Source organism: Apodemus sylvaticus, chromosome 14 (genome assembly GCF_947179515.1).
Source record: "Apodemus sylvaticus chromosome 14, mApoSyl1.1, whole genome shotgun sequence".
In the NCBI taxonomy this organism is placed as follows: Eukaryota; Metazoa; Chordata; class Mammalia; order Rodentia; family Muridae; genus Apodemus; species Apodemus sylvaticus.
In genome coordinates this window covers 41,887,237-42,010,535 of record NC_067485.1, presented here as the reverse complement: position 1 = coordinate 42,010,535, position 123,299 = coordinate 41,887,237, and the positions used below count along the sequence as shown (strand labels likewise).

At 46.0% G+C, this 123,299-nt stretch overlaps 3 protein-coding genes and 1 pseudogene across 3 annotated transcripts; 1 reads left to right on the top strand and 3 right to left on the bottom strand.

The window, feature by feature from the left end:
* Positions 1 to 7,171: 7,171 nt before the first annotated feature.
* Aldh5a1 (aldehyde dehydrogenase 5 family member A1) lies at positions 7,172 to 27,900 on the bottom strand. Its single transcript, XM_052157137.1, has 10 exons — positions 27,487 to 27,900; positions 25,157 to 25,240; positions 23,650 to 23,820; positions 22,068 to 22,184; positions 19,522 to 19,665; positions 18,347 to 18,490; positions 15,186 to 15,344; positions 13,154 to 13,323; positions 11,833 to 11,891; positions 7,172 to 10,734 (listed from the first exon to the last, which is right to left on the bottom strand). The coding sequence occupies exons 1-10, from the start codon at positions 27,805 to 27,807 to the stop codon at positions 10,529 to 10,531; spliced, it is 1,575 nt and encodes a 524-aa protein (XP_052013097.1). The 5' UTR covers positions 27,808 to 27,900; the 3' UTR covers positions 7,172 to 10,528.
* Positions 27,901 to 34,546: 6,646 nt separating this feature from the next.
* On the top strand, positions 34,547 to 80,724 carry Gpld1 (glycosylphosphatidylinositol specific phospholipase D1). Its single transcript, XM_052156488.1, has 25 exons — positions 34,547 to 34,853; positions 39,242 to 39,297; positions 43,077 to 43,155; positions 45,276 to 45,373; positions 45,798 to 45,908; positions 46,969 to 47,017; positions 48,123 to 48,177; positions 51,530 to 51,637; positions 51,859 to 51,886; positions 51,968 to 52,107; positions 54,933 to 54,998; positions 57,681 to 57,804; positions 60,639 to 60,778; positions 64,777 to 64,963; positions 68,532 to 68,642; positions 69,377 to 69,451; positions 69,541 to 69,697; positions 70,676 to 70,817; positions 72,396 to 72,504; positions 72,596 to 72,689; positions 73,916 to 74,095; positions 74,610 to 74,770; positions 76,757 to 76,783; positions 76,869 to 76,919; positions 80,023 to 80,724. The coding sequence occupies exons 1-25, from the start codon at positions 34,757 to 34,759 to the stop codon at positions 80,107 to 80,109; spliced, it is 2,532 nt and encodes an 843-aa protein (XP_052012448.1). The 5' UTR covers positions 34,547 to 34,756; the 3' UTR covers positions 80,110 to 80,724.
* Positions 80,725 to 82,040: 1,316 nt separating this feature from the next.
* Positions 82,041 to 103,132, bottom strand: Mrs2 (magnesium transporter MRS2). The gene is made up of 11 exons (XM_052156487.1): positions 102,877 to 103,132; positions 101,580 to 101,653; positions 98,537 to 98,573; positions 97,018 to 97,130; positions 93,887 to 94,060; positions 90,630 to 90,760; positions 87,741 to 87,857; positions 86,008 to 86,160; positions 85,424 to 85,541; positions 84,375 to 84,488; positions 82,041 to 83,911 (listed from the first exon to the last, which is right to left on the bottom strand). Exons 1-11 carry the CDS (start codon positions 103,037 to 103,039, stop codon positions 83,801 to 83,803), a joined length of 1,305 nt encoding a protein of 434 aa, XP_052012447.1. The 5' UTR covers positions 103,040 to 103,132; the 3' UTR covers positions 82,041 to 83,800.
* An 18,298-nt stretch (positions 103,133 to 121,430) lies between these two features.
* LOC127664780 (pyruvate kinase PKM-like) lies at positions 121,431 to 123,009 on the bottom strand (annotated as a pseudogene).
* Positions 123,010 to 123,299: the final 290 nt, after the last annotated feature.

Sequence of the window (123,299 nt, the reverse complement as noted above, 5' to 3'; positions counted from 1 at the left end):
GTCCCCAAGCTCTGAGATATGTTCCTAATGAGAGGAACATGTTCACCAGGCCCTGAGCTCCTACAAAGACTTTCCACTGAGATAACTGGACAGAACATTCACCATGTATGCTTAAAAACTTAAGGCACTGGAGCTATAGCTCTACGTAAGACCTCACTTCTCTTGCAGAAGCCTGTGGTTCAGTTTCTAGCACTCACGTGATGACTTGCAACTGTCCAGAACTCCATTTTCAGGAGGTCCAGTGTCCTCTTCTGGCCTCCAGCAGCAGCAGCAGCAATGTATAGAGTTCATACATGTGGGCAAAATACTCATGCACATAAAAAGGAATTATATAATGTCCCCTAACAAAGTGGCACCCCAGAGCAATGAACTGGAGCTAACTGCAGCCTGAGTTAGGTGTGGATCATTGGTCATTGCCCAGGTGCCCATGACCCCAAGGCTGTTGGCCTTGGCATTAGGGCGGAAGAGCCAGTACTTCCTGTCTTAGCTCCAGGAAAGGAGAGCAAGGTGGAGCAGGAATTCAGTGCTAGCCATAGCTACACAACAAGTTTGAGGGCAGCCTGGACTATATGGGATCCTATGTTAAAAAAAGGTGATGGGGCGGGGGGGAAGAAAGGTAGAAGAATTAGAACCACAACTTAAATTTTAGTAATTGTTTGCTTCTGGAATTTTCTATTTCAGTTAACTATATAATATAGTTAACTGAAAACTCAAAAAGAAATCCAGAGGGCCCACTGTTATTATATTTTACTGGTGGAATGATCGAATTAAAATGTGTAGGAATGTACTTTTATTTCAAAAATAATATGTTTATGTCTATATATCATAGTTCAATATTATCTATAATGTTAGAGGAACAGTGAATTTTTTTAGCACTAGTATTTAGCTTCATAAACAGAATCTTCCCTATGCACAGACCAGGCTGATGCTATTTCTGTGGGTAACTGGACATTTCTGGCACAGAGAACAGGCCCAAGTTAGAACGATAGAGCATGGCGCTGAAGCCTGCGACCCCTGCTGCTTTATGTGCACGAGTGCGCATCAGTGTGCATCGCTGGTAGTTGACCTTTCCAGTTATTCTTGAAACATTCCTATGTCGTGGACACCCACCGAAGGTTGAGATAGCATAAGTAATTTTCACAGGGTCAGAGTCCGCGGTGGACCTGGGAATCCAGTGCCATGATACTTCCCAACTGCACGAGGAAGTCCAGGCATGTTGGAGAGCAAATCCTGGAGAACCTTCTCGAGCCCTGAAAGTTCTGTTGCTAGGATGAAGAGGAAAGCTTTGCGTGTGCCTAAAAGCTAAAGACGAAGTGGCAGGTCATGGACCTGGCTTCTCCCGCTGGGGCGTACTGTAAGCCACCCTCCCTCAAGGTTTGCAGTGGGTTTGCTGGTTGTGTCCCTGGCTATGTCAGCCTGGTCTCTCTGATCCATCCATCCCAAAAGAACCTTGAATCTACAGTGAATCAAAAATAAACATCACATGGTTACTGGAAAATGGATCCTGTCTTGTGACCCACTGGGGGCTAAAAAGGGGGTGGGCTAGCCCCTCGCGTCCATCTTGTGCTGTTTATAACCAGTGATCTTGGGACCTGAAGACTCTAAGAGCTGTTTATATACAGAGAAAAACAAGTCTCTAGAGCAGTGGCTCTCAACCCTCCTAATGCTGAGACTGTTTAATACAGCTCCTCATGCTGTTGTGACCTCAAGTACAAATTATTTACAAATTATTGCTTCTTAACTGTAATTTTGCTAGTTATGAATCATAATGCAAATATCTGGTCTATAATTCCTATGGAGGTTGCAGCCCACAGGTTGGAAAACTGTTGTAGAGTATTGGAGAGGGCATTTTATAGGCCTAGAGGCTGAGAACACAGCTAGTCACTGCTTTACAAAAAGATTCAAATGCCAGCATTCCCCAACTGAGTGGGTTTAAAACTCCTAAAAGAGAGATGGCTCAGCGCTTAAGAGCACTGACTGCTCTTCCAGAGGTCCCGAGTTCAATTCCCAACGGTCACATGGTAGTACATAAGCATCTGTAATGGGATCTCACACGCTCTTCTGGTGTCTGAAGACAGCTACAGTGTATTCATAAAATAAATCTTAAAAAAAAAAAAGACACGCAGTGAGGAGCATCCATCATTGTGATTGTAGCACTTGGAAGGCGGAGGCGGAAGATCAGGAGTCCAAGATCGCCATCCACAGCTACATACTGTACTCAAGGCCAACCCAGGCTGCAGACCTGCCTCAAGCAAGTAAACAACCATCCAGTGAAGTAAGAACACGGTGACATAGGTCAGGGGAGAGACCCTGCTGCCAAGCCTGAAGACTTAGCTTTGATTCCCAGGACCCACACGGCAGAGGGAAAGAACCAATGCCCAAAAGTTGCCCTCTGGCCTCCACACAAAATATTTGGCAGTGTGTATGTGTGTAAATTACAATTGTAATTTAAAATATGTATTCTTCAACACTTCCTTCACATAGTGAGGAGAACCATTTTTTTTTTAATAATGTGACCAAGATATCTTGAATTCTGAGTCTTGCTTTTATTCTTTTAAATGTATTATTTTCCACATGTTTTGACAAGGTGTTGATTCTTGTATTAAATAATATGCCGATCTAAGGAAAAGTCTTCTCATTTTCTCTAGAATTTCTTTGAAGGAGAAATATATTTTCCTTTTGCTAATGTAGCTAAATCTGGAATTATAAAGAACACTGGCCAGAATCTACACACTTGGCCTGCACAGCTGCCACCTACAAGCCTTTCCAGCAGAGGACAGAATGTCCTCTTACCCGGAGAGATAAACCTGCTGAGAATGGTCCATTCAAGCAGCCTGCCAGGCACCAGGAAGGACCATTTCAGTCCTCTGGTTCTCTGGTCCTCCCTGTAGAGAGAGTTCCCTGTGATGGGTCAGGAGACTGTCACCTGTTTTCTTATGCTGCACGTGCTAAAAAAGGATAGCTTTTTATGCTTTTACTGTAATCTTCTTGTCTCTTTTCCTCCCTCCATATTGGAGACAGAAGCCTGGAGTCTGGTGTGTGGTAGGCAAGCACTCTACCGCTGAGTTATATCTCCAGCCCCGAGGTTCTAGGATTTATATGGTTGAAAAAAATTGAAATCTTTTGATCACATGCCTAATATGAATTTCAAATTTGTCTCTGTAAAAAGTTTCTGGAGCATGACCATTCGTGTGTTTATGTATGAAGGCCTCCACGGCTGCTCTTAGCTTACAAAAAGGTTTTAAAGAGACTGTAATAGGGATTGTCTGCAAGACTAAAATGTAGCCAGGTATGGTAGGATACGCCTCTGATCCCAGCACTGAGCAGGTAGAGGCAGGCGGATCTCTGTGAGTTCAAGGCCAACAGGTACAAAGTAAGTTCCAGGACAGCCAGGCTCCAAAGAAAGAGCCTGTCTTAAACCAAAACACCCAGCCCAACCCAACCAAAATCACACTACCCACCCCAAACTGATGAAGACAAACCATTATCTATATCTATACTGGGAAAACAAAAAACTATTTATTTATTTATTTATTTATTTATTTATTTATTTATTTTGGGTTTTTTGGATTTGGTTTTTTCGAGACAGGGTTTCTCTGTATAGCCCTGGCTGTCTTGGAACTCACTCTGTAGACCAGGCTGGCCTCAAACTCAGAAATCCACCTGCCTCTGCCTCCCGGAGTGCTGGGATTATAGGGGTGCGCCACCACTGCCCAGCTACAAACACAATTTCTGAAGCTCAGAGGACCAAATGGTTCTCCCCGAGGGCAGTCAGCTGGAGCTGACCGGTCTCAGCTCAGCGGCTTTCTTAGTCTTAAAAGGCATTCTGTCCCCTGCTGGAAACTTAACTTTCTTCTCTCTGTTTCTCCGTCTCTGTCTCTCTGTCTCTCTCTCCTTTTCTTTCTTTCTTTTTTCTTTCTTTCTTTCTTTCTTTCTTTCTTTCTTTCTTTCTTTCTTTCTTTCTTTCTTTCTTTCTTTCTTTCTTTCTTTCTTTCTTTCTTTCTTCCTTTCTTTCTTCTTCCTTCTTTTCCTCCTTCTCCTCTCCTTCCTTCTTCTCCTTCCTTCTTCTTCTCCTTCCTCTTCCTCCTCCTCCTCGTCCTCCTCCTCCTTCTTCTTCTTCCTTCTTCCTTCTTCTTTTTTGAGATAGTGTAACCCTAGCTGGCCTGCAATAGACATCTTCCTCTCAAGTCTACTGGGATTCAAGGCTTATGCCACAATGTGCAGCCGTGACAGTATTTATAAAAAAATAAAACCAATGTATGACTGGAATACAGCCCATAGTGCTTACCTACGTGTGTGAGAACCTAAATTCAGTTCACAGCACTGTAGGAAAAGTCATTTTTAAAAAGGTATATTGAGGTATATTTCACTCAGAACAAACTGCACACACTAAGTATAATGTGATAGATTTTGGTGTATGCCCATGCCCTGGATCCATGTCTGTGACTGACCTGATGAGTATGACACCCTAAAAGATTCTGCAACCCTTCATAGACACACCTTTCCTTAAACCGCACTACCAGATGTCCTAAACATTTTTCTAGTTTTGTAGAATTAGTTCTGGATGTAATTGTCTCCAAGGTGTTGACATCAGTCTATCAGCAGTTTTGTTGGGGTAAATTGTGGAGGTGCCGTTCTGAGACCCGGAAGGTCTATGAATTAAAAGTCTCCTTGATCATCACTGTCTTGCAAGAGTTCTATATTTTACTGAGTTTTTGAAAGAGAAATGAACCAAATACCTATCAACCAACTCAACAATGACTTTCAGCCGCTGTTTAGATCTAAAATGTCCCGGAAAGGCCAATGTGTGGGAAGACTTGATCTCCAAACCCCGCCACTGCTGGGACACACTGGAAGCTTTAAGAAGTGGGGTCGGGTGGAAGGAAGTGACCTCACCGGTGCGGTGCGTGCCTTCCTCGCTCTGCTTTCCACCCGCCGGGGAGTGGAGCCGTTTCCCTCAGCCCAGCACTGTTGATGCTCATTCTGGCTCCGGTCCGAAAGTAAGCTCAAAGCGGCGGACTAGACTGGTGAGTCCGAACAGACCCTTCCTTCTTGTAAATTCACCACATCTCATTGTGACCAGTGCCAGAGAGCTGGTTAACACATTTTTCCTTATAAAAACAAAAACTTAAAAATGTTCTCAAAGGTGTAACTACGTGTGCCCTTCCCCCTCCCTCCTTTTCTTTTCTAGGTCGGCTTCCTCCCTTGCCCCAGAACACACTTCGTTTTTTCTTAGAGGAAGAGGCTTCCAGCTCTCCTGCGTTCTGCTTTCCCATGGCTGAAGTGACTCCCCGGAGAGCAGAGGTCTGTGGACCACCCAACATGTGAAGGAAATTGCCTCTGGTATGGACACGCCCGCGTCTGGCTGTGTCTACCTACACTTCCTTGGGATTTGGCTTGGCCTCTGTCTGCGGGACTAATGTAACCCTCATCAACTGAATCTTTCTGAACTCATCAGCAAACCAGGGGTTGGAGGAGGCCCTCTGAGCAGCCCTGGGGGATCACCCAGGGTCCTCTTTGTTGTGGCGCCCTGGGAAGAAAGGACTTAAAGATGCTGAGAATTCAAGTAGCAGAGTAAGGGGATGTGTGTGCCTCTGTCAGTTGCCACTCAGGGGCGGTTCCCTGTGCACTCTGCGGGTCTGGGGGTCTGGGGAGGGGGGAGACATCAGGCCTCGGAGCTAAGGCTGCAGGCTCCGTATTGAGGTAGTGCACGAAGCCCACAACCAACCCTTTCTGTCTTAATGATTTGTGAAGCAGTACCACCCTTCTGCCTTCATCATGTCCAGCTGGGACCCAAGAGGAACTCTGAGCCTTTGAGGCCCGGGAGCTCGCCCGCCCGTGTCCTGGCCTCTGCTCAGCCCTGGTCAAGGCTCTGCCTGGAGTTCCCACTGTGGTTGCTCCTTAAACGGACTCTCTGGGCCCAAGTCCCGACTTGAGAACAGATGGTTTCCTCCCGGGCACAGGGGACCCTGGGGGCAAAATCTGTCGGTTGAACTCCTAACCCCCAAATTCTAGAATGTTGGAAGTGAGCCCTGTTGGAGAGGCTCCGTCAGGGTGGGTGCTAATCCAACTTTACTGGTATCAGAGAGTGACTAGGATGCACAGAGGGTTTCCAGAGACACTTAGTGGGGGAACTCCGAGAGGAGGGGAGCGGGCCACAGGTGGGCCCAGGAGGCGGGGTCATCTAGGACCTTTCCAGAGCTGACCAAGGTTTTGCCTCCAGGGATGCAACCACCCACGAATTCATTGGATTAATGCAGTGCCTTGGGGTGAGTCAATTGTAAAGGCCAGTTTGGTTAATTTTTTTTCTTCCATATTATGCTCTATACTGCGGAGGGATTCTGCTAGCAAGGCCATTGCCAGATGCCTTGTCCTTGTACCAGAGCCGTGAGCCCAAACAATACAACTTACCCCAGCTATGGTATTGTGTTATTAGCAACAGAAAAATGCACTCAGACAAGTGTTAAAATTCGTATTCCAGGATCGTATCTGGACACCAGGGGCTCAGAAAATGCCTTTCTCACACTTCTTTGTAAAATAAAAGACTGGAAAAAGTGGCTAACTGTGGAGTGTGTAGAAGTCAGACAGGAGCGAGCTGGGGCCTGCCCTTAGGCAGGCGCACATCCTAGACACCACACTTCTGGTCCACGTGGTGTTGCTGATGCACAAGTGCTAATATCTTACGAGGTTCTCACCGATCCGGGACTCGTTGATGAGGAAGTACAATTTTACATCCACGTTGATCTACACTATCCTATTAAAACTCAAACAAAAAGGCTGTCAATGCAGATGTGGTGGAGAAATGGGCAAAACCAACACAGCCACTCACTTTAACCCAGAAATAAGAAATCCTGTTAGACATTTATTAATGAGATTCAACTGTTGATCACACAATGTCAAACACTAGAAAAATGAAGCGAATGTATACATGTTTATAGAGCAAAATATATATATTTCTCAACAACTCATGAGATTTGTCTCACAAAGGATGGCATGAGACAATCACAGTATTAAGTATTCAAGTAAAATTCTGTTTTAAAATAGCTGCACAGGGGTAACTACAACACTGGGATCCAGCCTTCAGAGAGGACCACCCACAGGACCCAATTTGAAGGTCACATCACTAAATAGGCTTGTTAACACTATGATCTTCATCCCCACCCCACCCCACCCCACCCCACCCCACCCCATCAGCAGAAGGGCCCTCAAATGGAAAAAGACAGATGAACCCTGACACTTTCAGTGAGCCCCACTCCTTGGGAGACAGGGTTATCAGGCTGATGTCATTTGAGTTCCCAATTACTGCCAAGAAGTCCTGGCAACAAATGCCCAGGAAATGTGCCCTTTTCACAGAAGGTGTTTATAGGATAAAATGCCTAATAAACAGGGAGGCCAGTGTCTCCTGCTTGGCATAGAGGAGGGGCTGTAAATCCTTTAGGCTCTGCAGGCCACACTGTTACAGCACAGCCACTCAGACATGGGGCACTGAGGTGGCGTTCACTCACAGATTTCATGAAATAATGGTTCTAACCCACCCCAATCCACTGGAATCTATAAAAACACTTTAAACTCGTGAGTTATACAAAACCCAGGTGGCAGGTCAGATCTGGCTTACGCGTTGTGTTCGTTAATCCCTGTCCTTATATAACTTTATAGACATCTTCAAAAATTCCACCTGTCATACATCTCATAGAACAGTAACAAAGGTTCATCAAAAAACACTCCTTAGCTGGGCGTGGTAGCACATGTAATTCCAGCACAGGAGGGAGGGCAGGAGAGTCCCCAGGTGAGCCTCAGCTACATGAGGTCCAAACTCAAAAGCCCCTAAAAATAATTAAAAAAAAATCTACTCTTAGCTGATTTGGTGACAACATGCCTACAGTTGTAGATATTTGGGAGACTAAGGATCACTCGAGCCTAAAAGTTTAAGGCCAACAGGAGATCCTGTTTAAAAAAAATATCAAAAACCAAACTCCTCATCTTCCTATAACCCACAAGCATTTCTCTGAGATGTTCTTTCGTGTTAACTTTTTGGTGATGATTAATCCCATGGTCTCCAGTATGCTAAGTATATGCTTTACCACTAATATCTACTCCCATTATTTTAAATTATAAAAATCAATTACATTTATAACAAACGTGTGGACCAGTGATCTACCCCATGAATCAAACATGCACACACAAAATGTACAAATGTGCCACACAGTCCAGGAACCCACTGGTCGACACCGTTTAACGCATATCTGAAATTAGTTCATATCTCAGTAGGCACATTCATTTTCTACAAAATACCAGCAGAGCATTTTGTATTATTCTTAATTGAAAAAAAAGATGGACACAAATCTTAAGAAGTTAGAAATATCGGGGCTGGCAAGATGGCTCAGAAGTTAAGAGCACTGGCTGCTCATCTTCAGATTCGCTTCCTCGAACCCACGAGGCAGATTACAACCATCTATGACTCCATTTCTAGGAGATCTGATGCTCTTTTCTGACCCCTTGAGGGCACCAGCATGCACGTGGTGCACAGATATACATGTATGCAAACACCCATGTCCATAAAACAATTAAAATCTTAATTAGAAAGTGTGATAGAAACCAACTATACACACTATTGAAAAGAATAGCATAAACAGGCTGTGAACATCCTGAGTTGTGACCCTGACCACTTGGGCAGGGTCTGTAGGATGAAGATTTCTACTTTCTTCTTGTACGACAGGGCTTTAAGAACCATGACTTCCCTATGGGAGGTTCCCAGTGGTTAGGAAGCCCTGCAGCTAGCTAGCTCTGCTGTCATTCCCGTTGGAGTCTCACTGGGCATCCACAGAGTATGCGAGTGGACTCTGCACAGACGGGCATGGAACGCGGAGCTCCACTCCACTGTTGCCTATGGGGCAGTTGCAGAGAGTTTTGGTGTGTGTGTGTGTTGAATTTATGGGAGTGCATGTCTCTGATGCATTTGCAGAGGTCAGAGGCCAACACTATCAAGTTGGTTCTCTCTGTCTTTCTGTAGGTTCCAGGGATGGAACTCAGGTCTCAGGTCACCAGGCTTGTCCAGCAAAGCCTTTACCCATCAAGCTACCTTGTGGTCCCTGTGTGGTGTTTTGTTTTTGAGTCGTGAACCATAAATGCTTTTCCTAGGGCACAGGTCCCTGCAATGCATGCTTCAGCTCTCTTCCGCAGCGGACTGGCAATTGTGGGAATGGTTTTCCACAGTGGTGAAAGTGTATTTGCCCTTCTGCAGGTTTAGCAGCAGCCACACCCAGGCACAGAAAACCTGGGTCACACTTAGGCAGGTGAACAAGGAGGCACTGCTCGGAATCAAAATGGTTCCTGTACTTGAGCTGCATTTCCACCATTTTGTGAAGCATTTATTTTTCTTCCAGGCTCACAATGTTCTTTGAGCCAAGCATGAATCTCTGTAAGTGGGGCATGGAGTCCTAAGAGCATTGCCAAGGCAGCAGGAAGCAGCTGAGAGTCCATGCTGTCCCTCGACCTGGCCTGTCATCCCAGTTACAACGGATGCTGAGGCAGGACAGTAAGCGGCTCAAGGCCAGCCAGTGTGATTTATCAAGACTCTTGTCTCAAAGAAAAAAGCTGGGGACAATTTGGTAGCAGGACACATGCGAGTATGCACAAGGCCATGGAACCAACACCCAGCACTGGAAAAGAAACAAAGCCATGTTTTCCGTCCTACCAACCCCACTCTGCTGATTTTGGCTGCCAGTTAGGGTTGATTTTCTAAGAGGAACAGAATGAAGCGTGAGCTGTAGGTTTAGGACATTTACCCAGCTGTTCCGAGGTTGGGACAGGAGACCTGTGAGTTTGAAGCCAGCTATGCTACTTAGCAAGACTCTGTTGCATAAAGCCAAGCCACACCAAGATGAACCAAAGAAAGCAAAGCAAAACAAAACAAAAACAGCAAAACAAAAACAACAACAAAACAACCCTACTCCTAGTAATTTAAACAGCATCCCAAAAACAAGGAGAAACACCTCCTCGTTCCATATAACATAGGCAATCTGTGAGGTTTATAAAGAAATCTTAGGAAACCAAAGCCTTTGCCACAACACTCGCCCCCCAACAGGCAGCCCACTGTTTGTCAAAACTGACAGATGCCTAGGCAGGGATGTGCACCTCCTCCCAATCCAGCTGTCCTATTACCTCATCTACTCCTCTGCATTCTGAACCAAAGTTGGACAGTCCCATAAGGACTGGAGACCCACTGCCCACACAATGACTACACTTTGTGAGGTGCCAGAGTGCATGTGAACCCTCACACTGTATCTTGTCCTAAGGCAGTGGGGTTGTGCTGGGGTCTCAGTACTGGCTGGGACCCATGACCACAGGCATATGGCGTCCATTGGTCCCTAGTTAGATAAGGGAGGGGTTAGGATTTACATTTAAGATATGAGGACTGGCTGAAATTTTAAAAATTCGTAACTCTGATAACCTACTTGTTTGTTGTAAAAAATGAATGGAATGTCCCTACAGATCTAGGCAGTTTTATTTCTTAAAGACGTGAAGAACCCTACAAGCCTCCGTAACACACATACTTGACCTCTAGATACTCATCAATGCCGTACTTGGACCCTTCTCGCCCAAGGCCGGACTGTTTGACCCCACCAAAAGGACACTCCACTGAAGAGATCAGGCCTTCGTTGACGCCCACCATGCCAACCTCCAGCTGCTCCGCCACTCTCCAGATCTGGGCTGGGTCTTGAGAGTAAAAGTAACCTAGCACGGGGACAAAGGGACATGGACAGCTTGAGGAATTGTCGTGAAAGGCACACACGCCTGCCTCTGAGGATGCCTGGTCACCCAGCCTGGGCGTCTCCTGCTTGCAGGCAAAGCCCCAGGTTGGTTTTGTACACATTTTCATCCTCAGCCCTTTGGGCATCACGTTGGGCGTCTGTTTCCCTCGTGCTGGGGTTCTTCCCGTCCCACTGGGACTTTGTAAGCATGCACTTCTGTGCTCACTCCCTGCTCTGCCATCCACCCTGTCAGAGGAACAAGGTGCTTCTTTGAACCTTGTACTTGGTCCTAGTCGTCTATAAAGTAAGCCCACACTGCTCAGAGGGCAATCAGTCTTGCCCCAGAGAGTGGCTGGGTCAGCATTTCCGGCTTACTCTTGACTGCAATGTATAGCCTTCTCTCCACACAATGTGTACCCATTATTTAAGTTTGCACCTCAAAAACTCCAGAGTTGGGGTTGAAGAGATGGCTCAACTGTTAAGAGCACTGACTGCTCTTCTGAAGGTCCTGAGTTCAAATCCCAGCAACCACATGGTGGCTCATAACCATCCATAATGAGATCTGTTGTCTAAAGACAATTACAGTGTACTCACATATCTAATAAATAAATCTTTAAAAAACCATTAAAAACAAAACAAAACAAACAAATAAACAACAAAAAAAAACCCTCCAGAATTTGTTAGGCAAGGTGCTGCAGGCCTTTAATTCCAACACTCTGAAGACAGATGATGCAGGGAGACCTTTTGTGAGTCCAAGGCTACTTTGGTCTATATAGTTTTTAGGTAACCAGGGTTACATAGGCCTTAGCCAGGCATGGTGGCGCACACCTGTGATCCCAGCACTTGGGAGGCAGAGGCAGGTGTATTTCTGAGTTCGAGGCCAGCCTGGTCTACAGAGTGAGTTCCAGGACAGCCAGGGCTACACAGAGAAACCCTGTTTCGAAAACACATACACACACAAAAAAAGAGAGTCCCTGTCTCAAAAACAAAAGAAAACGAAAACGTAAGAGTAATACTGAACAGGCAGAGCCTGGCACTTGCGTGCATCATGGCTATGGTGGCCGCCAGTCCAAAAACCTACCTGCTAATCCAACCTCAGCTGCATTTGCGATGGCAACGGCCTCTTCCTCTTTATCAAACCTGCCAGAGTTAAAGTAGGTCATAAAATCAAAATCTGTGAGCTGACGAACAGAGAAAACCAGCTTTGTTTTCTCCCGATTCATCTCCTAAATGATGACAAGAAGGAGATCAGAGTTGCAAAGGAGAATAAATGAGTGGAGTGAGGGCAGGCACAGCGACTCAGCCTTCTCTGACCTGCTAAAGCAACTGTGGCCTAAGACAAAGGGAGAAGCAGAGCATCTGGGCAGAGACACTGCCAAACAAAATCCTTTAAGGAAAGGTTTATTAGTTAAGAGCACCTGAGGTTCTTGCAGAGGACCTGGGTTTGATTCCCAGCACCCACATGGTGGCTCCCAACTCTCAACCCCAGTCCCAGCACATCCGACATCCTCTTCTGAGCCCTTCCAGGTCCTGGACCCAAGGAGAAAATGGAATATTTTCAGACCATATCGATCTGAGAATTATCCAGGCAAATGATTATCTGTTAAGGTGGGATAAAAGATTATACAAGGTTATAGTTCATTTCCTATAGACTACTAGGATAGAGGCCTTGAGGGTATTAGAAAAATACTCTTAGAAATCGGTGGTGGAGGTGGGGAAAGTAAGTGTGGAGGCATCAAGAAATCTAAATGAGGGAGTCTGATGAATTTTGTGCTTGAAATTGGGTATGGTGGTAGCTATGGCGGTGGGGGGGGGGAGGGCTAAGGCAAGAAGGTTGAGAGTTCAAGGCCAGCCTGGATTACAGAAGGAGGCCTTGTTCCAAACAGACAAGCAGTCACCCAAAACTAAAAACAGTAACCACCCTCCACGCCACCCAACAAAGACAAAACACAAACACCAAAACAGGCTAGGACTAGGGCGATACCTGGCTCTGTTGGCAAATGCTGAGTTCCATCCCCCCAGAACCCGTATGAAAACTCAGTTTTGGTGGCCTGTGCCTGTGATCCCAGGCCTGTGTCTACCTGGGGAGCCCTCGGTTGCAGTGAGAGACCCTGTCTCAACGTTTAGGGTGGACAGCTCCCAAGTAATAACACCCAGGGCTGACCCATGTGTGCATCTGAATACACAAACTCCATAATCAAACCCCAAATATCATAAACTCGACTCTGCTGTTGGGCTCTGACCGTTCAGCTCTGTTTGACCCTGCTATGCAGCTCTGACCCTGACTGCAGCTGCTCAGCCTTCCTCCCCAGCCTTTGAAACAGCACAGGGACCTCTCTTAGACTAGCATTTCCTTTCCAGTCTTCTCCTTCCATCCACTGCTGGAGGAACAAGGAACATACTTGATGACTGGTGCCAGGGGCCCAAAGGTCTCCTCGGTGATGCAGAGCATGTCCCTGGTGACGTTGCTGAGCAGGGTGGGCTCAAAGAAATTTCCTCCACTTTGGTGTCGCTTCCCGCCTGTCACAACCGTCGCCCCTTTGGCAACTGCGTCATTCACGTGCTTCTCCACCTGAGAGATGAGAAGGAGGGCACCAGGGAAAGTTGGATTGGGACGTTTTCCAAATTGTACAATCCCTTAAAATGTTAAACGGCAAACCCCAGTCACGCTTCAATTCCTGGGTCCCACGTGATGGAAGGGGCAGAACCAACTCTGAGAGCCCCTAGCATCTCAGAGCATGGCCTTTCCTGAGGCAGGCTGGTTGTCCTCTTGGGTTCACTCGTCTCCTTCTGTCTGGGTTGAAGAGGTGTTTGAATACATCTCAGATATAAAGGCATTGCTTACCCATGGTAGATGTTCTGTTTCAGAAATGTGTTCTTAGCTCATTTCACTATTGAATAGACAGCTTACAATATTTTGGTACAAACCCAGATGGTCTAGCATGCTGCATACCTTACCTATGTACCTATGTAATGTGTGTTTGTGTGTGTGTGTAGGCTATATATGGTGTAGCTCGTGTGTATGTGTGTGTGTGTGTGTGTGTGTGTATGTAGGCTATATATGGTATAGCTCTGTGTGTGTGTGTGTGTGTGTGTGTGTGTAGGCTATATATGGTGTAGCTGTGTATGTGTGTGTAGCTGTGTGTGTACAGGCTATATATGGTGTAGCTGTGTGTGTGTGTGTGTAGGTTATATATGGTATAGCTGTGTGTGTGTGTGTGTTTGTGTGTGTGTAGGCTATATATGGTAAAGCCTAGTGCTCCAAGGGCAACGATGAATAAAACAACCTAAGATCAAACGATGATTAAGAGAAAGCCAACAATCCAACGGCATTATAGAAAATTTGAGGTGACAGCTCTGTGGCTAAGAGCACTGACTGTTCTTGCACAGGACTTGAGTTTGGTTCCTTGCACCCTTGTTGAGCAGCCGAAAACTGCCCATAACTCTAGCAAAAGCTCTAAGAATGCCTGACCTCTGACTCACCCCATTGGCTCCCTTACTTTCTGACTCTGAAAAAGATTTTCTCTTTAAAACATTGAAACAACACATGGAACATGTGTGATATGAACACACATTAAACACATGGAGCATGCGTAATATGGAAGCAGAGTGGGGACAGCTTGGGAGAGAAAGGGATTATCAAGCTGAGAGGGGGAGGGGAGTCGGAGCAGGTAAGAATGAAATACGATGAAACACATCTATGAAAATGCCGAGATAGAACACTGAAAACTTAAATTAAAACCAGAGCTAGTGAGATGGGTCAGCAGGTAAACGTGGTTGCTGCCAATCCTGAGAGCCTGAGTTCTGTCCCTGGGACCCATGTGTAGAGACAGAAGGACTCTAGCACTGGTCCTTTGATCTCCATACCTGTGCTGTGGCACACGTGCCCTCCCCCCACCATACTCACATGCAGATAGACTAAGTAAAAAAAAGGAATTAAAAAAAAAAACGAGGCTAAAGCCAAACAAACACTAGTGTAACGGAGAAATCTCACCCCGCCAGTCCTCCAGACTGTGATGTTCAACAAACAATTCCTTTCTAAAAGTAGCTTCCCTCAGTCACGCCTAACCTGTGATTAGGAACCCCGCAACAACACTCTGTGCATTTTCTGGGTATCTTTGTTAGAATTCTTCTGGAAGAACATCAGGAAAAAAAGCTATCACTACTGGGAACAGAAGACACTGGGAGGCAGAAGACCTAAGGATCCCAGTCTCGGGTTCTCAGGCCGAGCGCATGCCCAGACACCACCACTCCATCATATGCATTGGTAGGAATTCATTAAAAAAAAAAACAAAACCAAAAACAACTTTTTCCATTTTCCCATTATTTCCAAAACAGCCTTGCTGGGGACCTTATAAACACCCTTTTATGTCAGGAAGCCTTTGAAACTGATATTATGAGATTTCCTTACTGCAGATAATGAAATCAGCTCACCTTCTCTACCGCTTTCTCGTTAATTAACGGCCCTTGAGTGGTTCCTTCCTCAAACCCGTTACCCACACGCAGGCTTTTCTTCATCGCTTCTGCAAACTTCGCTACAAAGGAATCGTGGATCCCCCGTTGTACCAAGAATCTGTTTGCGCAAACACAAGTCTAGACAGAAGACAAAACAAATCCACGCTTAGTTTTCAAGAAGCGGCTGATGCAGGAGATGAAAGACAACCCTTTCCAGAGATGGTTCTCATCAGTCCTGCCTTCCACGTTCTTCCCAGGTGGGCTTGGCCTCGGGGATAAAAGCCCCGAGCGCTCACAGTGCTGCTGCTCTTTCCATAGCTACCGCACACCCAGAGCTAAGCATCTGAGCAAGAATGAATAGCTATGTGAACAAAAACCAAATAACTACAAAACCAGAAATCCAGTATGCTATTATAAAGCAAACGGGGCAGAAAAGCAAAGGCTGTAATGTTCCTGAGGAGCAGGAATGCAGCAGCAGCAGCAGCAGCAGCAGCAGCAGCAGCAGCAGCAGCAGCAGCAGCAGAACCTCGGAGGAATGAGGTCAAATGATAACTTACATCCTCCATCCCAGTTCAAGAGTTTGCCTGAATCTGTAATTTCAAAAATGGACACAAGGCCTTTCTTCTGGGACCAGAGAAATAGCTCAGCAGTTATTACTGCTCTTGAAGGGGACTTGAATTTGGGTCCTAGAACCCATGCTCACAACTGCCTGTAAGTCCAGGTCTACGCATCTAATTAAAAATAAAAATCACGACTGGAAACAGAGTTCTGCGTTAGACTGCTTGCCTGGCATACATGGCCATGAATCCTATTCCCAATCCTGCCAAAATACAAAACCAAAAACAAAAGAGGCTCAGTGGTTAAGAGCATTTTCAGGGAACCAGGTTCAGTTCTTGGCACGCTCATGGAAGCTCGCAACAGTTTCAGGGGAACAGATATCCTCTTTTGGCTTCTGAGGGTGTTGGACACACATTGTGTACATACATGCATACTTATAAGACAAAAAATATTTTCTAAAAAACTCATAAACTAGACCATTTTTCATATCAGGTTAAATTATTGAGACTCTTGCTTATTTTATGTCCAGTTAGAGTTCACATTTTAAAATGATAAACTATAACCATACTGTAGGAATTGTAGTTATCATTGATAATTTTCTCTTACTGTCTTCCTAGTAGAAATAAGTATAATTGCACCCTATGAGTTTTTATTGGCTTGACAGAATTCGAAGCCATAGTTGTATAGCATAACTCTGCTGACATTTTGTGTTTGCTTAAAAAAAATTCTAATTCTGCAAAAAAAAAAAAAACCAAACATCAAGCTATTTAGGTTTTATGAAAAGGTAAAACTGACTACCAAAAGTCAAAACAAAGAAGAAAGTAATATAGAATAGTTTGCATCACCACCTCTCTTTCGCGTATGACCTTTTGCTGTCAACGATCTCTGCAGACCCTTCTAACTCCAGGAGGGATGCGTTTCCCACGACAGGCTGTGCTACACAGCAAATTCAGAGCCAGGCTGGGATGCAAGGGGGGCTCCTGTCTTTAAAAAATAAAGCCAATGATTTCCTGTTTGTTGATTGCACTCTTAAGGCCCAGTTGTGTATGAATGTTTTAAGCAGCCAGGCTTAAGACATCTGAATGTCTTAAAATGTAAGTTATAAAAATATACCTTAAGCAGTAGCAGTGGCTTAGGCAACAGCAGGAAAAGAGGGTCTATAGGACCCTTGGCTCATAGCACCAAGTCACTTACTCTTTTTTGCCTTCAGTTCCTAAGTTTATATCAGAAGTCTTGAAGGTGCTGCCAGATCTGACATCTAGGGTTTCTAGGTGAGCGTCAGCTCATTCAGTCCCTCAGGACACTGCACTCAGCTGTGGCCCAGTGCTCATGCTGTTCCGTGTCCCCTGCAGCTGTGTCAACTTTGGGGTCTCCCAAGGTTTTCCTGCCTTCTTTCCTACACAATAGGGGACCTCAGGCCTTAGCTGTTGGACGTTGTTTTCAAACTGGGGAGATGAGTGCAATGGGAAGGAAAAAACCATGACAAGATGATTCAAAGGTGGGAGAAAGAAGTAAGGAAGGATTATTTTATTAGGAGACAAGGAGTTGGGGAGATGGCTCCGTGGGGAAAAGAGATACATTGACTTGAGTTCAAATCCTTGGTACTCACATAACAAAGCCAGGTGTGGCTGCTGTCGCCTGTAGCCCCAGCACCAGTGGGACTAGGAAGATATAAGAGCATCACCCGGGCTTGCTGGCCTAGCCAGATCCAGGTTCAGCGAGAGACCCTGTCTCAGGGGAATTAGGTAGAACGTGACAGAGGACGTCAGCCAGCCTGCTCTGGCTTCTGCACAAACTCAAAAGGGGTCACGGGTGTTGCAGGGTTTTCCCAGTCTAACCACATTATGGCAGCTGAATGCCTGTGGTTGGACAGGAAAAGGGAGGCGGAGCTAGGAGTTGGGGGGACAGAGAGGTGGCCAGAGAAGGGACGAGAACCAAGATGGCTTCGGATGTGGACCTGCACGGCATTTACTAGCCATAAATAGCTATGTTTTCACAAGGTTAGAAATGTGCAGATATAGCTTTTATCATGATCAGTTGGCTCTAAAATTATTGTATTGACATCTTGTAAACTGTGATATTATTTATACATAAATCTGATTGGTTAATTAAGCATTAAGAGTCATGCTTCTACTGGGTAATTAGGTGTTGAGATGGCTGATTGTGGGGTGTGTGTGGGGCATTGCGTAGAATCGAGAGATATTCAGGACCCTCAGCAGAGAGAAGGCCCAGCAGGGGCTAGAGAGTTGGAAGGTCGATTTTTTAATATTTCCCATAACACATGAGTCTACATGTCTATGCATTGACACACATACACCACACACATATACATAAAGACATCTGCCATTCTGGAAATGCTTTGAAGCCACAGACTAGCTCTTACTTCTCTTTGGACTAGTCAAGCCTAATTCATGCCTGAGAGAAAGTCCTCAGTAAATGCTTGCAGAATGACTGAGCAGATAAACAATGGAAGAGAGGCAAGGCATGGCCTTTGTAAAGCACACACACAGACACACACACACACACACACACACACACACACAGACCCTTGCTCCAGCACTAAAACATTCTGCATGACTCACCTGCCCGGCATTCCGAAACTTAGATGCCATTGCCCCTGCGACAGCCTGGTCCACATTGGCACTGTCAAAGACAATGAATGGGGCGAGGCCACCCAGCTCCATGGAGACACGCTTCACAGAATTTGCTGCATGATGTAGCAGGATCTGCAGGGGGTGGGGGTGGGGAGGAAAACTGTGAGCCTCCAAATCAACGGCCAGGGTGTTGCTGTGTGCATAGAAAGCACCCTCCTCCCATGGCTCAGATGTGCAAAGACTGGTCACAGCTCTAGCTGAGTGGGGTATTCATTAGGGGGTGGGGTCTAGCTCAGGAAGGAGGCCATGGGGAAATGTTTGGAGGATGTGTCTGCTCCTGGACCCTTCCTCTCTCTGTTTCCTGGCCACCAGAGGATGAACAGTTCTTGGCCACCAATGCCTCCTGCCATGATCCGTCTGCCTCATTACAGGGATAAAAAACAAAAGCAAGGGAACCAAGTGACCGTGGACAGGAGCCTCCTACCCCCGGAGTCAAATGTCCTCAGACAGCCCTCCTCCTTTATGTTATTTTTCTCATGTATTTTACAACAACAGAGAACTATCATATAAGGCAGCTAAACCCTTGTTTTACAAAATTACCCAACAATGAAAATTTAAGTCACACACCTGGTCACCTTGCTTTAGATATCATTTTGCATAAGAAAAAGGAGACATGAGAATATATCATTTTAAATATATTTATATTTATTCTTTGAGAAGTTCACACATGTATACAATGTATTCTTGAGAATATAGATTCTTATTTTGTTAGATTTGTTTTTTTTTTAAAAAAAACAGGCTAGAATGGCAGTAGGGAAATAAAAGCAGTTATTTACAGAAGGGGAGGCAGGACTCAGTGACATTGCAAGCTGGGACAATGGCAGAGATAAACAATGCTAACACTACCTTGAGTTTTAAACCATACCCTCAATTCGACAATTACATGACAGGTTAGGCGTGGCGGTATATTTCTTTAATCCCAGCACTTGAGAGACAAGTGGATCTCTGTGAGTTCAAGACCACCCTGGTCTATATAGCAAGTTCCTGGCCAGCCAGGGCTATGTAGACCTTGTCTCCAATAAAATTAAACAAACCCATAAAGTAGTAATTTCACACCCTATAAATAGAAAGCATTAGGATAACACCTGCTTGATGCCACATACCTTTCCCGTCGCTGTTGAGCCAGTGAAGGAAATTTTGGACACCAGTGGATCGGTACATAGCACCTCCCCCACCTCCTTGGCCTTGGCTCTAGAGCAGGGGATGACATTATAGACACCTGGAGGGATTCCCGCCTGGCTTGCAAGCTTTAAACAGAAATAGCAAACACACTGTAACAAGACTTGAACTTAAAAACAAACCAGACAGAAGCAGAAATACTAATGCTTAATCCAGAATGCAATGTAAAACATAAGGTTGTCTTGAAACCCATAAAAACATACCGAAGAGAACCAGACCTCGTAGTACATGCCTATAACTCTAACTCTTGGGAGGTAAAGGCAGGAGGATCACAAACTCAAGCTCTTCTTCGATTACATAATGAGTTCTTTTCTGGCTTGTGTATAGTTCTACACACACACACACACACACACACACACTAAAAAATTTAAAAATATATTATCAGTACCAATAAAAAACCTATTTCAGATCCATATATATTTGCATGTATATGTGTGACTAAGTGTGTATATGTTTATTCACATGCACATATATGCTAAATATTAAAGCCACAGTCACACTCTGCTAAGCACACACTCTGTGACTGAGCTACACTCCTAACCGCCTAAGTAAATACCCAGGTGTAACTAAGTAGCAATGTGAGTTCCACCAAATACAACGTCTTAGGTAAGAGTTTTAGCGCCACCTTCCGTTCAGTCGGCCAACAGACCTGGGTTCTTCGGGAAGATTCTGAGGCAAATCTCAAGGTTTTTGACTGATTGTAGACTCCAGTGTGGAGTGGGGAAAGGATGTTTATAAAAACCTCACAAAGCGGCTCACTAGTTCCTGTGGGCCAGAGTTGAGGAAATGGAGGCACAGACAGGAAGAACTCTCAGCAGAGGTGAGGCTCTGGGGAGGAGGGAAGCGGTCATTGACCCCAGGCATGTGACCTGGGCATCTGGGCCTTTCCACGGCAGGGTTCTGGATCAGGTCTGTCCTGAATTTGTTGTATTTCTGACCCAGATCTTTATTTGTATCCCTCATTGGCCTCAAACTGGTGGCCATCCTCCTGCCTCAGCCTCCCCAGTACCAGAGTAGTTAGCAAGGATTTTACTAATCTCTCCCAAAAACAATAAGTATGAAATGAATGTCTTTGTGTGTTAATCAAAAAAAAAAATCAAATCAGCAGTGTGGTAGCAAATCCAAATAATCCAAATATCAGGACACTATTTCTGAGAAGACCAAGGGACCAAGTTTCTCCACTGCCAGAAACTGCAAGTGGGTGGAGGCCTGTGGGATAAGACCTGTGTGAGGAGGAAGACCAGAGAACACTCCTGGATAGACCCAAGGGAAGCCCGCAGGGGCGCACGGGACTTGGAACACAAGCAGGCCGCCATGAACAATGCAGACTCAACCTGAATCAGTCAGAATAATTAGAGAGAATACAATAAAAAATTGAGAGTAAAAAAAAAAAAGAAATGACAGCCAAGCTATAAGAATACAAGAAAAAGTAACACATAAAACTTTTGTGTTGGCTGCTTTCTGTCAACCTGTGCTACCCCAGGATGTAGAGAGGGGCGCCAATGGGAGGCCTCCTCCTTGTTGAGTTTGGAAGTTTGGGGCTGAAGATGGCTCAGCGGCTCAGTGCACGGGCTGCTTTTCCTGAGCGCCCGCCATCAGATGGCTCACCGCCACCTGTAGCTCCAGCTCCAGAGGAGCTGTCCTGGCTGGTTCTGTGTGCCAACCTGACACAGGCTGGAGTTACCACAGGAAAGGAATTTCAGTTGAGGAAATGCCTCCATGAGATCCAGCTGTAAGGCATTTTCTTAATTAGTGATCAAGGGTGGGAGGGCCCAGCCCCTTGTGGGTGGTGCCATCCCTGGGCTGGTAGTCCTGGGTTCTATAAGAAAGCAGGCTGAGCAAACCAGGGGAAGCAAGCCAGTAAGGAACATCCCTCCATGGCCTCTGCATCAGCTCCTGCTTCCTGACCTGCCTGAGTTCCAGTCCTGACTTCCTTTAGTGATGAAGAGCAATGCAGAAGTGTAAGCTCAATAAACCCTTTCCTCCCAAACTTGCTTCTTGGTCATGATGTTTGTGCAGGAATAGAAACCCTGACTAAGACAGGAGCTAACACCATCTTATTGCCTCTGCACGTCCTAGAGGGACATAGCATGCACTTACACAGAAAGCAAACATACACATAAACAAAAATACATCTTAAAAAACGGAAGAAAGAGCTCCTAAATGTGAGAAACGTGCACATTTTTAGTGCAATGAAAAATGATGATAGATCAGCATCACTCTTAGGGTATCAAAATGTGACCAACAGGTACCCGAAAATCTCCTCTCCTTTTATTCTACTAAAGAAAGCATCTATCTATCTATCTATCTATCTATCTATCTATCTATCTATCTATCTATCAGCCTCTAAGGCAGATGCTCTGTGCACTGCAGGAGACACATGCAGAGAAGGAAATTCCAAAAATGTTTCTTCCTGCCCTTGAGAAGCATCCACCTGGGCACCTGCTTGGTTCCGAGTGGGGAAACTCACCTGAGCCAGGGCCAGGGCAGAATAGGGTGTGTCTTCAGCAGGTTTCACCACTACAGTGCAGCCAGCTGCCAGGGCGGCCCCCACTTTCCGGGTGATCATGGCACTGGGAAAATTCCACTGGAAGAACAGAGGAAGGATGTAAGCGTCGGGAGTGCCCCGGGATGCAAGGCAAGGCAGGGCAGAGAGCCAGTCACCATTCCATTGCCCAACTGACTGGCAAACCTGTTTGCTCCAATGCAGGTGAGCTCTCAGAACACCTGACCCTCAGGAGGTCAAAGTTCACAGAAGCAGGCCCCAGTCTGATACAGTACAAAACTATCTAGACCAATGTGTTCTTTGAGGGTCATATTTTGTAGGCTGGATAGTTTTTGTTACAACTCTGCACCTCGGCAGTTGCCTCAAGAACACTGGCTCAAAAATGGACCCCACGTGTACTAATAAAACTTTATTTATAAATACATGGACTGAGCTAAATTTGGTCTGAAGCCCTTAAGTAAAATAGGTGATATGATATCTGTGACTTTGAAAATGGCTGATTTACTTACTTTTACACACATATTTATAGGGAATAGATATCTACAAGTCTAATTTCATTTATTTATATATATGTGTTTAAGCATGTGCATACACACACACACACACACACACACACACACGCACATATACATGGAGTTACTGTAAGCCATCTGATATGGGTACTGGAGAACAAACTTGGATCCTTTGGAGAAGCAGCCAGTGCTGTTAACTGCTGAGCCATCTCTCTAGCCCCACTGTAAATTAACAAAATTCATACAGTACATATAGTGCATATTCTGTCTCATTTCTTGTTCTAAGCACTTTGAAATCCCAATGAACTAATTGTTATTATCCCCACTTACATATTTGGGGAAACTGAGGCATATCTTGCCCAAGATCACATGACCAACAATAGTGAGCTTCAGAGCAAGCTTCATCGGTCCAGGTAGCGTAGGGGACACTGTCTGTAACTGTGCTGAACATGGAAGGCCAGCAGCCTGGGAAACAGCTGGGAGAAGCTGGTACCGAGCTCCTCCAGGAAGGGCTGGTGAGAGGAACCTAGTGCCCACCAGTGTACTGCAAAGCCATCTGGGCAGAGACAACATCTTAATTCAACATCCTTGGACTGCCAGAACCTGGCCCCGAGCCTACCCTCAGAGACACAAATGTTTTGCTATTGATGATAATCACAAAATAAACATACTTCTTCAATAATGGTACAAATTTAAAAGAAGTAAATGTCCCCTTTGAAGTCTATTAAAAAGGACAACATTTCAAAGGTGTTTTCAGAGGAGCCAGGCGATACCAGGATGGAGTCTCCACACCAGGTCAGAACAGTCTTTGCAGGTCCCCCTGTTTTTGAAGGCATCAGAAAACATGTACTTCCACTTAAGTCCCTACACCTGACGCTGCTACAGAGACTGTGGAAACATACCTCTACATCCAGGAAAGGAATCAGGAAACCAAGGACAGGTGACAAAGCTGACAGGATGGACACACCTGTTCAACAGGAAACAGAGATTGCTTTCCGCTCCCGCCCTGGGGTTGTGCTGGCCTTGGTACATACCGGCGTGATGATGGCCGCCACGCCCACCGGCTGCTTGAGGACCAGCCCTCGCTTATCTTTGGCAGAGGTATAGATGATGTCTCCGTAAATACGGCGAGCTTCCTCTGAGAACCATTCCAGGAAGAGGGCCGAATACAGAATTTCTCCCTGAGCCTCTTTCAGTGGCTTTCCCTGAATCAAATCAGAAAAGGTAATGTTCATCAAAAGTGCAGCCTGCGTTCCTAAGCTATTCAAAGCTGCAAGATGAAGGGAGACAGCTTCCCACTGAGAAGCTCAGTGGTTGCTGAAAAATGACTAAGTTTGGTGCAAGTCTTAGGGGTCAGAATGATGGAGGGAAGGTGGCCACCAGCACATGTTCACAGCTTAGGGGCAGACACAGAACACTGCATAGTTCAAGGCGTCCTGAACAGTAAGTCACAGTGTGACATCTCTTATTCTATGAATGAACTAATGGTGCAGTTCACAAATTTAAAAATATTGATAAAATAAAAAACAGGAAGAAAATAACTGGGGCTGAGGTTAACTGCCCAAGAGCAGGCCAGGGAAAGTTCCAGCACCGGGAAACACAGGCCCCATGGCTGGCCAAGCAGTCGATGGCTGAGGTAACTTTTATATGAAGGACGGGGAGGCCATTGCAGGCTGTCCATGCCGTAGCCTGTGGCCTCACACCCATGACTACCACTAGCGGGACTAAGGTCATTAAAATGAAGAGGACATGCAGTTAGGAGGGGACATGCTGAAGGGTTCAAGGGGGGTTAGACTCAGGGGAGAAGGAGACCGACAGAATAAAAATATATTGTATACATATATGAAATTCCCCATAGATAAATAAGAAACACATTTTAAAAGAGAAAAAAGCTGCCTCTTTTTAAGAGGCAGTGGTTAAGAGCACTGGTTACTCTACCTGAGGACCAGGGTTTGATTCCCAGAACCCATATGTTAGCTCACAGTCATCTGTAACTCCAGTTCAAAGCCCTATTCTGGCCTCCACTGGCGTTTGCACTTACATTAATAGCATGAATATTTTTTAAAAACTAGAATGATTTTTTTTAAAATCAGTGTTCATGTAGCTCCACACAAACCTATTGCCCAAATCTTTGTTCTTGTTATTTTATGTGTTGCTGTGGGGCTGTGCGCACGCAGGAGTTCAGGTGCCCACGGATGTCAGAGGCATTAGGCCATAGGTAGTTGTGAGCAGCTGCCTGACGTGAGTTTGGGGAACTGAACTTGGGTCCTCTGCAAGAGTAGTGCATGGCCTTCACTGCTGAGCCATCTCTTCAGCCCCCACTTCCCAAATCTACTTTTGGAAAATTAGCATCAAATATATGAGAGCACAAAAATCGTGTTTTAGCAAATGTTTTTTCTGAGGGACCATGATGTCCCTCATCAGAGGACCGCAAATTAAGCCGCAGGACGGCAGTCAAGGGAAGCCGGCAGTTTCCCATGCTCTGGTCTAACCACTCCAGGACCCTTTCTCCCAGCAGCAAGCCAGGGGTCCTGAACTTACGCTCTCGGCCGTTATGATCTTGGCAAGGTCGTCCTTATTTTGTATCATCAAGTCGTACCATTTACGGAGTAATGAGCTCCTCTCCTGGAAGAGAAATGAGAGAGAAGCAATGAACTGGAGCGTGCAGGAAGGATGGCCCTGCACCCTTCCCTCCCTCCTGAGCACCAGCTGTGTGTCCAGCCCCACACATGGAGGAAGAACAGTTCACCTCAAGTGTCAGCTTCACCAGGCTGGGGGGATGCCCCAGTAGCTAGCAAACATTTTGGGTTGGTCTATGGGTGCTTTTCCCAGAAAAGTAGCATCTGGCAGAGACAGATACTGAGGGAAGGGGACAAATTGGAGCAGGGTATAATGATACATATGTATGAAGAAGCCACCATGAAGCCAAGGAGGAAGCTGAGGCAGGAGGATTGCCTTAGTCCAGAAGTTTGAGGCAAGCCTGTATCAATTCAGTGAATATATGCCTGAACTTCTAATCATCCTGTGCTGGGATTATTGCTGTGTGCCACAAGCCCAGTTTGTGGGGAGCTGGGGATTGAACCCAGGGATTCATACATGCTTGGCAAATATGCCACCAATAAGCCATCAAATAAGCCACATCCCTAGTTCAAGAATAGACTTCCTCTCATCTGCCTGAATAAGAACAATGCAATGCAGGAAACAAACCTGGCCTGTCATCCTGGCACTGTGATCTACACAGAAGGCTTTACTTTTATAATTGCACTGTTAACAGAGAGCCAATGGGTCTCTGTTACACAGAACACTGAAAAGGGAGAATGTCCCTTTTCTAACAAGCTGCATTTTTTCACATCTTTGCTGAGGATAAGTCTTCAGGAACAGATAGGTGTCAATACCGCCTTGAAAGGAAGTACATTACTATCACGAAGGATTTTACCCATTCTCATTTCGTAAAGCTCCAAGTTCTTCCACCCAGCTGAGACAGAGAATGAATTAAAACCCTGAAGGCCTGGCTGAGAAGAGACTATGACTCTGTCTGTGGGTCTGGAGATGTGGTTCCCTGGCACGCATGAAGCCCTGGGTCCCATCCTCAACTCAGCAAAAAGCTGGGCACGGCAGAACTTGCCTAATCCCAGCACCAGGGAGGTGCAGGTGGAAGGATCAGAAGTTCAAGGGCATTGCTGAGTCCATACCAAGATTGATGCCAGCCTGATGTGTGCTCCTGTCTTAGGGCAAGAGTGACAATGGCCTGCTATGTGCTGTGAGTGGGGTACCACGTGTAGTCGAGAAAGAGTGAGAGAACAACGTAAAATAGCAGAACTATAGAAATAAAAAGCCGGAGTCTGGGGTGGATTTATAGTCCAACAATTAAAAGCAAATATTGTTCTTGGAAAGAACCCAAGTATAGTTTCCAGCTACCACCATGTCAGGTAGCTAACAACTGCTTGTAATTCTGAGACCTTTAGCCTCTGTGGGCACTGGCACTCACATGCCTGCACACATGTGCACACATACACACACGCATGTAAATATACACATGCACACAGACACACTACATATAATTAAAAATAAACTTTTTTTTAAAAGTAAGGTTCTGCCTTTAAGTAAAAAATGCAATCCCCATGTTGGATTTACATAAGCCAGGGAAGTCATGAATATGCAAAGCCCTTGGCATGGTAGAGAAAGGTGTGAACTGTGCCTACATCAAACAGGAAGCACCCAGGCTCTCACAATGCTGCCTATCGGGAGACAGGGTCTTATAGAAGCAGCAAAATAAAATGAGATCATTAAGATTCATCCTAATCTAATATTAATGGTTCTAAAAACCACTCTAAAAAACAAGATGTGGCTGAATGTAGGGCCCATGTCTTTAATCACAGCACTCAGATGGTAGAAGCAGGTAGATCTCTGAGTCTGAAGGCAGCTGGTCTACACTGTGGGATCCAGACCAGCCAGGAATACATAATGGGGAAAAAAGAGGTGTGTGTGTGTGTCTGTCTGTCTGTCTGTCTGTCCTCCACTGCCCAGGCATCTCTGTAAGTAACCCTTCCCCATTTAGACGGAAAATCAGAGAATGTCCCTAGACTTTTCCCTCTTCTGAACAACTACATGTCCTTTCTCAGTGTCCTTGACACATCTCGCGTGCACACATAGCCCCAACATTCATTATGCACCCCCGCCGATACATGAAAGCAGGGAATCAGACACCGTGCTGGGCCTCATGCGCCAAACTTATTTATCTTTCTGTTGTTTGCTCTGGCTTTCGGAACTGTGTATCCCGAGGAACTGGGATGGAGGTGTCACGGGTTAGTTCCACTTTGTGTATCTCTGCCTCCCCCTAGGCCAGGATCCTGCACCTGACGCGCTCTCACCTTGACCGAGACCCCTTTCCAGCTGCCGAAGGCATCGTAGGCGGCGCGCACAGCAGCGCGGGCCTCGGGTACCCCGCAGTCGGCCACGGTGCCCAGCTTGGTGCCGCTGGCCGGGTCGTACACCGGGAAGGCGGCGGGGGCTGGGAGCCAGCGGCCGCCCACGAAGCTGTCCCCGCGGAGTAGGTCGGTGTGGAGGCCAGCGGGGCCGCCGGCGTAGCTTCGCCGCCGCTGGGCTCCTGCGGGCTCGGGGTGGAGTCGGCCCGGAGGCGGCAGGGCAGGACGCGCGGCCCAGAAGCTCCGCCGCAGAAAGCAGGTCGCCATGGCCGGGCAGTAGCGGCGACACCGGCAAAGGACAGGCAAGCGAGCTGCAGGAGCTCAGGGGTCGCGGGAAAGCGGGAGCGCAGCAGCGGGGACGCGCGGGGCGACGGGAACGCGCGGCCGGCGGAGACGCCGAGAGCGCCCTCTCTCTGAGCTTCTGAGATTGGAGCACTTTCTGTTCCGCAGTTCCCCAGCCCCGGCAACCCGCGCTCTGTCTAGAGATGGTACCAAGGCCAAAATCGCGGTTTCCGTATTCCCGGGCTACTGAGCATTCGGAGTGGGGATCACTGTCCAGTGAGGGGTGAAGTGTGGCTCAGTAATCTGTCCCTTGCATGCTTTTTGCATATTCCCTTCATGAAACTGGAGCACAGCGCTCCTGAGTCCTGGGATTTGGGGCAACCGATCAACTAGGGGGCAACCGAAGTGAACTTTCTGTGTGTTTCCTCTGTTGGTCCTGAGCAGGGTGCTCCCAAACCGCTGCTTCGTCACCTAGCTGCTGTACATCAAGGAACTAACAACTCTGAAGTCTGGCCAATTAAAAACTGGAAACAATCAAAATAGAAGAAATAAGCCCAGTGTTGTGGCCCACGCCTTAATGATCAGCACTTGGGAGGCAGAGGTAGGAGTGAGTTCTCAGTGAGTTCAAGGCCAGCCAAAGCCATATACTGAGACCCAGTTTTTTAAAAGGAAGTCAACATAGCAATATCACCTTAAACAGCATCTTCATCCTCCTGTTACATCTGGGGCCCAAACTCTGCAGCAGAAAGAAACCCTAAGTTTTAATTTGAATAAAAGAAATGGCATGTTTGTGCTCAGAATGCGCAGAGTCAAATGTTATTATTATTATTACTATTATTATCACTACTACTAATATTATTACTATTACTGAGAAACATGTTACTATGTAGCCTAGAATGACCTACATCTCCCAGTCTTCCTTTCCAGGGTTCTGGGATTACAGACAAGCACTACACGCCCCAGTTAGAATACTGTATTTACAAAATGCCTCAGATGTACTTTTAATTGTTGGTTTTGTCTTCTGCTGAGTCAGAGCTTCCCAGTCTTGTGCCAGGTACATCTGGTGGAAGTCTCAACAGCAGGATTTAATTGTGTGTGCAAGTAGGTGTGCACATGTGTGTGCTGTGTGTGTTCACTACTTTGTCCTGTATTTTATTGAGGGAATTGGGGAGAGAAGGGGTCAAGATAAGGAGGGCCTCCGGTGGCTTTCTTGGCTATCGCAAGCTGGCCTGGACGCCTGCCGCCTGTAGGGGGCGCTCTGCTGATAGACCATTCCTTCAGATCTTGTCTTAATCTCTGTAGACCCCAAACTTGAAATCAGCTGAGTCTCAGGATCCAGTCTAGAATTCACTGTCTCTCGTTTTCTCTCCTTCTCCCTTTCCTTCTTCCTCTCTTTTTCTTTCTTTTTTTAAATTTTCTTTATTATATGTAAGTACACTGTAGCTGTCTTCAGACACCCCAGAAGAGGGCATCAGATCTTGTTAGAGATGGCTGTGAGCCACCATGTGGTCGCTGGGATTTGAACTCATGACCTTTGGAAGAGCGGTCGGTGCCCTTAACCACTAAGCCATCTCTCCAGCCCCCCTCTCTTTTTCTTTTATTTCTGTTTGAAAGAGTCAACTTGGAAAAAAAAAAAAAAACCAGAAATAAAAGATAAACACCATCTCGTTTGGTAAGAAAAGCCAACGTCAAATGCACTATGTAGCCCAGGCTGGTCTTGAACTCAGGGAGTCCACGGTGTCAATCTGAGAGTATTCCAACGAGTCACCGCCCCTGGCACGAGAAACTCTGTAAAGCTCTGCTCGCTCTCCTTTTCAGCTGTGCTGCCCACCAGGAGTAGCACCTGATTTTAGCTGTTTCACTGTTTGTTTTCTTGAAAGTGAGAACACACACACACACACACAAAACCCCAAACCCTAAACGCACAATTCAGGTATAATCTTACTATTAATCCTCACACTAGTGCCGTAGTAAGATTGTGTTTTTACCTGCTCGTTGAAGGAAGGAGCTCATCAAGGCAGCTGTCCCTGTAGTCTGAGCAGTCCATTAAGTGGCACTCGAATCTCCCTACACTGGTTCTTCCCCCCCCCCCAAGCCATTTGGAGTAGAAACAGTTGCCCCCAGATGACTCCCAGATCTTGGATGGGTGTGCTCACCGGTACCCACAGGAGAAACGCACCTGGAGACAGGAGCCTCTTCTTTTTCCCTTGTGTTCCCGGGTACCATGAGTTTCCAGTTCCTGGCTTTAAAAGCATATTTATTTATGTGAAGAAGGGGAGGGTTGCCAGGTTTGACTTTCTTTTTTCCCTTCTGCCCTGTGGGTCCTTGGGATTGGCCCTAGGTCATCGGGCTTGGCCGCAAGCACCTTTACCTGATGACCTATTATCACTCCTAAAGCCCACTCTCTGAACTGTCCATCCTCTCCCCCAGCTGTTGTCATGGTCCTCTAAGACAGTGACACAGAAGACTACCATTTTGGACACTAAAATCATGTCTAAAGCTGGCCTTGGGGCCTGCATTCCCAGCAGAGAGGTAGAGACAAAGGGAAGGAGAATTCCAGGTAAGGGCTGGGAAGGTGGCCCGGGGGCATTAGTGCTTGCCTCTCCAGCCTGAGGACCTAGTTCAGTCTGCAGAACCCATGTAAGAAGGTGGATGCAGTGGCCATAGCTGCAGCTCTACCCCTCCTGATGGCAAGGGGGGAGGGGAAGACGAGTGGCCTGGAAGCACGGGTTAGCCTGGAGTGCTCTGAGAAGCAGAAACATGAAGAGAGACCTTGCCTCAAGCAGGTGTGTATATGTGTGTGTGTGTGTGTGTGTGTGTGTGTGTGTGTATGTGTGTGCTGAAAGTTGTCCTCTCACCTCCACAGGTGTGCCTGCATTCACACACAGTCTCTCTCTCTCTCTCTCTCTCTCTCTCTCTCTCTCTCTCTCTCTCGCACACACACATACACACACACTTAAAAAATAAATCAAGGCATAACTTAGCTATATAGATGGTTTGAGGATAGCCTAAACTACATAATGGCTTTATACAAAAAATATTGATTTCATCATTTATCTCCATATGGAGACTAGTTTTTATTTCAATGGCTTCATCTATTTTTGCTTTATATCCATATCTAAATTTTTAGAAATAATCTTATACTGACTAACCTGAATGCAAAGTCATTTTATTGATAGGAAAGAAATCAATAAATGGGTTGGGGATATAGCTCAGTGTTAGAACCCTTGTCTAAAATGAAGGAAGCCCTGAATTTGATCCCCTGTCCCACAAAACCCAAATCAAACAAAAATCAACCAGGAAAATAATAGGCGTCCATGCTGAAGCTTTTGGGTGGGGACATTTTTTTCTGAATGATAGTTATGAAGGAATATTGCACTTATGGTATACTGATCTCCATTTAAAATGCATTATCTATTGACTCATCTGATAACCACAGTGACCCACAAGGTGGAAACTATTATTACCCCTGAGTCACAGAGAAGCAGCAGCATAGTTGAATAACTTGCACAAGGTCACTCAGACTGAAGCTAGCAGAATTGGTATGCAGATGAAGCGCACATTCTCACGGGCTCCAAGGATACCTGCACACTGGCTTTGCAATTTGTGTTTGCATTTCAGAAAAGCTCCAGAAGATGGAATCACACTGCCTCTTTATAACAAAGGCCTGTGTTAGCAAGGGGGATAGCAGTAGGAAAAAAAAATACTCCCCTAAGCATGTGGACATGGATGTATATAGAGGTCAGAGGTCAACATCGGGTATCTTTCATAATAGCTTTCCTCCATTCTATCTCTGAGATGGTCTTTCACCACTGGGGCTCATTGGTTGGGTTAGGCTGGCTGGCCGGTGCCTTCCCAGCCCTGGAGTTACAGGAGCACACCCCTGTGCCTGGCCTTTAGATGCTGGTAAGGATGAGAATTCGGTCTTCATGCTTGTGATCTAATGAGTAAGACATCTCCCCAGCATTTCTTAAAAATAGCGACATTATCGCATAACCATCACGTGGCACTACGTGAGGAATTTCATCATTTTTTTGGTTGCATTAGCAAATATGGTCATTCTAAACTTCAAATGCATAAAATATGTAACGAATTTGGGATTAGTATTGGTTAGTAATGGAACCTGTTTCCTTCCCTGGTGTTTTATGTGGCTTAGTTTTCTTTCTTTTCTTTCTTTTCTTTGTTTTCTTTCTTTTCTTTCTTTTCTTTCTTTTCTTTCTTTCTTTCTTTCTTTCTTTCTTTCTTTCTTTCTTTCTTTCTTTCAATATTTTCTTTTTTACATTTCAAATGTTATCCCCCTTTCCTGGTTTCCCCTCCAAAAACCCCCTATCCCGTCCTTCCTCCCCCTGCTCACCAACCCACCCACTACTGCTTTCCTGACCTGGCTTTCCCCTACACTGGGCTTGGTTTTCTTATATCTGCCTAGATAGCTCTTTAGGCAGGATTTTCTCCTGCTGCTCCTTCCCGGTTCTCTATCTGCTATCTTGTTGTTGTTTTAAGTTTTTTCTACATGTATTTACTTGTGTGTGTGGACGAGAATCAGTCCTCTCCTTCCACCATGTGGATCCTGGGGATTAACTCAGGTCGGCAGGCTTGGCGGCAAGTGCCTTTACCCACTGAGCCATCCTGCCAGCCCTGTGGTTATTTTCAAGAAAAGGTCCCAGTGTAGTCCAGGCTAGCCTCAAACTTCCATCAGCCATCTGTTCTCAGCCTCTGGAGTTCTGGGACTACAGTAGATGCAGTCATACCCAATTTTCTGATATTGACTGACTGCTCTCTGAAGGACTCAGCAGGATGATGAGGGGCTTAAAGGGGGTAATATAGGGGGTTAGGTGAGTGTGGCTAGGCGGCGTGGGGGAAGGTGTCCAGGCGGGCCCTTGCCTGGGCACCTCTGCCCCTGAGGGACCACACACACACACAGACATGGTATAGAATAGAGTTTATTCAGAATAGGGGATGGGAGTTAGTGGTAGAGAGAGAGAGAGAGAGGGAGAGAGAGAGAGAGAGAGAGAGAGAGAGAGAGAGAGAGAGAGAGGAGGGAGAGAGAGTGTGGAGGCCGGCCATGACCACGTGGAGGGGGGGGAAGAGCCCCAGGGGCAGAGAGGTGAGAGAGTATGGGAGAGCGGAGAGCAAAAAGAGAGAGGGGAGGAGCAAGTAGCCCCTCTTATAGTGGGCCAGATCTCTGGGGCGGGGCATACCTGGCTATTGGCAGGTAGGTGTGGGGTGGAGCTTAGACAAAACCCCAACATTCTCGAGTGCTCTTAGGTTTACTAAAGCCCTAATTTATCATCACTATCATCGTACCTGTAGATTTTAGGAGGCTCGGAGAGAGAGGCGGCCAACTCAGACTTCTGCAGGCAGAGTAGTACTAGGGACCCACCACAGGCTGTGGTGGTTAGGACAAGAGGACACAGAGAACATTTTCCTTCAAGAGACAGCTTGTTCCCCACTCCAGTTGAGTGTCATGTCATAGAGGGATGTAGGGTCAGGAAGTCAGTTCTTTGGGGGGGGGGTATTTTCTATATAGAGAGCTAAAATTCTAGATATACATGTGATTTATATATTTACTTGCAAACAGTCTGGTCAGGGATGCTGGGCTCACACCTACAGTCCCAACACTGGCAGGGACAAGGAGGAGAGTTCTGAATTTAAGGTCATCCTGGGCTCCACAAGAAGGTCAGGGCTATTCTGGCATACATGAAATCCCACTGACAAACATGAAAGCAAGCAAAGTGGTGTAAATTTATAAACACCTTGCTATCCAATTAAAAAACAAAACAAAACAAAAACACCCCCCCCAAACAAAACAAAACAAAACAAAACAAAACAAAACAAAACAAAACTTGCAGCCTGTGGCCTAAAGGCAGTTAGTAGCAGTCAGGACCAGTGCCCCTGGTGGGGGGAATTACAGAAACCACGTCTTGGGGGTTGAATGGGGCTGAAGATTACATAACAAACAAGCCTTGGCAGACTGCCTGCTCGAATTATCCCGGCTTTTGTTCATTCATCCCTTCCCCTTGCCTGGCCCAAGAATGAATGCTGTTTCCTCACAGTCTTTTGGGAGCACCCCGCTGCTTTGAGCGCTGACAGTGCATCGTTTGGGTGTTAAGATCACCATCCTTTACGTCCACAAATGACCTGGGTTGTTTCCGTGGACTGCCTGTTTCTATCGGCTACCTCGTGAGGAGTCTATTCTGAGCCCGGCATTTTCCAGAGCCTTCCTTGTCGCTTCGCCTTAATCTGCTTCCTGCCTCCACCTTGCAGGTGCAGTCAGTATCTTTGGGCTGCAGGAATCCTTCCTTGCAACACATCTCGGTAAGCCCTGTTGGAAGAGCCAGAGCAGAAGGCCAGGAGTGGCTGGGGTTGTGTAACATGCCGAACTGGCAGTCTCTGTTGCCAAAGAGCAAAAAGGAGAAGCCGGTTCTAGGTGATCACCATAAAAGCTTTCCCAGCATGCACTTGGGGCTTGGGAGAATGAGGAAACTCTTTGATAAGTGTGAGGTGAGGATACTGGAGATGCTGCTCGCAGACAGGGAGGTCGAATCAGAGTGACCATCAACTGGCACAGGTGAGTGTCTGTTTGGTAAGCAAGCTGAAGGCAGCTTTGATTTGTCGAGCCAATGGCGTGTTGAGGGAAAATCTGGGTGGGTGGGACAGTCAAGTGCCTCCTGCCAAAGGCTTTCAGATCCCAGCAGATTGCTTTCTCTCCCCTCCCAGGTGGACAGTTTGTTTGCTGTTCTGGAAAAGCTTTAACAGCGGGTGATCCGTTGACTTCATTGGAAAACATCATTATTTTGAAATGAGGCTTGGCTTCCTGTGTCAGTGACCTGTGTAGAGGGAACACGCCGAGTCTGTGCCTGGATTTTGGAGTCATAGTTTGGCTACAGCTTAGATTGTCCCCACATTAGCAGAGCAGCTGTGGAGGAAGGACAACATGTCTGGAGGCAGGCTGTGGTCTGGCCTGCTGCTCCTGCTGTCTTTTTTCTGCTCTAGAAGTTCATCTTGTGGTCTCTCAACACATGTAGAAATAGGTAAGTACTGGGCTGTGTGTGTGTATATGTGCACGCGCATCTGTCTGTCTGTCTGTCTGTTTTACAGACAGGGTCTCCTGATATAGTTCTGGCTACCTTGGAGGTCACTATGTAGAATGCACTGGCCTCAAAGTTGAGGTGATCTTCCAACCTCTCTCTCCTGAGTCCTGAGATTATGTGATTTGACCCCCATCCCTGGCCCCTTCGTGTGTGTGTGTGTGTGTGTGTGTGTGTGTGTGTGTGTTAGTTTTTAAAGATATTATCATCATCATCATCATCATCATCATCATCATCATCATTGGTGTGTGTATGTAAGTGTATGCACATGAGTGCAGGTGTCTTGGGAAGTCAGAGGCATCAGAGCTAAAGTTCCAGGCAGGTATGTGTGACCCAACATGGGTGCTTGTGATCAAATTATGTTCCCTTCAAGAGCACTGTGTGCCCTTAACCGCTGAGCCATCTCGCCACCCCTCTTCGTGTTATTAAAAGAACAAGAATCCATCAGTAAGCTTCAGAAAGAGATTGAAAAATCTATCCCACATATCGACACAATTCTTCCTCCTCTGGGAAGTGGTCTGACAGTGGAGAGGAGAGAGGAAGATTGGAATTATCCAGGGCTAGGAAATGGCAGGTGGCTTGCAGGGTGGGGGGGGTGGGGGGGGAAGATGTCGGTGAGAGAGAGCGAGGACCTTTCCGTTCCTTTCTGTGAGGCTGCTGGGTGTTCCTCGAAGAGGATAGTGAGGAACTGAAGAGAGTCACAGAACTAGGAGAGAAGGAAGGTGGATGTCTGTGGCAGGAGTGTGAGACTAGCCTTGTGCATTTATACTTCCAAGGACAGGCATATCTAAGCAGATGTGAAGGGTTATGTGTGGCCATAGGAGTGAGTCCCTGGATGGCTGTTAGTGGCTCTTACGGGCTTGACACATCATCTGAGCTTTAAGGTTACCCTGGTTTCCATCGTTGACCTAAATTATTTCCCACGGGGTAAGTGCCTTAGGATGCTTGGCTTCAGGTAAGGCACCAGCGAGACTGAGTGGTTGTTACCATTACAGGAGTCCAGCTTAGCATCATAGGAGTTATGAGGAGGCCACACGCTCCAGTGTGCCTGACCTCGGGGGCAGTGGCGGAGTTATCTTGACTGTGCTGGTTAGTTTTTGTCGAGTAGACAAATCGGGGAAGAGGGGATCTCAGCTGAGGAACTGCCTCCGTCAGATGAGCCCGTAGACAAGTCTGTGGGACATTTCCTTAATTCACGACAGAGGTTCAGTTCACTGTGGACGGGAGATGTCTGGATGTATAAAAAAGCAGTCTGAGCAAGCAGTGCTCCTCTGTGGCCTCTGCTTCAGTTCCTGCCTCCAGGTTCCTGCTTAAGTCCTGCCCTGATTTCCCTCAATGAAAGACTATGACTGGGATGTGTAAGCCAATCAAATTTTTCCTCCTCAAGTTGCTTTTGGTCAGGGTGTTTATTTCTGCAGTGGAAACCAAACTAGGAGATAGATAGTGGATTTAGATAAGTGAAAAGGTGGAGGGCTTTTCAAACTTACTTTTTCTAGTTAACGTATAGCTGGCAAAAATAAACTGTATACATTTAAGGTATGTGATGTGATATGTTGATAAGCTAATTAAAATCTTACTACTTTGCACATCTTAAGCATATATGGTAGAGCTCTCCTAACAAAGGGATTTGGTTCTTATGAAATATATTTGTGAATCTTTTTTTAATGTGTGAGGAACGTAAAGCAATTCATAATACAATCAAAATAAGAGTACATTCTACAGTGATTTTTAAGATTAATTTTAGGTATATTTAATATTCCAGGCTTTCTTTTATTTCAAAAAAGATACTGTTTTATAGTTAAGCCACTTCTATCAGTTACAAAGAGGGACTAGGTTACAGATGTAATAGGAAAAGTTACCAGCGTAAAGTAGATGTAGGGTCTGAGCCATGGCAGGCAGGATCCGAAGAGCGTAGTTCCCAGTGTAGAAAGGATTCAAAGGGCCTGGCCCTGGCCCTGGCCCTGGCCCAGGCCTTCCAGTCTGCAGACAAGGAAGCAGATTCACTGTTTCAGACTCCCTGGTGGGTGGTCTGGCCCAGAATGCTGTGTCTTGACAGTGAGTCAAACATTTACTTCTGAAAGAGAGTCAAGAAACAAAGGGAACGGACATAGACAGCAACCATTAGTCCTGCTGTAAACTGGACGTGTTGTTCTGCGAAACGCATGGTCTGTGTGTTCCTCTGGCTGGGGGAGGGCAACGGAAGGAATTCTTACGGGTCTTCCAGCTCTGAGCTAACATGACGGAAGCCCAAGGAGAACACATATAAATGAAAATACTCTCTCTCTCTCTCTCTCTCTCTCTCTCTCTCTCTCTCTCTCTCTCCCTCTCTCCCCCTCTCTCCCCCCTCCCCCTCTCCCTCCTCCTCTCCCTTTTCCCCCTCCCCCTCTCCCTCTCTCTCCCCCCTCCCCCTCTCCCTCCTCCTCTCCCTCTTCCCCCTCCCCCTCCCCCTGTCCCTCTCCCTCTCCCTCTCCCCTGTCCCTCTCCCTCTCTCTCTCCCTCCACCTCCCCTCTCATCCTTGGAGTAAAACAAAAATTCTTAGAGTTTCTGCGTTGGTTCCTGATGGATAGGTAAGTCCTAATGGACATTTAAATATCTAATCAGGGTGCAGTGGCTTATACTCATAGTCCCAACAGTGATTGGGAAGACAGAAGCAGGAGGAGAGCTCTGAGTTCCGGGCCAGCTTACGTTACAGAGTGAAACCATTTTTTTTTTTTTAAATCTGTGTATATATAGATGAAATAGAATCTGCACAAATTCTAAGATTTTCGTATGAAAGGCACCTGAAATTCCACCTTGGATTTAGTAACAACTTAAATGACACAGCTCATTCATTTTTTGATTTCTTATGTGAGGCCTGAGTGGAATATTGATACTTATGTCAAACCATTTCTACAGTTGTCCTCATTCAATGGTTTGTGTTAGGAAAACACTGGGATACTGAATCTGGATGCTTTGTGTGTTCTGTGACTTCATTATTGGGGTATCAAAGTATACAGTAAAGGAGTGGCTTTTTTGATTTAAGAAAGACTGTGATTCAGGACTAGAGAGATGTTTTAGAAGTTAAGAGAACAGATTGCTCTGGGTTTGATTCTGAGCACACCCACATGACAGCTAGCTACTGTCTGTAACTCCAGGGGTCCACTGCCCTCTGAAGGCACTGTCTGCATGTGGTGCATAAACATGTATGTAAGCAGAAGCAACATATACTTCAAACCAAATCTTTAAAAAAAAAAAAAAAAGAATGTGGTTCACAAGAGAAATAGGTGTTGCAGCTCAGCATGAGTTCCAAGGAGTGTCAACCCTCCTACTTAAGCTAACATTCAGGTTGGATCTCTGCAAGTCTGCGTTGGGGGGTGGAGTGCGCAGCTTTCTGAGATGATTGTCCTTCCAAAGTATTTCAGTGATGACACACACTCGGGGACCATTGTCATCCATGCTTTGGGACATTTTTTCGTATTGTGTTTAGGGTTATCTACCCAGCTCTGAGGCAGCAGATTCCATGACAGTTTCTGTTTCCCGTGTTCCTCCCACATGAGCCCCTGTGTTCTTGCTCAGTATTTATTTTCTGTGGTTCTTTCAGCTAACCTGTGAGGTAGCGTTTTTTTTCACAGAGGAGGTAATTGAGGTCTACAGTGTTAGGTAATTTGCCCAAGGTCATATTGTTAGTTAAGCAGAAAATTTAAATTGCTGTACAAATTTGATTTGTATTCTAATAACATAAATATTTAAAATCATGCCTAAGTCGGACAAAATGAAACAGGCTTTAATCCTAATACTTATGAGGAGGCAGGTGGATCTCTGGGAGTTCAAGGCCAGCCTGGTCTGCAAACTTGCATGCCTGCCAGAGCTACACAGAGAGACCCTGTGACAATCAATCATTCAATCAATCAATCAAACAAACAAACCAGTTCTGCCTAAAGAAAACCTCAACTGAGTGCAATCTTACTTTTTATCTTGTTTTCTCTATCGTTTGAAACTAAAAAATATGGTTTTCTTTTTAAAAAAAAATCTACGGGCTAGAGAGATGGCTCAGCAGGTAAAAATGCTTCATGTTCTTGAAGAGGAACCGTGTTCATTTCTAAGCATCCATGTTGGGTGGCTCGCAGTGGAGCCACAACGGAGTTCTACTGTGCACATCTCCAGCTCCAAGGAATCCTATGGCCTCTTCTGGCCTCCATGAGTAACTGCACTTGCACACATATACATGTAGATATACACAGACACATACACACATAAGTTAAAAGATATCTTTCTAAAAAATGATCTTTGGTGAATACAGATCACCAAAATTTTGTGTACTTAGCTCATATGGTATTCATTTTTTTTTCAGGACACAGAGCTCTGGAGTTTCTTCAGCTTCAAGATGGACACATTAACTACAAAGAGGTAGGGAGCTGGATTCCTGTTGATTGTATTTACATTTTCCTCTGTGGGTGTCAAGCAAAGGTCTAGACAGATCCTTAAATTAATCCTAAGAGTTGTACTTATGCATTTATAAACCTAATGTTGTAGTTAAAAATACACATGTCCAGTGCCACTCAGACATTATATGTGTTTTATACACATATATATGTATACCCATGTAAATTTAAAATATTTTAGAACTCAAATATTTAAATGATATAATTTATATTTTGAAACCTTGTTCTTTCTTTGCTTTTTGCAATATTTGTTGTAGAACCCAGGGCCTTGTGCATTCTAGGGAATAGCTTTACCAGTGAGCTACATCCCTGGCCTTTGATATAATTTGTAAGTGATTTTGTTGTTGTTGTTCTTATAAAGAGAGGTTGTGCTGGAGAGAACTCACTTACTTTCTACGTTTTATAAGTATTTGTTGTAAACATCTTTATCATCAGAAGGAGCAGGGAGTCTCTCTCTCTCTCTCTCTCTCTCTCTCTCTGTGTGTGTGTGTGTGTGTGTGTGTGTGTGTGTGTGTGTGTTGCTGGAAACTGAAGCCAGGGCTATGCGTATAATAAATGAGAGTTCTGGCCTCAGCTTGAACTCAGGAGCCAGGGGTCTTCATGAGGAAATGTGCTATCTCTCTTGTCTCCTCCCACCTGTCGGACTATATGATGGGTCACCTGTACCCGCCCTTATATCACGTAACCCATTGTGTTCCTATGCCTTGTTCCTAGTTGTATACTACTGCTGCTGCTGCTACTAATATTCATATTATATATAACATTATGTGGTAATGATGAGTCTTAAAAACTGACATTGGTAGCAGTGGTTGGCAATCTTTTGTGACGTCAGAGCTAACTCAGCCCATTGGTCTGATGAGGTGGCTCAGCAGGTAAAGGCACTTGCTGCTGAGCCTACCAACCGGAGGCATCCCTAGAACCCAGACAGTAGAAGGGGAAACAAACCCTGCTTCTGAATGTTGTTCTCTGATGTCCACATAGGGACCACAGCACTCATACACCACTACTGTTATACACATAGACACATTAGTGTGCACCTATACTGATGTACTGCAGAGTCAACAGACTTAACACAGTCTTGCTTTGGAAAATGCAAACAGATAAATGTAAAAAGACGGGCAGATGACAGACAGGCATGCGGCAAGTTCTGGAAGGGTCTTAAGCACGAGCACTTCCTCCTCACGGAATGGGGGCTGCTACTCTCCGGGTTCCTCAGTGAGCTCCTTACAAACATTTCCCAACATTACATTTATTTATCTATCTTGGGGAGGTGTCTGACATCTCTCTAGCTCAGGTGAGTTGTTGTTTGCATTCCTGCAAGCTTCCTTGTGCCCAGCTGTCCCTACGCTGTAGCGTTGTCCTCTGGAATCCTGTGGAGGTGTCACTGTGTGGGCTGCAGCTGGACAGCAGCATCGGAGTCTGATTTAAAGCTCCTGGCCTGGGTGGGAACCAGGGAGAGAAGGTCAGGTGGCTCCACTGTCCTTCCTCGTCAGACAAGATGAAGCCGGGCATTTCTGACTCAGGACAGAAACGTCCTCTCCTTGTAAGTTAGAGTTTCTGGGACCTGCCTGGGGCAGGGGAATTCTAGGTTTTACATTCCACTTTTGGAGGAAGATGTGAGACAGGAAGGCTTGGACAAAAACCATATCCATGCGTATGTACTTGACAGCACGCAGAAAGCCTTAATTACTCTTGTACTTTACTGAAAAAGTTCCATAAATATTCAGATTTGGTAGAGCTTTTGCTTTCGTAGTTTACTTTATATTCCTTTTCACCCTTGCCAGTTTGCTAGGTAAGCAGAGTGGGGTTGGGCGGGGTGCTAAAGGCCGGTCATTCCCACCTTTGGGAGGCTGATGCAGAAGGATCAGGCAAAGGTCTTTCTTTACTATATGCTAATCTCAAAGCCAACTAGATTATGAAAGACCCTGTCTCACAAAAGGGTGCTTTTCTCTAGGCTTAAGGTGGCCTTTGAATTATTAACTTATTAATAAGTTTCAATATATTCCAAGAGGGTAGAACCACTTCCATTACCTCATCTGTTAATTGCCTATGTCTAATAATGGTTTATTGATATGAAAGAAAGGCTTAACATACACACTCAGCTCCTAAATTGGGAGGCTGCTAATGGTATTTATGGTTTTTAATGTGTGTGTGTGTGTGTGTGTGTGTGTACCATACATGAGCATGTGCCTGTGGAGGCCATAAGAGGGCGTCAGATCCCCTGGAGCTGGAGTTGTAGGCCATTCTGAGCTCCCTGATGTGAGTGCAGAGAATTGAACTCTGGTCCTTTAGAAAAGCAACAAGTGCTCTTCAGCACTGGACTGTCCTCAAGCTTGTTATTTATGATTTTTTAAGTGACAGAAGTCCAACTCTCTGGCTGGTGATCTGTCTCCGTGGGTAAAGACCCTCTCTACCAAGGCTGATGACCCGAGTTCAAGCCCCAGAACCCACTGGGATGGAGGGCATTACTCCTGAAAGCTGCCCTCTGACCTCCCACATAGGCACACACACACACACACACTATACATCACATATGGATAATAATAATAAATATTTATTTTTTAAAAAGGAAAGAAAAGGATTGCACCACCAAACTCCACTGTGGATTGTATCCCCCACCGTCCTATTGCAGATCACAGAAGCTGTCATAGAAATTATTTAGACCCAATCAGGGTTTCTACTCTGCCTTAGATCGTTCAGTTCTAGGATAAAAGACACACAACATTTATTACTATAATAAGCCTTAATCAGCACTAGAGCTGGGCAGATATCTACCCTCTGAATTATACTTTGCTGTGTTCTATCAGTGCTGCTCTTGCTGTCTGCTGGCCAGCCCTCGGGACCATGCCTTTGTGACCACTTAACCCATGGCGTCTACCTTCTCTCCATCTTCTCTCTCCCCTCAGACCCCAGGCCCAGAAACCCCGAATCCTGCCTATCTCAATACTGCCCGCTATAGGCATCCAACCAGGGATATAAATTCACCAATCAGGGATAACTTAGGGGTGGGGGGCAAGGTCAGATAGCATGGGTCCCCATGGGTGGGTCTATGTGCAGATTCTCTTGTCCTTGGAGGGCAACCAGGCCCGAGGGCCAGCATTTAGTATTACAATACATAGCAAAAGCCCAGACCTCAACAGAAGCCCTTGAGCTAGCGTATGCAGGGGGATGAATGGTCAAAAGCTAGAGATGTGGCTGTCACACTAAGAACTCAAGGAGGAGCTCCAGCTGTGTCTAGAAAGGCCTCTAGGAACAACACATGCAACAGCACTGAAAACTGTCTGTGTGCCTGTTGTCACAGTCACTGCCCGGCTGGCTAGCTGCAGATTCGACAGACTTAATGCAGTCTTGGTTTGGAAAATGCAAATCCATCTTGACTACTAGTTCCAGACCTCAGCCTACACATAAAGAAGTAAAAATTTTAAAACGGGCTTAGCAGCATTCTACTCCATTAGAGAAACAAAAATAGAAAATGAAAAATAGTAAAATGTAAACAGGTGGGTTTTGCTACTTTTTAAACTTGTCTGTTACACAAGAAAGACCCTGAAGTTGTTATATATGATACATACTGTACGCTGGTGAACCATGTATGGGGTTTTAACATGTAGTCACTCCTGCCTGTCTTTCCCTTCATCTGTTTATGTGTGGGGTAGCTCTCATCTTTCATAGCTAGAGACACGTGGTGCCGACTCTCCCAGCCTGCTGACTCTGGTCTTCTAATTTCTGCATTCTCTTGTTTCTCAGCTTCTCTTAGAGCACCAGGACGCATATCAGGCCGGGACGGTGTTTCCTGATGCCTTTTATCCAAGCATCTGTAAAAGAGGTAAGGGGGAGCGGGGTCAGAGGGAGTGATGTCACATTTGCTGGTTAACGGGAGTTTAAAAATTGTATTTCATAGGCTGGAGAGACAGCTCAGTGCTTAAAAGTGTATTCTGCTCTTGCAGAAGACGAGGTTTCAGTTCCCTGCACCCATGTTGGGTGACTCCTAACCACCTGTAACTTGGGCTCCAGGACATCTGACGTCTTTTCCTGGCCCCTGCAGGCACCTGTACGCTCATGCACATCCTTCACAGACAAACACATTCACATAATTACAAATAAAATTGCAAGTTTGCATATAAACATATATTTGTAAAAGTGTTCACCAGTGACTTTAACGGCTTAGGCATAGAAATTCTGGGGTTTTGTTTTGTGGTGACATCTGGTCTGTATGTCTCTGCTGGCTTGACTGCTTTGTGGCTGCCCCTTCTGTTTGTCAGCATGTAACTCTCAAAAGGTTAACCTACAGTCTCAGTTCTGTGTCTGGGCCACAGCAACCTCCTCCCCAGATTGTTCTTGATATTAATGAGACCACACTGCCCAGTGCCATGACGGTCTAAGTTGGCTGAGTACTGGAGGGGAATTTAATGAGAGCACCATTCCTAAAGGTGTGGACAGGGTGTGAGGAGTCACCACGGACGGTGCAGGGGAATGATTACTTCATTGTGCTGGGAGGCTTTCATGGAGGGGGCCACTGGACAGCAGCTAAGGGTCATAGCCAGCCTCCTTCCATCCTACAGCAGAGGAACTGGGAACATAAATCCTCAGACCTCTCATGCCCTCCTCTCTTCTCTCATTATTGATTCTGTCAGTAGGCCAATCCCAACCCAACTAAAGCCAACCAAAGCCAGGGCACAAAGAAGCCAGATGAACCGCCTGAGTGAGTGCTGGTATTGAAGGCGTGCCCACCACTGGCTAAACCCTATCACTTAACAATCTGGTTCAGCAACAGCAAAATGCTGAGGCGCTGCTAGCTCCTCTACGCAGGATTCTAAGCACCTGCACTCACATGCACATCAAACACGTAAATTCTTAAGCTAAGCTTGGTATTTCTTGAGCTTATAGATAATTCCTTCTGTTTTCCTGTCTGTCATTTTTCAATACTACTGTTGTTGCCTGTGGGTCATAGTTCTTCTCTCTAATCTACCATTTCTCACTCGGCACATCCTAAGCAGCATTCATGGAGTCCTACTGTCCCTTGATCCTCTGACAGTCTCTTGAAACATTAATAAAAGCACATAATATTTTGATCATTAAATCTAAGAAGCACTGCTGGCCTTCAAAATAGACAAAACACACAACACTCTACACTAAGAAGTGCAGATCTATCTATCTATCTATCTATCTATCTATCTATCTATAATCTTTCCTTCTCTTCCTCTTCTCTCCACCTTTCCTTCCTTCCCTCCCTCCTCTTCCCTCACTTTCTTTTGTGGTTGAGTCTCCGGTAGCCCAGGTAAGGACTCAAACTCACCATGTGTTTGAGGATGACTTCGAACCCCTAATCCTCCTGCCTCTGCCTCCACCTTCTGAGTGTTGGGATTGCAAGTGTGTGCCACCATGCTTTCCACACTTGCACAAACCAGTTTATACTTTCCTATGTGGTATAAAGATTAGGACCAGAATATGACAGAGAAAAGTAACTTACAATGAATAATAGGGAGGGGGCATGAGAGACGGTCAGAGAGTGAACGTGCTTGCTTCCAGGTCTGATGATAGGAGCTCCATCCCTGGAACTCACATAGTGCAAGGAGAAAACGGATTCCTGCGCGTTGTTCTTTGATTTCTGTAGAGTAGTGTCATGCAAGTGTGCATGTATGCACAGACTGACATACCACAAACAAATGTAACAACAACAACAACAATAAGATTAAGTTAAAGGAGAGTGATATGGGATAAGATATCAGAATGTAGCACATTGTTGTGGAAGGATCCTTTCAGTGAGTCTTCTAAAATTATACTTGGTCCTTCTGCTCCTGAGGTGATCTTGGAGAGAACAGAGGAAATAAAAGATTGGAGGGAAAGTGAGGGAAGCCAGCAGAACAGTAGTGAGTGGTTATGGGGGATTTGAGGAGACTCTTAACATTTTAGGTTCCACAGCCAAATTTTTTTTTGTTTTATCAGGAAAATTTCATGACGTGTCTGAGAGGACTCACTGGACTCCATTTCTTAATGCCAGCATCCATTATATTCGGCAGAACTACCCTCTGCCCTGGGAGAAGGTAGGCATGCCCTCTGACCTCCATTGATTTACCGCTACACTGCCGAGTCCTGCTGGATTCACTCCATTTGGAATCTCCGCTCCCCAGACTAGGATGGCTAATTGCCACTTGACCTGCGGTGCCATGCACACCAGTGAGGACGCAGCAGATGCCTAGTCAACACTTAAAGTTATCAGAGAAAAGCTTGGAGACTTTTACTCAGCCATTTTGCTCCAGTGCTAATGAATCCGAAAACCTTCCAAGACACTACACAGTATTCCAGAAAGTCTTGTGTACTTTCCTGAATCCAGAAGCTATGGGATTCACCTGCTTCTAGATCTTTGTTAAGTCTCAGTCATGGAGATTAATTCATGTTTGTTAAAGCCTTTCAGGGAATCATCATATTAACACAACACATAAGACTTGAATTTGCTTTTCCCCCCAGGACACAGAGAAATTGGTGGCTTTCTTGTTTGGAATCACCTCCCACATGGTCGCTGATGTCAGCTGGCACAGCCTGGGTATTGAACAAGGGTTCCTCAGGACAATGGGAGCTGTGAGTACACATTACCAGGAGAGTGCCACTGTCACACCCTGATCAAAACCGGATAGGGTGAGGAGTCTCTCAGAGATAGAGTGCTTGCTTAACATGCAAAGCCCTGGATTTGGACCTCAAATCTACAAACAGGACTGGATTATTTTAAGGAAAAGGAAACCTTTAGCTTGTTCATACATCCTGTGAACATAAGCCTTTTTATCCGAAGTGGCTTCTGGCTAGAGTTTTGTCTTTTTTTTTTTTTTTTTTTTTTTTTTTTAAGCTCAGAAACTGATGAAGGGAGAGATTTTATTCCATGTATTTCTGCATGTTTGCATTGTTTTACAACAGACATGTATTTATGGATTATATAAATTCATTTTTAGGCCTAATGGGTTTCAGTCAAAACAAACTTTCTATCGTTTGCAAATTAATCAAGATCGATTATTTAATGTTCTAAAGTCTTGTCAAATAATTTCTAATTTTAGAGTTTTGTCTTTTAAAACAGTTGTTATTATTAATTCCTTTCGTTGTTCCCACCTTTAAAGACACATCCACAAGAATGAAATGGACTAAGGTGCAGGAAACAGGGGCAGATGTGTCTCTGCAGTGTCTTTGCTTAAGTGTCTGATTAAGACAGTTGTCAGCTGGGATCAAACTCAGGTTCTCTGGGAGGGCGACCGGTGTTCCTAACTACTGCACCATCTCGCATAGCATGTAAGATAATGGGATTCATCACGGTGGTTCATATATGTACGTGTCAGCACACCTTGCTCATTCATGTTTATGCCTCTTGCCCTCCTCCGCCCACGTTAGCTGCTATTAACTCCATTTTATTGGACCTGTAATTGTAGACTCCATTGGAGATGTTGTTCACCCCAGGGAGACACAACTGTCTGCAGCTCTCTCGTTATCCAAATCATTGGACAACACAGACAAGAGGGAGGAAAGTTAGTGTGAAGACCAAACACCAAGATACACTTCTGCAATCCCCTGGGAGAGGCTGCCACCTCTCTGATTTGGGGTGACATTCTGGGTCACAGTCCATGACATTCACCACGTACTTCTCTTTGTTCCTCAGATTGATTTTTACGGCTCTTATTCTGAGGCTCATTCGGCTGGTGATTTTGGTACTGTTTATTCATTTCTCTCATATGTCAATTACTTTTCTTAATTTATTTGCTAGTGTGCATGCAAGTATGTGTGTGTGTGTGTGTGTGAGCATCTGTGTTGTCATGTACATGATGTGCCTGTGTGTGTCATGGGAGCCACAGTGTGCAGGTGTGAAGGTCAGAAGACTGCATCATGGAGTGGTTCCTTCCACCTTTCTGTGGGTTCTGGGATTTGAACTCAGGGCTCCAGCCTTACATAGCAAGCGCTTTTACCTACTGAACCATCCTGCCAACCTTATATGTTAAATATTTTTTTTTAAAATTTTAATGCTAAAGTTTATTAGAACATAACACAGCGCATTCAACACAGAGATACATTTCTTTTTTTGAGACAGGGTTTCTGTGCTGTCCTGGCTGGTGTGGAACTCTAGCTTTGAACTCACAGAGATTCTCCTGCCTCTGCCTCCAAGTGTTGGGATTAAAGACATGCACCACCACCCCTAGCTAAGGCCCTGATTTCTAAGTGGGTGTATTAATGTATTTTTTTGTTTAAAAATATGTATTTTGTTGTTGACATAATTTTATGAGAAACTTTACTTCTATGTTAGATTAAAGTCTATCGCTAGATTAGTCTCAGTCACCTGCATTTCAGCCTCCAATCACTGAGCTCTTTTTCCTGTTGTAATTGTCTTTAGATGTAATCATTAGCATTTACTTGAAAAGACTTGAATGGTCTATCTTAAAGTAAAATAAAATAAGTTCAAAGCTGGGTGTGGTGGCACACACCTGTAATCCCAGCAGTTGGGGAGAGCTGAGACAGGAGGATTACTATAAATTGAAGGACAGCACTAAGCAGAGTGAACCCAGGCCAGTCAAGACTACACAGTGAGGTCCTGTTACAACAAGCAAAAAACAGCAAATGGAATTATTTCACTGTGTTTTCTTAATTCATTCATGTCACTAGGTAAGGTTTTTTTTTTTTTTTTTAAAGAGAGCTCTTTCTTCAAGACAGGTCTGAGGCAGCATGAGTCACCGTGGGAATGGTCTGGTGTGTGGGAATGTGCTGGAAGAAGCTGTCTTGTCACTAACCCACAGATTGTAAATATTTTTTCTCTTGCTGTAGGAGGAGATGTGTTGAGCCAGTTTGAATTTAATTTTAATTACCTCTCACGACGCTGGTAAGACCAATATTCTTTTAAATAAGTGGTGCCAAAATGGCATTTGTGACTTGCCAGATTTGTTTTTTAGTTTATAGCTTATTTTCTTGCTGGTTTTCTTTTTATTTGTGTGTGTGTGTGTGTGTGTGTGTGTGTGTATGTGTGTGTGTAATTTCATCCTTGTTACTAGGTAATGAACCTAGGGCCTTCTGGATTCTAGGTAACTACTTTGTTACTTTGCTAAGTCCTTAGATTCTATTATTATTTTATTATTATTTTTTTTTTACAGTGTTTAAAATTTGACACAGGGTCTAGTGAGTGTCCCAGGCTTTGCCCATGGGCCTCCCTTGCTTCAGCCTCTTAAGCAGCCTGGGTCTCTGCCCTGTTTTACCACTCTGGCTTTGCTAGTGTTTTTGAATAGTGTTCTAGATATACAGCTTCTAATCTCTCACCATTTTGTCAAATTACTTCTTAAATTATGTTTGTGCACTTTGTAGTGTGCATTAGGGTATATTGTATTCATTATTGGGGGTTTTGTTTGTTTGTTTGTTTTTTTCAGTTTTTCAAGACAGGGTTTCTCTGTATAGTTCTGGCTGTTGTGGAACTCACTCTGCAGACTAGGCTGGCCTCGAACTCAGAGATCTGCCTGCCTCTGCCTCCCAAGAGCTGGGATTGAGGGCTAATAGAATTTGTTAATCCATAGTAGTTGACTATATCTGTTCTCCTTGGTTATGTATGCTTCTGATGTCTTTTAAAAGAAATAGTCTACCTTCAAGGCATGATTCTATGTAGTCTTTTAAAACTTTTATGGTTTTAAAACGATTTATTTTTATTTCTGTGTGTGTGTGTGTGTGTGTGTGTGTGTGTGTGTGACACTTATATGCAGTTGTTTGTTGAGGCTGTAAGTGAGCTGGAGCCCCCGAAACTGGAGTTACAGGTGGTTTCAAGTTGTTTGATGTTGGGAAACAAACCTGGGTCTTCTGGGAGATCAGGAAGACTTTTTACATTTAATTTATCTGGGAATTTTTTTTGCAAGCTAAAGTAGAAATCTAATTTTATTTTCCCATAGAGGTGGCTGAATGTTCTAGAACGAGTTTCCCATGAGTCTGCTCTTCCTCCCTGGTCTGCAGCAAGCCTGTGTGCTTTCCTTTTTCTCCTCTTGGCCAGAGTTAACTGTCGCTCAGGAATACCACTTCTTTCTGTTCCTGAGACTTTACAGTACGTCAGCTTCTAAAAGCACAGAACTTCCTATCTGTCTTCTGTCTTAGTGACCATTGAATTGTTGTGAAGAGACACCATGACCAAGGTAACTTAGAAAAGAAAGTATTTAACTGGGGGCTTGTTTACAAGAGTCCATGGCTATCACGACAGGGAGTGTGGTGGCAGAGAGAGACAGAAAGACAGAGAAAGACAGAAAGATGAGAGACAGAGAGACAGAGACAGACACAGACACAGAGAGATACACAGAGAGAGAAAGAGGCGAGATAAAGAGAGAGAGAGCCACAGAGAGTCAGAGACAGAGAGGCAGACAAACACTAGACCTGGATTGGAACCAAACAGTCAAGTATAGGAGCCTACGGAGGCCATTTTCACTCATTATCTTCCTTCTTCAAAAGTATGTTTTCTCTTTACTCTTTCTGGTGGCATTTAGGATAAGGCTAATGTGTTTCAGGAAAAACTTGTTGGAATTATGATGAAAGTTGATTGACTGTAGCACAGCTCTGCCTCCGCAGAGAGACATCATTGAGTAGCGGGTGAAGACTAACACAGACACTCCCAGCCGCTCAAAGGGTAGAGAGTGAGTGCTGTCAAGGGACCGCATCCCAGCTCATACATGAGACACCTGTGTCACTCAAACCCAAGACTTGGGGACCTTCTCAGAAGAGGGCGTGGAAATACTGTAAGAGCCAGAGGCTGGCGAGGACTCTCTAGGATGAATGCACACACACACACACACACACACACACACACACACACACACACACAGACTGACTCATGGCATCCGTGGTTGCCTGTACAAGAGCAAGCCAGTCAGCATTCCAGCATGGAGGAGGGAAGGACTCGTGGGCTGCCACTCACTACTGACAGTTGATGGCTTCCAGGGGAGTTTTCTTTAGGGGCACGGTCTTTAGCAGGTTGACCACTCTCTGGTGAATGGCCGCGTGTTCACGCTCATTTATCTGCTCCCTACATCAAACCCTGCAGCTTCTGAGGTCAGCGGACACCAACAGTAAAGCTGAATTTCGTCCTTGCTTGCTTCCAAGGATTCCACTTTCTATTTGGGTTTGGACTTTGGAATTATTATTTTATTTATTTATTACTTTCTTGCTTGCTTAAGTGATTCATTAAAACAAATATTTTTTGTTATTTCTTTTTGCCTGTTAAGCCTTTGTTGAAAAGGTCATAGGTCCTCTTATAAGCTAAAAAGGGGCTTCTCAATTCCTTCTTTCTTGTTAATACACATAAATCAATTTTACTCTCGTGTTTTGTTTTTTTGTTTCTTTCATTTTACTATGGAAATCAGATTTTATTGGTTGTATTCTTGTTTAGTCTGAGGATTTTGAGATTGAAATAAAAATGACTCTATAAATCTGATTTTAAAATCCTGCACTCACTCCTTCTGACTAAATAGTAAATGTCTATGAGCCAAAAACCAGGCCCAGAGTTATTTCTCTGGCTTTCTCCTGTGCATCTAAATTAGCGTATCCAAGAGGGGGAGCAGTATCTGGTGCTCATACCTGTAAGTCCAACCAACACTCAGGAGGCTGAGGCAGGAGGAATGCTGCAAGTTTGAAGACAGCCTGGGGATACATAGAGAGTTCTAGTCCATACTTGGTTACAGAGTAAGGCCCTATTTAAAAGAAACCCAAACCCTTGCCCCACACAACTCCAAATACAACCCCGCACCCCACACACCAGACACACACACACACACACACACACACACACACACACACACACACACATTCATGCCTATGAACACACACATACACATTAGTGATTCATGAGACTAATTTTCATGAACTCTGAATTCTCAAAATTGAACACTTTTTTACACTTGATAATTTCTGATATTTAAATATCTTTTCATAAATATTTGACCAAGGCACCTTTTTTGTTGTTGTTCTGCATCATTGAGAAAATTTCTCACTGTCCCCATGAAACTCTGTTTCCTTTTATGTAAAATGGGAATATAATGGTATCAATCCCTAAGTGCCACTGGCAAAATTAAATGTCTAGTACTGGTGCTGGTGAAGACTGTTGAGTTCATGACACATATGAGACGCTGGGACACTGGGAACTGTGGAGCCCCTGCAGGTTCCTGTTGTCTTCGGTGTCAGAACCCAAGCATCTCTCTTTCAATGCAACGCAGGTACGTGCCCATCAAGGATCTTCTGAGAATTTACGATAATCTCTATGGTCGGAAAGTCATCACTGAAAATGTCATTGTTGATTGCACATACCTTCAGTTCCTGGAAATGTAAGTGTGACCCAGAAGGAAGTCCGCAACTGACTTACAGGAGCCCCCTGAGCACCCTTTTCATATTTTAGTTCCAGGGGTGCATTTCGAATTTATGGATTTCGCTTCTGTAAAGGCGGTTGAATGATAGAAGATGCACAGGGCTCTGGGCTGTCTCGTCTTGATTTGCTTCATTTTTCCATAGAAGCCACAGCTCATGAAGATTCTTATTTGTGTTGCAGGCACGGGGAAATGTTAGCGGTTTCCAAGGTAAAGATGTGCTTTTCTGAATCTTGGCTAAAGGATTGTGTGTAGACGGTGCAATGGCTCACTCCCGCCCTCCTGCTGCAGCTCTATTCCACGTACTCTACGAAGTCCCCATTTCTGGTGGAACAGTTCCAAGACTATTTCCTCGGAGGCCTGGATGACATGGCGTTCTGGTCCACGAACATTTACCGTCTGACCAGCTTTATGCTGGAGAATGGGACCAGGTGAGTTTTGCCTTGCTAGATTCCCCACACAGCGTCTTCAGTTGATGAAACAAAAATCAAAGGAAGACAATCTCAGAAGTGTTGTCTGAAGCCATCGGGGGAGAAAACAATGGAAACTATAAACTCTCTAAAACCTGACTGGGGGGGGGGGCGGGCACCTGGTTGACTTGGTAAATGTCTTTTAAGTTGTAGAGACAGAGGGACAGAGAAGCAGACAGGGCAAACTGGGAATAACTGGGAAGTGGCTCACACATACCTCCCCCATGCTCCAAAACCAAACCATCCCGGGATGGTTTGTAGAGCATGGCTCTGGAGGCGATGGGTGGAGGCCATAGGCGGGATGGCGGCCTAGGCATCGCTTTCGTTTTGTCATCTTCAGGGCCAGAGCTACTCAGAGACCAAACACAGTTAGATCTAGCAAAGAGGAAGTTAGATCTTTAGGAAGAACTGCCCATAGGTCCTGGGAAGTCACTGTTGATCAGAGAAGCCTTACATCATCAGCATTGGGCACACAGCTCTGCCCCCTGCGCCCCGCCCCTGGCTGAGCTGCAGGGATGCTGGGGGTAGGAAGGGAAAAAAACGTGGATGAAGCTCCCGCTGCAGGGAGGGGGTGGTACAGAGTGGGGACTAAGGCAAGAGCGCAAGAGCTTTTCCCCAGCGCTGCTACCAGGTCGGTAACTCGGAGTGTGGGTGTTGATAAGGATAAGAACATTATGTGATGTGTTCTTAAAGATCTTTGCAATACTCACATATTATTAATCGTGATTACCCATCGTTGATTTGAAATGAAATTCTCTTAAGTGCTAAGATTGACTTCTGCCTAATCCATGCAAATTTACTAGAAAGACTCAAGAAGGGATGATTTGGTATAGATTAGCAATATCATATAAATCCTGTTTAATTTAACCTGTTCTGTTACGTGCTGTGCATCCGTGTGTGTAGGCATGTTTGCATGTGTGTGCACGGGCATGCATGAGGAGACCTGGGGTTGGTGTGGGTGTCTTCCTCAGTTACTTTCGCTTTGTACCTTGTGACAGGGTCCCTGGCTGAACTCTGAGCTCTCTTATGGCAGATAATCTGACTAGCTAGCTCATTTAGAGATCTCATATCTCCATCCTCTGAGCACTGACATTTTAGGTTGGATCATCTTTCATTTTTCTGAGTTCTGAGGATCTAAACCCTGGTCCTCACACTTAACACAGCAAGAGTTTCACCCTCTGAGTGATCTCCCCAGCTCCAAAGTCTTTTTTCAATAATGAACAAAATCTCAAGTCAGACCTCTAAGCCCTTAGAGTGGACTTTGGTGTGTGTGTGTGTGTGTGTGTGTGTGTGTGTATGTGTGTTTGAGGCAGGGTCTGTGATTGATCTGTGCCTTGGTGATGAGGCCAGGCAGCTAGGCAGGCTGGCAGTGGCCATGGAGCTCCAGAGGTCTGCTTGACTCTGTAAGTCCCCATGCCAGGCCATGGGTGCTGGGAATCAAATACAGGCCCTCATGTTTGCAACAACTGACTGACTCATCTTTCCGGCCTGGCTGAGAGTGTTTAGGTGCATGCAGCCTAGATGTAAAGAGGGCGGGGTTTGGAACTGGAGACATCTCCTTCTTACCACCGGGAGTTGCTAAACCTCCTAAGCTTTGATTTCCTGTTAAATGGAGATGCTCACCATTCCATCCTAACAATGAAACAGTGAGATGGTGGTCATGCCCCAGCTGGAACGTGCCTCATTGCCGTCTGACTCCAGCGTGGAGCAAGAGGACTCACAGAGAAAGCCTTTTCCTCAGCTCAGAGTTGGCATGATGGGGTCTGGACAATGTGTGTGCACAGTCAGTGAGCTCACAGCATCCGTAGGAAAATGGAGCTGAAGATGATCATATTAGCTCAAATGAGCCAGACTCAGAGTATCAAGTTTTCTCTCACGTGTAGAACCTAGAAAACACAGAAACCATGCAGTGTAAGGAGGAGCAGGATTTGTGAGAGAGAGAAGGGAAGTGGGGAGATGGAAGTGGATGGTGATTATGGTCTTGGTACATGGTATATATGAATTATGATACATGGCATATGAATTATGACATATGATAATATGGTTATGGTCTCAGCACATGATATATATGAATTGAAGTGTCACTTTGAGACCGGTCACTTTACACAGTGAACAAAGAGATGGAGCTGGGTTGTAGCTCGCGTGGTGGGATGCATGAGGAGGCCTTGCTGTCAGCTCCTCCTCACTGTCTCCCTGGTTCCCTTCCCAGCTTCTGATTTGCCCTGGCTGTGAAGCCCTCACACTTCTAGTCTCCTCCAGTGGCCTCCACAGATTCGCTTCAAAGTCCTGTTCCTTCTATGTCGTTCACACCCTCTCCCATAAAGTCTCTTTTGGAATGAGGTCATTTTCCAAAGCCTTCTCACTTATAGAAGAGATATCTGATTTCCTTCCTGAATCTGTAGAATTTTGTAAGAGAATGTAATGGAGTGCTATAGATCTTTTTGATGTAACTGGCATAACTGGGCAAAGGTGCTATAGCTGAGACTCAGTTTGCACATTTTATCAGACTCTGGGCATTTCATGTTTGCCTGCAAGCTTGGCAGAGGAGCCAGGAGGGCAGAGGAAGGTTTGTCCAGAAAGACATGGGCTCTCCATCCAAATGGCCAGGCAATGAACTCTTTGAGCCTATGGGAGTGGTTTAAAGGAGCCTTCATCGGCACAATGGATAGGTAGCACATTGGACTCCTAGGGACAAGAGAGACTTAAAGCACATCACTGACTGCCTGTTAACATCATGCTTGGAGGGAAGGAAGGAAAGTGCCTAACTCCTTCCCCTGTTTTCCCAGTGACTGCAATCTGCCCGAGAATCCTCTGTTCATCTCCTGTGATGGCAGGAGGAACCACACCCTCAGGTAAGTGGGACCAGAAGAGTGCCGCTCTAGAGGGGCTGCTGTGGAGACGTTGGAGCATGGGATCCTCAGACCAGTGGAAGTGGGTTCCTAGTCTAGCCGAGCCATTTACAGCCAGGTGACTTTTAAACACAGTGGCGAATGTTTTTGAGCTACGACTTTTCTTTCTGACAGTGAAGAAAAGGCATCTACAGTCCTGGAATACTGACGTGGACTTCAGATGGCAGCGGGTGCAAGGCACATGTAGGCAGGGAGGTGCTCGCTAAGTGGTCATTGGTCGTTTTATGATGATCACCATTATTATTTTGATTTATGAGCCTTACCAAGATTCCGTCCTAAAAAAGCATTTTCCTGACAAGGTGAAGAGAAGTGCTCTGTGGAAATTTCTGAGGAATAGGCCTGGCTTATATTGTTAGAGCTGGTATCTCCTGCTGGAGCCAGGTACCAACCTCCAAATTATGATGCTTTCAATAGAAAGGGACACCATCTGTTATCAATAAAATAAAACATTAGCATAAATAATAATAATAATACTTGGAGATAGTCATTGTGCCAGGAACTCAGAGCACGTGGCCTGAGAGCTAGCTGTCTGGGTACTGAACATGTGATTGTAAACATGGCTGAGCGCAGGACAGCAAAGGGCTGACTGCTTGGAGAATTTACCACGGTGGCCCAACCAGGGCCCAGTGCAGTCTTCTTGAAGAGCCAATGCTATGTTTAAGAGGAAAAACCCCTAAGTAATCTAGATAGTAAGGTGAGGGCTTTCCCGTGGAAGATCCTAGGGAGATTTGGAGTGTTGTAAGAATTAAAAGGTGAGGGAAAGATTCTGCCAAGGCCCTATTGTTTAATTCATTTAAAGTAATTAACTCCAGTCATATATATATATTCTTTATGATTGTTGTTAATATGTATATGTATATATGTATGTGTATGTGTATATATGTATATACATATATAATCTTTAGGTTAAGTTTACTGTCTGTGGCTGTTGGAGTCCCTCCTCCTCTAATGTCCCCCTAGGCCTTACTGTTCCCTTACCCTTAAGCATTCTGAAGTCTTGGTGGCTCTTTTAGGCACCTGTGATATAGGCTGTCTAAGATATATGATTTTTTAAAAGACAGCTTCTAATGTAGTCCAGGCTGGCCTTGAACTCACTATATAGCTCAGGCTGGCCCTAATCTCCTGATTTTTCCTATCTCTACCCCTCTTCCCTAAGTGCTAGGGTAACAGGCATGTGCTACTGTACCCAGTTCAAGATCCCTGAATTAGAAAATTTATTTACTTAGTTTTGAAACAGAATTTCTTTCTATAGCCTGGGTGTATGGAGCTCACTATGTAGACCAGGCTGGACTTAAAGTCAAAAAGCTCTGCCTGGCTGGGCAGTGGTGGTGCATGCCTTTAATCCCAGCACTTGGGAGGCAGAGGCAGAGGCAGAGGCAGAGGCAGAGGCAGAGGCAGAGGCAGAGGCAGAGGCAGAGGCAGAGGCAGAGGCAGAGGCAGAAGCAGAGGCAGGTGGATTTCTGAGTTTGAGGCCAGCCTGGTCTACAGAGTGAGTTCCAAGACAGCCAGGGCTATACAGAGGAGTAAACCCTGTCTCAAAAAACAAAAAACAGCCGGGCGGTGGTGGCACACGCCTGTATCCCAGCACTCTGGGAGGCAGAGGCAGGCGGTTTTCTGAGTTCGAGGACAGCCTGGTCTACAAAGTGAGTTCCAGGACAGCCAGGGCTATACAGAGAAACCCTGTCTCGAAAAAACCAAATCAAAAAAAAAAAAAAAAAAAAAAAACCAAAAAAACCCCCAAAAAACCCCAAAAAACAAAAAAACAAAAAAAAGCTTGCCTGCCTTTGCCTCTGCCTCTGCCTCTGCCTCTGCCTCTGCCTCTGCCTCTGTGCCTCTGCCTCTGTGCCTCTGCCTCTGTGCCTCTGCCTCTGCCTCTGCCTCCTGAGTGCTGGGACTACAGTTACACACCACAGATAGGCTAGAAAATATATTTTAATAAGATAACTGATGATAGCTCATGTCTTGATGGATGGGTTAGTCTGCTTGCATGTTGCCATCCTCAGGAGGTTGAGAGCTGTCTTGACCTCTTCAGTGAAATATGCAACACATTTATGGTGTGGTATTCTAGAAGTACTTTTACTCCTACTGTGAGTTCTGAGACCGCAGGAGATCCTATGTTGTTATTTTGTCGTCGTCGTCGTTGTTGTTCTTCCTCCTCCCTCTTCCTTTTCCTCCTCCTCTCTCTTCCTTTTCCTCTTCCTCCCTCTTCCTTTTCCTCCTCCTCCCTCTTCCTTTTCCTCCTCCTCCCTCTTCCTTTTCCTCCTCCTCCTGCTTCCTTTTTCTCCTCCTCCTTCTTTCTCTTCCCTCTCCTTCTTCCTTCTCCCTCCCTCCTCCCCTTCTGTCCTCCTCCCTCCTTCTCCTCCTCCTCCTTCTTTCTGATGTTGGGTGTTGAACCCAGGGCCCACGCACATACCAAACACACATTCTGCTGTACACACGGCCCCAGAAACATCAAGTTTTGTAAGGGCTGGCTTCGAAGCCTTAGAAACATACTCGCCAAAAGATTTTGTGGAACAGAGGTTTTTCTAAAGGTGTGTTTTCTGTCTCTTCGTCTTCTCCATGTTAAAATCCAGGCTCTCAGCCAGTATTACCGTGTTTGATCCTCTCAATGTTCTCTCTTCCCAGCAGCTCAAAGGTGCAGAAAAATGATTTTCACAGGAATTTGACCATGTTCATAAGCAAAGACATCAGGAAGAACCTCAACTACACAGAAAGAGGCGTGTTCTACAGCACAGGCTCCTGGGCCCCGGTGAGAACTTCCTATTATTGTTGAAAAGGGTGGACCACGTCTCTCAACAGCCCGCCTGGAAAGTCCTTGCATACTGCTGACCACACGAGTATCTGGGCTTGTGCCAGGGCACAGTGTTCTTGGCTCTAAATGTGGTGTATTCCACAGGTGCCATGAGAGTGGGCTGATCACAGGGGCTCTGGACATCTAGGCTGCTCCTGCTTTGACCCTAGTCAAGTGCTTGCTACTTAAAGACTCCCTACACAGTTCCATGCTGACAGACACCATCGCATGCGGAATGTATCCATAGGGTCGTTTTCCCCCCTCAGACAAAAATCATACTTCATAGTTAAGGCTTGGCTCAAACTCATGGCATTCTTGGCCTTCCTGTCTTAGGTTTCTGGGTACTGGGATTACTGGCATGTGCTACCATGGTCCCCACCACATGGGATCTTTGAAGTCTCGTTGCTGTGGGGATGAAAATGAAAGGGAAATAGGGAGAGACGTGATCTTTGGAAAATGTTGGCCTAAGAGGAACAACAAAAGCAGGCACAGCTCTTACGTGGCTATGTGATAAAGCCTGGGTTGGCAGGAGGCTAGCAGAGAGCTCTTTCTTACCTCAGAGGTCATGGAGACGGCACCACGAAGAAGTGGCACCGAGGAAAACCTTAACAGTTAGCATTCCTTTGGTGACTAGCATCGGCAGAAGAAATAGGTAGGCACTGGCTTGTGGTTGTTCTCAAGACCATAAAGGTTTAGACGACAATGTAAGTGTCACACACTGTGAGTGGGGCAAGGGCCGGGTAGGGCCAGCTTCCTGAAGGTCAACCTGCACTGTCACATGGGGCTCATGCTTGGTTTCCTGCTCTGCTGTCATGGCCCTAAGATTCTTACAAGCAGGTGAACAAAAAACCAAGCCTCCGAGTTGTAATTTTGCACTCGGCTCCACAAGTCATGCAATGGGCCCCAAGCTTGGGAACTCCTGCCAAAGTACAAAGTACAGATATTTTTGCACGTATGTGCAAAATCTGTTTGTATTTGTCTCCTAAAGGGAAAATGTCTAAGCAGGACCTGCACTAGTTATCTTCTTGTTGCTGGGGTAAAAATCTGGGGAAAAACCCCTCAAGGAAAGGATGGCTTGTTTTGATCCACTGTTTGAGGGGGCAGAAGTCTGTTGCAGCGAGAAAACATGGCTGCTACGGCAGTGGGCAGTGGGAGCATGGGCAGTGGGCAGTAGGAGTGTGGGCAGTGGGCAGTGGGAGCGTGGGGCTGTGCTCACAGCTTCCCAGTTGGACAGGAAAGCAGCTGGCAGGGATGCTGGGGCTTAGTTCAATCCCTTCTTTTTATGTCATCTGTGTCAGGGGATTGGATAGTGCTGCCCGCATCCAGAGTAGGTCTTCCCTCCCCACTTAAAACCTCCCTGGAAATGGCCTCACAGACGTGCCTGGAGGTGGATCTCCTAGGTGATTCTAAAGCAATGGAGATAAACATCACAGAGAGTTGTATTCCCAGTGTTTCTCTGAGAGTAGATAGTTTGCAGTAGATGATGCAGTGTTTTCTGTATAACTGCTCAAGACAGAGCTGGGATTAGAGTAAGCAGTTGATAGGGAGGGCAGAGGACATGTTGCTTGTCTTCAAGTCCTTATATCAGTGCTCGTCCTGAGCCTGGGCGGGCTGGCCTGCCTTCGTGTTCTCAGCTCTATCTGTTTTGCTGTATTCTGCTGGAGGCTAGGAAGTCTTCTTTAGTCTTATGTCACCCTTTGGTGAGTTTAGAATTGTGTTCCCTTGACTTGGATGGATCAAATGTTTATTTAGCTTGCTGAAGACCACCCTGGTTTGTGCTTGTATCTTTGTAGACAATTAAGTAGTTCTATGTGGTGCCCGTACTGGTGATCCCACCACTTGAGATGCTGAGGCAGGAGGATTACTGTGAGCTGAGGCCAACCGGGGCTAAAGAATGAGACGTTGTCTCCAGACAAAAACAAAGCTAAATAAAAGAAAAAGGAAAGTTTAGAATTCCAGGCTTGGTGGCCAGTGGTCCCCAGGTTCCCTGGTACAGGTTTGCAGCTCTGTGAAGGTCCTCTCTGGTTCTTCAGGTACATTGAGGGTCAGAGCAAAAAGCATCTCACTGTGGGTGTGGCTTACAGCAGTGGTTCTCAGCCTTCCTCATGCTGCAGCCCTTTAATACAGTTCCTCATGTTGCAGTGACCCTCAGTGGTAAATTTTTTTGTTGCTACTTCATAACTATACTACTGTATGCTACTGTTATGAATTGTAATGTAAATATTCTTACAGATAGAGGTTTGCCGAAGGGGTTGTGGCTCACAGGTTGAGGACCACTGGCTTAGAAGGTAGGGATTATTGGACTCCAAGTGTTTCAGTTCATTTGTTTGAGAACAGTGAACCCATCTATTTACAAACACAGTTCTGATTCTAGAGTAAACAGGCTCGCCTTTCCCAAAATTTGGTCTGTCAACTTTTTCTTGTTGGCCAGACATGCCTTTAGTCCCAGCACTTAGGAAGCAGAGCCAAGCATCTCTCCATGAGTTCTACGCATGGTCTACACAGTGAGTTCTAGGCCAAAAGAGCCTTACAGTGAGATGATCTTTTACTGGGTGTGAATCGTCAGTGCAGAGGTGGGCTTTGAGGAAATCCTAGCTGACTCTTCCCCCGAAGCCCACCCTCTCAGGCTATACCCCTGCCTCTGTCCCTCAACCCATCTCAGCGTGACTCTGCTGTCCCTACTGCCTGGTCTGAGCTAGCACATCAGTATGCAGGTCTGTCTTCTTCACTAGCACCTGTGTCCCACGACTCCTTTGATGATGCCAAGCGTCTAAAACAACCTTTCTTTCCAGGAATCCGTCACCTTCATGTACCAGACCCTGGAGAGGAATCTGAGGCTGATGTTTACTGGCAGCTCTCAGACACCTCTGAAGCATGTCTCCAGCCCCTCAGCCTCCTACACCCTGTCGGTCCCCTACGCCAGGCTCGGCTGGTAAGAATGAGCTCATTAGATTGGGAATGTTGAATCCCATTTAGCCCTTCATCAGCTTTGGGGTGGCGTCATTTATTTGTGTTAACCAGGCCACAGGTCTGTAAATCTTAATTTCCCTTAATTTAGAAGAAACTAGGAGGCAAAACATGGATCTGTTTCAAGTTTGGGTGAACTTGAAGACAAGAAGAAATCTAATTCACTTCTGTCTTAAGGGTTTATTGCTGTGAATAGACACTATAAACAAGGTAACTCCTATAAGGACAACATTTAATTGGGGCTGGATTACAGGTTCAGAGATTTAGTCCATTATCATCAAGGCAGGGATATGACAGCATCCAGGCTGGCATGTTGCAGGTGGAGCTGAGAGTCCTACATCTTCATCTGAAGGTCGCTAGGAGAAGACTGACTCCCATGTGCTTAGGAGGAGGACTTATTGCACATGCCCACAGTGAAATACTTTCCTCCAACAAGATTACACCTACTCCACAAGGCCACACCCCCTAATAGTGCCACTCTCCGGGCCAAGCATATTTAAACCACCATACCTTCCTACTGAACTGTGGCTATCTTACACTTATTGAAGGTTGGGGGACAAAGACTGGAACATGAGTCTATTTAATTATAAGACATCGTACTTGCCCCTCTCCTGGGCCTTAAGTTGCCTCCATTTTGTTAGAGAGTTTTTGTGCAAATCCAGACTTAGGAAAAATAGGGTCTGCCTTGGCTTGGGTTCTGCCGCTGTGATAAAACACCACGATCAACAGCAACTTGGGGAGGAGAGTGTTTGCTTGGATTATATGTTCAGATCTCAGTCCATCATCAGGAAAAACCAAGGCAGGAACTCCAACAGGGTAGGAACCTGGAGGTAGGAACTGAGTCAGAGGTTCTGGAGGAAGGTGCTCACTGGCTTTTCCTTCATGGCTTGCTTAGCCTGCTTTCTTATAGAGCCTGGGACACCTGCTGAGGAACGGCACTGCCCAAAGTAGGCTGGACCGCCCCACATCCATCATGAATCAAGAAAATGCCTCCGACACTTGTCTGTAGGCGAGTCTGAGGGATGCAGTTTTCTCAGCTGAAGCCCCCCTTTCCAGATGAGCCTGGTTTATATCAAACTGACAAAAAACTAACCAGCACAGGGTTATTTAAAAAAATACTTTTAAGACTTTTTAAAAACTGTATGTATTTGAGTATTTTGTCTGAATATATGTTCTGTGCATGGTGTTTGTGCTTGATGCCCTCGAGGGCGCCATATTTCCTGTTAACTACAGTTACAGATGTTCTGAGCTACCATGTGAATGCCCAGTACAAATGCTCTTAATTACTGAGCTATCTCTCCAGCCCCAGAAAATTGACTTGTAACACCCACATTTTTGAAAGAGAAAAGAATGATGTTTGGTGCAGTGAGGGTCAAGTTGTCTAGCCAAAGAAAGAGGCGGAAAGGTGTCTCTCCAGGATGTCTGTTCTCCAACAGGGCTCCAGCAGAGGGCCTTGGCTGAGTTAGAACCCATTTTTTTTTCTATAAGGTAGAAGATGTTCATAAAGGCAGAGAAAGATGTATCTCTGAGTTTGAGGCCAACCTGGTCTATACAGTGAGTTCCTGGACACCCAGGGCTACGCAGAGAGAGATCCTGCCTCAAAACAAACAAGTGAAGAAACCCACCCAAAACAAACCAAACAAACGAACCCAAACCCTATTTTATAATTAGTTCATGATCAGAAAATCACTAGTTTCATGGCTAAGCTATGTAAGTTTCAATAGCTCTTTACAGTTGGCCAAATATATTGAAGCACCAGAATCTTTTATTTTGCTAAGTAATTGCAACAACCAAGTGTCATTTTGTAGAACATCTTCCAGGCCCTGGTGTTCTTGGGGACTTATTATCCTGAGTAGTGCAACGATGCTCTAAGAATGCAAGCAGAGAGGCAGGATGGTCTGAATACTGTTGCTTCTAGTGACAGCCTGGTACCCAGTGATCACGTTATAGACGGAGTGGGGCAGTCTTCTGATTTTTACCATAGTCAGGTGATGAAAGTGACTATTCTGGGTGCTTTGGCAACACTGCTATGTCTTCTCAGAATGGTTTCAGAAGTAATAGTATTTAAAAACATCCTGGCGTGGGGCTTCTACCCATCTTAAACTCTTTATGTTTCCAGATGAGAGACACACACAGCCTTTGTATTTTTAAATATGCCTTTTGCAGCATAATAGCTGGGCAGCTGCCTACACTCCATGCTGTTAGAATCCATTCCCTATGGATAACACCGAATTGTTACTATTACTCTGTTTCATCTGGGCTGCTCTTAACTCCAGTCGACCAGCCCACGTGACCACGTTTTCTTTACTCGTACCCCATGGTGGCTCGCTCTCTTCCTCTTGAACAGTCTTCTTCTTCCGTGGCAGCTTCTTTCTTCTCTCTCCCCTTCTCAGGGTCTCCTCTCTCTAATCAACCATCCCTAGTTCTCTAATGCCCAGCTATTAGCTGCCAGCATCTTTATTCAGCAGCCAGAATTAACTTAGGGTCAGGGTCTCAGAGGCCATGTGCAGACTCCAGATCTTAGAGGCCAGCACTTAGCATTACAATAAACAGTAAAAGACAAACCTCAACAGGATTCCAGTGGACCTTTATTTGGGGGGCACACTGATAAGGCAGCAAGCACCAGGGGCCAGGAGGCGGAATTCTACCTCTGCTGCCATTCATACCTGAGTGAAAGTTCTTCTTAGCCACCTCCCCCAGAGAGCCAAAGGTAGCGACAAGAAGCAGGGCCTTACCTCCTGGCTAGTCTCAGCCCCAGGGCTTGCGCTGGCCTTTGCCTTTCTCAGGCATCTTACAAAGGGCCATGTCCCTTCCCCTTGTGATTTGTTCTTTCCATGGCCATGTGAACTAGAATAAGCAAAACCTTTGTTCTTTTCAGCCCTGGGGTCACATGTGAACCATTGACTGTCATCTCTGTAACCAGTCAGTCACAAGTGCCACTTAGAAGTATTGTTTGCCTGATACAAATTCACAGTTCTCATCTCCAAGATAGAGTATATTCTGGAACCAACCAGGGTCTAAGAACGCAGGTTCAGGCTGCTGCCAATACTGTGTTCCAATGTGGTAACAATTTCATGAAGTTTTTATAATGACATGACAAACTTTAGGTAGGGCCAGGTATGGTGGCATATTGCTTGAGTCCCAGCACTTGGGAGGCAGAAGCAGGAGGATCTCTATGAGTTCTGGACCAGCCTGATCTACATAGTGAGTCTCAGGTTAGCTGAAGCCACGTAAGGAGACCTTGTCTCAGAACAAACAAGCAAACAAACAAACACACCAACAAACCATATTGGTGGGAATACCAAGCAGGCTGGTTAGATTATAATGGCTGCTACAGACCTCACATGGTATCCGTAACATTCTTAGCTTTGGGCTTGGTCTGCCAATTCATCCCCAAAGGATTTCCCTGATCACCTCAAGAATTTGAGGTCAGACATAGGTGGGCAATGAATGGCCATTGAGATGCCAAAGACAGTCCCAGATAATTTGGCTCCAGATCTGCAGCGTTTCAACTTTCTATCATCAGGAACTTCCCATCAACCTTGTAGAATCTTTAATACAGGGGTGGTACTCCCCCCTTAGGAATATCAGTTTACCACTAAAGATGTTGGCTACCTAATTTAAGCCCCAAAGTGGGCTATGTTGGTAGTGTAGAAGTAAACCATGTATTTGTTTAGGAGACAATGGATCTCAGTGGCTGCTTGCAGGATAGCTCTATGAGGATGTTCTTTGTCTACTCTAGTTCTGTGGTCTGGAAAGACCCAGGAGCCTCTAGCTGTCCATTTTAGCTGTCCGTATAGAGTGACTCTGAATCCTACAAATGATACAGCCCTTGACCCCTCACACGAATGTTCCCAGAAGAGTCATGCAGACTGTAGAGTCTGCTGGGGAAGCTAAGTGGCTGGGTTCTAGAGAGGAGGGCAAGCGGTGTGACTGTAGCCCTCAGCCCTCTCCTTCTCTAAGGGTCATGACCTCAGCTGACCTCAACCAGGATGGGCACGGCGACCTCGTGGTGGGTGCACCAGGCTACAGCCACCCTGGCCGCTTCCAGATTGGGCGGGTGTACATCATCTATGGCAACGATTTGGGCCTGCCCCCCATCGACCTGGACTTAGACAAGGAGGCCCATGGGATCCTGGAGGGCTTCCAGGTGAGACACCCTGTCACATCTTTCCTCTCTCAGGGGTGAGTGAGCCGCTGCTGACATTTTGAAATGTTTTCTTTGTTTTTGTTTTTCTGGAACTGGGGATTAAATCCAAGGCTTCACACGTGACAGACAAGTGCTCTACCACAGGGCTCACCCCTGGCCCTCACTCAGGCTACTATGCAAGCCCTGCCCACAGCTCCTCTCTCAGGGTACTAGGCAAGCATTCCACATCTGATTATCCCTTATACCCTTACTGAGGGGTACAGTAAAGCAAGCACTCTTCTACTGAGCCCTCCCCCAGCTCTTCAATGGGGGTACTGAGCATCCTCCCCCCACCAAATTAGAGGACTCTGGGTCAGCATTCTACCCAGTGAAACCAGCATATTGAGCTATTCTCCCAGCCCTTGGGGAGTCTAGTGCTCTAGCACTGAGCTGTGCTCAAGCCTCTCACTGAGGGATCCTGGGCAGGTGGTGTATCACTGAACCCCTCAACCAATTGCTGGAAGATTCTAGGCCATTGTCACTTAGCCATCACTTAGCCATGCCCTAAGCTTCCCTTTGCAGGGGTTCTAGGGTAGCACTCTAACACTGAGCCACTGCCCCCCCAGTTGTATGTGACACATTTTGAGGTATGCTCCCCAGCTGAGCCACTAAGGAGAATAATTATAGTCACGGTTGGCAGCCTACACCCATGCAGTGCCATTCATTGTTAGAGTCACTGTCACTGCCTTGGTCTCCATCTGTTACTAACTTCGAATGTAAAATACAATGCCTTCACCAAACATACATGCTATTTACAACAGCTTCAAGTAGACATTCTGGATTTGAGGTCTTTTCCATTTTAAGAGACAAGGTCTCAGGCTGGAGAAAGGGTTCAGTGGTTAAGAGCACTGGCTGCTCTTTTAGAGGTCATGCATTCAATTCCCAGCCACCACATGGTGGCTCACAACCATCTGTAATGGGATCTGATGCCCTCTTCTGGTGTGTTAGTGACAGTGCTCATATACATAAAATAAATAAATCATAGAGATATAGGTAGGTAGGTAGGTAGGTAGGTAGGTAGTCTCATGCTGTAGCCCAGGCTGCTCTGGAATTCACTATGTATCCCCCAGGTTGGCCTTGAACTCCTCAATGCCTATTCTTCCAAGGGCTGGGGTTGGTAGTGTGAGGAGCTGCAGTTTCTTGATGCTGCACTTCCGTGGTAAAGTCAGAATTCCCATATGCCCTTCACCCCTCCCGCTTCGTGTAACTGTCTTCTGTAGTTACGGAGTGCTCGTAACTGTCTTCCATAGTTACGGAGTGCTCGTAACTGTCTTCCATAGTTACGGAGTGCTCGTAACTGTCTTCTATAGTTACGGAGTGCTTGTAGAGTGAAAAGCTGCCATGGGCCTGTCTCTGAGCTTCAGGCTTGACTTACATTTCATTGCTTTGCTTCACTAAGTTTTTCATCAAGAGGGAAAACCCAGTCACTGCCGATGTCTATCACGGAATCAGAGGGTTATCTCATCTTGGGAACACTTAGGGCCCTGGACGGCATTACACAGACACAGAAGACATTTGCCATCTTAGTAGCAAGGAGGGACACCAAGCCTCATAGCTAGTCACTGCAGAGCATATAATGGCATTGGCCTGGCCCTGAATCTCTGAGAGTCAAGGGCCCGAGATTAGGAACCTCAGTTTGGGGATCAGTGGTAGCTGTCTGACTGGGCAAGTTACTTCTCCATTGCTAGTTATTAATGCTATGGGGGAAAAGGCGTCATCATGCCTGACTGTAAAGAAAAGTTCAAAGCTTACGGGGTTCGTGATCTAGTTTAGGCTCTGATGAAAGTTGTCCTGGCCCTTCCATGTGGAAGAGAGTTGCCTGCCCAGGGTATGAGGTCTGCCCATGAAGGCTGTTCCAGTTTATGGAATCTTCTGACATCACATGAAATCTTTACAAACTAAGTTAAGCTGTCCTGTCCTTCCTGCTGCACAGTCACTGCTGTTAAACCGGCAGGTAAAGTCTAAAATTCTGGGCAGTGGCTTCCTGCATGATAAACTCTCTCAAAGTCCACATGGGAGACGAGGCGATGGCTCCACAGTGCCCTCCTCCCATGCGACCTTTGGCAGTTTGGATGATGGCCAGAAGGCATGGACTAGACTTTGGAAGCCTGTGGCCAGCCCTGTGTCACCACGGGCCTCACTGTGTCCTTGGCTACCATGGAGGATTAGGACCGCTGATTCAGAGCTACACAGCACTTTGCTGTGACAAGAGGCTGGATCTCAGGAGGGCCTCAGCACAGCTGCTGGAGATGACACAGCCCGTCTGCTGGGCAAGGCTTAGTTCATCACTGGTCCCCGCCCAGCCCTAGCATCCAGTCCTGCAGTAGTTCTCTGTCATGTTCTTTGTCACGTTCCTGGGTCATCATCAAAAGACCAGGTGCCACAGAGACTATTGCACACACCACAGGAATTAGTCAATAGACAATATATGGGGCACTGGGCCATATGTGATGCGGCAATATTACCTTTGCCAGATGGTTCCCTGTGGTATATGCTGTGGAGAGCACAGAAAAGTTGTGAGTTAGGTTTAGGCTGATTATAGACAGGAGGAGGAAAAATATACATAGAGAAAAATCTATGTCAGGAACAAACTGTGTTAAAATAGAACCAGTTTTTCCTCTTACGAATGGGGTGTGAGGTTAATAACCACAGCACCTAACTTAATCCGCGGCAAGCTCGGTCAATCCAAGCTCATCCGCGTCAATCCTGCCACCATGGGCAGGTGCCACAGCTGTGCTCTGTCTGTAATGTTGAGAATCACTGAAAAGGGAGGTTTGCTTGTGTGAAATGGGGCCATTGCAGCTGGGAGCCTGGCTTTGTATTGTGGAAATGGAAATATAGTGGCCATCTTAGGCTGTTAGCCACCACGCCAGGCAGTGTGGCTCTGTTTCCATAGCATGAGTGTTCAACAGAGGTCAGTTGCTGGTGCTGGTGCTTTGTGACTGTTACTTAGATACTTTCATGCCTGGTGGTATAGGCATGATAACCTAGAAGGGAGGGTCACAAGTTCAAGGCCTGCCCAAGTTATAAAGCTAGTTCAAGGCCAACTGGGGCAATTTAGTAAGATCCTGTCTTAAAATGAAATACACACACACACACACACACACACACACACACACACACACACACACGTACACACGTATACACACACGTGTACACACACACAAAGGTCTGGGGTTATAGTTTAATGGTTGAATACTTACTCGCCTAGGATGTGTGAGATATTCAGTTCAACCCCAAACACCACACACACACACACACACACACACACACACAGGATACTGTAGTATGGGTTGAAGTACACAAGACCATCTGCAAATCTAGAGCTCCCAAGAACTGACTGCTTTCTTATACTTCAGCTTCTTAAGATAGGCTCACTCAAAGTCCGCCTCCCTCAGAGCTACTGGAGTTATGCCATACATGACCGGGCTTTGGGCCTTGGCCTGTGGGCAGTAGGTGGGGCCCAGGCCCTCTATGCTTGGAGTCTGAAGGCCATGCTTAGCCAGAGAAGTAACTCTTGTTTCCTCAGCCTTCAGGTCGCTTTGGCTCAGCTGTGGCCGTGCTGGACTTCAACAAGGATGGGCTGCCCGACCTGGCTGTGGGCGCTCCTTCCGTGGGCTCAGGGCAGCTCACCTACAATGTAAGGCTGGGGGGAAGGCAGAGGTGGAGAGGGGCCTGGGGTCTGGAGCAGTGTACCCGGCAAGAAGGTAACAGGAACTGAGAGAGCTTGTTCTGGGGAGGAGCTGGCTCAGGTCCTTTGCCACACACAGCTGGCTATAGACTGGGAGACAGGGATAAAAATGGCTTTTCTTCCCCTGCTTTGGGGGTTCTTTTAAATCTCATGGAAGGGCACTGACTGCTCTTCTGAAGGTCCTGAGTTCAAATCCCAGCAACCACATGGTAGCTCACAACCATTCATAATGAGATCTGACTTCCTCTTCTGGTGTGTCTAAAGACAGCTACAGCGTACTTACATATAATCAATCAATCAATCAATCTTTGGGCTGGAGCAAGTGGGACCACAGAGAGAAGAAAAAGTGTATAAAGACAGCTACAGTATACTTATATATAATAAATAAATAAATCTTTTTATTTTAAAAGATACATAGGTAAGCATGGTGATCCAGGCCAGCTATTCCTGCCAGGAAGCTAAAGCAGAAGGATTGCCATGAGTTCAAGCCCAGCCTGGCCTACATAGTGAGTTCTAGGCCAGTATGGAATAAATACATAGCAAAACCTTGTATTAAACAAACAGCAGTGATGAAGGTCAGGCTCTAGACTCTGTTTCTGGGGCTAGTGAGCCCTCTCTGTTTTGCTGTAGGGTTTAGGGTCTCGGTACATGGAAAGCATCGTGACTTGTTGCTGTTTGTCTAGGGCTCTGTGTATGTCTACTATGGTTCCCAGCAAGGGAGGCTGTCTTCTTCCCCTAACATCACCATCTCCTGCAAGGTACGCTTCGGCCTTGTGCCTGGGCCTTGCTCAGCTGCTGCCCCGTGGCCTCTGGGGCTAGGATTGTGCATTTCTATCTTCCTCCTAAGGACACCTACTGTAACTTGGGCTGGACCCTCTTGGCAACAGATGCAGATGGAGACGGCCAGCATGATCTGGTGGTCAGCTCACCTTTCGCACCCGGTGGAGGGAAGCAGAGAGGGATTGTGGCCGCCTTTTATTCACACCCCAGACGGAATGACAAAGGTAGCGCTGGTTGGGGGAGGGGCAGGAAACACGGCTTGACTGTGGTTGCCCTGACATCTCTTGCATATGGGCCTGTGTGCTATAATGTCTCATGCTGACAGAGGTCTTGGCAAAAGATGGGGAAAGAAATGCCCATGAGGACAGTGGGAGGGCTCAGTGAGTAAGCGGCTTCCTGCTAAGGCTGACAACCTGAGCTCAGTCTCCAGAACCCATATGGTGGAGAGAAGTGACTCCTAAAATGTTGTTCTTTTACCTCCACATGTCTATAGCATGTGGGTACACACACACACACACACACACACACCCCACACACGCACGCACGCACGCAAGCACACACATACACAACCCATAAATAAATGTTTAATAAATAATAATACAACAGGTCACCTGGTTTCTTGATCCACATGCAAAGGGACAAGAGGTTATTCTCACAGCTTCAAAGAGTGGAACTGAGACGCTGTGAAGGCTGAGACCAGAGCCATCCAGTTGCCCCAAGTGCCCCGAGAAGGCTTTTCTAAGTAGTATCCTTACCCTTTGGAAATGAGCTCCTGAAACACACTTCTTGTCTGAAGTGTGACATCTACTAGTAATGCTGGGGTCCTGGGGTCCTGGGATCCAGGTATAACAAACGAGGTCTGCGAAATCTCAGAAGGGACCTGGTTCTCATGCTCATCAACAGGGCCAGCCCTTCTATCCCAGGTCCTCCCTCAGAAGGGGAATAGGTACCACCTGTCCGGCCATGCAGAGGGCTGTTTTTAAGGCAGGGTCTCATCCTACCAGGCTAGCCTCAAACTGCGTATAGCCAAGGGTGACCTTGAACTCTCGATCCTTCTGCCTCCACATCCTAAATTGTGATTACAGATGTGTGTCACCGCGCCTATAACACGTCTTTCTTGTTTCTTTCATGTTCATTTATGGGGACTGGGTTTCATTGGTTGCTGACTGATTTGTTGGCTGATGGAGACTGGTGTTCTTTAGAATCACTAACTTTGGAGGAAGCTGACTGGAAGGTGAACGGGGAGGAGGACTTCTCGTGGTTCGGATTCTCCCTTCACGGGGTCACAGTGGCAAACAGAAGCCTGCTGCTGATCGGGAGCCCGACCTGGAAGAACATCAGCAGGTCAGCAGGTCATGGGTATCTGAGGACATGCTGCACACGGGGGCAGGAACCAGCTCTTGGGGACCTCATTACGTGTGAGGCATGAAGAAGGGGGTGAAAGGTTATTGTCCTTAGAGGAAATGGCTCTGGAGGGAGGCCGTAGGCTTTCATCCGAGAAGCTGCATTGGCTTGCAAGAACCACCACAAGGAATTCCTCAGCCAAGGAGTTTAAACACAGAAATATTTCATTTTACTGTTCTGAAAGCTGGAAGTCTCAGATCAAAGTGTGGGCAAGGTTCTGCCTCTGTTTGGCTTATATATGGTCATCTTTGTTAGAGTCATCCCTGCAAGACACAGTACTCTTCAAAGGGAATAAAAAATAAGCTTGCCGGGGCGGTGGTGGCGCACGCCTGTAATCTCAGCACTCTGGGAGGCAGAGGCAGGTGGATTTCTGAGTTTGAGGCCAGCCTGATCTACAGAGTAAGTTCCAGGACAGTCAGGGCTACACAGAGAAACCCTGTCTCCAAAAAAACAAACAAACAAACAAACAAAAAAACCCCCAAAAATTAGCTTATTCTTTTTTAAAAATCTCCGTATACAGGGCCTTTAGGGGCCAAAAGAGGGTCCCCTGGAAGTGGAGTTACAGCCAGTTGTGAGGCACCATGTAGGTGCTAGGAATTGAACCCCAGTCCTATGGAAGAGCAGCCAGTGCTCTTAACAGCTCAGTCATCTCTCCAGCCCCAGAAACAGTTTATTCTTGAGCTGCATGTGACTGATGGGGGCACAGGGACACAAATTGAAGTTGTTCTAATACCATATTCAAATGCAGAAATGCTTTCATGAAGTTACGTTACTTATACAACAAAAGAAAGAAACCAAAGCATTTTCCCCGAATAAGTTGGTGGAAACAGCAGGCAGGTGAGAGAAGCCCCAGGACTCTGCTAGCTTCCGAGGCTCCCTGAGGTGGTGGGAGACAGCTGCCCGTGGCTTTCAAAGGGCTTCAACTTCCAGTCACAGAGATGCTAGGTTAGATACAGAGATGGGCAGTGAATGGAGGCTATTAAAGATTGCTGGAGGCCGCTTGGCTCTGGGTCTGCAGCAGTACAACAATCAAAAGCAAACCAATGCTTTGGCCACACAGAGACTGACTGGAGTGGTTTCCCGACCGCCACCCTGAGAATATCACGCCCCTCTGGTTTGTCAGTGTACTCATCTGTTCACGTAATTACTAAGCCCTATTTGATGATGGTTCTCCCCAATGTTCCTTTGCACTCAGTGATCCTTTTAAAGGCATGGCCTCCCGCACAGTCTGATTCTGAAGTCCTGGCAGTCAGGATTTCCCTTAGGACAGCAGCAGTGGGGTGTGCTGTGTGAACCAACCAGTGGTAGTGGCGTCTCTGCTTTTGCTTCAGAGAGGAGGCGAGGGTTGATGTGAGACCCGGGAGCCTCCATGTTAGTGAGATAAACCTCATAGCAGCCAGTGCCTGCAGCCCAGCATCCCAGGACAGAGCCCAAGGGTCTATATAGTGGGGTGAGGCTCCTTTCCTGGACACTGAACCCCTCCTGCATCAGCCACTAACCATTGCGTGTTCTCCCCAGGACGGCACGCTCAAGCCACAAAAAGAACCAAGAGAAAAAGAGCCTGGGACGGGTGTACGGCTACTTTCTCCCAGACCGCCAGAGCGCAATCACCATCTCGGGAGATAAGGTATGGCAGCCTCCCTTCCTTCCGGGAGTGCGCGCTAGTGAGCTGGGTTGATCTGATCGATTGATTGGTAACAACTGATTGTTCTTTGCAGGCCATGGGAAAGCTGGGAACCTCCCTGTCCAGTGGTTATGTGAGGGTGAATGGGACCCTAACTCAAGTCCTGCTGGTTGGAGCCCCTACTCATGGTAGGTCACCCACATCCCAGGCGTCTCTCGGACCGTATTGTCTTGACAGAAAGTCATGGGCAGGCACAAGTAGACTTAAGTGCTTCCTGTTTAAAAGTCATGAAGAACAGGTTATGTATTTAACCTCTCTGAATTTGTATGTCATTTAAAAAATGGCTATAGTATTGATACCGATGCATGAAACTGAGTTTAAAGCTCCCACGCTACTGTCCCCAGAGCTAGAGAAAGCTGTTTTGTTTTATTTCTGTTTTTGTTATGGAGACACTATTTAGCCCAGGCTCACTAGAAATTTGGAATTGACTCTGCTGGTTCTCACTCCTGCAGGCCAAGCAGAGGCAGGAGGAGCAGAGGGGTTCAAGTCTCTGCTACGTAGTGAGTTTGAGAGTGGCCTGGGCTTCATGAGATTGTCTCAACAAACAAACCCCAAAATTACAGGACAGATGACTCAGTTCTAGTACCCATGTCACGTGCCTCACAATTGCCTGTAACTCTAACTCCAGGGGTCCAGCGCCACCTGCTGGCTCCTGTGGGCACTTGCTCATGCACATAAGACACATATACAGAATAAACATTTAAAAAGTATAACTCATATTTTTTTAAAAAATTAAATTATTTTTATTATTTTTTAAAATGTTAGTTTTAGGGTAGTCAAGTCCTTTAATAATGCTGGCCACTTGACGCGTGTGGGGGTTGGGAAGGTGGGATAGAAGTAACGTCCTCATGTACTTTTCTTTCTTAACTAGAAAATGTATTTATATCTTATCGTCAGCATGCTCTATGTCAAATATTCTTCAAAAATACACTTGTTCTTACATATATAGCGCTTTTCTCACTTGTACCCGCTGCTGTCCTTGAAGGGAAAGTCCCGAGGGAAACGCTTTGACACTTTTCTGGAGGAGGGGCAGAGCCTTGGGCACAGACCCCAGACCTGGAGAATCACAGACTAATTTTGTGATATGATGGGTACTTCAGGGAGAATTCCACACTAGAGGAGCCAGTGTTCCCTGACACCCTCCCTGCAGAGGGCCAAACGATCTCCCACAATGACTGCTTCCTGTAAGCGGGGAAGAGTCCTGAATAGCGAGCCTGTGCCTGGCAAAGGTTTGGCTGCGTGGTCACGGCAGGGACAGTGAGAACAGGCTGCACACCAAGTGCGCATGCCCAGGGCACAGGGGGCCCCGGCGGGACCCGTCGTCACTCTTAGGAGGCCCTGTGGCTTGTTTCAGATGACGTGTCTAAGATGGCATTCCTCACCATGACCCTGCACCAGGGGGGAGCCACCCGGATGTACGAGCTAGCCCCTGAGAAGGCGCAGCCTGCTCTGCTCAGCACCTTCAGTGGAGACCGACGCTTTTCTCGGTTTGGTAGTGTTCTACACCTGACTGACCTGGACGATGATGGCTTAGGTAAGGTTGGGAAGAGCGGCTTCAGCTAAAGCTAACTCCCTTCATACCCAGTGGGCCTGTGGCCCAGCTAGATGGACTAGCTGCTGCCTCCTCATTGATAGATAGTCCAGGGGTCCAAGAGACATTTTTCTTTTTTTAAAGACACACCTCACTTGGTTCAGGTTTGCTTCTGACTCCTCGTGCAGCCAAGACTGATTTTCAATTATTGATCCTCCTGCCTTCATCTCCCAAGTGGTGGCACTGCATGTGTGTGCCACGCCTGGCTTCAAGGGCTTCTATGATCTGAACTTAGATGCACACGGACTGCATTTCCGAAAGACTTAGTGGGAGGGTCACCAGGTCCCTTATGATGGATGACAAAGTGGGAAACAAAGGCCTTTGACTTTGGAGGCAGCCATGGCAGACTGAAGGCATGCTGGTTACCTGCGGGGGCTGGGCTCAGGATCCACAGGTGGATGGGGGTGGGGGGAAGGCTGACAGGAGTCTAATACTTCCTTCCACTTTTTGTTAACAGATGAAATCATCATGGCTGCCCCCCTGAGGATAACGGATGTCACTTCTGGACTGCTTGGGGGAGAAGATGGGCGAGTGTACATTTATAATGGCATGTACACCACCTTAGGTGACATGACAGGCAAATGCAAGTCCTGGGTGACTCCGTGTCCAGAGGAGAAGGTAAGGGAGGCCTGTGGTGTCCCTGCTGGGGTAAGTGCCCGGCCATCTGTCAGGGCTGTGCCTGCAGCCGTGCTGCGTGCCTCTCGAGCCCGAACCCAGCTGGTCTTGGTCCTTGTCACGGCTGGCCATGGCCTGAGTAGGTGCCCAGGGCAGGGGCTAAAGGGGGCTAAAAACTGCAGCCTTTTGATTTTGTGTATGGCTTCTTTACTCCTCTGATGGGTTTCCCTATGTCTCCAAACATTTAGCTTGGCTATTATTATTTGTTATTACTATTTATTGTTATTATCTTTTTTAAATTTGAAAGTTAAGGCATAAGTGGCAATATGCCTTTGACCCGAGCACCCAGGACACAGAGACATTTGGGTCTCTGTGAGTTTGAGGCCAGCCTGGTCTACATAGTAAGTTCTCTGCCAGGGCTACAAAGTGGGACCTTGTCTCAAAAACAAACAAAAATGATTTTGTAAATAGCAAAATGAAAGTTTAGTGTGAAAAATGTGGAAAATACAGAAACACAAAGAGGAACATTAAAATTAACCTACTTGGAATTCTACAGAGCTTTCCCATTATCCAGAGTGCATATTCTTCTAGTCTTTTCTACGGTTTGAAATGTTAGCATTGTGGGGGTTGAGGGAGGAGGCAGGGTCTTGCTACGTCCTGCCTGGACTTGGTCCTGTCTGGCCTGGACTTGTAGCAGTCTCCCTGTGCCTGCCTCACTGGAGCGGGGATCCTGGGCTGGCAGTACCATGGCCTGCCTGGAGGGCACACAATCAAGCCCTGTGTGTAGCTGAGTCACACCAAAGCTACGAAGCTACTTGGATGCCAGTGACAGACAAAGAGCCTGACGGACAGACAGAGGGCTTCTGTTCCAGACACACTGCCGACAGCAGCCAAGGGCCTGCACTAAGACCTGTTTCTAACACTTGTTAACCAATAGGATCTCAACATGGGTGTTTTGTTCACAAAATTAACTTGATTTTTTTTTTTTAAAGTTATATTCTAAGCTAGCCTCAAACTTCCCACTTCTACCTCCCAAGTGCTAGGGTTTAATCAAACAGCATATAAGCGGAGCATCCCCAGAATAAAATCTGAAATGCTACAAAAGCAAAGACTTCTCAAGAGCTGACATGATACTGCTAGAACTTCTACAGTAGGGGACTGGTCTCCTGTACAAAGTCATTAGCATACTGTACAGAACTGTCAGGCTGTGGGCCTGACATATTGATCTCCTGTTTACTCAGGCCTGTCCTCTGGACATCCCACGGTGTATCTGTAGATACTTTACAACCTCTGGACGTAGGCATTCTGGATAAGGAGTTTTACCTCATATTGAGAACACTGTTGGGCTAGAGAGGCAGCCAGTGCCTCACGGAGCTAGCTGCCCAGCTGGAGGGCCTAGGACCCACATGGTAGGAGAGAACCTCCTCTCAGGTTGCCCTCTGACCTCCACATGCACACCTTGGCACACATGCATGTACACACAACCCAAGAAACATAAGTAGAAGATGTAAAGAGGAAAAACAAAAAAGACAGAGGCCTAGATCCTAGATTTTATGGAAAAGTACACATTGTTCCTGAGGGATGTAGATATGGTGGTAATGGCTGTAACTCTACCCCAAAGGTAGAAGCAGGAGGATTAGGAACTCAAGGACAGCCTTGGCTATATAGTGAGTCTGTGGGGAGGGGGTTTATCTGTTAACTCTTTTATCTTGGAATAAAGCCATTTAACTGACTTTGCAGAAGTGATCATTACTCATTGTGGCTGATTCTATTATAAACCACAGGGAAAACATTCTCATGTAAATGATCTTATAACAGATGAGGTTTTAGGATCTAGGCTTCTATAAATGGAATTTCTAGGTTAAATGGCATACGTGGAAGAATCTGGAAACCTTGAAATATGAGCACGAAGCTGTCAGGTTAGCTCAGCTCTGCATGAGGACTAATTATGTAACCTTGATAACATTCTCCCTGCTGCTCTTTTTCCAGGCACAGTATGTTCTGACTTCTCCAGAGGTAAGTATGGGAAGGTCTGACACCCCCACCCCAGCCCCTTGTACTTCTGTCAACTGCTGAACAAAACGTGGTGTGTGTTTTACAGGCAGGTTCAAGGTTTGGGAGCTCGCTCGTGTCTGTGCGCTCTAAGGGAACGGTGAGTACGGAGCCTGTGCTTGGACTCCAGGTCTGAGAATCCTTTACTTTAGAAAAGAAGGGAAACAGGAACTTAACCCACTACTTTTTAAGTGTGAGACTCCGCCCCCCATTCCCCTTCTGCTGCTCTACAGCAGGCTTAGCAGGGGATAGCCTGTGGACCAACTATATTTGACTTTTAAAAAAATGGCCATCTTATTTTAAATAGTTGAAAGACTATTTGCTGACATGAAGGTCTTGTGACTTGTAGATGTCAGGGTCCATGACTCAAGGGGGTTTGTATGTGGTGCAGAGGACGCGCTCTCATTCCTGCTGTCTATGGCTGTACACACTGCCACAGCTTCTGAGACTGGGTTCTCACATAGCCTCAGATATTACCTGGCCCTACAATGACACTTGCAGATCACTGCAATGACAATGTCCAGATTGCCATTTTTTTTTTTTAAACAGGGTTTCTCTGTGTAGCCCTGCTATCCTGGAACTCACTCTGTAGACCAGGTTGGCCTCAAAATCCACCTGCCTCTGCCTCCCAAGTGCTGGGATTAAAGGTGTGCACCACCACTGCCCAGCCTGACTGCTGAGTTTTTAAAAAATGTGTGTGTCACATGTATGTTCATGTGCCACAGTACACTTGTGGTGCTCAGAGGGCCAGGGGAGAACTTTGGATTTCTCTTCCTACAGTTCCCCCCAGAGACTGAACTCAGGCTGGGCAGCAACCTGATGGGTGACATCCTGGGTGCCTGGTCAGTCTTTTATTGAGTCTAGACCAGTGGTCCTCAATCTTCCAAGTGCTGTGATCCTTTAATACAGTTCCTCATGTTGTGGTGACCCTCAACCAGAACATTATGGTTGTTACTACTTTGTAGCTGTAATTTTGCTACTGTTATGAATTGTAATGTAAACATCTGTATTTTTCTGATGGTCTTAGGCAATCCCTGTGAAAGGGTCATTAGATCCCCAAAGAGGTCCCAACTCACAGGTTGAGAACTGCTGCTCTAGACAGACACACACGCCATGGCTGCACTCTGATGCACTTTTATTTCTTCTCTAATAAGTACTTCCAATAGGTAAACAATATTTTTTAACATTTCATAATTCAGTTAAATTACACTCTGATATTTATACTATCTCCATTTTTTACTGTTGCAGATAGTGCTGCATTAGTAATGCTACAGATAGTGAACATTCTTGCACCTGTATTTTTCCATAATTATGGAAATATACTTGTAGGCATGAAACACAGCAGTGGGACTCCTAAAGATTCATATATTTAATATTGCATTTCAATAAATATAGATGTGAGAAACTTACCTGAATATATACTACTAAAGGGCCCAAAGAAGACAAATATATACTACTTGGGAATCTGAGGTAGAGTCTGAGGCCAGCCTGGGACTCAAGAGTTCCAAGTTAGCTTGAGTTAGAATGAGACCCCCATCAAAAGAAAAGAAACCACACTGACCCACACAAACATCTATTCCTCTCAGGACTGGTATTGCAGGGCTGTGCTTAGCTATTAACAAAGGCAGGATGCTGACTGCTCGTGAAGACACGCATAGGTCTGTGGGACTGGCATGGGACCAACAGCTGAGAGGCAGTGTGAGCAGGAGTCCTAGGTGTGGGAAGGCCTATGCTGGTGGAGATGGCAATCAAAGGCTTGTGAGGTGCTCGGCAGACACACAGTGGAGCTGCCTCTGGTGGTCAACATCCTCACTGACAGACAACCCTGATGGAAGTTCAGGGGTAGCTACTAGAAGCAGTAGTTTTAGGCTTATGGAAGGATAAGCTTGGCTTTTACTTACAATTTTATGCATTTCAAAGAAATTCGTCATTGTCAAGAACACCAACAAGGGTAGCGGTGATCAAGGTCATCTGAAAGGATTTTACAGTCTGTGCAACTCCACTAGTTAGCCTTCCTAAGTGCAGTTCACTCGTGTCAGTAGTAACACTTTCCCAGCCTACAACTGAGACAGGGTATTACAGCTCGGTGGCCTTTCTGAGACTTGAGGTAGGACTCTCAAGACAGGCTTCCTTCCTGGGACACACGAGCCTTGTGGAACCACAGCCTGGAGACTTGTGTAAGGAACACTGCCTGGGTCTCTGTGCTTCCTAAGCCTGCCATGTCGGCTGGTGATCCTCAGCAGGACATTAACTTGCTCACTGGACAGTGGAGAAGACAGGACAGTGACAGTTCTCAAGCTTACAGCTTGATGAAAGGATAAAATGCAGCGAAGACCTTTGGTATCAATTTACAATGACCAGGGACACAGACAGTGACTGTCTGTTCAGGACTTATATTCCTAGAGGGCTCCTGAGATGGTTAGACCATGATGGTTAACTTTAGGGGAGGAGCATGGTTTGACCAGGAAACAGGAAGGAGATTTAGAATACAGCCAAAGTAAAAGCACATTTAGTAAATTAGTAATTGCATAAATAAGGGAAGAGAAGAAGAAATCGCCATTTTGTCAATTGAAAAGATTATTTTTCTCTTGTGTTGACTGACCCTGGAGTACAAACCCTGGAGTACTATTAGGAGGTGCCAGCAGGGCCCCACTTGACACCTGGTAAGGGCACAATACATTGCTGCCATTGTCATCATTTTGGAATTGTTACTGTTAAATGCAACCAACAAGATAAATGCCACATTTAGCCTGTTGTCTAAAGTGCTATCAGCCACCATGATCAGCTACACTTCAATTACCAACGAAGATCCAAATTAACTTTTGGCAATTTCCAAATATCAAATTTAACTGTTGCCATTACTAAAATGTTTCACAACTTGCAGCAGATTTTGGAGAGAATTCTGAAAGTGAGCTTGAAAACATCTTAGGCAGCAGGGATGGTGTGTGAAGGTAGCCCGTGCAAGCCCTCCACACTCTAGATGTGGCCACAGGCACTGCAGTGAGGTTCTGGGGTCAACTTGCACAACAGTGCTTTTGGAACTTAGCAGATCTGAGAAAGTAGCATCTGAATAAAGGGAGGGGGGCACAGTTGTGGCTGTGGGGTGTGGCCAGCACTGCTTTTCTGTGCACTTCAGAGCACGGGATGACGTCTGCCTCAAGGCGGGAATGTCACTAGCGCTGTCTGTATTGTGTCCTCTGCAGAACCAAGTGGTTGTTGCTGCTGGAAGGAGCTCCTGGGGGGCCCGGCTCTCTGGCGCCCTTCACGTCTACAGCCTCAGCGCAGACTGAAGATGCTGCTCTCCTCTTCAGCCCTTGAGCCAAGTCTTGAGCCAAATCATCTCCAGGATGGACGAAGCAGTCCTCCGGTGGCGCTATGGTGAACCTGACAGGCTTCCTAGAAATATGGCCAGCTGTGTGTGGACACTGAAGCAGCAGGCTTTGAGATCAAGTCCCTTCTGAAGCTCTTTTGACTCCTCTGAGCTTGTTGCCTGTGCTTGGGACTTTACCAACCCACCTCCTTTTCTGTGGGGTACCTGTCTCTCTTGCCTAGAAAGGGTATAATTAGCTCTTAACACATCATAGAATTGTTCCTATAAAAATCCTTGTTAGTGGTGGCTGGTCCTATTTGGATCTTAAATGTACCCCAAATCTCCTATGTTGAAGGCTTGCTCCTCAGCTTAAAGGAGGCAGGAACTCTGTAGCAGGACTTTGTTGAAGAAGAGTCATGCTACTGGGCTGTATCGGGCTGTGTCCTTCCTTGCCTCTGCGGACACCGCCATGAGATGTGCGGCTCTCCTCGGCCACGACACTGCTTCTTTCCCTGACCCAAAGCGACAGGGCCAAGCACCCTGGAGCTGACATGGCTGGAAACTGTGAGCCCAAATAAACATTTCCTCTTTTTAAGCTGCTTATTTTGGGTATTCTGTCATATCGACGAACAGTGTCTGGTGAAAACACGGGGAGGGAGAGGGGTGTGGGGAAGGGGCCACACTGGTCCCTCCTCACTGCTGATCTCTGTGCTCACATTTTCTTCACATTCTCTACAGTCACTAAGGAAGGAAGGCACAGCTCGTGCACGTGCCAGAGGAGCTGCTGTGAGTGTGACTGTGAGAGAGAGTATGAGTGTGTGTGAGTGTGAGTACAGTGAGTGTGCTCTCTACAGCCCCCTAGGGCACGCGGGAAGCACAAAGGGCCTTATGGTTTACTTAGTGGTTCAACCTATCTTAACATCACAGCCAGCAGAAGGGCTGTACAGGGATACAATTTGGTACAGGGATAGCAGATTAGCAACTGTAAGGAAGGCCAACCCTGGGCCTCAGGCACAGCAGGCAGGGCTCCCCAACCCCTGCTGCAGCTCCACCCACAAAGTGCTAGTGATTTTGCTCTGTGGTGGATGAACGAGAGAGCCTGACTGAGCACGGCCATGGCTGGCCATAGCATTTGTCTTTTGCTCAGTGTTTGAGCATAGCATGTAACAGGTATCAGGTAAAGACAGCTTAAAGCTTACAGAAATCCAAACACCTTCAAGTTGACAGGATACTTAAGATATTGACTCCTCTGTGAGCAAGTATGCCTACCTTTGAATCCTTCCACTAGATAACCTCTTTGGTCCTTACTGAAGTTATCACACTAAAATTCAAATGTAGCCTCACTGCGGCCATTCCAGAAATGGAGCTGAGCACAGCTCCTAGACCCACCACAGCTGCCTGACGGTGAGCTGTTTAGCCCTGACCACAGTCTGTGGTCAGGGATCGCTTCATAGATGACCTCTGCTGCGGCCATGTTGGCTCCGAGGCTCTGAATGTAAGGATGGAAAGTATCCCTCACACCTCTTTGTGACACCCGATATGGATGTGTGACTGCTTGCTCAATCATAAAACTCAGTAGTTGATATTTTACATTTCCTTTATAAGGAGCACTTTCACTCAAAAACCCTACCTGACCTACCCACCTTTAAAAATCTTATAAATTGCCACTTCCATTCTTTTATGTGAGGTGAATTAATTAAGTTTTGTCCCTCTGCTTAGAGGGACATGACTAATCAAGACATTTTTGTTTTGTTTTTGTTTTTGTTTTGGTTTTTCGAGACAGGGTTTCTCTGTGTAGCCCTGGCTGTCCTGGAACTTACTCTATAGACCAGGCTGGCCTCGAACTCAGAAATCTGCCTGCCTCTGTCTCCCAAGTGTTGGGATTAATGGTGTGTGCCACCACCGCCCGGCTAATCAAGACATTTACTTTATTTAAGCTCATAAACTAACACAACAAGGAAAAATGAGATTCTATCCTGTCTGATCTGGGATCCGACTTCAATTCTTCACAGATCTCAGCTGAGCAAAATCTAAGAACTGGCAGTGTAGGACTGACCACAGCAGTGGAGTCTCTTGTGTGCTGAAGAGGGCTGTGAAATCTGGGCATCATCAAAGGCGAGCCTGGATGCTGTCCAAGGGTTCAGCTGCTGCAGTTTCCATAGTTACATGCCAGCATCTCGCCCAGAGGCCTGAAGGGGCCTCTTGTGGCTGGGACAGCCAGCCAGCTCCTCTGCCCTGCGTCAGCTTCTCTCGGCCCCACACAGGAGGGGGGGCTCACTCAGCACCTTCTGTTTTCTACTGGAGTAATATTTTTTACTTCCATCCCTAGAGTACCCAGTAATCCTTGTGGGACACTATTTGGGTAATCAGACGCCCAGTGCCTGGGGTGGGAACACTTCTTCATTATTCCTACCCTGTAGGCTAAGAGTTGCTCTGGCCTTACTACAATCTTACATGTGCACTACTTCCAGATGCACACTTTTTGGTTCTTGTAATGTTCTAGCACACAACCGTATGAAACCTGCTGAGAACACACAAGGGCACGCTGAATGGTTATTAGAAGGACAGCTTTCAAACTCACGGGTATGAGCGATCTGACTTCCCGTGCAGTCAGAGGGCTTTGCTCACACTGGGCGAGCGCTGTACAATGAGCAGCACTCCCGGCCCCACTTCATCTGGTATTTTGAGACAGAGTCTTACTTATATAATAGTCCAGGTGGGCCTGGAACTCACTCTAACCTTCACTGGCTAGAACGTACTCTAGCCCAGGCTGGCCTCAAACTTTGCGGAATCTTCCTGCTGCAGCCTCAAGGGCTGGAAGCACAGCTGGTGGACCAACCATGTCCTGCTTGGCCATTTATTTTACACGAGAGCTTGCGGTTGGGAAGATAGCATTTTCACAGTTTTTACATTAGCAATGTCCTTGTTTGACAAGCCCAATGCTAACTTTTGAGAGGTAGGCAAACACAGTAGCCGGCTGTATATATTTTCTTGTGGGGAGTGGGTAGCATGACAATCTCTTAAATCAGGCAATGGTCAAAACAGCTATAAAATTTTAAGAGAATAAATAAACACTTTCTTTAAATCTAAGTTCCCATGGTTCTATTTATAACTAATCAAAAATAGTAACAATCTTGATTAATTGGAATCTAAGTATGCTGACATTAAATACCTCCCTTTCATTCATCTTATAAACAAAAGAGAGCAAATACCTGGAAGTAAAGTTCTATCCAGGAGTGACATTCTAGAGTTTGCTGCAAGGCTAACAGATCCATCAGCTGTCTTCCCTGCGAGAGACACCGCTGGGAACCTGAGTCCCTGTGCGAGGACCTGAGGCCTCTAAGCCCAGGAACTGTGGGCTCCCTCAGCACAAAGCCGCTCCCTTCTTGATATGTATAACGGCACTGAGTCTAGGGAAGTCTCTCACAATAAATTAACCTATACTTTAAAAAGTCCATAAAAACAGTACTCAAAAGTTGGTAGGACACAGGATTTTGGCCTTTTACAAAGAAACCTCTTCTTTGTCTCAAAGAACTCTGAAGCGTGATCAAATTTAGTATTGTGAATGCCGCAGTATTTTTAGTCAGACATAATTTATACACCAGTTGTCTTTTTCCCCAGAAAGTGATAATAGCTTCAGCAGTATAAAAACCTCCGTCCGCCAGTTGCTGCTAGCGGCTTGCCAGGACAGTCCTGCTCGGTCCAAGTCCTTCCGGCCTGAGGCTGCTTTTCGCGTCCACCCGTCTCTCTGCCAGAAGGGTCTTTTTGGGCAGGGAGGCCACCTAAATAAGGCAGGAAAGGAATTTGAGGTTGTGTCTTTCTTGGAAGCCACTAAGCACACGGTGAGGGAAGACTACGCAGGTCAGCGCCTGTGCTCTTCCTCCACAGTGCAGGCTCCACACGCGAGGGAGGGCAGGAGGGGCAGCGCCTGCTCATGAGAGCACTACTGCGAGCTGCCTTTCAGCAGAGGGCTGAGCATCTGTCTCAATGTGTGATTCCTGCCAGTGCTCTTCAGAAACCAAGTCATTTCCACCGATTCACTGTGCTGACCACTGCTAAGCGTCTCACCTCACCTGACCGTCTACGTCACTGGAAGCACATAGTGTGGACTGGATTAACAGAAGGGAAAGGAAGGGGAACCTGCACAGCGTTACAAAGCTGTGACCACTGAAACCCAGGCTGCCTGACCCTAGGCCCAGGATAGCAGAGAACCCAGCAGTGCTGCTGTGAGCCCCGAGTCCATACCATAGGGGGCACAGGAGCTTCCAGCTGTCTTCCAAGGAAAGAAAGCAACCTCCTCCAGATGAGGCCACTTCCCATAAACATAATTCCTGTAATCAGCCAAAACACCCGATGGTCCTGAAAGAAATAGTTTATTCCAGTCACAAAAGGTCAGCTCCTCACAGACAAACTCCCCGTCATTGGAAGAGCTCCATACAAAGCAGCTAGGAACAAGGCCTGCAGTAAAGGCCAAAGACTACAGCCAGGACAGGGTACTCAGTCTCCTCACAACTATGGTCTTCTGCACCTAGGACTGTGCATAATGCAACTATCAGAAAATGTTGCAAAGGCAAGGCTTTGCTTTGCAGCCCAGGCTGGCCCTGAACTCCTGGGCTCTGGAGATCCTACTAAAGAAGAGCTGGATCTGTATGGAGGTGTGTGCCACCACGCCTGGATGACAAAGGAGCTCATCTTTGGGTTGAAATCCCCGATTATAGATCTGAAACTTAAGTTTCCCGAGGCTCTATTTTCTCATCTATAAAGTAGGGGAAATATGTCTATTTTATAGAATTGTGGTAACTGCATCAAACAAGCCCTATATATGTAAACTCCCAGTTACAGAGGCAGACACACACAACTAAAACAAAATCCCTTATTGCCCCTGTCTCAGTGTGGCCGTTGGTCAGCTCCTCCCCTGGACTTCCATGCTCTAGGGACTAACGCACGGGGCCAACAGCAAGTGCCTGCCTGGCTTCTGAGTGAGTCACAGCCTGTGATCATAGGACACCTTCACTGTCAGCTTGCCTACATCTGGAATCAGTCAGGAGTCACATTCCGGGAGGGTATTTCCGGAGAGGGAGAGCCGCTGCTTCCCGACTGTCTGCGGCCTTGCCTTCCCTGCAGTGATGGACTGTCACTCCTTTAAGCTGTTAGCCAAATGAACCTTTTGCTCCCGGTGTTGCCTTTGCCAGGGATTTTGTCACATCAATGAGAAAGGGAATGAATATACTTCAAACAAATCTGATCACTTAAACATAAAATCCTGCGAGTCATTTAAAGAGTTGCATTCTTACCTCTTCAAGGGAAGATTCCAAATTCATGCCAAAAGCAACTCCCATTAGTCCAAAGAGCGACAGGGAGAAAGTCCCCATGGTCAGCTGGAGATTTAACCTCATCATCACATTGCGATGGCTGGGGAGACAACAAGCCACTCAGACCAGTGCATACCAGCAAGACCAAGGGAAGGCCTATGGGCCACTCTTCACCTTCAAAAGGAACTCCTGGACGGTTAATATTGTAACCTGACAAGGTTAACTGAGGTGGGAAGACCCACCCTTATCATGGGTGGCACCACTCCCCGGTTGGGGACCTGGACAGCGTACAAAGGAAAGTGAGCAGAGCCCAGCGCTCGCTCACCTCACCAGTTCCTCACTAGGACACATGAGCAGCTGCTTCGAGTTTCTGCCCATGACATCCCTCACACTGTGAGTCCAGGTAAACCAGGCATCCCTTCAGCGTTTCAGCCAGGCTTTAGGTAACTAATGAAGCCCACCATGGAGCAGTCCCCGATGTGATGCTGTGACCTCTTCCAAACAACATTTTAAAAGAGTGCTTCGTTCCTAACTGCAGTGCTTCCCACTCTGCAGGGCACCCTTACCTGTCTAGGTTGATGAAGATGATGCTCTGGGAATCGTCAATCAGCCCCCGAAGCTCCCGCGCCTCATTGGAGAGGTCCTCAGCTAAGCGGTAGTAGTTCTCCAGCAGCAGCTCCATCTCCTCGGCGTGGTCAATCCCAGTGCTGCTCTTCTCACTTCAATACAGTCAACAGTCAACAAACCCGACACTGTGCAACACATACTGACCCCCCAACTTCAGCCACCAGGGAGAGCTAGCCTTGTCTTGTCTGTTGTCTAGCCTTGTCTCGCCTGTTGTGACTGCATCCCATTTGTGAGAAGCTTTGTCAACTAATCCTAAGCATAATCCTAACCCTACTCAGCTGAGTTCGAATCACTGTGCCCATGCCCTTAATCCAAGAGATTCGTAAACACATCACTAGTGACTGGAACATACAGATGTGAAGACAGATGACAAAGTGCAAACCCTAGGCCACTATAGAGCACAAGAGAACCGATTACGTTGAAAAGAGTGTTTCCTGGGGCTGGAAAATGCCTCAGTGGTTAAGGGTTAAGACTTCCAGATGACCTGGGTTTGATTTCTAGCACCCGCATGGTGGCTCACAACCACCTGTAGTCTGAGAATCTCCAGTTCTCAGAGATCTGACGCCCACTTGTGGCCTCTATAGGATGAAACATACAAGTGGTACATGGACATAGGCAAAACACCTTCTGCACATTAAAACAAGCATCTCCTTCTGAATACAGTCAAGCACAGCAGTAGCTGATTTCATCCTCCCTGGATGAGTGAACAGAGGCCTAACTGCTGACATGTGCTTCCCTGACCACATCCTGTCAACAGTGTCTAGTTCAGGCCTGTGTGGCCAGCACAGCTCTGACTGTGGTCTGAGGCCATGATGAACACTATAAGACATCATCTTTCCTGCAGGACAGATTTGGTAAAAGTGACTTGCGGTGAGCCCTGGTGCCTCTACCCTGGCATGCTTCTGTGAATTAAATGTTGGGAAGAGAGGGTTGTATATTTTATCTTGGGGGAATTAAAAAAAGAGAATGCAGTTGTTACTATTTATGGTGTGCAAGTGACGTGGGGGTCGGAGGGCAGTGTGCAGTTGCGCGCTCCTTTCCCTTTTACACGGACTGCAGGGATCCAGTTCAGGCTGGCATGCTTGCACAAGCACTGAGCCACCTCACTAGCCCTCCCTTGCTTTTTAGCTGATGAGGAGCATGCGCACTTACAGCTGCACCTCTGTCTGAGACAGTGCTCTCTCCAGGCTCTGGGCCCATACTGGAGTAGACTCAAGTCTCCAGTGACTTTTAAATGCATCATCTAGTATTACAGATCAGACAGTGAGTTTCGTACTCTGTGTTTGGACCTGCTTTCAGCAGTTTCTGAAAAAACCAAAAGATTTCTAGGTTTAGAAATTAGAAAAAGTGTGTAAGCTATGTGTGTGCAACAGACAAGGCTTATGGCTCCAATCCAGTGCCTGGCTCTTCCCCTTACCACAGCTGCTGCCCTTTGCTTCTTAGGGAACTTATTTCTTTATGCATATGTTGCTTAGTGATCCATTCCCTGGGGATAACTGTGATGTATTTATCTTCTCTTCAGCCCAGCAGCTGGAATGCAATGTGCACTCAGTGCAGCCTCACTGAGCTGGGACATGTGCAACACACAGTGTCTAAACATGGAAAACACCTATTCTCTATCCAGAAAAGTACAGGCTCATCTGAAGGAGAAACAACTCATGGCTCCACTTACAAGACATGTGGGTCGCTCCACTTGGTCAGACAGAGTTCTTCCAGCATCTCCTCCTCATCCAAGATCTCCAAAATCGACTCTTTGAAAATTTTAATGTCTGTTTCTAACTCAGAGAGACTGTAAGAACAGTTACACAGCAGAGATCAGGAGCATAAATGTGCATCATTTCACTGTAAGTGTGTAGGGCAACTTATAAGTAACCGATCCACTTATCAGTATACACGGTAAGAAACATTTCACTAATGCAAATTAACCATTGCTAAACCCAAACAAGTTAGTAAAATTATACAACCCTATATACAACTTTGGTGGTTTTCAAGGAATGCATTCTAGAGACTTAAACATATAAAGGTAAAACACGTGGCATTACGGTTAGCTGAGGACTCTGCCATGAGTTAGGTCAGAGGATGGTTGAAGAGGTGCACCGAGGAGCTTTATAGGAGGTGGGTTACAGGTAGGAAGAAGAGGCCAGAGGAGTGGTTTGTAACCTTGCTTGTGAGAGGCATGCAGGAAGGGGATGAACAGACAGACATTCAGTTTTATGTATACTTCTGAAGGGTGAATCAAGGGCCTCATCATGACAGGCAAAGGTTCTTTCAGAATACTTACCCCTGCCCCCCCCCCCCCCCCCATTCTGAGAGAGGCTTCACTCTGTAACCTAGGCTGGCATCCAGCTTGAGGCAATCCTCCTGCTTTAGACTGCTGAGTGCTGGGACTACATGTGAGGTTCTATACCTAGCTTTGCACATTCTTTAAGAAGTTACTTATATTATGTGTCTGTGTGTGCCTGTGCCACGTGTCCTATTGTGTGCCTATTGCGGCCAGAGTGTTGGCTTCCTGGAACTTGACTTACAGGTGGTTGTGGGCCACCTGAATGGGTGCTGGGAATAGAACTCAGGTCCTCTGAAGGAGTATTATATTAGCCACTGAACCATCTCTCCAGCCTGGAGTTTACATTATTAACTTATAAAAAAATACTCCAACACTGGATCAACATCACAAACAACAACGCCTTTTAAATTGTTAACTTAGAGTGGAGGCTTTACAGATAGATGGCGAGCAGTTCAGATCACTTGCTGTTCTTGCACAGGATCCAAGTTTGGTTCCTGGCACCCAAATGATGGCTCATAATCATCTGTAACTCAGCTCCAGGGGATCTGATGTCTTCTGAACTTCTCTGGCACCAGGCATATGCATTGTACACATTTAAGTATATGCAGGCAAAACAATCATACACATAAAATAAGTAAATATTAATTTTAGTTTTAAACTAGGGCCAGAAAGAAGGGTCAAGAAGGTCAGGGTCGGACTGGAGAGATGGTCCATTGTTTAAGAGCACTAGCTGCTTTTCCAGAGGTCCTGTGTTCAATTCCCAGCAACCACGTGGCAGCTTACAACCATCTGTAAAGGGATCTGATGCCCTCTTCTGGTATGTCTGAAGACAGCAACAGCAACAGCGAACTCACATACATAAAATAAAAATAAAATCTTAAAAAAAAGAAAAAAAAAGAAGGTCAGGGTCCCCTTGGAAAACCTGGTGACCTCTGTTCATTCATGGGTTTACATGGTGGAAGGAAGGAACTAATTCCAACACACTTTCCTGACCTCCACACATACACACATATTCTCCCCCAATAGAAATTTAATAAAAACTAGTATATATATATATATATATATATATACTTTTGTTTGTTTTGTTTTGGCTTTCTGAGCTGTTGAGATGGCTTGGCAGGCAAAGATGCTTACCACCAAACCTAACCACGTAAGTTAATTTATTTTTATTATAATTTAAATAAATATTTGATTAGTACCCTAAGTTGATCTTAGGGTAAATAAATATTTGATCTTAGTACCCTAAGATTTGAACTCTCCGACTTTTCTTGAAAATCTAAGTTAAATGCTGTGGCTCCGGCTCAGTGGCGAGCGCTTGCGTGGTGAGTATGGGGCTTAGGACTTGCTCCTCAGCAGCACTGATATTCAATATTCCAAACACTGACAGCTAGAACTGACATGAGGGGGAGGAGTGTGCTTGTCAGAGAGCTGGCCCAGTGGCTAAGGACACATGCCGCTGTCCCAGAGAACCTCAGCTGGTTCTCAGCACTTACCATGTAACAGGGCGGGGTGGGGGCCTGAGGGGGGTGCTCTTCACTACTAAGCCAGCTCTCTGACAATCACACTTCCCACTCACAGCCAATTTTAATGTGGTGCCGGGGCCTCACACACGAGGCAGGCACTCTCCCACTGAGCTAGCCACAGCCACAGCCACAGCCACAGCCGTTAAATTTTCAATGACAGTAGGGGAGGACAATTCTCAGAGTAAATTCATTTAAACTATTGATTAAACAAATTGATTAAGACAAAATTTAAATTCTTGGATAAGTTATGATTTTAGAAAATGAACATGAACCTTAGAGTAGGGGATAAGTGAATCTGGATTTAGATCAATGAATTTGCTATCAAAATGAAGATAGCATCAACAACTGAACAGTATGACAGACGGGCTGTAAACAATGTTTTGTGTAATGTCTTTCTGAACAATATTAGATTGTGTGCTCCCTTTGGTTCAATCTCCCACTGATAGCACTAAAAAAAAAATTAAACATACTATTTTCATATAAAAACTAAATCCCAGATCTGAAGAGGCTAAGGCAGGAGACTGCAGAGTCCGAGCTTCACCGAGGTCCAGGTCCACGGGGATGTATAATAAGGTAGGACTCATCCTACCTGCAGTCCCCTCTCCCAGATGAGAACAAAGCCTCACACACCCTGCCACACAGCGAGAGCCACGCTAGTTCACCGTGAATTTACACCAGCCATCGCTCTGTAGACATCAACGAGGACAAGCTGACCTTGTCCCCCACTCCCAGCTTGCTGAGCCCCCAGATTTACCTTTTGCCGTTCTGGAGAAGGACATGCAGTTTGCTTCTGTCGACTGAAGAGTGCCTGGGATCCACTAATGCATCCAAGGTCTCAAGGATCAGGGGCTGCAAGATGCTTAGTTTCCCCCGAAGGGTGCTGATCTAGATAACAACATGGCCTTTCATAAGAATTAAAACAACCTTTTTAGAACTTAGGATCAGCGAAGCCTCTGTTTAACACAGACATTTGTACTAGTCAAAAACCCGACAGCACTTCAGAACACGGCCCTGCTGAAACACCTGTCTATCCATGGATAACTAAGAGCCACACCTCCTGGGTTAGAAGGGCAACATGTAATGCTGGCACTGGCTCCGGGTGGGTTAACTCTCACAAGTCTTCCTCTATGGACAGCTGCTATGAAAGGACTAGGGAATGATCTGTTAGAACAAAACTCTGATATCCTGGGGACTGCAGAGATGGCTCAGGTTAAGAGCATTTCCTGCTCTTCCTGAAGATCAGAATTTGGTTTCAACAGCTCATGCATGGCAGCTCACAACCCTGTAACTCTGACTCCAAGAGATCCAATGCCCTGGCCTCTACTGACACCCCCCCCCCCCACACACACACAGCCACACAAGCATACACAATAAATATAAAATAAATCTGAAATCCCATGTCAAAGCAATACATTTCACATTGGTTATAGCTCAGTTTTCTGTAACAGCACAGTTCACAATTGCTGTGGCCCACAACTGAAACCTGGGCAAGAGATGCAGTCAGGTGGCAGAGAGCTCGCCTAGCACGCATGACGTCCTGGGTCAGACCCACAGCCCCGAAGACACAGCCATGGATGTACAGCCATGCCTCTAATTCCAGGCCATGGAGGGGGGTGGGGGGGAAGTGAAGTGTCACTTGGACTTTAAAAAGACACACTAAAGCACTGTAGGGTCAAAGTATGCTTTCCTCAAGCTAACCTGAGCATGGCTGGCAATCCACAGGAACGAACTGATACTAGGATAGTTGTTAAGATCAAAACACCTCCACACCAACTGGCAAATGATACAAGACTAACGGAATTAAGTAGCAGAATTAAGGCTTGAACTCAGAAACACAAGTCACCTGACTTGGAGCTGCAGCCAGAACGAGGGTTGACACCAGCTCACTACAGACCCTTTTGTCCTGTATTAGCAGGATCTAGGTCTAGGTTCAGAGCTGCAGACCCTTCTCTTCTGTACTAACAGGATCTAGGTCTAGGTTCAGAGCTACAGACCCTTCTGTCCTGTATTAATGGGATCTAGGTCTAGGTTCAGAGCTACAGACCCTTCTGTCCTGTATTAGCAGGATCTAGGTCTAGGTCCAGAGCTACAGACCCTTCTGTCCTGTATTAGCAGGATCTAGGTCTAGGTTCAGAGCTACAGACCCTTCTGTCCTGTATTAGCAGGATCTAGGTCTAGGTCCAGAGCTACAGACCCTTCTGTCCTGTATTAGCAGGATCTAGGTCTAGGTTCAGAGCTACAGACCCTTCTGCCTTGTATTAGCAGGATCTAGGTCTAGGTCCAGAGCTACAGACCCTTCTGTTCTGTATTAACGGGATCTAGGTCTAGGTTCAGAGCTATAGACCCTTCTGTATTAACGGGATCTAGGTCTAGGTTCAGAACTATAGACCCTTCTGTTCTGTATTAGCAGAATCTAGGTCTAGGTTCAGAAGACCCAGAGTGGGAAACTAAGTAGCCCTGCTGTCTCACTATCCTAAAGAGACACCAACCCTTTGGCCAGCAAGGGTTGGACTTTGTGTGGCTGGGAGGCTAGGATCCCCCTCCAGGTCCTTGTGAGGCCTCCTGTACCTAGTAGATCACTGTCCAAGTGGGTTGAAGGGGCTCCCTTTTATTTGAATGGATCCCCTGAGGAGAAGGCGCTTGATACTTTCAGAAAATAATCTTCTGGGGATCCCATGTCACAGGCCAGAACTTTTAAAGTAGGTGGCTGAGTTCCTTCTGTTCTCCCATGGCTGACAACATCTGTTCTCATCCTATAAAGTCTTGAGTCAGTCCAGTCTGTCATGCACCATCTGTTCTGTGCTATTGCTCCTGTAACCTCAGCAGAGAGGAAACCATCTCGTCCCTCATTAATGCAAGCAGGTAATGGAGAGGGGTACCAGGTTCACCCAGACTCTCCCGAGCATTTAGGAACCCAGTGACTACTGATGGGCAGGGGTCATTAGAAGAACTATGGTTCCTGTGAGTCTTAGTACCAAACAAGAGGCATCTCCTTGAGCTCTTTCTAACCAAGGACCATGTGGCCAATGTTCACATGCGAGCACTTGAAGTATACAGTTTAATTTGAAGAATGAAGCAAAAGGTGCCCAGAGATCGACATGCATCCTAACTGACGGTCTCCTGAACTCTCATTCCTGATATGGTTCTTGAAAGTGTAAGCCCAGCACTACAGAGGAGGAAGCAGGCGGACCACCTTAGTGTGAGGCTGGCCTGGTGTATACAGCAGGATCTCCAGTCAACAAAAAGTAAAAACACAGAAGTGTATAAAAGGGAGCCAATTCAAAATGTACTTTCTCAGTTTCCTCTTAAGAGTCTTCAGTTTCACTGGCTCGGGTCATAAAGTTGGAAAATAAATGTCTGTCCTTAGAGGAGCCTTACAAGTGATTCTAACGGGGCTGGGGAAATCGGCTTTGTAATAGTCAGTACTAACTTGTCTTTGAAGCTAGTATTGGGCTCTAGCCATGCTGTGGAGCAAGGTTCTGGCAGACCCTGCCCTTCCCTTCCTGTCCCTCTGCTTTGCTAAGACCTGTTAGAGTACAAGCCTAAAGTTGGCCACCAAGGCCCATTCCCTTACTTGGCCACTACCAAGGTGCAGCTAGGAAGGCACTGAAGGCCAGGTGTCAAGGACTCACCTAATTAACACGCCCACCTAAAATCAAACACCTCAACCTAAGCCAGGGTTTCCCCTTTTACATTTATAAAATACTGCCATTTTTCTCTGTGCCGTGTCGTCTCCTCTCTTATCCACAGGCAGTCCTTTGTCCTTTGTCCTCTTCCTGGACAAACACCCCTCCTCCCTGTCTGTCTCTTGTTGCCTCCCCCTTCTCTCTTGGCTCTAACTCCGGTCTTTGTCTTTCATTCCCTGTCTTCTGAATCTCTGAAACAAATAAATCTTCTTTATGCTGAGAATTTGGTCTTGGAGGTTCTGAGCTGAGGGTTTTCCTAACAGTCTTCACAGTCCAGTCGTCTGAGACTAAACCAAGCTCCAGACAGTGCTCAGACCAGGCTTACCCAATACTGCAGGAGTGCTTCAATAGCTCTGAACTCAAACGGTAATGGGTATGTGACGAGCTGACCTTCTCCAGCCAGCTGTGACGGCAGCTCCCGGAACAGCCAGTGCTCCAAGTTTAAATTCCGATAGTCTAGTATCAGGAGACACTCTGGAGTTATCACAGCCTTCAAGTACTAGAAAAGCAAGAGAAAGAATGTATATAACCACACATACACATTCAAACAGATGCAGGTTAGCAAGTGGAGGGAAAAGCAAATTCACAAAGCCAAGTTCATTTTACTAATTTTGGACTAAAACTAAACCAAATCAATGCTCATCTGGTTTTCTAAAAATAAACAATAATAATAAAATTAAGGGATTTTTTTTTATAAAGGAAGAAAATTCAAATGTATGTAAGCCTCAATAATTCTAAGCTGCTCTCAGAAGACCTAAGATTACACAGATGAGACATTTATTAAGACTCTAACCTGGTGTGGCACAGATACACACACACACACACACACACACACACACATACATACACATAATCCCAGCAGCCAGGAGGCAGAGGAAAACAGATGTTCAAGGACATAGCCAGCTACAGAGCAAGTTCAAAGCCAGCCTGGTGTACATGAAGCCATTTCAAAAATATCCAACCAAAGCAAGGCATCTGCCAGGACACACCTGGGAAAGCGGGCAAGAGTGAGAGGTAAAGCTCCCTAAACCTATCATGCAGGCGGCCCAGCGAGGGAGAGGCCAGAGCTTGCACGCCAGGACTCGGGAGCTGAGGTGTGAAGACTGATCTGAAGAGAACAAACAAACAGAACCCTGGCAGATCCCATCACTAAGCCTGAGGCTTAGAAGAGCTGACTCAACTCTCCTGCCCGCTTGTATAGTCTCCGTAGACACCAGCCCCGTTTGCTCCTGCTCTGGACACCCGCACTCTTTCCCCGACCTCCTACCCAGTCCCTGCATTCGGCTGCTTTGCCAACTGCTCCGGCTGACCTGCTTGCTTTCCTGGGCTCCAACTCAAGAGGCACATAGAACTCTTTCTCTAGACTACACTTACTCATTTTATTTTGTGTGTTTTGTCTGAGTGTACACATATGCACCACCTGTGTGGTGGTGCCTGTGGAGTCAGAGGGGCATCAGCTGCCCTGGAACTTGAATTGTGGACGGTTGTTAACCACTCTGTGGGTCCTGTGCAGGGGCGACAATCACTGAGCCATGGCTCGACATGTGTGCTCCCCTCCTTCTGACATCTGCTCTGCTGGGTTCGCTTCCTAAACACCAGCAAAATGGTTCTTGCACTTTAAAAAAAAGTCAAATTTTGGTAGACTTTTAGAAGTGATTTAGTTTAATTGTAGTAGTTAGGCTCAAATGGAAATGGTTCCTTTTGAAAATAGCACCAATTTATTGAGTTAATTTGAAATTACAGACAATTCAAACTACAACAGTATGAAATCAGAAAATTTTCTAACCAGGTGTGAATAGCCAGTTACATATAAGGGATGGCTCAGTGGTTAAGAGAACTGGCAGTTCTTCTAGGAGACATAGGTTTGATTCCCAGTACCCACATGGCAGCCCACGACCAGTGTAACTCCAGTTATCTGATGCCCTCTACTGGCCTCTGAGGGCACTATATGTGGTACACAGATATATATACAGGGAAAACACCCTTACATATAAGATAAAAATTAAAAGTTACAATAAATTAAAACAAAACAAAAAAACTGTGGGAAGAAAAAAAAGATTTGATATGTTGTGACTATTCATGACAGAGCTATATGGACTGATCTTTTTTATAACTACCTTTCAGGATTTAACTATGAAAATATTCATACGAAAAGTTGAAAGGTTATACCTGTCTATCTACCTACACATTTATCTGTGTAGTAGAGTTTATCTATCTTCTCTATCTACATATTTATCTGTGTAGTATAGTCTTCTATCTTTCTCCCTATCTATCTACATATCTATCTAGCATTCCTTCCACCCATCCATGCAAGCATCCATCCATCGTGTAGTATAGCATACCCACCATTGGGTCCCACAGTTTAACATCCTGTTTAACTTACTTCATCTCACACGCACTTATCTATTCAAAAAGATACTGTTTAGAAGTGTTTTTGATAACAAGAGCAAGAAGTATTTTCTAGAGAAAAGAAATCATTTGGGAGCAGATTGCTTCTATTGTGGTAATTTTTGATTAAACTAGATTAAAGGACAAAACCAATCTGATCAAAGACAAATGTAAAAAGCAGTTCATGCGTACATTAGGCTCAGCACCACTGATGTTCTCAGCTATTTCAGGACCACATGCGCTTTCACAGGTCTAAACAACGGAGGTACATGCTAACTGAATCACTAGAGAAGTCGAATATACTCAGTTTTTTCTGAGTAGGTGAGTATAGTATGATGATTTTCAGAAAGTGTTAAATACAAATGTAAACCAAGGCTTTAAGATTCAACAGACAGTCCTGGTGTACATGAAACAGCAGATGCTTCTTGGTAGCTAAGGCTAGACTGTAACTGCACCTCATGGGATGCTAATGGAACCATCTATGTCAGCTGCTGTGGCAGCCTGCGCCTGACTTCAGCCCTGGGGAGGCAGAGGCGGTAGGATCAGGGATCAGCCTCGTCCTCAGCTACATAGCAAGCTTAAGGTTGTCTTGGCCACACAATGCCCTATCTTTATGAATCAAGCTTGTGTAATTTCAGAAACTACAGATGAAATTCAAAGGCCAATGAAGACCACAGTCATAATTTTCCATACCCAAAAGAGGGCAGCATCATGCCGGCTGAACACAGCACAATCCATGCAACACAAGTTCTCCCCTTACAATGCACTCAGTAACAAAAATCCCACATCCTTCCAAAGTTTGTCTGTCCATCTGCCTGTCTCTCCTCTCTTGAAACAGGGTTTCTTTACATAGCCCCAGCTGCCCTGGAACTTGCTATGCCCTGGAACTGCCCTGAACTCGAAGAGCAAGCTGACTTCGAACTCAACAGATCCACCTGCCTCTGTGTGTCTGTGTGTGTGTGTGTGTGTATCAAATGCATGCACTACTATCCAGCTCTGCAGTTTCTTTTAACCCACAAACTGAGCATGTAGCCAGGACTCTGCTAAGTGCGGCAGCGCGGCCCTTACCTCCATCCTCATGATGATCCTGTTGTTTCTGGTAGTGATGCTCATCACGTGCTGAAACCTCAAGTCTCTGGCCTGGAGTGCTAACTCATGGTATAATTCTGTTTTCTTCCTCTCTAGAAGAGAAACAGAGTGGGAGAAACTAACTTAAGGAGCAGGGGCTGTGGCAGTGCCCCTGCCTCATCGGTGCAGTTTCCATCACTATCCCACAGAGGCTCTAACCGGAAAAGCAGGTTCATGCCAACTCAAGTTCTCCCCTCTCTTCTTTTCTGTAATATTTCCCTGTGCCCAGCAGCCCACTGGTGACCAATATAAAAACCATAACCAAGTATGAGAACCCACAGCAGCAACTTTTACCTCTGGACAGAGTCTCCTTCTCTGACAGGATGATGCCACACATCCCAGGCTGGCTTTGAACTCCTTAAAAATCCTTAAATTGAAGAATGACCTCAAACTCACACCATTGCTGCTGGGGACTGAGTCTAGGTGTTCCTGCAGTTTTGGGGAGCTCCTGCCAACTGAGCTCCACCATTTTTTTTTCTTGAACATAAATTGTATCAACTAGCTTTTTATATTTCTTTCTATATATGAGTGTTTTTCTATATATGAGTGTCTCTATATATGAGTGTTTGCCTACACGTATAACCGTGTATCACATGTTGGTGCCTGTGGAGGCCAGAACGCTATGCTGGAACTCCTGGAGCTAAAGTTACTGATGGTTGTGAGCTACTATGTGGATGCTAAGAATTGAACCCGGGCTCTTTTTGAGAGCAACACGTGCTTTTAATTGCTAAGACATTTCTCTAGCCCCTATATTTTCTGTTTTTTACCACTATAGCATCATAATCAGGGTTTTGAATCTGTGAAAAGCTGAATTTGGTAATTTATTATTGGACAAATAAACTAAGAAAAGTCAATATTCACAGCAGATCCTCCTACCTGAAAACTAAATTTACTAGCTTAGAATATAGTAGATGAGAGGAACTTGTGATAGGCTGGGGACAGTAGTATGTGTATTTTTGTGTCAAACCATACCTCTAACAGGGCCATAAGCAGGAAGCTTATAAAAGAGGCTTTGGGAGAAACACAAGGACAAAAGCAGGATGAACAGGCCCACAGGCCACAGGGAGAGGTGAAAGTGGAGTCTTAAGCCACTCAGTGCCCCACATTTCCATCTTTTCTATTGCAATGATGTCGTGGGGATGGAGCGTAATTCTCCTTTAAACCTGTTTCAGAATGAACAGCACTCGGAGGGCTGTGGAAGGGAGACAGACTGAAGAAAAGGAAGGGAAGACAGTGGGGCTCCACAGTCAGCGCTGTAAGTGCACTCTAAGTATCCTGGGAGCCCAAGTGGCTCCCACAGAAGGAAGCACTACAGCAGAACTGCGCACGGGGCTGACGGTCCCATGAGCGCTGGTGAAGAAGCCTCCTTCAAAACAGCAGCAATCACAAAGAACACTGTACCAACGCTACAATTTCTAATTTTTCACAAAATTCACTGATCATTGATAAAGATACTCACCAAAAGAGGTAACGTTTCCTTCTTTGTCGAACTTTGTCTAAAGATAGATCATGAAAACAAGTATTAATTTAATCTCAACTTAGTGTATTTATGTGCTGAGAAATAACCTTAAAACACTGAAATGCAAATAAATGCAAATAAATCATAGCTGCAAAAGTCAGAAGAAAAATCTGTATTTTTGATTCCCTTGCTGGTATGAACTTGATAGACTAACTTTCTATCTTGGTTACTCAAGAAATCCACTCATGGAGAATGAATTCTGACTCTAGGTAACCTTGCTTTGGGTACCAATGACCTTGTGAGAGGATGGCCCTGGGCTGGACATGGTCTTAAGCTTTGCGATGCGCACTGTGGGAGCCCTGGGAGCGAGTTTCCAGGAGCCATGGGGATTGGAAGCCATGGTCTTCACATGCTCTTCTGCAAATTCACCGCACATGAGTTATCAGTTAGCACCTAGGGAAGCCTCTGAGTTATCAGCACCTAGGGAAGCCTCTGAGGATTCTCTGGCTGGGAATGGACTTGACAATGCTCCCTGGGCTGGGGATGTCACTCAGTGAAAACATCACGCTGCTCTGGCCTTGTGGCTGAGTGTGGCTGTCACAAACCTGTCTTCTCGGAATTAAGAAGTCTCTGGCAGGCATTGCTGAGTGAACAGAGACATAGACACGCGGTGCCTGCACAGTCCCAGCACACCCGCCACATTAGCTTTGCTCAGGAGAGGAACACTTTCTGTAGGCTAGTGCAGTTGTGATTGCAAGTGTCAAATGTGAACACAGGGGCTGTCCTACTTAAGAAACTAAACACAACCCAAGCAGGGGTCTTGGTGACACACAGACACTGGGTTACTGCTTTGGAAACAGTTTATGCTTTGAGAGCAGAATTAAAACAAACTCTACAACTCACCCTTCAGCCGGCTTCTCCTGAGAAAGATCTCACCCACAGGGTCAAAGCAGCAGGGAACACCACGGTCAAGGGTTTTCTTTCTTTTCTCTTTCTTTTTTTGGTTTTTGTGAGATAGGGTTTCTCTGTGTGTGGCCCTGGTTGTCCTGGAACTCCCTTTATAGACCAGGGTGGCCTTGAACTCACGGGACTCCACCTGCCTTGGCCTCCTGAGTGCTGGGATTAGGTGTACCACCATGCTCCGGAGTCAACTTTTATTAAAAGCTTTGTATCTGTGTGATACAGACTGGCTCGCCTTAGACTGATTTTTGAAACACATATACTCACACCAGAAAGTAAGAAAATCTACCTAAATCACACAATTTGTCAAATTTTTTATTGGAAACTATGTTAACAATAACTTATAAGGTGTCCTCCAGTGTTCCTGCAAATTATACATACCTCCTTAGTATGAGGCTACCTTGGACTAACAGTGAGTTTTAGCTCAGCTGGGTCAAGATATTTACTCAAAAAAGCAAAGAAAAAAACCAAAACACAAACAAAAACAAAAACAAGAACAAACAACTCTAGGAAGCCTCTTAGTTTATACTGTCCATAAAGAAAAGTTCTAGCCAGGTGGTGCTAGCACATGCCTTTAATCGCAGCACTCAGGAGACAAAAACAGGTCTATCTCTGTGTTTCCGGCCAGCCTAAGTTCTTTAGCTGGGCATGGTGGTAAGCAGCTTCAATCCTAGCTCTTGAGAAGCAGAGTCAGGAGGATCCCGAGTGTTCCAGGCCAGGCAATGAGGCTTACACAGTGAAACCATAACTAAAGTTCCCAAGAGGCTAGTATTAACTAAACCTAGACTATCTGTAAGCAACAACACGTGCGCGATGGTCACTGGATCTGAGGCACCACTCTCAGGGCTTTGTGAGTTTTCATTTTCAGTAAAAAGTAGTGATTTAACTTGTTTGTTTTCGTTTGTATGAATGTGTCTGTGTGTGTTTATACATGTTCTGGGGCACAGGAGGAGGAGTCAGACCCCTGGAGCTGTGCTAATGTACGTTGTGAGCTACCAGGTGTGGGTGCGGAGAGAGGAAGTCACGTCCCCGGAACAGCAGCAAGTGCTTAGCCGTCTCTTCAGCCCCTAAATCATGCCTACTTCTAGTGCACAGCAACACTAGAGCATAGTAACATGCAGACATGCTACTCAGCTGGCACACTAATCCTTGCAATTTCCTATGGCAGTGATTCCTAGTTATTAATGAGAAAACCAAGGTACAAGATGTCACAATGACTTGGCAGAGTCTCCCTATGGAAAGAGAGCACACTGAGCTTTAAACTTAGGAAGTCTGGTTTGGATTTAAAACTTTTTTTGGAAACCATAAAAGCTTACAAAATGAACTGCAAAAACAATTTACAATTTTACTAAGGTTATTTGTGGCTAACATGTTGTCTCCAAGGGCCTAATTTCATAAATGCACACAGACCACAGGAGGTGTGTTATTAATCTACTTGATTCCCCCTGAATCACTTCATAGTTGTAGAGTTCATAACCACCCTTCCCAGCATGCACTCAACACTGCCCTCAGCGGCCTTCCTGGCATCTTCCAAGCCTCAGTGGCTTCCAAGGGATTCTACAGACTCACATCAAATCCGAAGTGTCCACAAAGGGAGCTTTGGGGCTGGGGATGCGCTCAGTTGGAAGAGAGCTTGCCTGGTACACACAAAGCCCTGGGATGGATAACCAGGGCTGCATAAAGCAGGTGTGGGAGTGCACTAAAACACAGCATGGTGAAGCAATCCAGTGCCACAGCTTGGGAGGGCAGAACCTGGTCAAGCTCAAGATCACCCCAGACCACAGAGAGTCTGAAGTCAGGCTAAGTTACATGAGACTTGTTCCAAACCTCCAACCCCCAAAAGGAAAAGAAACTTTGGCTGCTTGTGGAAGCCCTTAACATGTACAACAAAAACTTAATTTTATTGAAAAGGGGAAAACTTCTGAGCTGTCATTTGAACAGCCTGTTCTGTACAGCAAGAGCCCTGGTCATTAGTAAAGCTTCAAGAGTTCCCCTAGACCAATCTCTCCAGTGCTTCGGTCACTGGCTAAATACAACACTTCCTGTTCAAATGTCTTCTCCCAGTTCAACCCTGTGAACTCACCACTGCAAACACCTGGGCCACGCTGGCTAATGTGGCTTGAGAGGCATCAGAGGTTCTAAAGCGGTGCACATCACCTAGGAATAAAGGAGAATGAATGCCCCGTGTTAACTGTTTTCCTGGAAGGCCGAGTGCAGCTCTCACAGTCTGTGGAGTCTTCAGAACACCTTGTGCTTTCAAACTGTTTCCTACTGCAAAAAGAAAACACTTGCTTTGTCAGGACTGCAGCTAATCATTCTATCTTCTTCCTACCCACCACTTCCATGGACTAAATTCCCACAAACTATTAATTGGGGTCTGTCCTTTCTCGGGGATTAGAAAGGTCAGTTGGAGCTGGGGCAACCAGTGTCTGTGTAAAAGGCACAAGGCCCTGGGCTGTGCCCCAAGCACTGTACAAAAGTAGTAAAATAAAACTTAAATTTGTTTATTGGGTGTGTTTGAGTACTGTGGAGGTCAGAAGTCTACTCTCTCCTTCCACTATGTGGAAGCGTTTTTGTTCCCTTGGCTGGCTGCTTGCAGCTTAAGAGCAGACTTCATCAAGGGTTAATGCTCACCACTGGCTTCAGATTCAACCTTAATTGAATCCATTAATATTCCAGGGCAACTATGTAATTGTATAAATGTGCCCTGAAGAAATTAACATAATCCACAGAATGAATAACATCGCAATCTTGCTAACTGTAGCTCCTGCTGCCCAGCACTCACTTTGGTCTGGGCTCCACAGGGAGCCAGCTTCAGGCCAGCTTGGACTACTGTGAGACCACGACTCAAATAAAAGCCCCACCTAACAGAATTCTGTGTCACAAAAGTAGAAGGGGGCATACGGAGGTCAACGGGCCAGTAGGATGAGGGGTGTCGGGAAAAAGTATGTACAAAAGTACTGTCATAAAACCCATTACTTAGGGCTGAGCAGATGGCTCGATCAGCAAAATGCCTGCAGCCAAGCCTTAAGTGAAGACAACTGACTCGAGCAAGCTGTCATCTGACCTCCACCTACAAACTCAGAGAAAGGCGCTTAAATGCTTTGAGCTTTAAAACAATAACAAACGAAAGTAGCCAACGAGCGGTTAACGCTTCTAACTGCTTCATTCAGGATGGGACAGGACTACTGTCAACTGGCGGCTAGCCTGGGTAACACAAGGAGACCCTGTCTCAATAAACAAGAAACCGCCATCAAGTCCTCGCAGTGCTGGCCTGAGAACTAAGGGCAGGGTGAGCCCGGCGAAGCCGAGCACGGTGAGGACGCCGGGGCCAAGGGCAGGCGGGGCAGAGGCCGCGGAGCCCCGCGGGACGCGCGTACCTGCAGCGCGGGGTGTGCTCGGCGCCTTCGAGTTCCGGGAGAGTAGAGGGGGTGCGCGGCCGCCGCAGGCAGCGAGGCTCAGGCGCGCAGCCGCCGTACACAGGGCCCTCCGGGACCGCGCGGCTCGGGGCAGCAGCCCGGGCAGGCAGCGCAGGCATTCCATGGCGCGCGGGCAACCGGGAAGCCGCACCAAGACGCCGGCCCGGCATGCCGGAACTCGGGTAGATCGGCGCACCGCGCCAACCGCGCACCGCGCCTGCGCGAGCCGTCCCGCGCCTGCGCGCTGCGGTCCACGCATGCTCCGGCGTGGCGTCCGGTGACTGACGACCCGGTCCGCGTCCTTAACAGGACCAGGACTTGCAAGTGTGAAGGTAGACTGATCAAAGTAGCTCAGCTCCGCAAGTGTATGTTATTTCGAGGAGATGCGAATTGCGACTTCCTGGAAAGGTCCCCTATGTATATATGTATGCACAAATATGCAATTTGGAGATGAGGAAATTGCCACTATTCGTAAACTAAATAAATTTTATGTAAGTTTTATGTAATGTGTTAAAACTCACTTAGAGCCGGGCGGTGGTGGCGCACGCCTGTAATCCCAGGACTCTGGGAGGCAGAGGCAGGCAGATTTCTGAGTTCGAGATCAGCCTGGTCTACAGAGTGAGTTCCAGGACAGCTAGGGCTACACAGAGAAACCCTGTCTCGAAAAAAAAACTAAAAAAACCAAAACCCCAAAAACCAAAAACCAAACCAAACCAAAACACCTCACTTAGAAGGGACAGTGCGTTAAGCTTTTGCTATAGAACAAGAAAAAAGCAAAGCGAGCAGAGTGCTGGCACAAGCCTGTAATCCATTGAGAATTCAAGGTCATTCTTAACTAGAGGAAGGCCAGCCCGCACTACTTGAGATCAATCCCTACACCCCTCACCCCGTCCCTAAAGAAAATAAAAATGTGTCAATAGACTTGCCGTCTACATCACAATCCTAAAGACAGACTTGAGTTTCAGAATTTTCTTCACTGATATGAACATGGAGCTGTGGGAATGTTGGACCATTTATCTTGCCCGGCACTAAGGACTGAGTAGGATAGTGGGCAGCAGTGGACAAATGGAAGGTTCCAGAAGAGATCATGGATGTTTGGCTTGCACACTGAGGGCTAGAAGTACTCTAAGCATTGCTATCAGGAAGAGCTCGAATGTACATAAATTCCATGACAGAAGTTTCATTTCCCTAGAACTTTAATGGGCTAAATCTTTGAAAATGTGTGCCAGGAAATATTCATTCAAGAAAAATGACTATTTAAAAATCTCACCATTGCCCCCACCCCCCCAACCATGACATGATCTTTGAAAAACATTAGGCAAATGCTAGCAGCTGCTGAAACACATGGTCTTGTAATTAATGGCAAGGAGTTGGAATTTAAACAGAAAAGAATAAGAACCACTGGGGGATTATGAGCAAAGAAATAAAGAGGGCAAATCAATAATCCAATTTATGTTTATTTAGGTTTTTAAAACAGTGTTAGAACATTGAAGAGAACACCTTGGACATGTCAGGCCAGTGTCTGCCCAGCATAGGGCGGTGGGGGATGGGGGAGGAGTAGGAGTAGGATCAGGAACTCAACGGTCATCCTCCACAGGCTGTATGGTGATTTGAATCTAGCCCTAGCACGAGTTTACCAACCAACAAACAAAAGCAAAACAAGCATGGTATGGAGAAGTTTGCCTTTAATCCCAGCTCTTGGGAGGCAGAGACATGAAAGTCTTTGTGAGTTCAAGGCCAGCCAGTTCCAGGCCAACCAGGACTATGCTGAGTGAGGCTTCCCCAAAGAGAGTCACATTAAGTATTGTTACAGGAGCTGTTTTTGCAACCTTTTATAGAGAAAGCAGGAGGATCAGAGTTAGAGGCTATCTTCAGCTACACAGTGAGTGTCAGTCCAGCACAGGGGTTAGACAGACACTAACTAACTTAGAGTTAAGACCCTTAGACAGACAGACAAAATGGAACAAGAGCTGATATCCAACACTGGTAACTTTTGGAGTTACAGGGTCCAAAAGGTTTAAAAGATTAAGTGAAAAGGCTTCTGTATGCTTTTTTAGAAGCTTTTTTTTTTTTTTTTTTTTTTTTTTTTTTTTTTAAGAAAAAGTGCATGATGTAAGAGTTGGTGGTACAACTCTGGACACCAGTTTGGTGGCTCCTTAGATAATTGGACATAGTACTACCTGAGGAACCAGTTATGCCACTCCTGGGCATATACCCAGAAGGTACTCCTACATGTAATAAGGACACATGCTCCACTATATTCATAGCTGCCTTATTTATAATAGCCAAAAGCTGGAAAGAACCCAGATGTCCTCAACAGAGGAATGGATACAGAAACTGTGGTATATATACACAATGGAGTTCTATTTAGCTATTATAATCAATAATTTATGAAATTCTTAGGCAAATGGATGGGACTAGAAAGTGTCATCCTGAGCAAGGTAACCCAATCACAGAAAGGACACACATGGTGTGCACTCACTAATAAGTGGATATTAGCCAAAAGGCTCAAAATGAACATATTACAATTCACAGACCATGGGAAGCTTGAGAAGAAGGAAGACCAAAGTGAGGGTACTTCAGTTATTCTGAGAAGGGGAACAAAATACTCACAGAAACAAATATGGAGATAATGTATGAAGCAGAGACTGAAGGAAAGGACATCCATAGACTGTCCCACCTAGGGATTCATCCCATATACAGTCACCAAACTCTGACACTATTGTGGATGCCAAGAAATGCTTGCTGAAAGGAGCCTGATATGGCTGCCTCCTGAGAGGCCCTGCCAGAGCCTGACAAATACAGAGGCAGATGCTCGCAGCCAACCCTCAGACTGAGCACAGGGTCCCCAATAGAGGAGTTAGAGAAAGAACTGAAGGAGCTGAAGGGGTTTGCAATTCCATAGGGGGAACAACAATATCAACCAACCAGACCCCCCAGAACTCCCAGGGACTAAGCCATCAACCAAGGAGTACACATGGCTCCAGCTGCATATGTAGCAGAGGATGGCCTTGTCAGGCCTCAACGGGAGGAGAGGTCCTTGGTCCTATGAAGGCTCGATAGATGTCCCAGTGTAGGGGAATTAAGGGCAGGGAGGTGGGAGTGGGTGGGTGGGTGGAGGAACATCCTCATAGAAACAGGGGGAAGGGAGGATGGAATAGGGGCTATCTGGGAGTCGGGAAAACCGGGAAAGGGGATAATATTTGAAATGTAAATAAAGAAAATAGCCAATAAAAAAAGGAAGAGTTGGTAGTTGGTCAATAGGCTGAACAGATGAAAGCAAAGGTCAAAAAGGTTAAGGAAGTCTTGGTGCCAGTCAAGGGGAAGTCAAAGAACGTTTCCTGACAAACAGGGTTGTAATCCTGTTTCTGAGATTTCCTTAATTCCCTGATAATGGTGCAGGTGGGGGAGGGAGGAGTTTCTCTCCTGAACCAAGATTCCTTTCATCTTGGCTTTAATTTCTGCCTCTAGGACTTTAACAAAGACCAATGAAGGAAGAAGTTTCATTTGCTGAGGCTTCTTAAGCTGACCAGGGGAATAGATCCTGCCTGTTCAAGAATTGGAAGTCTCCACCTGCTAAATCTTGGGCAGACATAAGGAGGTTCTGAGTTTGGAGCTCGGAGGATCATCTTTCTCTGGTAATCCGAAGAAAGGATGTGGTTGTTACTCAGGATCCAAAACTGTATGAACACATTAGATCACTGTATCCAGTCCCAGACTTAGCACCAAATCTAGGACCTTTCTCTATCATGAAGTTGTCGAAAGAAAAGTCACTGAAAATTAAGGGAGAAAACTGCAGACAGGTTATCTGCAACAAAACAAAACAACACTCTAACACACCCCCCCTGCAAAAAAAGTGACTATAGTATTCTATCTGAATAAAAAAATCAAACCAGTCACCCAGTGATACTGGGTGTAGTGGCGCCTATAACCTAAGTCCACAGGAAATGAACTAGAGTCAAGGCCAACCTCAGTTACATAGTAAGGTCAAGGCTAGCCTTATCTGGAAAAAAAAATCAGTTTGCTGGTTCACAGCTGCTGCCCTGCAGAGGGACCCATCGTACCTTATATCCTATCCAGTCCCCTCTGCCCTGCTGAACTCGGAGCCTCAAGGTGGGGTTGAACAATAGATTCCAGAGTTAGGGCCTCCTATCACATCCTATCCAGCGCCTCCTCTAAGCTGTGAAGCACAGAGACCCTTCTCTCAAGTCCGTTGTTCTCTGGGTTGCCTGGCAAAATCTTATTAAAGATGTAAGGAATCTTTTGGTTTGGGACATTTGGAGTCAACACCAGTTTTCTGTACAACTTTATTTAGAAAGGGGTCATGAGCTACTGACTATGTCAGGGGACAAAGCTTCCAGGCCAAATAAAGTTTACATTTTCCATGCCACGTTAAGAATTTCAAGCCGGGCGGTGGTGGCACAAGTCTTTAATCCCAGCACTTGGGAGGCAGAGGCAGGCGGATTTCTGAGTTCGAGGCCAGCCTGGTCTACAGAGTGAGCTCCAGGACAGCCAGGGCTACACAGAGAAACCCTGTCTTGAAAACAACAACAACAACAACAACAAACAACAACAACAACAAACCAACAAAAAAAAGAATGTCCTAGGGCATCCCTTTGTGGGGGCTCAGAACTGCTGCTTTTTCTCCCTTGGTTTGTTCCCAAGCCCAGCTCCCTGCGCTAATGACCAAGGTCCCGATAGCCTTGGCTTATGAGCTGCGCATTGCAGGAAGCGGATGCCTGGTGGTCATGGGCCAGGGCTTGGGGACAGCTACACCTTCTGCAACACTGTGTAGTTCCTGGAGCGCCTGCCAGGATCGAAGCTGTGATCGAAGCAGGTCAGGAGCCAGGCCTAGCCCTGCCGTCTGTCCTTAGCGTCCCCGGCCACAGTCAGCCCTGTCCATGTCCTCAGTCATGGCATACCTCCTACCCCAGTCCTATCGCAGGCACAGGCGCAGGTGCAGGCGCAGGTAACACCTGCCTCCCCTAGATGACAGAGCCAAGCTGCCCACCTGCCCAGCATTCCCCCAGCTGCTTGTCAAGATCACAGCCTTTATCTGCCACATGGACGTCTGAGGCATTTCCTGACCCGCACCCCCCCCCACCCCGCCCTCTGCCTCCGTCCCCGTCTGCCCCTCCCCCCACCCCCCCTGTCCCTGTCCTGCAGCCCCCTAGGTAGTGGGCAGCTCCCATGCCCACTGTCCTCACCTCAATGGGGCTTGCCAGGGCTTTTATACCTAGAGAGACATTCCCCTCCCCTCTGGGCCTCCTTTTACTCTGAGCTGTGACTATTTTTAACCTTGTAAATAGGACCAGCTCCTGGCACACAGAGACTGTTTCATCAGCTACCAGTCCTTTCCTTGTTCGATGATGCCCCTCACGGGCCATTTCTACTTAGGCTTAAGGACCAAAATAAAAGTGTGTTTTGTAAAATAAATAAAATAAAGTAAAAGAATTGCTCGGGGCTCTTTCATCTCCATCTTTACTTTGAGGCTCCTCCACCAGGAAGCCCTCTCGGCTTTCGTCATTCAGGGCAGCCATCATTGAAACTGAGGGCTCCTTTTCCCATCTAGTGCTTCCCTCTCTTCGGAGGTGGAGAATCCCTGGCTTCTGCAGTAGTGGGAGCTGCTGGCTCCTCAGCTTGCTCATCAGCCTGGGATTGAACCATACTAGGAACTTGATGTGTAAGAAAAAGATTTATTTAGCCCCTAACTTTTCGGGCCGGAAGTCCAAGATGAGGTGACTCTGTCGGTTGGTTTTCTGGTGAGGGCCGCCTTGTTCTTGCCGCAGCACAGAGGAGGAGGAGGCATTGTGAGGAGAAGGAGGAGAGGGAACTATAACCAGGAAAGAATCCATGTTCAATAAAAGGAAAAAACCCTAAGGAAGAGGAAATCAAGACTTTAAAACTCACATTGCATGAGCGTGTAGAGCTATTGCAGTGAATCATATCCGTTTGTTCAGTTCTGTGTTTAATTTTAAAATTAATATTTTAGGCTAAGCATGCATGCTCTTCATTCCGCTATCTCTACCTCTCCTCTGTGTGTCTCTCTCCTCTGCTCCTCTCCCTCCCCTACTTTGCTTCCCCTCCCCCAAGCTGACTCTCTCTCTTCACTCATTCCATCGCTCCGTTACCCTGTTTCCCACCCCCTTCATATCTCCCTTCCTCTCATGAGCCTCTTTATAGCTTCATGAACTAGTAAGTACATAAATGTATAACTCATAATGCATAAACACACATACAATTTTAAATCTACGTTCTATGCATAAGAGAAGACATACAAGTATTTGTCATTTTGAGTCTGGTTTATGTCACTTAACACAGTGATTTCCAGTTACAGCCATTTTACTGCAGAGGTCACGATTTTATTTTTCTTCACTGAAGCATAAGATTCCACTGTGTATATTCACCACATTTTCTTTATCCACATATTCACTGATGGGCATCAAGACTGGCTCATTTTTCTGGCTATTGTGAGTAATGCATCTATAAACATGGACATGAAATTAATATGTTTAACAATATAAAAACATGAATAAATAAAATTTATAAAACTAATAGTGCCAGACCCTACAACAATTAAAATTTGCCTTTTAAAATGTATTTTAACTAGAAATGCATTTTTGCATTTACTTATATTTATAATATATAATATATTATATATAATATGTACTATATATTAATACATACCATATAATATACAATATGCAACATGCAATATGAAATATACAATATACAATATACAATATACAATATACAATATACTATATAACATATAACACATAACATATAACATATAACATATATACTTATATGTATGAATGTTTTGCTTGAACATATGTCCATGGACCGCATGCATGCCTGGTGCTTTCTGACCCAAAGGTCAGAAAAGGGCATCGGATCTCCTAGAACTGGAGTTATTGATGGTACTGAGCCACCAACATAGATAAGGTCCATAAATGCTCTTAATCACTGAACCATGTCCCTAGCCCCTGAAATTCATTTTGACTTGGATATATTATTTGTGTCTGTTATCTGAAACATGAATGTTTTAAGTCTTTTTTCTCTTTAAATCCAACATTTACAGCAATCTGGGTGGGGGTGGTGTCTGAAGTTTCAAGATCAGGCCCCTATGTTTGAAGAGTTTGACCACAAGGGGGCGCACTGTTCCTTGTGATTATTTGTTAAACATTTATTATTAATATTATTTCTATTGCTGTCTTATTTGTGTCCTGTGTGCGTGTGTCCCGGTGGAGTAAGAAAACGACTTTGGGAGTTGTCTTTCTCCCTCTTCCCTGCTCTGGCAGGGTCTTTCTTGTTTGTCTCTGCCATGATGCATATCCTAGTCTAGCTGGCTTTGGCTTTTAAACAATTCTCCTGCCTCACCCCTCATCTTATTGTAGGAGTGCTGAGATTACACATGGGCGTGATCACTTTTTTGTTTTAAGTTGAGTTCCAGGGATTACATTCAGTTCCTGAGGCTTGTGTGCCAAATGTCTTTACCTTGTAGGCTTTCCTGAGTAATTTTTAAAAATCAGGTTTTGATTTTTGTTTGTTTGTTTTGTTTTTACCAAAAAGAGCAGAAAGAAAGAAAGATGGGGACTCAGGTATCTCAAACTAGTCTAAAAATGTCTTGAACCTGGGTTGGTTCTGCCTCCAGTTCTAAAGGCTGGGATTCTTTATAGGCAGGTGCTGTCACACCAGGGTGTGGATTCAGAGCTGCTGACGGAGGAAACTTGGGGCTTAATGCATACTCCACAAGCATTCTACCAACTGACGGGCATCCTTCAAAAGTCATCTTAAGATGACATTCATCAATTTTTCATTGAATTTGGAGGGACGATTTTAACAATGCATAATGCCTTAGGCAAACTATGATTGACAGCAATTGTTCATTTCAAAAGCAAACGGGCCTTTCAGTGCTTCCCATATGAAGACATGGTCAGCGTTGTATGCCAATTGCTCCGAGATCTGATGGACATTGCATCTTGCACAAACAAACTGAATATACCACTGATTCCCATAGATGTGTACCCTTGTTACGTGCCAGCTAGTAACGTTGTCAGTTCGAGTTTGTCTATGTGGTAGCAGGGCTGTGGATGCAGCTCAGTGGTTCATTGCCTGCCTAGCCTGTGTAGGCCCTGGTCCAATTCCCAGCATCACATACACACATATGAAAAACCCACATGCCTTACTGAGCATGCTCAGATCTGGATGATGTGGTGACAGTTTGGAGAGGGAACCAAACTCTAGTTCGCATATGTAATTTAACCACTCCATGACCATTGCTTTGCCAAGGCATCTGGCAAGTTAATGGGTAAGGATTCATGTACATGACACACCCTGAGTTTAGACTTAATGTTGTGCTAAAAATATGCATGAATTGTTTCTTCCTCCTTCTCTTTCTGCCTTGAGTCAATTCCTGGTATTAACTTGACTTGCCCTTTTTCTCTTTCAAAATCTTCTCAAACATTCTTAAAAACCTTTACATTTGCTAACAGAGACGCTGTAAGACATGATTTTCTTCTTTCTGTGGTAGGTTTTGTGCAAGCCCTACCATCAAGTAGTATCCCAGATTGAACATGTGGCTTCCAAATCTAGTCCAACGGGTGCCGTTGTTTCCTTTAAGTCAATGAAGTATCTAGTGGGGTTTAAAGCTGATGAGTTTAAGAGCGCCTTTTTTTTTTTTTTTTTTTTTTTTTTTTGGTTTTTTGGATTTGCTTTTTTCAAGACAGGGTTTCTCTGTATAGTCTTGGCTGTCCTGGAACTCACTCTGTAGACCAGGCTGGCCTAGAACTCAGAAATCCACCTGCCTCTGCTTCCCAGAGTGCTGGGATTACAGGCATGCACCACCACTGCCCGGCTAAGAGCACCATATTTTACAATCATGGGTCTGCTATAGTCACCACTAAGTTAGGAACCAACACATGCAAGCCGGTACCTGGCCTTTGGAATGGCCCCTTCATGTGCTGGTCTGCTGGCTGAGAATTTCCAGGCTCCGAGTGGCACAGCACAACATAGCTTATTAAGGTCATCCTGCCCACCAATGCTAGACGCTGGGCTCAGTTAACCAATAACTTCTGTATCAGTGATATCATTTGCTGCAGAATTGTTATCTTGTAATGGTTAACTTCTCTCCCCACTGTTCCCAGCAGGAGGTAGTTTCTAAAATCAGTCTTCTCTTTATTAAAATTCACCATGACCTTAGTCATTTGACCCTAAAGCAAACAAAACAGAATCTTTTATGTGCAGTGACAGTACCGTTTTACCTCAGCAAGTGTTGCTGAACTGGGAAAAGTCTTTGAAAGCCATGAATGAAACACTAACATATCTAAAAAAAGAGAGAGAAAACCCCATGGTTTTGGTTTAGTTATTGAGAAAAATGTCTGCAGCCCTGGTTAGCCTTGAACTCATGATCTTCTGCTATAGCCTGCTGAGTCCTGAGATTGTAGGCCTGAGCCTCCATCCCCGCAGCAATATCCTGACAATGGAGTCAGACATAATCATCTAACTGTACTTGATGTTGGTTGTTTTTTTAAAAATTATTTTTATGTGTGTGAGTATTTTGCTGCTCTGTATGTTTGTCGTATACATGTTTTGTGCCTGCAGAGGCCCGAAGAGGGCATTATCAGATCCTCCTGGGACTGGAATTACAGATAGTGTTGATCTGTCATGTGGGTGCTGGAGACTGAACCTAGGTCCTCTACAAAGAGTAGGTGCTTAACCACTGAGCCATCTCTCCAGACTCTGATGTTTTTTCATTGGTTTTGTTTGTTTGTTTGTTTATTTTGAGGCAGGGTCTCACATAGTTCAGGCTAGCTTTGAATTTTCCACGTAGACAAAAATGACTGTGAACTCCTGATTTTCCTGCCTCTATCCCTTTTGTGCTAGGATTCAGGTGTTGCCACCACATCCAGTTTTGGCTGACCCTCAAGAGTAGTGAGAGTCTCAAAATTAAAAAGGCACTCCCTCCCACACACATCCTGGTTTGCCGTCTATTAGTGCAATAAACATCATAAAAATCAAAAGCTGCTTGGGCCAGAAGGAGTTTATTTCCCCTGAGAGCTTGTTGTCCATCACCCGGGGAGGTCAGGGCAGGAACTGATGCAGAGGTCATGGAGGATTGAGGCTTACTGGCTTGTTGGACAGACTTGCATTCTGTTACCTTTCTTACACTTTTCAAGATGAGTTGCTCAGTGATAGCACTGCCCATGGTGGGCTGGGCCCTCCCACATCAATCACTAATCAGGAAACTGTCTCATAAACTTGCCTACTGGCCAACCTGATGGAGGCATTTTCTCCTTTGAGGTTTTTCCCCAGATAACCCTTAGGTGATGTTAAGCTGACAAAAACTAACCAGTACACACTCTGCCCACCCACTCAAGGCTGTGTAATATTGTAGTCATTCTGAGAACAGAAAAGATACCATGTAAGCGTGGAGATGAAAGGATTTGCACAATGTATCAACAATAGCAACACATCATGAATCTGGGCACTATTCTTTTTTTTCCTCTTTGGTGAAACCTGGTGATAGGCAGCAGGCCTGTCTCAGCCTACCTGGAGTCCCTGAGCAGGCATGAGGATGACTGCTCAATGTGCTTCCACTTTATCTTTAAACACTGTTTATAACATCTGTAGATGGAGAATGGTCCAGTCAGGGTTGGAACTCAGACAAACCTACCCACCCGGCCTCATCGTGATTCCCAACATAAAAATTAGGCTTCAAAATGAAGCCGCCTCAGAGGCAAGGAGCCAGATTTGTCTTCTTTGCTTGGGTTAGTCACTGAGGACGGGACTGTGGGTAGATGTGAGATTGGGGTGAGGAATTAGGAGCCCTCTCTGCTCTCTGCTAGCTTGGCGGATGCTGCTTATTGGGTGGGGAGAAGCACTGCAGGTGTGAGGAGGGATACACGCAGGGCTGAGGGAAATGGGCATGGAGCTAAGCACTTATCTTATACTCATCTTAGTTAGGCTGGGAGGTAACACTGCTTTCTTGTACTCTATGGGGACTGGCCAATTTCTTAAATGTAATCCTTAGAATCTGTCACACTCACCTGGATAATGAAGAAGCAAGATTTATCTTGAAAAGAAAGATGTTGTTGGGCATGGTGGGGTTTGCTGATATCCCAGCACATGGGAGGTGGAAGCAGGAGGTTGAGGAGTTAAAATTTCAGCTATATAGCAAGTGTGAGGCCTGTCTGGGCTATGTGAGACCCTGCCTCTAAAAGGTAAAACTAACCAACCAACCAACCAACCAACCAACTAACCAACCAACCAACTAACCAACCAATCAACCAACCAACCAACCAATCAACCAACCAATCAACCAACCAACCAACCAACCAATCAACCAACCAACCAACCAACCAACCAACCAACCAACTAACCAACCAATCAACCAACCAACCAACCAACCAACCAACCAACCAACCAACCAACTAACCAACCAATCAACCAACCAACCAACCAACCAACCAACCAACCAACCAATCAACCAACCAACCAACCAACCAACCAACTAACCAACCAACCAACCAACCAACCAATCAACCAACCAACCAACCAACCAACCAATCAACCAACCAACCAACCAACCAACCAACCAACCAACTAACTAACCAACCAACCAACCAACCAACCAACCAACCAACCAACCAACCAACCATAAAAAGCTATTAGTTTGGCACACGCTGTATGCTCCTCCAAACTACACATTTTTTTATTTCTTTTTATCTAAAATGGGTAGATTTTTTTTTCCTGCCTATTTTGTTGGAGAAAATAAGGCTTAGTAAAGGTAGCTGAGAAACAGACTCATGACCCAGTTAGTTGAGGGGATGCAACTCAGAGCAAAGTTAGGGAAAAAGAATCATATGTAGCACCTAAAACAACACAAGCAACCTTGTTAGAAGCATAATGGCGTTTTCAGGAAAGTGGCTTAAATCATCTTTAAGAGAGACGATGTCATGCAATGGAAACTGATATTCAGTATGATTGACAGTATGAGGATGTGTGTGGTTGTTACCAGTAAATATTGGACAGGCCAGTTTTAGAGTTGAGATTCTGAGAAATGTTCATATAAGGCCTCGGCATCTAGAGTCGATGACTGACGTGCTGTCTGGTGTAGTGGGGGAGCAGGTCCCTCAGCTCTCTCCTTCCTTTAATTCCATCTTTCTTGTTATGTGTATGTCTGTACACATTTGTGTGTGTGTGCGTGTATATTTATATTCACATGTGTGTGTGTGTGTGTAGGTAGGTAGGTAGTATTCCTGTAAGATCCCTGGAAGTATTTTACATGAATGTGGAGGTGTTGGATCTCCTGAGTCTCCATGTGAGTTGCAGGAACTGAATTTGGCTTCTCTGCAAGCACAGCAAGTAATTTTAAGCTCTGAGCCATCATCTCTCCAGCTACCTCCTGCCCAGCTTTTTAATGTCCTTGTTAGGGATTAAATTCAGTTCTTCAGATTTTGCAACTGAACTATCCTAACCTTTCTGTCCTTCTTCCCTGCCTCTCCCCATCTCTCCTTTCCTCCCTTTCTCTCCAGAATAGCCTACATTGGCCTTGATCTTCCAGCAATCCTCCTGCCTCAGTCTCCTGAGTGCTTGGACTCTAGGCATAAACCACATGGCTGGCAAGCTTTTGTTTTGCATGTACCTGTGGCTGCATAGCTCATCTGATGCATTTATTGACTGGCGAATTTGACTGTGGGTGAAACTTTGGGCAATCCTTTCTTGCTTACTGTGGAATAATTGTCTGGAGGTAGGAGAATTCTCCAGGTGGCTAGTTAAATGCCTCCAGAAAGCCTGGGGCGCTGCCGACTCCCTCCAAGGAGTTCTGTAGTTTACAAGTGATCTGTCAGTCAAAGGCCCTCATTAAGTAGAGGCTGCAGAATGGAATCTCCCAGAGGCTCTTAGTGAAGAAGGGTATAGTAAGGCAGGGGCGATTCTGCTTCTTGAATCTGGGTTGAGTTTTGCCTCTTTAAGCCCTCAATGACAGTTAAGATAATTTCTAATATGTCTCTTTAGTTATTACTAGAAGCCATTAATTTTTTATATATATCTTTAAAATTTTTTGTTGTTTATATTTTTGTGTATGTATATGTGTGTCCCTAAGGAGTCTAGAGGGTAACATTGGGTGTCCTATTTTTTTGAGACAGGTTTCCTCCCTGGCCTAGAGCTTATGGAAGAGGCTAGACTGGTAAGTTAGCAGGCTCTAGAGACCCCCCTGTCTCAGTCTTGTGAGTCAGGCTCCCTCACTTTTAGGCTTTTGGTAAAATAGATCAAAGCATATTTCACAGAGCTCTGTTCACCTATGTAAAGGATACACGCATCCCATAAGCATCCTCCAAGGCCCCTTAATTATTGTTCAGCTCGCATAGCTTTGCATGCTCCCCATTCTAGGCTCTGCTGCCTTTGAGCAATCTACTGCTTGTGAAACTAGGTACCAATGCCTGGACATTGTTAACTTGGAAGTGATGCCGCCTCCTGTCTGGTGCCACGTCAGTCTTCAGGGATCAGAGCAAAGTGCCAAGGTGACTCAGCTCCCTGCAGTGGAAGGCTCCCAAGGTCCTGCTCCCATCTCTACCTTACATTCTACACAACTACTACAGAATAGCTTTGCCCATTGCATTGGAGAATTTGTGCTGAATGCTTAATTCAAGTTGTGCTCACAGCATCCAAATCTCTATGAGGTCATGGAGATCAGAAACTTACGACAGAGGTGCCCTTCTCCCATGACCAAGCTTACAACTCTTACCCACTCTCACTTCAGATGTGGACTTGTTTCTTCAGAAGGTGCCCAAGTTTTCCATTAAACTTCACTTTTTATAAAAGTGGGGCACAAGCCTTTAATCTCAGCACTCTAGAGTCAGGATGGGCTGATCTATGTGAGTTTTAGGGTCAGTCTGGTCTACACAGTGAAGCCTAAGCCAGCTATCTCAAAAACAATAACACCCCGAAATACCTCTGTTCTGTTTACCCAACAGTCTTTGAGACACACTTAGATCTGTGTGGATTTTTGGAGTAGATACAGCTGAGTCACAGCCCTTCCCTCCCCCTCTACTCTTCCCCCCTTTCCTCCCCTCACTTCCTTTTTCCTCCTTGTCTCTCTCTTCTGATGCACACATTCATTCATTTGCTGAGCACCATTGCCCCATTGCTGGGCCTTGGACTCATCCTGTAAGGCGGTCTGACAAGTTATTAGAACTGGATGAGATGTCGTCCTGGGAGACAGGTTCCTGGCACTGCTGGTGCCGTTTCCTTGTCTCAGCATAGGATTCCTGGGGAAATTCCCATTTCTTTGGGGTCCACTGTTTCAATAGTCCAACAGTCAGATGAAGGGACACAAATCTCTCTTGATTATTTTTAACCAGGCCTTTACAATACAAATATTATTTTCTCTGTGTGCAAGGCTCTAATGCCATACTTCTGTCTAACTGGAGCTTTCTGGTCTGTCTTCTGAGCTGAGCCCTTGTTTACCTCAGCAGAAAGGCTTTCCTCACTGCCGCCATGTAAACTTGGCCTTGTCTCTATGTAACCTTTAGTCTTACTCAGGACCCAGAAGATGGGCTAGGTTCCGAGTGTCACTGGGTCTGTCTGTCCTTCTGTCCCGGATGGCCACAGTGAATAAATATCCCCCTTCACCTTTCACTAGTCACTTGGCTATTTTACTTAGCTTGTTGAGGACAATGCCTGAATCCGGTTTGGGCACAGGTTTTACTCCCAGGTTGAATAACAATATTGTATATCCTAATGTAACTGAGAGATTCTTTTGCTCCCAGCAATGTAGGAAACGTTCACGCTCAACCCAGCACTATTGGCTTGCTCCACTCATCCAGATGTTACACTGGAGCCCACCTTGGCTTGCTCCACGCATCCAGATGTTACACTGGAGCCCACCTTCACCTGGACTCCCCCATGAGTGACTGTCTCCTGTGACTTCATCTCCGGGGCTTCTTCACAGACTGCTCCTGAAGTGCAGTCACATCTCTAGGTCACCACATGCTCTAATGGGGCCTCTGGGCATATGGTTCACCGGGTTTCTACGCCTAATCCTCAGGGAAGCACGCTTCAGGGAAATCCCAGCCCAGATGGAGAAGCGCAGGGAAGAGTGCCTCAGCCTCCCATTCCCAGTAACTCCCGAATCTAGGGAGTTAGCTCTAGCAGACAAGGAAGAGCCTTTATGTTGCCAAGGGGCAGCTCTGATAGAGCAGGAATGTTTCACCAAGATGGCGGTGGAACTCAGGGACTCTGCAACCCCGTGAGGTCTGGGTTTCCCTTTCCTCAGAGGGGTGATTACCTTGAGCCGGGCTGCTTTCTCAGTAGCTCAGCCATTTTTCTCAGTTTTGAAGGTGCTTGCTGATAGGGTTCTGCTGTCTGAACCCCATTTGCTTTCGTCTATTACTGAGGTACACTCTCAGTAATAGTTTTACTCCCAGTTTCCTAAGATTTTTTTTTGTCCTAACTGAATAGTGAATCTGATCTACAACTTTTGAAACAATCATATGATTTTTCTTCTTTAATCTATAACATAGTCAATTCAATTATTTTTTTCTAATGTCAAAATAACTTTGCCTTCATGGCATAAATATAATTTAGTTATGTTGTATACTCTTGGCTTTTGCTTAATATTTAGATGAGAATGTTTATATTTACATACCATTTTTTCTTACTTCTTGTCAGGTTTTTATGTAAGGACTATGCTAGATTCAGAAAGAGTTAGCATTAGATTAAAATTACAGTTTGTAATTTATAGTTTATATATGCTTGGCCGAACTCATCAAACAGTTGAGTCTTGTTTTTGTTATATTTGGATTTGAGAGTTTTTGTGTTTTAAGGAACATGCTCATCCTTTTCAAGTTTATTGGCATAGGCATTCTGTCGTGTGAATTTTAATCTTAAACTCTGAGGCAGCTACAATATGCTGCATCTTTCCCGTTCTTACCAGTCTTCCTCTTCCTCCTCCTCCTCCTCCTCCTCCTTCCTTGGGGGTTTTTGGGTTTGTTTTTTTTTTCGAGACAGGGTTTCTCTGTATAGCCCTGGCTGTCCTGGAACTCACTCTGTAGACCAGGCTGGCCTCAAACTCAGAAATCTGCCTGCCTCTGCCTCCCAGAGTCCTGGGATTACAGGCATGCGCCACCACCGCCTGGCTCACCATTGTTCTTAATGTCATTTTTTTTACTTTTGTTTCTTTAAGATACAATCTTACTCTGTAGTTCATTCTAACCTTGTACTTGTGGTGATCCTGCTGCCTCAGCTTTCTGAGTGCCAGGATTACTGGCTTGAGCTATCACTCCTGACATTCCTTTATAATTCTTTACATTTAGTTAATTTCAACATGGATTTTATGTAGCAAATATTCTAAGAGACAGCTAGCTTTCAGCTTTGCTGATCATATCCATGCTATAGATTTCCCTTTTTTCATTTTCAAAATTTATGATGACGATGATGATGGTGGTGGTGGTGGTGTGCCAAAGATATGACTTGGTCGGTTTACAGGCTTGCCATACAAGCTGGGAAACCTAGTGCATCCCTAGATTCCATTGTGGAGGCAGAGAATCAGCTCCCAAAAGTCTTCTGACCGCCACATGTACATTGGCTGTACACGTGGTACTTACATACAGATCATATACAAACAGCAACAATAAAGTAAAATTTTAAATTATCTGTATGTGTGTATGCGTGTGGCGTCAAAGTGTGGGCTTTTAAGCGATGGTGTGCGTGTGGAGGCCAGAGGCCAGCTCTCAGGAATCAGTTCTGTTTTCCTGTTGGGGACAGAACCCAGGATTTCGGGCTTGTTTGGCAAGTGCTTTGTCCAGTGTGATGTCTCTTCAGTCACAACTGCTGCTTTTGTAAATAGCGGTTTCCTTTTATTTCCTAGTCTACTTTGACACCGGTTTTCCAAGTTAAGATGAAATTCTGTTTGGTTTGTGTTGCTTCTCTATATTATCTATTTCACTAGTTGGAAAACTGGTCCTCTAATTTTTAGAGCTCATAGATACAGTTAATGAGATTCTATAGTTCTGGGGGTTGATTGCTGTGACGATGAGCGATGAGCCATTGGGGATTCTGTAATCTCTTCAACCCATCCCTACCCTCACCCTGGTGTTGAGGAGCCCGTCTTTTCCATGAACACGTTCTGTGAAGGTGGACCCATTTTTTGTTCTCCATTTTATTTACACTCCAATCTGAGCCTCCCCATTCCCTTAGGGGCCTCTTGGATCCTCCATGGTGGGTGGCTTAGACTTTCCTTAGTACCTGATTCTCTCTGTCGCCATCTGAACATCACTCCCTGGTTCCAGGGCAGGGGCTGGGACAGTGTTAACCCTGACTTCAGGTGTGCTGGTCTCCTACAATTTCTGCTTTCACATGTTTTTTAGCTTTTCTGAATTCTTTCCATTTTTTTCCCAGATTGACAGCACATTTGATTGACTCATAAAAAAATTCCAGCATTTTTGGTAATGTAAGAAAGATAATGAGGCAGGCAAAGTGCCTCATTATGGTTACCCTAGCACTTTGGAGGCTGAAGCAGGGGGATTGCTAGGTGTCTGAGTTTAGCTACATAGTGAGTTCAAATCCAACCTGAGCTATATAGTGATGCCCTGTTTCAAAAACATAAAACAAAATAAAAGAAAACAAAACAAGAGCAAGATAAATAAATACATATATAAATAAGCAAACAATGCCCTTGAATATTGCTGGAATGCTTTTCTACTAACGTTTTCCTTAAGAGACCAGTAATAGCAGAAGTCATATATTCCACTGTAGCATCACACACAGTGTTTGGTTGCCTCGGTCAAGGTTCAACTCCTAAGAATGTGTGCACCACAGTTGCCTGTCAGGGAGGTTTACTCAATGCCGGCACTTACTGGCCTACTCAGTGCTCTTTTCTTTTCTTTTCTTTTCTTTTCCTTTCCTTTCTTGTCCTTTCTTTTTTCTCTTTTCTTTTCTTTCCTTTTCTTTTTCTTTCCTTTTCTTTCCCTTCTCTTCTCTCTTTTCTTTTCTTTTTCTTGTGCTTCAGCTAGCTCCTGTTTATCATACAGCAGGTGGCTCAGGTGGACACTATAGCAATAGGCCTGGAGACTGCAGAATACAAGGTGTCTGGAGTGTCTGCAGTGACAGCAGTGGATGCACAAGGAGTGGGGAGGCCAAAGCTGTTGGGAAAGCAAGACAGGGCCAGGGCCAAAAGTCATTACACTGGGCCCCTGGGCCCCACACCCTCCAGACTCCAGGCTAGGGCTGGGAATTCTCTGGACAACTTTCTACAGGAGCAAAGTACGCAGAGGTGCTGCTGCCCTTCTGTGATAAAGTCAGAGGGTTTCCAACCCTGCCTCCTTCACCCCTGGTTCAAGCAGGGCCATGAAAAATAGCTATTTTGCGTGTTTCAGAGGCATTAATTTTCCCTGGTGTCCCAGCCCACCAGCGCCACACTACGGCCGAGAATGAGCACTACAAGCATTGCTGGCCCAATGGATAGGATAGGGGAGGGGGAGGGACAGGGGCTAGAAGGGCTCTAGAGGCCATCAAGGTACAGGCACTACACGAATGGTATTGGTGAAGCCAGAGCCAGGGCGTCACCCAGTGAGCACAATTACCACATCTCCCTTCTTGAAGAAGCCTTGGGCCTTGCCAACGTCCATGGCCACGTTTACACGAAGGTAAACATCCTCAGCCCAGGCATTCAGTACAGCATCCTTACACAGCACAGGGACGAGGCCAAGGTACAGACCGGTCGAGCAGTCTGAGGATTGCGCGTCAGAGCAATGATAGGAGCCCGAGGGCGGTACCTGGCCACTTGGTGAGCACTCCTGCCAGACTCCGTCAGAACTCTCAAAGCTGCTGCTCATTTATAAGAGGCTTCCACGCTGTCATGGCCTCCGTGAGGTCTGTGGATTGACTGGAGGCTCACACAAGCTCTTCAAACAGCAGACGGTAGAACACAGCTGCCTCAGCCTCCGGAGCTATCAGGTGCTGCATGCGAATAGCCTCCGGTTCGAGGGTAGTCCCTCTTGGATGTTTCTCCGGACAGCATGCTGCAGCCGGCTCCATCTGGGGCTGCATTGGCCACATCACTGCCTTCCGCATGGGTGGGGCATGGCTTCTTGATCATGCTCTCCAGCATCTGTGTGGCACAGATGGCAGGCTTTCCCGTTCGGTTGCATTGTCCAATCATCATCTTCTGAGCCAGGAAGACCTTCTCTGCGGGAATCTCAATGCCCAGGTCCCCACGAGCCACCATGATCCCATCACTGGCCTCCAAGATCTCATCAAACCTGCAGACACCTTCACGGTTCTCGATTTTGCTCATGATCTTGATGTTCTGCCCTTCCCTCCCAGGACCTTCCTAACCTCATCATGTACGTCATCTGCCTTGCAGATGAAAGATGCAAACACCATGTCCACATCCTGCTGGGCCCCAAACTTCAGGTCCTGGATGTCTTTTTCGGACACGGCAGGGAGATCCACAACACCTCTGGACAGGTTCACGCCCTTCTTGTTGCCCAAAGAGCAGCCATTCTCCACCTTTAGTTAGCACCTTTCTCTTCTCCTTCACTCGCAGTGAGATGAATCCATCACCCACGTGGATCTTGCCGCCCACCTCCACCGCCTTGCAGATGTTCTAGTCCAGCCACAGGATGTTCTCGTCACACTTCTCCATGTAAGCGTTGTCCAGGGTGATCTTCAGGGCGGCTCCCTTCGTCAGCTCCACCTCTGCAGTGCCGCTGCCCTGATGAGTCCAGTCCGGATCTCTGGTCCCTTTGTATCCAGAGCCACCGCATCCCATGGTAGAGAATGGGAACAGGTGCAAAGCTCTCTGTGGCTGCACGGACATTCTAGATGGTCTCTGCATGGTCCCCTTGGGTTTCATGAGAGAAATTCAGCCGAACTGCATTCATTCCAGACTTAATCATGTCCTTCAGCATCTCCACAGATCTGGAAGCAGAGCCAATGGCACAAATGATGCCAGTGTTGCAGGCCATGATTGGTGCGGTGACACATGTGCTCCAGGAAGGTGTCAGCCGTGACTGCATGGAGCCGCTAGGTCTGAATGCAGGCAGTACCTGCTTCACTGTGTGGCTTCAGCATGGAAGTTCCTGAAGTCCTTTGGGGTACTTAGGATCCTGCTGTGATACCAAAAGTGGATGTCTGTCGAGTCGGGACCTGTCCTGCTGTCTGCTCTTTTCTCCAGTACAGAGAAGACAGCAGCTGTCTGCACCCATTCTTCCACTTCCTTCTCCCTGTCTCTAGATTCACCATGAATGATGCACTTTCAGATCACATTCAGGTCTTCACATGTGCTGGTCCCTCCACGTGAAACTATGTGTCTCAAAGAATATAGGATAACATAGAAACATAGCTTTTGCTTTACTTAGGATTTGGAGATAAATACC

Excerpts from the sequence above, each read along its gene's own strand:
- Mrs2 (XM_052156487.1), bottom strand. The coding sequence starts at position 103,039 with ATGGAATGCCTGCGCTGCCTGCCCGGGCTGCTGCCCCGAGCCGCGCGG. Across the intron at positions 90,761-93,886 it reads AAGCACTCCTGCAGTATTGG|ATCAGCACCCTTCGGGGGAA; the intron begins GTAAGCCTGGTC and ends GTTGTTATCTAG. Across the intron at positions 86,161-87,740 it reads TGGAGCGACCCACATGTCTT|TGAGAAGAGCAGCACTGGGA; the intron begins GTAAGTGGAGCC and ends ACTGTATTGAAG.
- Aldh5a1 (XM_052157137.1), bottom strand. The coding sequence starts at position 27,807 with ATGGCGACCTGCTTTCTGCGGCGGAGCTTCTGGGCCGCGCGTCCTGCC. Across the intron at positions 25,241-27,486 it reads GGAAAGGGGTCTCGGTCAAG|GAGAGGAGCTCATTACTCCG; the intron begins GTGAGAGCGCGT and ends TTTCTCTTCCAG. Across the intron at positions 10,735-11,832 it reads AGCTGAGGTTGGATTAGCAG|GTTACTTTTACTCTCAAGAC; the intron begins GTAGGTTTTTGG and ends TCCCCGTGCTAG.
- Gpld1 (XM_052156488.1), top strand. The coding sequence starts at position 34,757 with ATGTCTGGAGGCAGGCTGTGGTCTGGCCTGCTGCTCCTGCTGTCTTTT. Across the intron at positions 47,018-48,122 it reads TCATTCGGCTGGTGATTTTG|GAGGAGATGTGTTGAGCCAG; the intron begins GTACTGTTTATT and ends CTCTTGCTGTAG. Across the intron at positions 70,818-72,395 it reads ACCTGGAAGAACATCAGCAG|GACGGCACGCTCAAGCCACA; the intron begins GTCAGCAGGTCA and ends TGTTCTCCCCAG.